This window comes from Taudactylus pleione, unplaced genomic scaffold (genome assembly GCF_031769625.1).
Source record: "Taudactylus pleione unplaced genomic scaffold, aTauple2 ptg000377l, whole genome shotgun sequence".
Taxonomy (NCBI): Eukaryota; Metazoa; Chordata; class Amphibia; order Anura; family Myobatrachidae; genus Taudactylus; species Taudactylus pleione.
The window spans coordinates 5,945,293-6,067,188 of record NW_028284778.1 but is presented as its reverse complement, the minus strand read 5'-3'; the positions used below and the strand labels follow the sequence as shown (position 1 = coordinate 6,067,188).

General features: G+C 47.7%; 3 protein-coding genes across 3 annotated transcripts; 1 reads left to right on the top strand and 2 right to left on the bottom strand.

Moving 5' to 3' along the window:
- Positions 1-16,548: 16,548 nt before the first annotated feature.
- Positions 16,549-41,231, bottom strand: LOC148508088 (uncharacterized). Its single transcript, XM_088445275.1, has 6 exons — positions 41,106-41,231; positions 34,201-34,279; positions 33,681-33,778; positions 24,606-24,900; positions 17,644-18,050; positions 16,549-17,456 (listed from the first exon to the last, which is right to left on the bottom strand). The coding sequence occupies exons 2-6, from the start codon at positions 34,232-34,234 to the stop codon at positions 17,118-17,120; spliced, it is 1,173 nt and encodes a 390-aa protein (XP_088301401.1). The 5' UTR covers positions 34,235-34,279; positions 41,106-41,231; the 3' UTR covers positions 16,549-17,117.
- A 264-nt stretch (positions 41,232-41,495) lies between these two features.
- On the top strand, positions 41,496-89,851 carry LOC148508087 (uncharacterized). The gene is made up of 9 exons (XM_088445195.1): positions 41,496-41,670; positions 43,506-43,658; positions 54,887-55,081; positions 55,689-55,812; positions 55,930-56,027; positions 56,197-56,308; positions 76,086-76,183; positions 76,375-76,465; positions 86,697-89,851. Exons 2-9 carry the CDS (start codon positions 43,554-43,556, stop codon positions 88,256-88,258), a joined length of 2,385 nt encoding a protein of 794 aa, XP_088301321.1. The 5' UTR covers positions 41,496-41,670; positions 43,506-43,553; the 3' UTR covers positions 88,259-89,851.
- A 10,334-nt stretch (positions 89,852-100,185) lies between these two features.
- Positions 100,186-116,743, bottom strand: LOC148508086 (uncharacterized). Its single transcript, XM_088445204.1, has 5 exons — positions 116,473-116,743; positions 112,434-112,512; positions 112,228-112,325; positions 108,373-108,814; positions 100,186-101,935 (listed from the first exon to the last, which is right to left on the bottom strand). The coding sequence occupies exons 2-5, from the start codon at positions 112,468-112,470 to the stop codon at positions 100,266-100,268; spliced, it is 2,247 nt and encodes a 748-aa protein (XP_088301330.1). The 5' UTR covers positions 112,471-112,512; positions 116,473-116,743; the 3' UTR covers positions 100,186-100,265.
- Positions 116,744-121,896: the final 5,153 nt, after the last annotated feature.

Sequence of the window (121,896 nt, the reverse complement as noted above, 5' to 3'; positions counted from 1 at the left end):
ACAGGCACCTCAGTTGGTAAGCAGCCCAGGCCGGAGGAGGAGACGAAACAGAGAGAAGGAAGACTGGAACACACAAGAACCATACTCACAGAAATGGGAGACGGAAAACCGGTGACCAGTCACAGAGCCCATATGAAGCCAGGTGCGTCAGGGCGGGTGCCCTGTGGACCCTATGAACTTCGTAGAAACAGAGATAACAAAGGTAAGTTCTTACCATATCTCTTGTTTTCTACTTCAGGGTCCATAGGGGTCCACAGGGTGACCTTGGGGATGTCCCAAAGCAGTCCAACTAAGGGCGGGGACGCTCCTGTGCTGATAGGAGAACACGGCGCCCAAAGGATGCATCCTGAGAGGCAAAGGTGTCAAACGCATAGAACCTCAAAAAGGTCTGAATGGAAGACCAGGTGGCCGCCTTACAGAGCTGAACAGCAGAGGCGCCACGGCTAGCAGCCCAAGAAGGGCCCACGGACCGAGTGGAATGAGCCTTAACAGAGGCTGGAACAGGTAAACCCTCCTGCATATAAGCCTCAATAATAACAGAACGAAGCCAACGGGCTAGAGTCTGTTTGTTGGCAGGCCAACCCCTCTTGTGAAAACCAAAGAGGATAAACAAAGAATCCGACTTCCTCACAGAACTAGTCCGGTCCACATAAACCTGGAGTGCCCTTACAACGTCTAAGGAAGTCTCCCCAGCCGAAAGATCAGGTGACTGAAAGGCTGGTACAACAATTTCCTGATTAATGTGGAACCTGGAAACCACCTTAGGCAGGAAATCAGGACGAGTGCGAAGCACCGCTCTGTCCTGATGAAACATCAGAAAAGGGGGACGACAAGAAAGCGCCCCCAAATCTGAAACCCTCCTGGCAGAAGCAATTGCCAAGAGGAAAACAGTTTTAAAAGTTAGCCACTTGAGCTCCACTGACTCCAAGGGCTCAAAAGGAGGACCCTGTAAGGCCCTAAGAACCACCGCCAAATCCCACGGGGCCACAGGTGGCACAAAGGGAGGCTGGATTCTCAAAACACCCTGGAAAAAGGTGTGTACGTCCGGCATAGCAGCGATCCTGCGCTGGAACCACACCGACAGACCAGACACGTGTACCTTCAGTGAAGAAAGACGTAATCCTAAGTCCAAACCGGACTGAAGGAAAGCCAGAATACGCGAAACTCGGAACACCTGGGGATCATAGTTTCTGGCCTCGCACCACTGAAAGTAAGTGTGCCACACTCTGTGATAGATCCTCGCGGAAGCAGGCTTGCGCGCCCTCAGCATGGTGGTAATAACAGAGCTAGAAAAGCCCCGAGACCTCAGGACGGCTGTCTCAAGAGCCACGCCGTCAAAGATAGTCGACCCAGATCCGGGTGAAGACAGGGCCCCTGAGACAACAGGTCCCGCCGTTGAGGTAGGAGGTACGGAGCGTCGATGGACAGGCTCCGCAGATCGGAGTACCACGGCCTTCTGGGCCACGCTGGGGCCACCAGGATCAGTGTGCCTCCGTCCTGTTTGAACTTGCGCAGGACCCGAGGCAGCAGAGATATCGGAGGGAACAAGTAAGCCAGTTGAAACAGCCATTTCACCGACAGCGCGTCTATCAGACTTGCGCCTGCGTCCCTTGTCCTTGACCCGTACACAGGCAGCTTGTGATTGTAACGGGACGCCATCAGGTCCAGCTCTTGCAGCCCCCACTTGTCCACGAGTAGTTGGAATACCTCTGGATGAAGCGACCATTCCCCGGGATGCACATCGTAACGGCTGAGGAAGTCTGCCTCCCAATTGAGGACTCCTGGGATGAAAACTGCCGAGAGAGCTGGAAGATAGCGCTCCGCCCAAGCCAGGACGCGGGACACCTCCGACATCGCAGCTCGACTGCGAGTCCCTCCCTGGTGATTGATGTACGCCACCGTGGTGGCGTTGTCTGACTGCACCTGAACGGCCCTTCCGTGAAGAGCGGTGCCGGACGACTGCAGGGCTGTGTATACTGCCCGCAGTTCCAGGATGTTGATGGGAAGAATCGCTTCCTCCGCCGACCAACAACCCTGAAGTGACAAGGAGCCTGTCACCGCCCCCCAACCCCGGAGACTGGCATCTGTCGTGAGCAGAACCCATTCCGGGATCCAAAAGGGGCGCCCCTCCAGGAGATGCGCTGTCTGCAGCCACCAGGCTAGGGACAGACGCACCTCCGAGGACAACACCAGCATCTGAGAGCGGATCCTGTGTGGCAATCCGTTCCATTCTGAAAGAATCAGCCCCTGCAGGGGCCTGGAATGGAACTGGGCAAACTCCACCATGTCGAATGCCGACACCATGGACCCCAAAACTCTCATCGCTGAGTGCACCGACACTCTGCCACTGCTCAGACAACTGTGAATCCGCAGCTGTAAGGAGGAGACCTTCTCTGGAGTCAGAAAAATCCGTTGCTGACGAGAGTCCAGCAGGGCCCCCAAATGAACCATCCGTTGTGATGGGATGAGGGAGGATTTCTTCCAGTTGATCAACCAGCCGTGCGCCTGTAGACAAGCGACCGTCAGGTGGAGATGCTGGATCAGTACCTCCGGGGAGCTTGCCAGCAAGAGGAGGTCGTCTAGATACGGTAGCAACCGTATCCCCTGGCTCCGAAGGTGAGCCGCCATGACCGCCATCACCTTGGTAAATACCCTTGGTGCCGTGGAGAGACCAAAGGGTAGAGCCCTGAATTGGTAGTGGTTGTGGAGAATAGCAAACCGCAGAAACCGTTGGTGCGATGTTGCTATAGGCACATGGAGGTAGGCGTCCTGGATATCCAGGGAGACCATATAATCCCCCGGTTCCATCGCCACTATGATGGAACGCAAAGTTTCCATCCTGAATTTGGGAACCCTGAGAAACCTGTTCAGGGACTTCAAATTGAGGATGGGGCGATGAGAGCCATTGGGTTTCTGCACCAGAAACAGCGTAGAGTAATACCCCATCCCACGTTGAGACTGTGGTACGGGTATAATGACCCCCGCCGTCAGCAAGGCCTCTATGGCTTCCTGAACCTGCAAGGCCTTGGTTTTGTCCTGAGAAGGACTTGTGCAAAAAAAATGGCAAGGCGGCCTGTGCCGAAAAGACAGGGCGTACCCCTGGGAGATCACTTCTCGCACCCAGGCATCCGTGGTGGTATTGTGCCAGCACTGGGCGAATTGAAGAAGTCGGCCTCCCACTCTGGGGTCCCCCAGAGGGAGGCCCGTCCCATCACGCAGAAGGCTTATCTTCTGGCTTGGAAGAAGGGCGCCTAGCACTCCAGGCTTGCTTCTTTGGCTTTGAGTCGGTCTTGGGTGCGGACTGCCTCGGGAAGGACTGACCCTTTGCCTTGCCCTGAACCCGAAAGGAACGAAACGCCGAGCTCCGGACCTTAGCAGGTGTAGTAGCTGAAGGGAGGAAGGCTGACTTGGATTTTGCCAGGGTATCTACTATTTTGTCCAGGTCCGGACCAAATAGTAATTCCCCATTAAAAGGTAAAGCCTCCAAGCCTTTCTTTGAATCCGCGTCTGCTCTCCAAGACCGCAACCACAAGGATCTACGAGCAGACACTGCTGCCGCCGAAACCCTAGAGGTCAACAGGCTAGCATCCAAAGATGCTTCTCCAATGTAGGAGGCGGCATCTCTCATCTGTCCTAACAACTCCCCCTGGACGTCCGGAGATTCATCCGTAAACGTGTCCTCCAAGGCGTTGGCCCACCCCTCAATGGCCTTGGCCACCCAGGAGATGGCCATGGACGGCCGGGCTACAGCCCCTGAGAGAGAATAAATAGACTTTAGACAAGTCTCCACCTTCCTGTCCGTAGGATCCTTCAGCGAGGATATAGACGGCAATGGCAAAGTAGCACTCCTGATGAGGCGTGTTACATGGGAATCGACTGCAGGCGGAGTTTCCCATTTCTTACAATGCGCTTCCGGGAATGGATAATTGGACGCCAAGCGTTTCTGTGGCAGGAAACGCTTACTGGGCGTCTGCCAGGCCACCGCCATGTGATCAGTCAACTGATCAGACAAGGGGAACGCTGTAGAAGTAACCTTAGCTTTTTTAAAACTAGGATACCTTGACTTGGGAGCGGGTGCCTCATCCTCAATCAGAAGAATAGCCCGCACCGCCTTAACCAGAGCCCGCACATTGATGGAAGACTTAGTGTCTACCTCCTGGACTGAGGCATCTGAGGCTGAGTCATCCTGTACCTCACCATAATCCGAGAACCCCTCAGAATCCGAAAGATGCGCAGCCTGTGCCATGACTGAGCGTTTAGACGCCCTGGAGGGCACGTCACTGCGCAACATCGACTGAAAAGCCGAAGATGCTGCCGCCAAATCTTGGACAGTGTGGGAAAGCGCATCCACCCAGGGTGGAGGAGCTGTCACAGGAGCCTGAAACGGCACCACAGCCGGCTGTGCCACAGGGGTGGACTGAATATACATTGGCAACCCCGCATAGGGACCAACAGGCTGAGACCCCGGGGGAGTCTGCAATAATTGTGGGACACCCGGGGAATGGGGGATGGCAGGCTGGGGCAACGCCCTAGTAGGGGCGGCAGTCGGGACCGACAGACGGTCCGCGATGGACACCAGCACCTGGGAAAACATCGCCCACGGTGGCTCCTGTGAAATGGGAGGTTTAGACGTACCAGGGACCGCCTGGCACCGTCCGCACAGGCCGTCCTGTGACAAATCCTCCCTATCCACTCCTGCAGAACAGCGCCTGCAGGAGAACAATGCTGGAGCCCCGGAGTGCTTAATCTCCTCCTCAGACATGACTTAGGAAGAAAACGTGCGCACTCACCAGTGTGCTGAACAACAGCCCACAATATGGCACCGTGTAGCACACAACTGTATGTGACGGACCTCACAAATACGTGATCTATATAGGTGAGGTCAGTAGAAACACCCTTCCCCCGCACACCTGTAGGGCTTGTAGGAGAAGGAAAGGGATAGGTACAGGCTGACAGTAAGTAGAAAAAAGACACAGACAGGCAGCACTAGCAAAAGTCACATACCATGCAGGAAGATATACTCACTGCACCTTTCCACTACAATCAACCTCCCAGATTCAGTGTCTGGGAGGGCTATAGCGCTGTGTACACTGTCCTTCTGCAGGGGAGAGGTACACAGGGGGACCGGTCCGCGTGCTCCCTGAGAGTATCCACGCTGCCACAGAGAAAATGGCCGCTGGAGACCTCAGAGGAGGAGTGGCCGAGTATCTGCAGCTCAGCGACGCCAGACTCCGAGCTGAAAGGCGCGCTGAGCTGAGGGGAGGAGCCGCTAGACAGGGAAGGCTTCCTCCCCTGGCTAGCATATTAACCCCCGGGTTGCCGGCATCCCGCTTGCCGCGATATTAACCCTGGTGGTCTAGTGGTCTGGCGGGGTATGCCTCCGCTGGAGGGGGGGGGCCGCCGCCACCGCTAGCGCCCCCGGTCTGTCCCCTAGACCGGGGGCATGGGACTGCATTTGAAAGGAACCCGCGCACCGCCGCTAATCAGCGGTGCGCGGCTTACCTGATCTCCCCGGCGTCTTCCGGCAGCAGTCCCGGGGGAAACCAGAGTCCGGCTAGTACAGACTCTGGCTTCCCCCGCCGCGATCCCCAGTTCAGTGCTGGCGTCGCGGCGCCAGCAGGGAGAAGGAGCGGCAGCGTGGGCGTCTGTACAGACAGCCCATCGCTGCCGCTCTGGAGAAAAAACTTATAGTAAAAAATAAATAAATTTAACTAAGTTAAATAAAAAATTAAAAGCTTTAGGGGGCTGCTCCTGCAGCCCACCCCGCAGGGTGACCCGACTCCGGCCGGGCACCATCTAAAACTGAGGTGCCTGTGGCTCGGGGGCGGTTGGACCCAAGTGCATCCTGGGAGCAGCTAAAAGCTTTAACTCCGTGGTGCCCGAGGATCCAGGATCCAGCTATACCCCAAGGTCACCCTGTGGACCCCTATGGACCCTGAAGTAGAAATTAAAAATATTAACTATAACAACATTAAATTTAACAAAACTATATACACAAATATTTAAATGTCCTTTTTTTTTCCTTCTTCATAGATAATGTCCATGGATAGTGAACGTGAATTTGTTACAAGATTCATTGAAATCCTGCACTCGAAAGAGTGTCTGTGGAAGATCAGTTCTTGGAAGTACCACAACAAGTCGCACAAGTTGGCCGCACTAGAGGTACTTTTGGAGTATACGAAAAAGTAAATTTCTGATGCAGACCTGAAAACTGTACGGCAGAAGATTCAAAATCTCAGGACAGTGTACATCAAAGAAAAAAAGAAGGTGGATGACTCGAAAATATCAGGAGCGGGCACAAATGAAATATATATTCCTGCGCTCTGGTACTACCATATGATGTCATTCATCAGTGATCAAGAGCCTCAAAGGGAATCTATCGTCTTGATGGCTGAGCGTGAGGGAGAAGAGGAGGTTGCAGAAGTCTCGGTAAGTAGTGACACAGTTTAAACCCAAATCCTTAATGTTTTTGTTGTTAAATCCCAAATGTCCAATTTAGTCAGTAGTTCACAGACAGTCCTCCTTCCATGGTACAGCACCTGGTCCATTAAAATAGGTAATGTACTCCTCCCTCACTTCTTTGGCACGTGCGGTGGATGTTGTTGTAATTGGTGGTGCAGACACAGATGTCAGATGTTCAATGTCCTCCAGGGGTCCTACATCTTCTGGTCTAGCTGGGACTGGTCCTCGTTGAGTAGATTTTCTTAGCAGAAAGTTGTGCAGCACACAGCACGCCATCACGACCCAGTCTATCTTCTCCACACGTAGATTGATGGTGGTGTGGAAAATGCGGAAGCGGTTGCTCATTATTCCAAAAGCATTTTCCACAATTCGCCGTGCCCAGAATAGACGGTAGTTGTAGATCCTCTTCTCTCTGGTCAGGCCCTCTGTTGAAATGGCTTCATCACATATTCATGTAATGCAAAAGCCTCGTCTGCGACGAAAACGTAATTTAGGCCGTGCTTTGTCTGGTCCAGTGAGGGCAAGTTGAGGGTTTTGTTGGCAAGTCTCTGGTAGAAAGCAGTCTTTTTGAAGTACCCACCATCCGAAGCACGGCCATTCTTGCCGACATCCACAAACAAAAATTCGTAGTTGGCATTCACCACTGCCATGAGAACGATGCTGAAGAATCCTTTGTAGTTGTAGTAATATGATCCGGTGTTGGCAGGTGGGTTGATGCAGATGTGTTTCCCATCGATGGCTCCTCCGCAGTTAGGGAAATTCCAACGTTGTTCAAAATCTTCCGCGATGCTGGTCCACTCCTCCATGGTGTTAGGAAACTGTAAAAATAGGAAAAAAGATGTTAAAACATGACTATAATATATTTTTTTATTTTTTTCCTATATAGACTCCCACCCAAGACCCTGATTTACCATCCACACCGGACCTCAGTCTGCTCAGTGGTGACAGTGAGCCGGAGAATACCACACAAGTGGAAACTCCACTTCCACCTGGACCCTCATCTTCTTCACAACAACCCCAAAAATAGAAAAAAAAACAAGGGAGAAAGGAGAATCTTACTGAACGTGAGGACAATTTTTTTCTAAATGCAGAACAGCTGCTGCAGAAACCCCCAGATGCAATAGATGATTTCACAGCTCATGTGAACAGCACATTGAGAAATATTGATAAAGATATCCAAAGAAATTTTCTCAGGTTAAACTACGACCCGTTGAGTCGCTGTATGAGCAAAAATATCTACAATTCTACATACATAGCAGACCCAATGCTATTTTCCCCTGCCCCAAAAAGGTATGTCCACCCCCCTGCCCAGTTAGATATTACTCCCCCACCAAGCACCAGCACCACCTTGTATAATGCTCTGCTGGATGCAGCGGATGAGTCGCCCCAATATACAGAGATGTAAATTTTTTCTTGCTTTTAAGATCACCAAATTTTCTGAATTCTAATAGGTGCTTGCTGCATGGGATAGGGTGGTGATGACGCCATTTGGACAAGGTCACTACGCACATGGCACAAGTACACATTGCTGGAAGCCGGGGCCACAATGTATACTTGTGCCATGTTTGTATTGGCCTGTTCAAACTGGCGTCTGACCCACCCCATCACATACAAGTTCAGTGTTTGACTCCTCCGCAACCCACAAGCATGCAGCACACAAGCCCACAGATATGGCACCGTGTAGCACACAACTGTATGTGACTGACCTCACCAATACGTGAATTTATATAAGTGAGGTCCAAGAAAAGCCCTTCCCCCACACAACTGCCAGGGCCATAGGAGAAGGAAAGGGATAGGTATAGACTGACAGTAAGTAGAAAAAAAAGCACAGACAGTCAGCACTAGCAAAAGTCACATACAATGCAGAAAGATAATACTCACTGCACCTTGTCATTACAATCAACCTGCCCAGATTCAGTGTCTGGGAGGGCTATAGTGTACGCTGTCCTGCAGGGAAGAGGTACACAGGGGGACCGACCGCACGCTGCCTGTGAGATCTGCACTGCCACTGGAGAGAAGATGACCACCGGAGACCTCAGAGGAGGAGTGGCCGCAGGAGGAAGCAGCTTAGCGTCGCCAGACCCGAGCGGAAAGGCGCAATGAGCTGAGGGGAAGAGCCACTAAACAGGGAAGGCTGCCTCCCCTGGCTTGCAATTAACCCCAGGAACGCGGTGACCCAAGGCTTACCTGTTCCCCGGCAGCAGTCGTGGGAGTCCACAGAGCCCGGCTAGTACAGACTCTGGGGTCCCGCCGCGATCCCCAGATCTGTACTGGCGTCGCGGCGCCAGTGGGGTGTAGGAGAGGTAGCTTGGACGTCTAATGGACAGTCTGATGCTGCCGCTCTGAAGAGTTCAATGAAAAAAAAAAAAACTCTAAAAAAATAAGCAGCCCCCCCTGCGCTAAGGGTGACCCGACTCCGGCCGGGCACCAACTAAAACTGAGATGCCTGTGGCTCGGGGAATGAGGTATAGAGGAGGATGGACCTGGGAGCAGCAAAAGCTTTAACTGCGTGGTGCCCGTGGATCCAGATCCAGCTATACTCCAAGGTCAACCCTGTGGACCCCCTATGGACCCTGAAGTAGAAAAAATAAATTGATGTACTGATGTACTTACGGTATGCTGACTGTCCGGGTCCCCCTCAGGACAGACGTCTTCCTTGTCTGGTGCCAGTGAGCTCCTAGACCGCTTCTCCGGCTCTTTCTCCAGGATAAAGGTGAGTAGTTCATAATACCATAAAGATGGTTTCTGTACTTCATCGGCCCCTTCTTCTTCGGAACGATTGGCATCTGTATATTTGTGGTGCACCTGCAGGAACACTCTCCGGAATTTCTTTACTTTTACCCAGCACATGTACCCTTTTCTTTAGGGTCCTGCAATACATCACCAATTTCTCATATGCCTTATTTTTAAGATCCCGATCCAAGTATTCTTTACTCTTGACCTTCCATAGGCACTCATTGGCTTTTCTCAAGGAACCCTGTCCAGAATTCTCTGTTGCCAACATATTAGCAAAAACATTTACAACCGTTTTATTGAGAGCAGTATTAATGATGCCGTTAAATAAGGGCCAATATTGAAGTAAATTTAGGATAATGTCATGAAAAAATTCCAGCACATTTACAGGCGCACTATTACTGTGGCCATAAAGTGGCACATTTATTAGAATGCACATTTTGTAGATAAATTGATGTTTTAAAAAAAAAAAAAATAGACATCACCCCTTATGCTGTGCCCCCTGTAGCGCTCCCCCTATGCAATGCCCCTTATACAGTACCCCTTGTAATGGTCCCCCTTAGGCAATGCCCCTTGCAGCACTCCCCCTATGCAATGCCACTTATACAGTGGCCCTTGTAAAGGTCCCCTGTATGCAATGCCCCCTGCAGTGCCCCTTATACAGTACCCCTTGTAATGGTCCCCCTTATGCAACTCCCCCCTATGCAATGCCCCTTATACAGTGTCCCTTGTAAAGGTCCCCTGTATGCAATGCCCCCTGCAGTGCCCCTTGTAAAGATCCCCCGTATGCAATACCCCTTGTAGCGCTTCTCCTTAAGCAATGCCCTTTGTAGTGGTCCCCCGTATGCAATGCCCCTTGTAGCGCTGCCCCCTATGCAATGCCCCTTATACAGTGCCCCTTGTAGTGGTCCCCATATGCAATGCTCCTTATACAGTGCCCCTTGTAGTGGTCCGCCATATGCAATGCCACTTCATACAGAGCCCCTTGTAGTGGTCCCTCGTATGCAATGCCCCTTATACAGAGCATCTTGTAGTGGTACCTCATATGCAATGCCCCTTATACAGTGCCCCTTGTAGTAGTCCCCATATGCAATGCCCCATATACAGTGCCTTGTAGTGGTCCCCCATATGCAATGCCCCTTATACAGTGCCCTTTGTAGTGGTCCCCCATATGCAATGCCCCTTATACAGTGCCCCTTGTAGTGGTCCCCCGTATGCAATGCCCCCTGCAATGACCCTTATACATTGCCCCTAGTAGCGCTCCACCTATGCAGTGCCCCTTATACAGATCCCCTTGTAATGGCCCCGTGAATACAATGCCCCTTATACAGTGCCCCTTGTAGTGGTCCCCCGTATGCAATGCCCTCTGTAGTGGCCCCCCAAATGCAATGCCCCATATACAGTGCCCCTTGTAGTGGTCACCCGTATGCAATGCCCCTTATACAATGCCCCTTGTAGTGGTCCCCTGTATGCAATGCCCCCTATACAGTGCCCCTTGTAGTGGTCCCCCATATGCAATGCCCCTTATACAGTGCCGCTTGTAATGGTCCCCCGTATGCAGTGCCCTTGTAGTGGTGCCCCATATGCAATGCCCCCTGCAATGACCCTTATACAGTGCCCCTTGTAGCGCTTCCCCCTATGCAATGCCCCCCGCAGTGTCCCTTATACACTTCCCCTTGTAATGGCCCCCCAAATGCACTGCCCCTTCTACAGTGCTGCTTGTAGTGGTCCCCCGTATGCAATGCCCCCTGCAATGCCTCTTATACAGTGCCCCTTGTAGCGCTCCCCCCTATGCAGTGCGCCCTTGTAATGGTCCCCCACTATGCAATGCCCCTTGTAGTGGTCCCCCGTATGCAATTCCCCTTATAGTGCCCCTTGTAATGGTCCCCCGTATGGAATGCCCCCTGCAATGACTCTTATACAGTGCCCCTTGTAGTGGTCCCCCGTATGCAATGCCCCTTATAAAGTGCCCTTTGTAGTGGTCCCCCGTATGCAATGCCCCTTATACAGTGCCCCTTGTAGCGCTCCCCCCTATGCAGTGCCCCTTATACAGTTCCCCTTGTAATGGCCCCGCAAATACAAAGCCCCTTATACAGTGCCCCTTGTAGTGGTCCTGTGTATGCAATGACTCTTATACAGTGCCCCTTGTAGCGCTCCCCCCATGCAGTGCCCCTTATACAGTTCCCCACTGTATGCAATGCCCCCTGTAGTTCCCCTTGTAATGGCCCCCCAAATGCAATGCCCCTTATACAGTGCCCCTTGTAGTGGTCACCCGTATGCAATGCCCCTTATACAGTGCCCCTTGTAGTGGTCACCCACATGCAATGACCCTTATACAGTGCCCCTTGTAGCGCTTCCCCCTATGCAGTGCCCCACTGTATGCAATGCCCCCTGCAGTGTCCCTTATACACTTCCCCTTGTAATGGCCCCCCAAATGCACTGCCCCTTGTAGTAGTCCCCCATATGCAGTGCTGCTCGGAGTGGTCCCCTGTATGCAATGCCCCCTGCAATGCCTCTTATACAGTGTCCCTTGTAGCGCTCCCCCCTATGCAGTGCCCCTTGTAATGGTCCCCCGTATGCAATGACTCTTATACAGTGTCCCTTGTAATGGTCCCCCATATGCAATGCCCCTTATACAGTGCCCCACCATATCCAATGCCCCTTATACAGTGCCCCACCATATCCAATGCCCCTTATACAGTGCCCCTTGTAGTGGTCCCCCGTATGCAATGCCCCTTGTAGCGCTCCCCCCTATGCAGTGCCCCTTATACAGTTCCCCTTGCAATGGCCCCACAAATACAAAGCCCCTTATACAGTGCCCCTTGTAGTGGTCCCCCGTATGCAATGACTCATACAGTGCCCCTTATACAGTTCCCCACTGTATGCAATGCCCCATGTAGTTCCCCTTGTAATGGCCCCCCAAATGCAATGCCCCTTATACAGTGCCCCTTGTAGTGGTCACCCATATGCAATGCCCCTTATACAGTGCCCCTTGTAGTGGTCACCCGTATGCAATGCCCCTTGTAGTGGTCCCCCGTATGCAATGCCCCTTATACAGTGCCCCTTGTAGTGGTCCCCCTTATGCAATGCCCCCTGCAATGACCCTTATACAGTGCTCTCTTCTCCCCAGGCTGTTTTCTGCGGGCGCATCACAGCCTGCCGCCCGGCACTTTTCCCCGCCGACCCCCGCTGTGGAACGCTGGCCTCTGAAGTGACCGGAAGCCTCCGATCGCTTCAGAGGCCAGCGTTCCCAATGATGCACTGCGTGGGTAATGTCATGACGCGAGGAGCCTGCCCTGCGCGCCTGCTGGATCTAGTTAGATCCAGTCAGCGTGAGGGAGCGGCCAGCAAGTAAAGGTAAGTGCTGGGCTGGGGCCAGGACTAGCCTGGGGGCACTATTTAAGTCTGGAGGCACTGCATAAGGGACGCTATTAAACCTGGGGGCACTGCATAAGGGACACTATTAAACCTGGGGGCACTGCATAAGGGACACTATTAAACCTGGGGGCACTGCATAAGGGCAAACAAAAAAATGGCAGCTGCTCGATCTAGTAGTACTTTTTTCAGATGCATGAAAGGGAGGAGTCTTACCAAGTAGAAAAGAGAGGGGGGTTTAACCCCATATTGTTCCTCATCACACTGAATTATACTAGCAACAATATATGAACAAAAAAAAATTACATGAATAATAAAACATAAATAAATGCACGATAAAGGCACATACAGTACATAAATGCATCTGAATTGAGAGCCAGCTTACCTGGGAGTCACTCCTGGGAACTCCAACTAGCACTACTAGAACCAGCATGTCCTGCTAATGCTGGCTCATTCATGCATCTCATGATCACAAACAAATAAATGGCAGCTGCTCAATCATTTATGTATGTGCCTTTATCATGAGGCCTTACATTTACCAGAAAATATATATGTGCCTTTATTATGAGGCTTTAATTGGCATACATTACATTTGGGGTGAGCGTTTGGGCGTAGGGCCCCCGAGGCTGCTCTGGCTGGGCCTCCTCAGGGCATCACCACTTAATACACACAGTTACTTTTCATAGCACCTTTTTATGTTTGTTTATTATTCATGTAAATTTTTCACATATATTTAACTCCTTAACACTTAAAGGGGGCATCCACTAGACGATTTTATCCCTGTCCAACCTCGATTTTCCCTTGAAATTTGATCTTCCACTCTGAACGATCTAACGATAAACGATGTCGTTTCAATCTGATTGACAGATGGGCAGATAATATTTTAGAGGAGTGGGCGTGGCTATAATGAGGGAATAGGTGGCGGCCATTTTACTCATTGCATTTATGCTCTGTGGCTAGTTTGGTTTGGTTTGGTTTATACCTGCTGAACGCTGTTGCATTGCTAATTTGCTGTGGTTTGTTTTTGGCTTGTCTTTAAACAAACTGTACTTACGTCTCTTCCTCACGGATCCTTCTTATCGCTATCGTGTGATGACAGCATATGCTGGAGTCGTGCTTTTAGCTGATAGGGAGAGGTCTGAGAGACGGAGAAGGGTGCACTCATGCTGGACCAGGGAGTGGTTGCTGCAGAGGGATACTCTGTAGCACATGCCACTGCTGATGGGACTTAGTGAGAACAACCCTGATGACTTCCGAATCTATCTGAGGATGGATGACGTCACCTTTCGGGAGTTATTGAGTTTGGTGACGCCCTATATCGAGAGGCAGGATTCGAGGATGCGAAGGGTCATACCCCCTGAGGAGAGTCTGATTGCTACCCTACGGTTCCTGGCAACTGGCAGATCCCTTGCTGACTTAAAGTTTGGCACCATCATCTCTGCGCAAACTTTAGGTCGCATAATTCCGGAGACGTGTCGAGCCATATTTATGGTTTTGAAGGCTATTTTAAGGTAATCACATTTTATACTGTTCATTTATTAAGTGATCCAAGAACCCATTACCCCCCCCCTCTCCCCTAAGAAATGTTTGTAGGTGCAGGACTCCTAGTAAACACTTGCAGGTCCCCACAGTCTGCCCTAATCTCTCACACATCATGTGCTGCCCCTCTACTATATGCTGCAGGACCCCACTATTCCCCCAAAAGCAGTATCAGCGCATGTTATGTGCGCTGATACCGCTTCTCCCCGATGTATGATCGGGGTCTGGACGGTAAATGACAGGGGCGCTATGCTCCCCCTCTCCGTCCGATGAGATGTTCTTACAACTCATCGGTAGTGCTTCCTGCTTCGCCTCGGAAAAGAGGTGAAGCAGGAAGCGGTATAGGGGCATGGTAAGTGCCGCTATCATACATCATATCAAAGTGTTTAAATGTCTTCTTGCGTTTTTAAAAAAAAATTTTTTTATATTATTTGGTTTTAGTTTCCATCTACCGTGGAGGAATGGCAAACAATTGCTCAGGAATTTGAAGATAAGTGGAACTTTCCAAATTGTGGTGGGGCAATTGATGGTAAACATGTGCGCATTGTCCCACCAGCTCATAGTGGCTCACTCTACTATAACTATAAAGGTTATTTTAGCCTTGTGTTGATGGCCATTGTCAACGCCAACTATGAGTTTATTTTTATAGATGTGGGTAAAAATGGCCGTTCATCTGACGGTGGATCATTTAAGGACACTGAATTTTACCATCGTCTGATCTCTGGAGCCCTCAATTTACCGCCTGTCTCACAATGCAAGCATCAATTGAACTATGTGTTTGTAGCTGATGCGGCCTTTGCCTTAAAGGAGAATGTAATGAAACCCTATCCCCAAAGGGGTTTAACCAAAGAGCTGCGTATCTTTAACTATCGCCTTTCAAGGGCTAGGCGTACTGTTGAAAATTTGTTTGGTTTCTTGTGCAGCAGGTTTAGAATTTTCTATACTGCAATTAATATTGTAATTACAAAAATTGAATGGGTGGTAATGGCCTGCTGTGCTCTACACAACTTGTTACAGCGTAAAGCAACATTGCAAACACACTTACCTACCTCTGTTTTGGAGCGGCCCGAACAAATGGTGAACAATGAACTCTTGCCATCAGTATCCCGATCCAGAGACCCTCTGGTTGCGTCAGGGCGTGCAAAAGCAATCAGGGGGGAATATCTCCATTTCTTCAATGGTGTGGGTGCCGTGGAATGGCAAGAAAATTACATCTAATTGTTTATTATACCCATGCTCAATATTTTAAAAATGAAAATAAAAGTTTTTACATGCACTGAGTTTTGGATGCTTATTTGAATTAAATTTACTAAAATATCATTAGATTATTTACAAAATTAATTTTTAATTATTTTTTTTTTTTTAGGTAAATATAAAGTGTTTGTTGTTTTAAAAGTGTTTTTTTATGGGTTTTTTTTTGTTTTACACCAACATCTGGATATAATCTGGGTATTAAGTTATGATTAGGAGTGAAAATTGTGGGCCTGATTCAGAGACGGTCGCTCTGACAGCGCGCTCGCTCTGAATCATGGAGTCCTTTTTTTTAATTTTTTTTAAATTGAGCGGCCTCCTGGCCGCTCACATAGCTGTGGGTGACCACTCACAGCTATTGCGAGAGGCCAAGATGATGGTTGTGATGGTCAAGACCATCAAGACTATCCGGCTTGCAACGAGACCCTTGTGGTAGGGTCTCGCCCATCGCAATCCTCCGGAGAGCTTTCGGCACTAACAGAGCCGGAAGCTCTCCACTGACATCACTTGTGATGTTAGTGGGGCCGCCCCCAAACAGGGCGAGCTGTCACTCACCATCGACAGATCGCCCCCTCTGGTGTGAGACCCGGAGCGACGAAGCACCCGGAGCTAGCCGGGTCTCGCGCATGCACACGCCCAGTGGTCAACCATCGACCCGGTTGCGAGCGCTCAGCACTTGCGACCGGGTCTGAATCAGGCCCTGAGTTCACAAATGATTCAGGTTCAGTATATATAGGATGGAGGGCACGTGATTTCTTCCTAATCACTTTGCACTCCATGCAGTCCTAGCTGGGGTCCCCACAGACTCCTTACGCTCACCTCAAACTTCTGTACTCTAAGAATTATATATATATATATATATACACATACACACATACATATACACATACAAATACATACACACACTATACAGCTCATGGTGATGACAGGCAGCCCCAGAGGGAGGTCTGTCCTCATCCTAGGACTGCCAGTCCGGGCAGAGATCAGTAGCGTTCCTGCTAGGTTGTTTTAGCGGAGAAATATGCCCTGCCCTCCATAAGCGCTGGTGACATACATTGCTTAATGAAAATCACTCACACAACCCACCGTTTATTCTACATGAAAGCACCATCAATAAAGAAAAACACAAGACCAGAGTATTGAACTTTGTAAAATTTATAAGTATCAAAAAATAAAATCTGGACCGGATTAATTGAATATTACCAGACCAATGAGTGCCTCCTCAGTAGGGACTACCCAAAAATGAGAAGCTTCAGGCACTGAAATAATCATAATATACAGTCGGGAGCTAAACAGTGATGTCAACATAAGCAGGGTGAAGACCAAGAAATAGGGTTCAAAAACAGTATCCATGGGAGCACAAGAAGTATGCAGATTTCAAAACGTCCGGAAAACAGGTGCAAATGAAGTACATTGGCCAAAGTTAAGGCACTATGTACATGCTCAAATTCAGCCTTGACAAAGAACCAAAGAAAAAGTAGTGTCAAATTTTTGAACCACCAAAAAAAAAAACGTACATTAAAAAAAACCTAATAATTATAATACTCTTCATCATCGGCCTCCAGCGTAGCATGTGCACTCATCCATGATGAGCGTACGTCACTGCTGGGAATGGGAACTGGTGTCTGTGGGGCGCCCGACGCATGATAGGTGAGGGGATGTGACGGAGGAAGAATTGGCATTAGTTGGGACGCGGGTCTATGAGATGGGATAGGGAAATTGTCAGAAGACAATGGGATGGGCTGCGGCATAATATATTACCCTATGTTACTATGTTCGTCCAATTTTCCTTCGTGAGCTAGTATCAAAGAGTTATATATTATTCGCTTGAAATGATGCAGCTGGTTTTGAGCCATGCTGTCCATTTCGTTGCCGATGTGAGCAGCAAAAGTTTGATTTGGACCGGGGGGTGTATGTAAAACCTCCTCCGCGTGACTCAAAAATCTGTCACTTCTTGACAGGCCAGAGGATGGAGTCCTGGAAGCCGACCTCCGCTTCTTGGCGGGTGTTGCCACTGCCGGCCTCTCTATTGTTGACTCCATATCCTCTGTGGTCTCGCTGGTTGAAGGGACAGAATTCACATCCAGGAATTCCTCCTTAGAAAAATGAAAAACAAAGATTAAAAGTATTTCGATTTTAACAAAATAAACATACATACAGTGGCTTACAAGTTGTTTTTTTAATTAAAAAAAGGACAGCATTTGGAGCATCACCATCCTGTCCATCCAAGAGAAAGATAATACACTATGTCCAGTTAAAAGATATAATAGTTTAATTGCATACCTGGTCCTGCCCCTCCACATTCTCCACGAGGGGCTCTGATATCTCGGGTACCAGCGAAGACCGCGCCCGTTTCTTTGGCTCTTGGTCAAGGACGAATTTGAGCAGGTCATAGTACCATAACCTTGGCTTTATGACTTCATCTGCACCTGCTCCCGAACGTTTTGATTCTTCATACTTCTTGTGCTCCTTCAGGAACACTGTTCTCAAACCCTGGATCTTGGTCTTCACCCAGTCTATGCCAACATCACTGTCGTACTCCCGACTGTATACCAACAATTTCTTCAGTGCCTGAAGTTTCACATCACGGTTGGAGTAGTCCCTATCTGAGTACTTCCAGAGGCACTCATTGGCCTGGTACATTTCAATGAACCCGGACACAAAAGCTCTGGATTGAGTTCCAGTGATGTCTGCAAGTGAGAAATTTTTTTAAAAAAATAATAATAAAAAAACAACAACAAAAAAACACAAAAACAGATACATTACCCCCCAAGTTTCCCTTATAGAACAACCCTAGTCCTCCTTCATGCAGCACCCCCACAGTATTGCCCTTATGTAGCACCCCCCGTATGCCCCTTATGTAGCACCCCCCGTATGCCCCTTATGCAGCACCCCCACAGAATGCCCTTTATGCAGCAACCCCCTGTAGCTCTTTTAAGCTGCCCCCCAAGTCCCTTGATGCAGCACCCTCCAAGTTCCACACCCCAATTGTGTGCCGCCTCTTGTACCCCTTCCCAGTGCAAGTCCCCAGGAAGTGCTACATTGGTGGTCAGTGGTTTACAACTAAATACTTATTACCGATGTTCAAAAGTGATCCGCGTTTTCCTCCAAATACTGCTGGATCTTCTCACACGCTCCGTCAGGGCAGAATCAACAAAATGGAGGTTTGGGAGTGTCAGGGAGTGGTTAATAGTTTGATCGTTCAGCGTGAACGATGTATAAGCGATGTGTAAGCGATGTGTAAGCGATCAAGTGAAATTGACCTGCATGTTCAGTCGATGGAGGAGACGATCAAACGAGCAGCAGGAGCGCGCATCGTTCATCGTTAGAAACAATTACTGCACGATTTGCAAACGATTTTTAAACGATTGAACGATATAGTTATCGTTCAATCGCCTGCACACTTCTATATTTTACACTGCACTGTCACTCTTTTTCCATTTTTCGTGTGATGCCCTGGGGGGGGGGTCCTGGGCTTGACGTTATTTTGGGGTGCTCTGCGCCTCGGACGTGAACCTATTAGTGTTAGGGACTGCTAGTGACAGAGAAGCCGTGACGAGGCCTAGCAGCTTCCCATGTATTTGCAAACGCATGCAACTAATATCTCTGATGTCTATTACCATATAGTGTTCATATGTTGTTGCTAGTATAATTCAGTGTGCTGAGGAACAATAGGGGGTTAAATACCCCTCTCTTTTCTACCTGGCATTGCATAAGGGGCCAGTCTGGGAGCACTACTTCAGCCAGGGGCAATGCATAAGGGCAAAGCTAAACTACAGGGGGCAATGCATAAAGGGGAAAACTACAGGGGGCACTGTATAAAGGGCACAAATACAGGGGGCAATGCCCCGTATGCAATGCCCCGTAATGGTCCCCCGTATGCAATGACCCTTATACAGTGCCCCTTGTAGCGCTCCCCCCTATGCAATGCTCCATGCAGCGCTCCCCCCTATGCAGTGCCCCTTATAGCACTCCCCCCCGATACAGGGCCCCACTGTATGCAATGCCCCTTATACAGTGCACCCGTATGCAATGCCCCTTGTAGCACTCCCCCTTATGCAATGCCCCTTGTAATGGTCCCCCATATGCAATGCCCCTTATACAGTGCCCCTTGTAGTGGCCCCCTCTATGCAATGCCCCTTGTAGTGGTCCCCCATATGCAATGCCCCTTTATACTTGTAATGGTCCCCCGTATGCAATTCCCCTTATACAGTGCCCCTTGTAGTGGTCCCCCGTTTCCAATGCCCTTTATGCAGTGCCCCTTATAGTGGTCCCCCATATGCAATGCCCCCTGCAACGTCCCTTGTAGTGGTCCCCTGTATGCAATGCCCCTTGTAGCGCTCCCACCTATGCAATTTCCCCTTGTAGTGGTCCCCCATATGCAATGCCCATTATACAATCCCCTTGTAGTGATCCCCCGTATGCAATGCCCCTTGTAGCGCTCCCCCTTTGCAATGCCCCAGCTGTGGCCCCCTATGCAGTGCCCCCCCCCTTGGGTTGAAACCACTGGTGGCCAGCGGTGGGTACTTACCTATTTTAGAGGAAAAAATACATAAATCAGGTGATCAAGGCGTCTCAGTCAGCACAAAATGGAGGCCGGGGAGTGTCAAAATACTACAATATCATTGATCGTAGATCATTCTTTGATACTGAACGATATGAACAATTTGGTCATCGATATCATACAAGTTGGCCTGCATGCATGGACGATCAAAGATATCTTGATCGTCCATGCGGGAACGTGCACCACATGGTCGTTGGTAGGTTGTTGGGTACATAAAAATGAACGATATTACCGATCTAACGAAGTACGATATCGTTATCGTTCATATCATTCATGAAAATCGTACCATGTGTATGCAGCATTAGGTATTATCCGATTACTATTTCAGCACAGGTTTTAAATGGCAACAGGGAGAGACTAGTATTACAAGGTCACTTTGTAAATCGGCCCCTTGTAGTGGTCACCCGTATGCAATGCCCCTTATACAGTGCCCCTTGTAGTTGTCCCTCCGTATGCAATGCCCCTTATACAGTGCACCTTGTAATGGTCCCCTGTATAAAATTCTCCTTATTACAGTGCCCCTTGTAGTGGTCCCCCATATGCAATGCCCCTTATACAGTGCCGCTTGTAATGGTCCCCCGTATGCAGTGCCCCTTGTAGTGGTGCCCCGTATGCAATGCCCCCTGCAATGAGCCTTATACACTTCCCCTTGTAATGGCCCTCCGAATGCACTGCCCCTTGTAGTGGTCCCCCATATGCAATACCCCTTATACAGTGCTGCTTGTAATGGTCCCCCATATGCAATGCCCCCTGCAATGACCCTTATACAGTTCCCCTTGTAATGGCCCCCTGAATGCAATGCCTCATATACAGTGCCCCTTATAGCGCTCCCTCCTATGCAATGCCCCTTGTAGCGCTCCCTCCTATGCAATGCCCTTTGTAGCACTCCCCCCTATGCAGTGCCTTTGGAATGGTCCCCCATATGCAATGCCCCTTATACAGTGCCCCTTGTAGCGCTCCCCCCTATGCAATGCTCCATGCAGCGCTCCCCCCTATGCAGTGCCCCTTATAGCACTCCCCCCGATACAGGGCCCCACTGTATGCAATGCCCCTTATACAGTGCACCCGTATGCAATGCCCCTTGTAGCACTCCCCTTTATGCAATGCCCCTTGTAATGGTCCCCCATATGCAATGCCCCTTATACAGTGCCCCTTGTAGTGGCCCCCTCTATGCAATGCCCCTTGTAGTGGTCCCCCATATGCAATGCCCCTTTATACTTGTAATGGTCCCCCGTATGCAATTCCCCTTATACAGTGCCCCTTGTAGTGGTCCCCCGTTTCCAATGCCCTTTATGCAGTGCCCCTTATAGTGGTCCCCCATATGCAATGCCCCCTGCAACGTCCCTTGTAGTGGTCCCCTGTATGCAATGCCCCTTGTAGCGCTCCCACCTATGCAATTTCCCCTTGTAGTGGTCCCCCATATGCAATGCCCATTATACAATCCCCTTGTAGTGATCCCCCGTATGCAATGCCCCTTGTAGCGCTCCCCCTTTGCAATGCCCCAGCTGTGGCCCCCTATGCAGTGCCCCCCCCCCTTGGGTTGAAACCACTGGTGGCCAGCGGTGGGTACTTACCTATTTTAGAGGAAAAAATACATAAATCAGGTGATCAAGGCGTCTCAGTCAGCGCAAAATGGAGGCCGGGGAGTGTCAAAATACTACAATATCATTGATCGTAGATCATTCTTTGATACTGAACGATATGAACAATTTGGTCATCGATATCATACAAGTTGGCCTGCATGCATGGACGATCAAAGATATCTTGATCGTCCATGCGGGAACGTGCACCACATGGTCGTTGGTAGGTTGTTGGGTACATAAAAATGAACGATATTACCGATCTAACGAAGTACGATATCGTTATCGTTCATATCATTCATGAAAATCGTACCATGTGTATGCAGCATTAGGTATTATCCGATTACTATTTCAGCACAGGTTTTAAATGGCAACAGGGAGAGACTAGTATTACAAGGTCACTTTGTAAATCGGCCCCTTGTAGTGGTCACCCGTATGCAATGCCCCTTATACAGTGCCCCTTGTAGTTGTCCCTCCGTATGCAATGCCCCTTATACAGTGCACCTTGTAATGGTCCCCTGTATAAAATTCTCCTTATTACAGTGCCCCTTGTAGTGGTCCCCCATATGCAATGCCCCTTATACAGTGCCGCTTGTAATGGTCCCCCGTATGCAGTGCCCCTTGTAGTGGTGCCCCGTATGCAATGCCCCCTGCAATGAGCCTTATACACTTCCCCTTGTAATGGCCCCCCGAATGCACTGCCCCTTGTAGTGGTCCCCCATATGCAATACCCCTTATACAGTGCTGCTTGTAATGGTCCCCCATATGCAATGCCCCCTGCAATGACCCTTATACAGTTCCCCTTGTAATGGCCCCCTGAATGCAATGCCCCTTATAGCGCTCCCTCCTATGCAATGCCCCTTGTAGCGCTCCCTCCTATGCAATGCCCTTTGTAGCACTCCCCCCTATGCAGTGCCCTTTGTAATGGTCCCCCACTATGCAATGCCCCACCGTATGCAATGCCCCTTGTAGTGGTCCCCCATATGCAATGACCCTTATACAGTGCCCCACTGTATGCAATGCCCCCTGCAGTGTCCCTTATACAATTCCCTTTGTAATGGCCTCCTGAATGCACTGCCCCTTATATAGTGCCCCTTGTAGTGGTCCCCCATATGCAATGCCCATTATACAGTGCTGCTTGTAATGGTCCCCCGTATGCAATGCCCCCTGCGATGACCCTTATACAGTTCCCCTTGTAATGGCCCCCCGAATGCAATGCCTCTTATACAGTGCCCCTTGTAGCACTCCCCCCTATGAAATGCCCTTGTAGCACTCCCCCCTATGCAGTGCCCCTTGTAATGGTCCCCCGTATGCAATGCCACCTGCAGTGCCCCGTATACAATTACCCTTGTAATGGCCCCCCGAATGTAATGCCCTTTATACAGTGCCCCTTGTAGTGGTCCCCCATATGCAATGCCCCCTGCAATGACCCTTATACAGTGCTCTCTTCTCCCCAGGCTGTTTTCTGCGGGCGCATCACAGCCTGACGCCCGGCACTTTTCCCCGCCGACCCCCGCTGTGGAACGCTGGCCTCTGAAGTGACCGGAAGCCTCCGATCGCTTCAGAGGCCAGCGTTACTAGTGATGCCCTGCGCAGGTTACGTCATGACGTGAGGAGCCAGCCCCACGCGCCTGCTGGATCTAATTAGATCCAGTCAGCGCAAGGCAGCGGAAGCGGCAGCAAGTAAAGGTAAGTGCTGGGCTGGGGCCAGGACTAGCCTGGGGGCACTGCATAAGGGACACTATTAAACCTGGGGGCACTGCATAAGGGACACTATTAAACCTGGGGGCACTGCATAGGGCAAACAAAAAAATGGCAGCTGCTCAATCTAGTAGTACTTTTTTCAGATGCATGAAAGGGAGGGGTCTTACCAAGTAGAAAAGAGAGGGGGGTTTAACCCCCTATTGTTCCTCATCACACTGAATAATACTAGCAACAATATATGAACTATACTACTATATTGTAATAAAATTTCAGAGATATTGGTTGCATGCATTTGCAAATACATGGGAAGCTGCTAGGCCTCGTCACGGCTTCTCTGTCACTAGCAGTCCCTAACACTAAAAGGTTCACGTCTGGGGCGCAGAGCACCCCAAAATAACATCAAGCCCAGGGACCCCTCCAGGGCATCACACGAAAATGGAAAGAGTGACAGTGCAGTGTCAAGTATAGAAGTGTGCAAGTAATTACTAAGTGTTAAGGGGTTAAAATATGTGAAAGATTACATGAATAATAAACAAACATAAAAAGGTGATGTGAAAAGTAACTATGTGTATTAAGTGGTGATGCCCTGAGGAGGCCCCTATGAAATCCCACCACCCAGATAGAGCAGCAGCGTTAGCTGCCAAATTTCTGACTAACCATCCCTGATGGAGGGGAACTAGCGGAGAATGGGCGACTGTCCGAATGGCTTCATCCGATCAAGATACACCTGTGGCTACATCATGCCCCCACATACCCCAGCTGCATGCCCTAGTGCGCCCAGACCTCACAGTCCAACATTACCGAACCCTAGGAGATGCTACACTTGTTGGCAGTCGGGAAACGTATGAGATTGCAAAACAAGCAGTGTCCTGAGTGGCACTGTATCAAGAAACATCATAATGGTGGGGAGGGGTACTACTATCCTGATGCGCCAGAGGTTGAGAGAGTAGTCTACCAAGGGGAGGGGGTAGCGCCAGTCAGGAATGCTACCCCTGTAAATATGAAAGGACACCTACAACCCGTCAAAGTTAATGGCCAGGAACTGTAGAGGTTCCGGGATTTGAAGGTCTCCATTACCCTGATACAGTCCAGTTTAGTTTCACATAACCAATGGCTAAAGAAAGGAAAATCAAAATTTCAATGGCAGGCAGCCAGATTGCAGTTATCCCCATGGCATGGGTTCATTTGGATTTGGGCCAGGGTTTGGAGAAGATGAATATGGGCTTACTGGACGTATTGCCAACTTCTGTGATTTCGGGAAATGATTAGGACCAAGGGCTGACTAGTTATTTTGTAATATTGTGTGTTTGCACTGATAGAGAAGGATAAGAAATTGTTCTAGTGACTGAGCAAGGATAATATGTGACTCTTTTCTGTATTAAGGGATTACTACTAACCTGTGCTGATATCTTTAGGAATTTCCTCCTTCTTACACTGCTGATCAGCGCTCACATACATCTCTTCTCCCTCTATATCTTCTGCCTTTATATCAGTCACATATGTCTCTTCTCCCTCTAGATCTTCTGTCTTTATATCAGTCACATAGGTCTCTTCTCCCTCTATATCTTCTGCCTTTATATCAGTCACATATGTCTCTTCTCCCTCTAGATCTTCTGTCTTTATATCAGTCACATAGGTCTCTTCTTCTCCCTCTGTATCTTCAACCTTAATATTATTCAAGTGGTCTTCACCCTATATAAACCAGCAATAAAGGAAGGCATTAATAATTATGGATTTCAATAAGAGATTAAACAATACAAATAATGGGACACACTCAGCTTGTCCCACATCATATGGTGAAAGTCACTTTGATATTCAGCGAGTTGCTCATTGACTTACACCCTTGACTGCTCAGTTTCACAAGACGGATGACCATAGGTCCAGCAGGGGAAATGTGCGGGTCAAGAACCACACATCAAGGAGCCCCCTGAAAGGGTTTATCTACCTCCCCCCGAGCTAGTCTCACTGTATCCTTACCAGCTGGAGTCAGCACCTAATACTGACCGGACTGTTCTAATAGAGGTAACCTCATACCATCGCTGCCATCCCAGAGAAGCGCTGAGTCTCCTCAATAAAAGGTTTGGCCCTACACACTGTCTGACTTTCATTTCCCTACACACCCACATCTTACACACTGCCTGTCTAAGCTGCCCAATACTCTCCACTACATATATTCTATAGTGCAGACAAGCACAACACTTACACACGTCTCACCCACACCATTCTCTATAACCTATCACCGGCTAACACTCTGCACTGCTAATACACCACATGTTCTAATCCCTCTCTTACATTTCTATTTTCCCATCCCCTTTTCCCCTCACCACCACACTACCTCCACCTTTGGCAGACCTCCACACACTCGTTAGGCCACAGCACACTTCCCTTCCTTATCTTCCCTGCACCCACACCACCACAAGAGGGCGCACCTACATTCCCTTTATATAACGTGAGGGAGGGAAACAAGGCACAGGTCAAACCAATGATGAGGTCATCTGAGAGAGTAGTCTACCAAGGGGAGGGGGTAGCGCCAGTCAGAATAATACATTTAGGTCCAATAGGAAAAGGCCAATATAGTGTAAGGAAATAACTATCTACTTATGTGACAGCACCTAAAGGATCCCGATATACGAGGGATATATTCACAATACAAGGATACAAAGGGGAAAAGCTGGGGACCATAAAGAACGCCATGGAGTGTTGTGCATCACAAGACAATGATAACTTGTTAAACTAGTGCAGAACAAGAAGACTGTCACAAAACCAGTTGTTACGTTCTAGATCTTGGGGCTTATATAATAGGTTGCGAGCTGCAGCTGCTGTGGGAACTCCTGTGAGTCCAAGCTGGTTTTGCCTTTAAAATGATTGCAGCTTTAAAAATACTGGAAGACTCGCAGGAGTTCCAGGAGTGGCTGCAGCTCGCAACCTATTACAAAAGCCCCTTATCTTTGTCCCCGGCCTTCAAAAATTGTACTATCGCAGGCCAAGGACTCAACACTCAGGTCACCAGAGCATGAGCAAACGTTGACTCATCTCACAGTATGCACAGATGGGAGAAGCTCATTCATGTGTGCAAAATGGCTGAGAACAAATAGTCTGATCATGGAGAGTGTCAGATCTAGCTACAGTTGTAGTGTTACAATTAGTTGGGAGCTCCAGTGAGGTAAGAACAGCATGTATTGTCTGCTCAGTGTCTCCACCCATCTATTTATATGTGACAGAACCTGAGCACAGGGCGCCACCAGCTCAACAACAGGGAAAGAGGAGACACTGAACATACTTAGGCTTAGCTAATTGGAAACAAATGCAGATTACAGAACACAACATATAAATCAAAGCTGCAATTGCTTAATGGTTCCTTATATTATCAGTAATTTCCTAAGTATAATATGTTTACTTAGCAAACTGGTAACAATGAAAGAAAAATATGAGATATGGTAAGAACTGACCTTTGTTATCTCTATTTCTACGAAGTCCATAGGGTTCCACAGGATACCTTGGGGTATAGGTGATGACGTCAGGCATCGGGCACCATAGAGTTAAGTTTTCACCCTCCCAGGATGCACTAGGGTCCCCCTCCTAGACCTCGCCCCCGAGCCAAGGCATCGTTACGTACCAAGCCATAGGCCGGAGGAGGAGAAGGAAGAGAGAGAAAAAAGATCTGGACACACACAAGAATCACATTCTCACCAGAGGGAGACGGAAAAACCGGTGACCAGAGTAAAGCCCATCTGCAGCACAGGTGCGACAGGGTGGGAGTCCTGTGGAACCCTATGGGTTTCGTAGAAATAGAGATAACAAAGGTAAGTTCTTACCATATCATATTTTCTACATCAGGGTTCATAGGGTATCCACAGGATACCTTGGGGATGTCCCAAGGCAGTATCCTTTAAGGGTGGGGACGCTCCTGTGCTGAAAGGAGAATCCGCCGCCCGAAGGAAGCATCCTGAGAGGCAAAGGTGTCAAACGCATAATACCTCACAAAGGTATGGACAGAGGACCACGTGGCAGCCTTGCAGATCTGGACTGCAGAGGCACCACGTCGAGCTGCCCGCGAAGGACCCACAGACCTAGTGGAATGAGCCCTCACAGAGGATGGAACCGGAAGGCCTTCATGAAGATAAGCTTCAGAAATTGCCATACGAATCCAGCCTGCCAAAGTCTGCTTTGAAGCAGGCCAACCCTTTTTACGGAAGCCATAAAGGACAAACAAGGCTTCCGACTTCCTAAATGAGGAAGTGCGGTCAACATAAATTCGTAAGGCCCGCACCACGTCCAAAGTGGCCTCACCCACTGAAAGATCAGGTGAGTTGAAAGCCGGCAAAACGATTTCCTCGTTGATGTGGAAACTCGAAACAACTTTGGGAAGGAATCCGGGACGAGTGCGCAGCACCGCCCTGTTCCTATGAAAAACCAGAAAGGGGGTCTACAAGAGAGAGCCCCTAAGTCAGAAACACATCTGGCCGAAGCAATGGCCAGAAGGAAAATTGTTTTAGCCGTTAGCCATTTAAGGTCCACTGAGCCCAGTGGTTCAAACGGCGGTCCCTGGAGAGCCCTCAGGACCACAGCTAAATCCCAAGGCGCCACCGGTGGAACAAAAGGTGGCTGAATTCGGAGAACACCTTGCATAAAGGTGCGCACATCAGGGATTGCAGCAATCCTACGATGGAACCAGACGGACAGGGCAGACACCTGCACCTTCAGAGACGCAAGGCGAAGCCCATGGTCCAGTCCCGCCTGTAGGAAAGCTAACACTCTAGACAGACGGAACTCCCGAGGGGCATAACCACTGGAAGAAAGTATGCCACACACGATGGTATATCCTCGCAGAAGATGGTTTCCGAGCCCTTAGCATAGTCTGCACTACAGAGCTGGAAAACCCCCTGGAACTTAACATGTCCGTCTCAACAGCCACGCCGTCAAAGACAGCCGAGTCAGGTCCGGGTGAAGACAAGGACCCTGTGACAGTAGGTCCGGTCGTAACGGCAACCGCAGAGGAATGTCCACGGACAGCCCCTGGAGGTCTGAGAACCAGTGCCGCCGGGCCACACGGGAGCCATCAACAGGAGCGTCCCTCCTTCCGGTTTGAACTTCCGGATTACCCGTGGAAGAAGGGAAAACGGAGGAAAGAGATAAGCAAACCGGAACGTCCACTGGACGGACAGAGCATCTACCAGAGACGCCTTTTCGTCTCTTGTGTGAGACCTGTACACCGGCAACTTGTTGTCATGCCGTGACGCCATGAGGTCGATCTCTGGAAGACCCCACCTGTCCACCAGAAGTTGAAAGACGTCCTGGTGCAGAGACCATTCCCCCGGATGAACGTCCTGGCGACTGAGAAAGTCCGCCTCCCCGTTTAGGACTCCCGGGACGAATACTGCTGATATGGCCGGGAGATTGCGTTCCGCCCAAACCAGGATTCGGGACACCTCTACGAGAGCCGCCCAACTTCGGGTTCCTCCTTGACGATTTATGTACGCCACGGTGGTGGCGTTGTCCGACTGGACCTGCACGGGGTGACCTTGGAGAACCCGATGTGCCTGCTGGAGAGCACTGAAAACCGCACGGAGCTCCAAGATGTTTATTGGAAGCTCTGTTTCTGCCCGAGTCCACCTGCCCTGGAACAAGTGTGGACCCGTGAGCGCTTCCCAGCCCCGAAGACTGGCGTCCGTTGTCAACAGGACCCAATTCGCCACCCAGAACGGACGACCCTTGTTGAGGTGGGTCGTCTGCAACCACCAGGCTAGGGACAGGCGAACCTCCGGAGTGAGCACCATCGTCTGGGACTTTACGCTCTGAGGCAGTCCATTCCATTTGGACAGGATCAACTGCTGCAGAGGTCTGGAGTGAAACTGGGCATATTCCACCATGTCGAATACTGACACCATGGAGCCCAGTAACCTCATCGGCGAGTGCAGGGACACACGGCGATTCTGCAGACAACTGCGCATCCTCAACTGCAAGGCAGGGATCTTTTCGCCCGTCACAAAGATCCTTTGCTGTCTGGAGTCCAATAAGGCTCCGAGGTGTAAAATCCTCTGAGACGGGACCAGGGTGGACTTCTGCCAGTTTATTAACCAGCCGTGCCGTTGCAGTACCGCAATCGTCAGATCCAAATGGCGTAGAAGGAGCTCTGGAGATCCTGCTACCAACAGAAGGTCGTCCATGTATGGCAACATGCGGACTCCCTGCAGCCGCAGGGAAGCCGCCATGACCGCCTTAACCTTGGTGAAAACACGTGGTGCTGTCGCCAGGCCAAAAGGTAACGCCCGGAACCGGTAGTGATCGTTGCGGATTGCAAACCTGAGGAACTGTTGATGGCGTAAAAGAATAGGGACATGCTGGTAAGCATCCTGTATGTCCAACGACACCATGTAATCCCCAGGTTCCAGCGCCAGAATGATGGACCGTAGGGTCTCCATCCGAAACCTCGGCACCCGCAAGGACCTGTTGAGTGCTTTGAGGTTGAGGATCGGACGGTACGACCCATTGGGTTTCTGCACCAAAAACAGATTGGAATAGAAACCCTGGCCCCTCTGGGAGAATGGAACAGGCACTATAACTCCAGCCTGGAGCATAGTGTGCAAAACCTTCCGCAGTTCCGTGGCTTTGTCCCGGTCTGATGGAAGACCCGTAGTGAAGAATCAGGATGGGGGCCTGTGCCGAAAGGAGAGGGCATACCCGTGAGAAACCATCTCGTGAACCCAATTGTCTGTCGTAGTCACCGACCAACACTGGGCGAACTGCAGCAGGCGGCCTCCCACTCTGGGATCCCAGGCTTGTCATCCGACTTAGGGGCCGGACGTCTGGTACTCCAGGCCTGTTTCCGGGGCTTGGCCGATTTTTTGGGGCCAGCCTGTCGGGGAAAAGACTGTGCTTTAGGCCTACCCTGGGCCCTGTAAGGCCGAAAGGACGACGTACCTGACCTGGAAGGAACTGCAGCAGATGTGAGACAGGCAGATTTGGCTGCCGCCAGCGTGGCTACAATTTTGTCCAGATCCGGACCAAATAGGACTTTTCCATTAAAAGGCAAAGCTTCTAAGCCCTTCTTGGAATCAGCGTCCGCCTTCCAAGATCGCAACCATAAGGTGCGACGAGCAGCTACAGCTGCCGAAGAAATCCGAGAACTCAGGGTACTGATATCCAAGGACGCCTCACTGATGTAAGTGGCCGAATCCCGGAGATTGCCTACCAACTCAGTCTGTTCAGCCGAACAGTCGGAGTCCAAAGACGCCTCCAAACTATCCGCCCAGCACTCCATAGCTCTGGCTACCCAACAAATGGCCATAGCCGGCCTTTAGGCAGATCTCCACCTTACGATCCGTAGCATCCTTCAAGGAGGACATTGAGGGCATGAGCAACGTGGCACTTCGGACCAGGCGTGTCTCATGAGAATCCACCTGTGGAGGGGATTCCCACTTTGAAATATAATTGTCCGCAAACGGGTAAGCCACCGCCAAGCGTCTCTGAGGCTGATACCATTTACCGGGGTGTTTCCACACCTCCTCTAAATGGTCTACTAACTGACTCGAAAGAGGAAACACAGTGGCGTCACCCTTAATATCCTTAAAAAAGGCATATTTAGACTTGGACACCGGATGATATTCATGCTCAATCACTAAAGCTGTGCGGACAGCCCGAATAAGTCCAGGAATATAAACCTTGGACTTAGCGTCCGACTCTTTAGACGGAGAGGTTCTTGGTCAGAAAGATCCAGAATCTCCCCATCATCAGTCGTACCGTCGTCGTCCTCATAAGGAGCTGACAAAGACGCCACCGGCCGCTTATGTGGCCGCAACACAGACTCCCCTTGTAACACGTCCGACAAATGCTGTACAGAACTTGGCAGTGAATTAACCCACGCAGGCTCCTGAGAGACTGGGGAGGAGAAATAGGGAGACTGTGGGGTACCATCAATTGTCTTGGGAAACCCTGCATGGGTGACGACACCAATGACTGCTGGGACAACCCCATCTGTGAAAACACAGGCTGCGGAGCTAGCTGGCCCACTAGGGTTGTAAGCGCTTTGGCGAAACAAGCCCAGGGTGGTTCCTTTACCGGAGCCGTGACAGTAATTGGCCGCACCAATAAATAACACTGCCGACATAGCCCCTCCGCTTTACCCTCCCCCTCCGCTATAGGTACCTTGCACGTAGTACACATAAGCTGGAGAGGAAAGTCACTCTCAGACATGATGGTAAGTATGTGACCCCTCTCACTGATACTTGTTAGTATAGTGAGAGAACCACCCTGCAATCACCGCACCGCAAGGGCTTTAGCAGAAGAAGAACAGGGACAGTGAAATGGCTGACAGTAGAAAGTGAAAGTACAGGCAGCAGACGCTAGCAGAAGTCACATACAATGCAAAGAAATCAATTCCCTGCACTATCAGCGCTGATTCTCAACTACGCAGACACACAGCCTGGTAGGACACAGCGCTGTATACACAGACCTGAACCAACGGAGGACAGGTATGCCGGGGGACCCAGACCGCGATGCCACCGATCTTCAGCGTCCAGCAGCGCTCACCATGCTTCCAGCAAAAGATGGCCACCGAGGAGCAGAGAGGAGGCCGGCCTTGGGGAGGAGCGCTGCCACAGGGCCAGTCAGCAGAGCAGAGAGGGCTGTGTGCAGCGGGGGAGGCACCGGGTGCGCTCCCCTGGCATGCAATTAACCCCTGGGATGCCACAGCGCTACCGCTCAGCCGCGGTCCGCTGTCCAGGGGGGTAGTGGACGCGCAGGTTAGGTACCTGGCTCCACGCTGCAGCCAGTCCCCAGGGAGCCCCCTGCCTGGGGACTCTGGACCATGTTACAGCAGGGACCCACCGCGGGACCCCGCTGCCCCCTTGAATCTGGCCATGGTCCCAAACATCTGGGGTCACCGCTAGCTGTGACCCCAGATGCTTACCAGCATCCCCGCATCAATACCGGCGGGGGTGTAGGGAAGACAGCATGGACGTCAGCACTGACTGTCCATGCTGTACAGCCAGATGACCAGCCACAGCTGCTTGAAGAAAACTTCAGGGGATAATCTTAGCCCCCCTCTAAACAGGTGCATCCGACTCCGGCCGGGCACCAAACGAAACTGAGATGCCTTGGCTCGGGGGCGGGGTATAGGAGGGGGTGCATCCTGGGAGGCTGAAAACTTAACTCTATGGTGCCCGATGCCTGACGTCATCACCTATAGCCCAAGTTATCCTGTGGATACCCTATGGACCCTGATGTAGAAATAGGATGATAATAGAAAATCACTGTGTAGAAAGGTGACAGTCCCCACCAACCTCAGCAACACAAACCAGGAAACGACCATTGTATGTCCAATGAAAGAGGGTGGTGAACTTCAACAGCCTTTAAAGGAACAATGCAGGAGGTTCATAAAGCAGGAGGCTATTATATCCCCAGAGAGCTTCTTCCATCAGCAGTCTGTGAGGGGAAAGAGGGGGTCTCCGCCGATGCAGCCTTCCATCACACAGCACAGGTCCAGGAGAGAAGTAATCTATTCCAAACAGCAAGAGTGGCTCACTACCTGACCAAGCACCAGCAGGCTACATGTTCAGGCTCTAGGAAGCAGCAGCAAATGCATGACCCTGTCCCAGGCAGCAAGCTCCGACATACACAGGCATCCAGGAGTCACCACACGTGGAGCTCACAGCACAGGAACGCCGATGGCAGCAGAGAAGGGCGTCTAATACCAGGGATCAATCAGCAGAACCTCAAAAGCTGCCGCCACCTCAAAGGATCAGGCAGGTAAGCAGCAACCAGATGGGGGGTATGAAGGGAGGACACAGTGTATCCCGGGACCCCACCAACCTGAGTCACAGGGAACACCAATCTCACTCGCCCACGATATCTGGCCAGGGGACTGCAGGAGGACACCCCGATTAAGCAGGTTTGGATACAAATATTCTCCCAACAAGGGACGCCAACCACAGGAAACTGCCACCAACAGATTCACACCATGGGGTCCCAGCGTTATGAAGGCCATCCACGCTGATTGCAGGACGGGTGGAAATATCCTTCTCTGGGAGAGTAGTCATGCCAAAATATTCCCCACACCAAGGGCAACTTACTGAGGTAAGTAGCAGCTTTGTATTCAAGATGAGGAGGATGGAGACAGATTCTGCAATGTCTCTCAGGAGTCTTACTAAAAGGCTGCCATACTAGTTGCCATCCCACCGGAAGTCCATAGTGCATAACTTTTCCATCTATAGTCTACTATGAAACCAATTCACCATTGAATTACAGCTGCTCCACAGATCACATAGGGGTCTATGTACCAAGTCTTAGAGAGCGATAAAGTGGACGTAGATAAAGTAGCAACCAATCAGCTCCTATAATTTTTTAAACACCGCCTGTAGAGTGACAGTTAGGAGATGATTGGTTGGTACTTTATCTCTCTCCAAGGCTTAGTACATAGACCCCCATAGTGATAAATCACTTTGGTATTTGGCGAGACCCTAGACCACACCTACCTGATCCTCCTGTGGGGTCCTGTGATTCTCCTCTATACCATCCTGGGAATGAAGAGGACGGGAACATCTCTCTGGGGTATTTCTGTTACTGGGTCCATCTGTAGGAGACACACAGTGACTGAGTACATTGTATGTGTGTATATATATATATATATATATATATATATATTATTATTATCATTTATTTATATGGCGCCACAAGTGTTCCGCAGCGCCTTACAAAGTACAAAAACAAATTATATACAAGTGACTTACAGAACAATACAATACAGGACATGGATAATATATATTGCTACATTAGTGACCATATCACCCAGATAAGCAACAGAGCATAAGCAACCAAGTGTTAGGTGCCCTAGTGGTGAGTAAGAAGTAAATGACACTATAGTAAGGAGAAGCACAAGAGGGTAGATGGCCCTGCTCGTGAGAGCTTACATTCTAAAAATATATATATATATAATTATCAGGTGATGTGTATATAGGTAGTCAGAGAACCTGATCCCCATTAGTCTCCTCTTACCCAGTGATGTGAGGGGCCGGTGATTCTCCATCATCACGTCCTTGTATAAATCCTTATGTGCTTCTATATACTCCCCCTCCTGTAATGAGACATAGACAGTGACATCCTGACACCTTATAGGAACCTGACACACACAATGATACAGTCATCACCCAGACACATCCGCTGGTGTTACTGTATAATGCCCCATTCCCAGCAGTCACCTCTCCAGTCATCACCCAGACACAGCCCCTGATGTTACTGTATAATGTCCCATTCCCAGCAGTCACCTCTCTAGTCATCACCCAGACACATCCCCTGATGTTACTGTATAATGTCCCATTTCCAGCAGTCACCTCCCCAGTCAGTCATCACCAGACACAGCCCCTGATGTTACTGTATAATGTCCCATTCCCAGCAGTCACCTCTCTAGTCATCACCCAGACACATCCCCTGATGTTACTGTATAATGCCCCATTCCCAGCAGTCACCTCTCCAGTCATCACCCAGACACAGCCCCTGATGTTACTGTATAATGTCCCATTCCCAGCAGTCACCTCCCCAGTCAGTCATCACCAGACACATCCCCTGATGTTACTGTATAATGTCCCATTCCCAGCAGTCACCCAGACACAGCCCCTGATGTTACTGTATAATGTCCCATTCCCAGCAGTCACCTCTCCAGTCATCACCCAGACACAGCCCCTGATGTTACTGTATAATGTCCCATTCCCAGCAGTCACCTCTCCAGTCATCACCCAGACACAGCCTCTGGTGTTACTGCAGAAGGTAACATTAAACGTCCATCTAGTTAGGACTATGTACATGGTACTAGGCACTGCGTATAGACCACAGTCACAGGTAGGACAGGGGCTGTATGTATACAATGAGCCATTCTTGTCTAATCTGCATTAATCAAAAAATTCCACAAAAGTGGAAAGTATCTTCTTATTGTAAAACAAAGGGGTCTATGTACCAAGCAGTGATAAGAGACAGAGTGAAAAGTGATAAGGTGCCAGCCAATCAGCTTCCAACTGCCATCTCACAGGCTGTGTTTGAAAAAGCTGATTGGCTGGCACCTTATCACAGACTTATCACTTTTCACTCTGTCTCTGATCACTGCTTAGTACATAACCAGTTAATTACATATAAAAATACAGTAATAGCTGTAAGCAGCTAAGTCTCAGGAATGTATCAGTAATAGGAAAACACAACATACTGTGACCAATGTGATATATCCCATCCTAATGTCACCATAACATAGTGTTCCCGCTAGGTTGTTTTAGCGGCGCGCCGCGCCCCCTACTCAATTTATAAAGGGCAGAAAGCACCCTGCCCTCCGGCGCGGGGCACCTCTGAAACAGCCTGGGGGTTCTGTCCCCACCCGTGGGCCGCACTGTCCTGCGGGTGGGGAAAACGGCGGTGCAACGGTCACCGACGGTGAATGGATGCCGGGTGCAAGCCCCCGGTATTCATGCACAGTGAGCGCAGCACTTGGGGGCTGACCGGCATGTCCTTAAGTGCCGGGCACGCCCCCAAGAGTGACAAATAGGGGACATGTCAAAGACTCGCCCCCTTTTCGGTCAAGCACAGAAGTGTATAGATGGCACCTAATGTCACTACATACAGATACATGGCCACTGTAACACCTAAATGATGAGATAAACTGTATAGAATACAGAGACACAAAATATGACAGATGCTATAACGCTGTAATAATAAGATGGTCCCATAGAGGATGTGACAGAAGGTAACAGTAACACATAGTATTCCCGGCTACATCCTAATGTACACACTGTTGATATACATAATAGGTTAGGGTTATGCTATAATACGCCATCAGTGTTACCTGTCAGGCTGGACAAAGGTTACACCTGACACACAGGAGGCCTCACTGACAGGAGAACAGGGGGGTCCTGTATTATTAGTAGTGATGAGAGTGATGTCACCGACATTCCCAGCATTCCTCACTTCCCCAGTCAGACTGTCACAAGCCGCTGCACTGAGAACGCAGGGCGAGGCGAACGCCGGGCAATCGTTTGCTGAACTCCTCCCCATCACCTGTCCATCATCCTTGGTCTGTCCTGGATGGCTCCTGTGGCTATTTCCTGCTGGTGTAAAGGCTGCTCCGGTGCCGATGATAGCGTTTCAAGTGTTTCCGGTTTTGGTGTTGTCTCCTGTTATCCAGTGGAGTACCCAGTCCTCCTGTCAGCTCTTGTTACATGCCATTTGTGTCATCTAGGCAGCACGGTGCGCATATCTACTACCTGCCATTTGTGTCATCTAGGCGGCACGGTCCGCATGTCCACGCTCTGCCGTTTGTGTCATTCAGGCAACACAGACAGCACTAAGTGTCCAGAGTGCGCAGTTATGTGTCCAACTGCTTGTGTCAACCCGGCAGCACAGGCCGCAATCCAGCGTCCAAAGTACGCAATCAAGTGTACCACCGATTGTGTCAACCCTGCGACACAGGCCGCAACCCAGCGTACCACCGCCTTTGTCAACCTGGCGGAACACGTCCTCAGATCACCGCAGCCAAAGCTTACCAGCTGTCAAGGATGTTACACAGCCCAAAGGCCGCATCTTGTCCTACGGCCCGCAGGCCACAACAAGCCAAGGCTATCAGCCCTCAAGGCAGCTGCTCGGCCGAAAAGCCGCATCTTATCTCACTGCCCTCGGGCCACGACTAGTCTAAAGGTGGGTACACAACTGACATATATATGCAGATCACTCGATCTGCAGATATATCTATCTGCAGATGATGGTCGTTCATACACACTGAACGCCCATCATCTGCTTGTGCCCTCGGGTGCCGGGGGGCAGAACCCGGCGGCCGGGGGCGTGTCCCGTCCCCCTCCTCACGGCTGCCGCTGTGTGTGTACGGGCGGTCTGCAAACCGCCTGTACACACCTGCAGATGGACAGATATGTCTGCAGACATATCTTTCCATCGGCTGTGCAGCACAGCCAATGCGATATGTCGGTGAACGACGAGGTTCACTGACATCACGGGTACACACTGCCCGACGGGCGGCAGATACATTGGCCGATGAATTGTTCGGCCAATGTATCTGTCAGTGTGTACCCAGCTTAAGACTTACCAGTCCTCAAGACTGCTGCATAGCCCACAGGCTACATCAACTTCTCCAGGCCTCGGGCTACAACTAGTTAAAAGCCTACCAGCACTCAAAGCTGCTCCACAGCCGCAGCTAGCCAAGTGTTCCAGCCCTCAAGGCTGTTGCAGGACTATACCCTCAAAAGATAATACCCATTCCATAACACAGACACACTGACAGACCAGCAGTGATCGCAAATACGCGCTATAGCGCGCATTTTAGCCATAAATGAGGACTGGGGGGACGCGCTCCGCTGCCGGCCAATCTCCGGCTCCCGGTTACATGATTCATGTCTCCCCTGGCCCGGCTGCAGACCCACAGCTATAAGAGCGTCCAGGAGGACTCTCCATAATTATGGAGGTGGGCCCTGATTCAGAGCGAGCGCTCTGGTCAGAGCGTCCGGCTCTGAATCAGGGCCATAGTCTGATGTCATATCGGCTACACACTGCCTGATATCATCCAGGCTACACACTGACCAGCATATACAGCCTGATATCATACCAGCTACACACTGACCAATATAAAGTCATTCAATTCACATTATATGATGCATAGAGAGCTCCCCATAGAAGTAATATTCTGAACCTGTCGGGGGAAGACACCTCTGACATAGACTCTGTTTACCATTGGTACTGAACGGAGCAACGTGAGATTGAGACCCCCTAAGAGCAGAATGGAAGGAAGATATAAAGAGCACCTGCTTCTACTATCTCTGCGGTCCTCGGTTATCCCCTGTTGTGTATACACAGTGTTCTTCCCGGCTGTGGCATCAAAAAGTAGCCGGGTGGGGCCTTCGCAATCATGCGCGCGCCAGGAAAATGGGGTACCTCCCTTAAGGTGCCCACACACATACCGATGTCCTCACGATACGATTTTATGGCCAATTTCCTCATGAACTTTCACGGGAGCTCCCTTGCCATCGTGATCACGATTTGGAGTTAAAAATGTCCAATCTGACTAAAGATCCATCTTGCAGCCAATGCATTGTATCCCAGATTGGCTAATCTGCCCTACAGCACGGCAGATCAGAAGATGCGATGTACGACGAGCGGGGACGCGCATCGGCATCGTGCTCGTGAGAATAAACTCACGATTTGTACCTTTTTTACCCGATTCGTCGTCATCGGCCAAATCGTGTAAACTGTCGCTATGTGTGTGGGCACCTTTACCAATCCAGCCCAACAGGTCTCAGGTTGCTCCCCCACTGGCTCTCAGTCAAAAGTGCCCTTTATATAGTGCCCCCTGTAGTTTTCCCCTTCATGCATTGCCCCCTGTAGTTTAGCTTTGCCCTTATGCAGTGCCCCCAGGCTGAAGTAGTGCCCCCAGACTGGTCCCTTATGTAGTGCCCCCAGGCTTAAATAGTGCCCCCAGACTGGCCCCTTACGCAGTGCCCCCAGGTTTAAATAGTGTCCCTTATGCAATGCCCCCAGGCTGGCCCCTTACGCAGTGCCCCCCAGGTTTAAATAGTGTTCCTTATGCAGTGCCCACAGGCTTAAATAGTACCCCTTAGGCAGTGCCCCCAGACTGGTCCTGGCCCCGGTCCCAGCCCAGAACTTACCTTTACTTGCTGGACGCTCACGCTCCCACTCCCGTCGCTCTGACTGGATCAAACTAGATCCAGCGGGCACACGGGGCAGGCTCGTCACGTCGCGGGTGACGTCATGACGTCACCAGTGCAGTGCATCACTGGGAACGCTTGCCTCTGAAGCGATTGGAGGGTTCTTTAGCCTCCAGTCACTTCAGAGGCCAGCGTTCCACAGCAGGGGTCGGCAGGGAAAGTGTTGGGCGGTAGGCTGTTTCTGCCGGGCGATGCGCCCGCAGAAAACAGCCTGGGCAGAACACTGATACACATTGCAGGGTGGAAGTGCCAGTGTTCGGGAGATGAGAGAGCCGGCTGAAATACCTGGTGGTCTGGGAGAGCGGACACCGTGGGAGAGATGAGCAGGAAAGCAGTCCCGACCTGCAGTCTGTGGTGCTGTCGGATGCCGGGTCACGTGGGCGCCATACAGAGACCTTGGATACCGGCCCTAGTTGATGACACTCGTTTCACTTTGTTAAAGCTTGTTCACATCGGAGCCTTTAACACTGCGGTGGGGGAGCTTCTTTTATGGTATTAGTGGGCGGGCTTAGTTTTTTCAATTGACATAATTGAAGACTTGCCCATATTATTTTCAGACACAGTATATCTATGCATTGGTTATCAAAAGAATATAACAAAAGGAAAGAAAACAAAATTCTTAAAAAGAGTGCACCACCAAAAGAAAAATCCTGTCCTGCCGAGTCATCTGTTAAATGATTGAGCACTCTCTGCAAAAGTATCTGAGATGTCATCAGTGGATCTACCACATATGTATATATAACTGCGATGGTTGCTCTTTTATCCAGGCTACGCAAGCTGAAGCGTACAGCAGGCTGGCCAGGTCCTGGTCACTTACGAGGCCAGGAAATCTGTGTCCACCGATGCAGACCCTGGCCTCCTCGATCCTGGAAAAACAATGGCCAGCCACGCTCTCAAACGCCGCTGCTGCTTGGAGGGGTCCTAGCGTTCCCGCTAGCCTGTTTTAGCGGGGCGCGGTGCCCTGCCCTCCTTCTGGAGGGCAAAAAGCGCCCTGCCCTCACAGCCTGCAGGTGTCGTCTTCACCCGCGGGTTGCAGTGTCCCGCGGGTGGGGAAATGTGCGGTGACCCGGTCACCGCAGGAGAATAGACGCTGGGTGCATGCACCCGGCATCTATTCCCCCCGTCAGCAGCGTTTGGGGGCTGCCCGGCATGTCCGTAAGTGCAAGGCACGCCCTCAAGAGTTAAAAAAGGGGATGTGTCTTATAGACACGCCCCCTTTTCAATGGCCACGCCCCATTTTCGGGAGTGCCCTCTCTAGCCCTGCCTGCCACCGGAGCTAGAGTGAACACTAGGGTCCTGTATATGCGCATGTACAGAATGGGTCCTCCACATGCGCAGACTCCAAAATATCAGAGATGTGTGCTAACCATCCAGTTAGTGTTCATCTCTGAATAAAGTCCGTTATTATCAAGAACGCTCCTTAATTAAGACCTTGTGGAGAGAGCAAATTGAGACTAAAGACATCGGGAATGGTAATAGGGGGCACAGTGGTGGGAGAGGAGAGTACACAAGAAATGCAGAAGGGGTACAGACATGGGAAGAGGTGTTCAGGGGGCACGGGGGAGTACACAGGAGAGCAGAGGGGTACAGACATGGGAAGAGGTGTTCAGGGGGCACGGGGGAGTCCACAGGAGATCAGAATAGGTACAGACATGGGAAGAGGTGATCAGGGGGCGCGGGGGAGTACACAGGAGAGCGGAAGGGTACAGAAATGGGGAGAGGTGATCAGGGGGCAGGGAGGAGTACACAGGAGAGTAAAGGGGTACAGGACATGGGAAGAGGTGATCAGGGGGCACGGGGGAGTACACGGAGCGTGGAAGGGTACAGACATGGAGGAGAGGTGATCAGGGGGCACGGGGGAATACACAGAAGAGCGGAAGGGGTACAGACATGAGTGTACATATATTTAATATTTGTTTACAGCAACTGCTATAATTATCATGCGCTGTGTAATAAGACACCACAACCTGCTCCATCAGTATTATAACAACAGGATACCACGGTCTACTTCCTTATATTAAAATAACAGTACACCAGAGCCTGCTCCACTTGTATCATAATAAGACACGATAGTTTGCTCCACTTGTATAATAGGACACGTCAGTCTCCCCATATAATAATCACAGGGCACCAGAGGGCGCTGCACCTGTATAATAATAACAGAAATATACCTTTCCATGATGTAATACTTACCCTGCATGCACCACGCAGTGCAACCAGCAAAGTCGCAGGAAGATGAGGCCGCAGGTCGCGAAGATTAGAAGGAAGACCGGCGCTGCTGTGGACTAGAGAGGGGACGCCCCATTCCGGCCCCGTAAGCCACGCCTCATGGCCGACGTGACATCTGACGTAGGGGATCTTCGTCACTACCGTGAGAGCAGCAGAGACTCAAGACTCAAGAGAGCAGTCGGAAATAGACATAATTACTGTCCTCAGTGCCGGAGGGCGGCGGCCATGTTGCCGGAGTCCTGTGAGACAACTCTCTTTGAAACACTCCCCTTGGTGGCCTCCGGCAGCAGCTACAGCTAGACTCGGGTGCTCTTCACATAAAGAATATTGTGTAAGGCAAGCCCTACGTCTAAAGGTGTCCTGTCACCAGGGGGATATATTACGGCGCCATGTTCCTGTAGAACACTAACTGTTCTCAATTGCGGTCGACGGCCATTTTGTTGTGGTACCTTCGTTGTTTCCCCGTTCACCCCCCCCAGATTTGTGTTGGGTCTAGCACGAGTGACTATCTGTTCCGGAGTAGAGTGAGGTAAGAAACTGATGGAGCATGTCAGGGAGGCCCTGGGGCAATAAGTGATGGTGCATGTCAGGGAGACCCTGGGGCAATAAGTGATGGTGCATGTCAGGGAGACCCTGGGGGCAATTAAGGCACAAAGTGGGGAACACACTGCTAGGGTTGCTGACACTGGGGTCATTTGGGGCACATAGCGGTGTGTGGGGAATGCTGAGTTAGAGGGCATGTCACAGACATTTGGGGCATGTGGGGAACCTGCTGCTGGTGCAGCTGGCACGTGGGTGACAGCTGGTAGAGTCTGTTTCGCTGCTACACAACTGAACTATTTTAGTTTAAATTAGGGATGTGCAGGCTCGGATAGGTTCGAGTTTGCACGTGGAGTTCGGATTTTTCCCTCCAAAAAAACGGAACTCAGAACGAGGCAAAACGTCATCTTGCATGGACGAACATCATCATTCCTGGACAAAAGACCAGGAATGATGATGTTCGTCCATGCAAGATGACGTTTTGCCTCGTTCTGAGTTCCGTTTTTTTGGAGGGAAAAATCCGAACTCCACGTGCAAACTCGAACCTATCCGAGCCTGCACATCCCTAGTTTAAATCAGTGATTTTCAAACTTTTTTAACTCGCGGCACACCGAAAAAGATTTTAAAATTGCTGGGGCACACCATCAGTCGTCCCCAGGGAAAAAAAAGACACACATTGTCCCTCATGGGAAAAAACACACACATTGGCCCCGACGGGAAAAAAATACCCATATATTGGCCCCTCAGAAAAAAAGCACAGACATTGGCCCCCACAGAAACAGAAACACAAACACACACATTGCTACCCCTACAGCAAAAAATGGCCCCTGCAGTAATAAAGAATTGTCCCCCATAGTAATTAAACTCACGTTGGCCCCCATAGTACAGACATTACTTACACGTTGGCACCCACAGTACAGTAATTACACACACATTGGCACCCATAGTACAGTAATTACACACGCATTAGCCCCCACAGTACAGTAATCACACACATTGGGCCCCACAGTAATAAAACAAACACTTTGGCCCCCATAGCAATTACACCCACAATAAAAATGCACTGGCCACTACTTTGAAGGAGTTCTGTTCTCCTCTCCCTCCAGTGGCAGGAGTTTATGCAGAGGGAGTGTCAGAGAGCCCGTCTTTCTATGTTACGGAGCATTGGACCTGGAGCAGGAGCAGCTCTGGCCTGGGTGGGTGGGAAGGCAGGCGAGGAGCAGCACTGGGCTGGTGGTAAGGCGACGTGACATGCGTGACCTATGAGTCATAGGTTGTGGGTCACGTCGCGTCTGGGCGCCTGGTAAATCCCAGCACTGTTCAAGTCTGATATCGCGGTAATAATGATTGCAGCAGCACACTTGGGAACTTGGAATCTCATCATCGCGGCACACTTGGGAACCTACATCTACCTCCTGGAGAGTGTTCTTGATTTGGCCAACTGTTGTGATGGGTTTTTCTTCACCAGGGAAATAATTCTTGTTATCCACCACAGTTGTTTTCTGTGGAATAGCCCACACCTGTCCATGAAATAGCTTTTGCGTTGATAGTCCCATTACTTTTGGTCCCTTAAAAAGTGGGAGGCACATATAGAAACCATTGTAATTCCTACACCGTTCACCTGATTTGGATGTAATTACCCTCAAATTAAATCTGAAAGTCTGCAGTTAAAGCACATCTTGTTTGTTTCATTTCAAAGCCATTGTGGTGAATAGAGGCCAAAATATGAGAATTCTGTCAATGTCCCAATATTTATGCACCTGACTGTACATATATTACATGTACTCTGTGATGTTTATTTTAATATAAAATATTTATTTCTAGACAATTAAGCTGTAGGGAACACAAGTCTTTATTGGAAGTAACGTGAGGATGAGATGCGGCACTAATTCCAGGAGGATGGACAAGGACAGGAGTCACATGACTGAGGGGATAGTAAATCTCACCCTGGAGATCATCTACCTGCTGACAGGAGAGGTGAGGGGGTCTGGGATTGTCACAATTGAACCACTCTTATCTAATTATTAAAAAGGGAACTGACAGGAGAGGTGAGGGGTGCTGGGAAGTTCACGGTGGCATCACTGTTGCTGATATTATTAATTAGGGAACTGACAGGAGAGATGAAGGATTCTGAGACGCCGGGGCTTATGTAATAGGGTGCCATCTGCAGCCGCTACGGGAACTCATGGGAATTTTCCCGCATTTTTAAAGCGGCAATCATTTTAAAGGTAAAAACCAAGCTGGTTTTACCTTTAATATGATTGGCACTTTAAAAATACGGAAAGACTCGTAGAAGTTCCCGTAGCGGCTGCAGATCGCACCCTATTACATAAGACCCGCCATCTGAGACCTCTAGTTCTGGATGACTTCTGTGTTTCCAGACTCTGGTTACAGAGATGCCACACCCGCATGGACCTGGCTTTGTTGAAGTACTAGGACATATTCCTAAACTACTTGGTATATCAGGACTGTACAGTGGGTGCAGAAGTGCTCATCCTCCTATAAATAGGTTGGCCTGTGTAGGCAGAGCTCTTGCTATGTGTGGCTGGTGCACACTCACTGTAGTCTCAGCCACGACCTCCTGTAGCTCCTGCAAAGTGATAATTGGCCTCTCTGGGCTTCCCTTACAAGTCTCCCTGTTGCTCTGACACTGAGTTATGAGGGGCGACCATGTCCGGGCAGTGCCTGGGTGGTAGGATCCAGTGTTCATTTTGTTGACGAAAATTTTGAATAAAAGTAATCGTCGACAACATTTTTAAATTGTAACTATAACGAAAATATAAAAATTTTAACAACACAAATTATGAGGAAATCTGTGTTCAATTTTAAATAAGCGACTAAAGTTACCTACTCACTTTACAATTATTGGGCCTATTTGTGAATAATCGGGTGATCGGCCTGATTTATTGTTTAGTGTGTATGAAGGATCATTTCAGCGTTTCACCGATGAAACGTTAAGAAAACATCCACAAATGCATTCCTTCCATTATCTGATTGCCGGTCAAATCTCAAATTCCTCATATGGAGCAGTGTGTGTGGAATCTGTTTGATTTCCCTGCGGCCGCATGGCTGGGATGTCGAATCCCGGCAGCGGCAGGCCGACAAAACAGCAGAGCCCGGTAGCGGAAGCCCGACAGCGCTGGAAATCCCGATCATCCTAAGGTAAGTATCTACTAACCTAACCCCCCTAACCCTCCTTAGGGGTGCCTAACCCTAACCTCCCCCCCCCCCCCCCCTGTGCCTAACCCTAATCCCCCCTCTAAGTGCCTAACCCTAAGACCCCCCCCGGGAGCCCTAACCCTCCCTCCCCCGCGGCTGTCCGCTGGTGGCGCCCGGCATCCCTTCATTCAGGATGCCGGGCGCCGGTCTCCCGGCGTCTGAAAAATGACAGGCGTCTAGATTTAGACGCCTGTCATTTAACCCTCGCCGGAATAATGCAGTCGGGAAGCCGGCTGTCGGTCTTACGTCAGCCACCCCCCCCCCCCCGGCCCGCCCACCAAAGGGGGCGAGCTGTCACTCAACATCGACAGCTCGCCCCCTTTGTTGCGAGACCCGGAGCGACAGAGTGCCCGTCGCTAGCCGGGTCTCGCGCATGCGCACAACGGAGCCGGCTCCGTCGTGCGCATGCGCTGTGGGCCACCATCGACCCGGTTGCTAGCGCTCAGTGCTTGCGACCGGGTCTGAATCAGACCCTCAGTGTGGTGTGGTGAGAAATCGCTAGCTTCTATGGAAAACATTGCATAATGTGTAGCACAGATATTGGGGCAGGCAATTTGCTGAAAATTCTCCCCGTTTCTCGTCCTGATCAAAAAAATCTGACAGTGTGTAGCTGGCTTTAGACTAAACCTAATTTTAAAATCCTTGTCAAAATTAACACTGGTCCTAACAAACGTAAAGCTGGGTTCACACTGGACGATGTGTGTACCCAGCGTTATCATCAGTGAAGGGACTCGGCGGAGGTGCTGGCATCGGTAGTGCATACACATTTGCCAATGCCGACGAACAACGGCAGGGGTGGTAGGGCCATGCTGCATTCAGCAGCCTGGCATCATTAACGATATCCACAGATTGGACTGCAAGTACAGACGACTGGGGATATTGTTAACGATCCGCGGGAGCGCGCATTGTTCATCACATAGTGCGTACACACTGGACGATTTGAACGATATATCGTTCAAAGATGTCATTATCATTTTAAAAAAATCGGCCAGTGTGTTTGGAGCTTTAGCCATTAATTTGTATAACACATCAGCCTACTAAGCCTAGATTACTAAAAACATACTGTAGTTACAGGTTTGCGGACTTCAAATTCTCAAGGGAATTAATTCTACAGTAAATCTGTTACAGGATCAATAAACTGTTTAAAAAAAGCTTGACTAAATCATTGACTAAATTAGGCTAAATTGAAAACTGAGGTCCACTGACTAAAACAAAGCAAAAAAGTGACTAAAATGTGACTTTAAACCAACTACAATTTTAAATGAGTGACTGAGGGCCTCATTTATCAACCAGTTTTATCATTCACAACGAGTGATAAAACTTGTTGCGTATGATAATTGGTGCTCCAGCCAATCAGCTCCCAACTGTCATTTTTCAAACCGATGACAAGAGCTGATTGGCTGGAGCACCATTTATCATACACAGTGAGATTAATCACTCGTTGTGCACCACAAGTATCAGCATGCTGGGAATTAAGGGCCTGCTGGTACCTGTAGTTCACCTGCAAAATAAATATTAATACACACACACACACACACACCCCGTGACAGTATAATTTTATTAAAACATACATGAACACTCATATTTACGCATTCTCCCCTAGAATCTCTGTAGTCATTCACGTCCCCTGTAGATCCACAGTACCTGTAAAAAAAATTAAAACTAAAAAAACTAAGGCCCTGATTCAGACCCACTCGCGAGCGGCTGTCCGCTCGCAAGTGGGTCGATGTTCTGCACTGAGCATGCGCACGACGGAGGGAGCTCCGTCGTGCGCATGCGCCAGACGCGACGAGCGAAGGAAAGTCCTTCGCTCGTTGTGTCTGATCAAAGGGGGTGTGCTGTCGATGTTGATTGACAGCACGCCCCCTTTGGTGGGCGTGCCGGGGGCGTGCCTCCCTGACGGGGGCGTTCCCACGGGAACGCCTCCCGTCAGAAGCCGGCCCACTGACAGTGGGTGTGATTTTGGCTCTGATAGAGCCAAAATCACTCCGGAGCTTGCGGTTGAAAACCTCAACCGCAGGCTCCGGCTCACAGTTTCGATGGTCACGACCATCGCGGCCATCAAAATGCACGCTCGTATAGGCTGTGGGTGGTGACCCACAGCTATATGAGCGTCCAGGAGGACGCTCCATTTTTATGGAGGGCGGCCCTCATTCAGAGCGTGCGCTCTGCTCAGAGCGTACGGCTCTGAATGAGGGCCTAAGTCCATACTCACTTATTCCTATGCGTAGTTCACATCCTCTATGGTTCATGTATGCATCCACTTTCTTCCCATAGAAATGCCTGGGATGAGCGTTCATTGGCTGAGATAGGTGAACCTCCACCTCTCTCAACCAATGAGCTGTTCCCACCATTGACTGCAATGGTAAGAACCGCTAGGTTACTAAAGGGGGCGTGACTCGGAGAAAAGGGGGCATGTTTTTAAGACTCACCGCCTATTCATATGTCTTGGGGTGTTTCCGGCACTTACGAACATGTCGGGCTGCCCCCAAGTGCTCCGATCTCAGTGAATTGATGCCGGGCGCATGACAGTCACAGGCGGTGATCGCTGCAACGCTATTTTCCAATTTTCAGTGTCCCGCGGGTAGGGACAGCACCCAAGTTGTTTTAGCAGGGTGCCGCTAAGAGGGGCAGGGCACATTATGCCCTTTAGAAATTGGGGAGGATGCTGCGCCCCACTAAAACAGCCTAGCGGGAACGCTAGGGGCCTTAAAACTAAATTAAAAATCTTTGTCAAAATTAACACTGGTAGGATCCATCTTCCCTTTCCTCACAATTGATCCAACACTGCTCATTGGGATATCTCACACTTGGATACTATTTTGTAGCCTTTTCTAGTCTTGTACATGTCTATAACATTATCTTGAAATTTCTACAATCTCTTTGGTCTTCATTTTCACAGATTTCCTTCAGATTTACAGTATGACAAATCTTATTTTAATGAGGGGGTATTTTATCCATAAAAGCTGACTTTTTATACTTAGTTATAAACAGGTAGAGGCAATATAGCTTAGCTTGTAGCTTCCACAGCAAAGGAGTTGAATACTTATGCAAGCAGAATTTTTTTCATTTTTTTTTTTTTTTTTTTTTTTTTTTTTAAAACCTCTGTAGACAAATGATTTATGAGTTTAGTAAATATACCCCTTAATGTAAATTTTCAAAGTGAGTTTTTAAAAGTGGTTATGTTGCCCATAGTACCCAATCAGATTTTATTATCTTCTAGAAGGTGCTAGTTAAATGTTAAGTAGAATGCCTGAGTGCTTGTTTGACTTGCCCATATTGGCTGTGGGAAGTGTGTCAGAGGATGAGGACGAGGAGGCTTTGAGAAAATATTTGTCCATACCCCGTTGGCCAATAGGCCGAAACAGAGTAAAGCGCAGAGTAAACTGAGTGGTCGCCAATAATAAACCAATGGTAATATACTGTAGTACGTCACGTACAAGATATGTGGGTGACAGTGATGAAATTGAAACAATACCCCTAGAAGCACATTTAGGATTACATTCTAGCTAGTCTACAAACAGTAAGAGTGAAGATTATCCTGAGTCACCGCTGGATGATAATTTTGTACAGTAAATATTTTTATATATCTATTATTATTTTTGGTATAAGAATCTGGGTGCTGCAGTGGTAAAAAAAACTAGTGCAGCAATAGCTTTAAAATGGCTGCAAGTGAAATTATACTTTCCGCCTTAATTGACAAATGATAGTACAATACACTGGCTAAGTAATATGCAAAATATCACAGGAATTTACAACAATGTAACATGAAATATCACAGCCTAAATATTCTGAAAAATGTACTAACAGGTAATAGAAGTAAGAAACCCTTTGTATTAACTGGGATAATCCTATAGCCCCACTAGGTGGGGTGTGTTGTACAGAGAAAAACACAGCTTATGCATAAAGGTACATACACACACAACGATTTTGTTGCCAACGATTTTCTGAACGATTTTATGAACGATTATCTGTCAGATTTTTTTAAAGTGTAATGAACAATTTTTTTGAACTACAAATTATTTTTGCATTTTAACTTAATGAAAATCGTTGAGTTGGCCAGTCTGACTGAACTACAAACGTGAACGCGCATGAACAATAATCGTTCATCGTTTTCTCTCAGAAAGTGAACGATTTTTTTCAACGATTTAACGATAATCGTTCAAAAAATCGTTGTGTGTATGCAGCTTTAGACTTAAGCAGTTGGCTGTTACCAATAGACAGTAAATATAGAAGGGATTTAAACATTTAGTTGAGATCAAAAGACATGACTGTCCCTAGTATAATAGACGTCCAATCAGACAATGGTTAAACGAAGGGACAGTATTGTACAATGTAGTTGTAAAAGAAAAAAACACAGGTGTGGGAGTGCTAACAATATGTTATTAGAACATAAAATATGATGAAATGAGAATGAAATAATAAATACACATTTAATTATGCAGATACACAGATAGAAAACAGAATGGAATCTGTTCATGAACAGTAAAATAAAAAATAAACATGAAATATCATTTAAACGAATGTGACAAATAGTTAAAATAGAGGGCCTGATTCAGAGCCGCTCGTAAGCGGCCGCTCGTTCGCTCCGAGCGATGTTCGCACATCTGTGCATGCGTATGGGTCGTAATGCGCATGCGCCAACCAGTCAGTGCGGTCGGAAATATTGTGCTCGCAAAATAGCGAATGCCTGCTAATTTGATTGACAGGATGAGGCGTTTGTGGGTGGTAACAGGGGAAGGTGCTTGAAAACGGGGAGTGGAGATCTGAACGCAGGCGTGCCAAGCGGTCAAAACGGGCGTTTTAAGGGTGTGCATAATTAACAAAGCAGCGTCATCGACCACGTCACTTGGTTGTCTTTTAGCCTGAACTGCTCGCATGATTGCGGTAGGAAAATGCTACCATTAGAATAGCGAGCAGTTCAGACGCCTTTCGATGTACTCGATTAATCAAATAAATAGCAGAGATGACGTATGATGCAAGCGGCCAAGGGGCGTCTTTACAAAATAGCGAGCGCATGTTTCGGACGCTCGTTCAGACATAGAGGCGTCAACAGACCGCAAAGAGCGAGCGCTCAATTTAAATAGCCAGCCCCTTTTTCTGAACGAGCGAGCGCAAATAGCGTCCGGCTCTGAATGAGGCGCTGTACCTCCTCTCTGACAGGGCCACAAAAGTTCCACTGACCACTGCTACAACTAGTATTTTGAGGGATCTGCCTATCCCTTCAGTGGTGAGCTGCAATAATATTTGTAGTTCTCAGTTTTTCTTTTCTGCAGCGCCCGTTTTTTCCGTGTGTCTTATATATTTTGTACAATGTAGCCCCACTGAAAATAGCCTCAATTGTGGAAAAAAAAATTACTAAATGAAGCATCTGTCATTCATAGTTGTAGAGATATAATCAATTGAGGCAGTCTATTCCAAAATACTTAAAATAAACTTGATATTATAACCCAAAATACAATGCAAGTCAATATGGCTAATCCAAACAGGAATTGTGGTACCATTCAATAATGTAATGAACGGTCAGTACTTGAGGAAGAGGGTGTCTCACAAATCAGGATTCTGCGATGTGGGAGAAAATCCGGACTTATTGGTGGGTTAAGAAGAGGGTGCAGAGAGAGAAGGTAGGGTGGACAATAAACAAAGGATGGAAAGGGAGTATAAGGAGGGGACGGGTAACACATAAGGAGGGCAAGGAACTAATTCCCTCATTCAGAGCCGCTCGTTAGCGGCTGCTCGTTCGCTCCGAGCGATGTTTGCACAACTGCGCATGCGTACGGATTTTAATACGCATGCGCGAACCAGTCTGTGCGGCCGAAAATTGTTTGTTCGCTATATAGGGAATGCCTGCTATTTTGAGTGACAGAAGGAGGCGTATGTGGGTGGTAATAGGGGAAGGTGCTTGAAAACGGGGAGTGGAGATCCGAACGCAGGCGTGCTTAAAGGTCAAAAAGGGGTGTTTTAAGGGAGTGCATAATTAATACAGCAGCGTCATTGACCACGTCACTTGTTTTTTTTTTACTCAGAGCTGCTCGCAAAATAGCGGTTGAAAAAACCAACACAAGAATAGCGAGCAGTTCATACGCTGTTCGATGTACTCGATTAATCTATTAAATAGCGGACATGACGTATGGTGCGAGCGGCAAGGGGGCGTATTTTTCAAAATTACAACTGCAAGTTTTGCTCGCTCGTTCAGACTTAGAGGCGTGAACAGACCGCAATGAGTGAACGGTTCATTTGAATAGCCACCCCTTGTTTTAGAACGAACGACCGCAAATAGCGAGCGGCTCTGAATGAGGGCCTAAGTAAGGAAGAAGGAAGGATGTTAGGGGATGTTATGGAAAAGATTTCTGGACTGCACAACCTGACTATATATATAATGGGAGGTGCTACCTGATGAGACTAATTGCAGGCACAGAAACAGACAAATCTCAGGTGCACAACTCCAAATTATTAATAATATATTTAATTGCAATAAAATTTTGCAATCAATAGAGGTTTTTAGCATAATCACGGCCAAGGTTATGGGCCTACCCACCATATCCAGGTAACCTCTTTCGGGTAGGTCCCTAACATACTAGGGTTCAAATCCAGAGCGCAGGGCCCCCCAAAACCGTCCCAGCCAAGTTGCCCCAGGGCACCGCCATAGTAAGAAAAGTGCAGTGTAAAGAGATAGTTAGGAGCAGCTGCATATAAAGAATGAAAATAAAAAAGTGAAGTACATATATATTAAACACACAGTGAAGGGTTAAAATTTGTTATAAAGGAAAATGTGTTCTAATGCGGTGCCCTGAGACAGATCAGCCAATGCAATCCAGGGGGACCCACGCACCAAAAATGAACCAGGGGATGTTGTTATAAGGAAAGATTAACAAACAATGTTAGTACAGGGGAGGAGGCTGTCAAGCGATTGTCACCAGGATCCTCCAGATGCAGGGAGATTCAGCACACTGCAGGTCCCACTTCCGAACAGAGTGTAATGCAGAGCAGAGCCGGAGAAGCACCGGACACACCAGCCAGTCAGCTGCAGCATGGAACCGAGGATCACTGCCGACGGAGCAGAGGCAGTGTAAAAGGGCTGGAAGTTTAGGCAGGAGGAGATGCACGATCCAGGGGAGGACACCCAGCCAGGTGGGACGTCGGGCAGGGGCCGGAGCGATGCTCTACTCAGCAGGTAACAGTGATTGCGCAGGCGATGTTCTGTTCCGACCGCCGCAGTGAAGAACAAGCTGATCCAGCGGTAATCTCCGCGATCCTTGAAATAGGAATAACGGGATGTAGTGCATGTTAGACACTCACACTCGGGGAGATGACCTCACCAGTGCCGGGGTCAAGGAATCCTGAGAAGATACCTCCGAATTATCGGCCCCTCAGGATTCCTTGGCCCCGGCGCTGGTGAGGTCGTCTCCCCGAGTGTGAGTGTCTGAGGCGTTTGGAGATTACCCGGGTACTGCTGGTCTGACATGCAGGGATTTCAAGTAGCAGAATGTCGGTAACACGTCCAGCGGCCGGAGGGTTCCGTCAGACTAAATTAGAGGTAAGTCTCATGGGCTAGAGGCCGGATAAAGAGGGGTCTCGGTAGAACAAGTGCAGACAAGATAAAACGCAGGACAGGGATCACGAATATCCTGAGTTCAATTCCGGGGACCCGGCAGTATGTTGTCCAGTCAGGAGCAGCAAAAGTCCCCACAGCACTGGAACTCGGAGGACCGAGGGGGCCGACACTCTGTGGATTCCACAATAGACAGCTTGACTCTGGGAGCTCAAACTACTAATTGCCGGTGGTATATTGTTAGGTTAGTAGTGCCTGCCAAAAGAGGACTAGAGAAGGGGCAATAAGCCTCTACAAAAAAACCAGGAATATATATATGTGACAGCGCCAGCACCCGCAGCCTGTTTTGGCGCTAAACAAGTCTCGTGGCAATAAGTGCATCAAAAGATTCACCTCCACTAGGACTATACATTAAGCTAGATAAAAGTCTCTAATTAGGCCAGTTAGTGGAGGATTGAAGCCGATTATAGCAGTCTCAGCCAGGAGAATATCTAAAAGGCGGCCATTCCAGATGCCCCACCCACCGGAACGCTGAGCATCTTTTTGTGCAACTTTTTCCTTATAATACGTCTTATTCGCAAAGGGAACAGGGAACACTAGCGTTTAACAGGCAGATGTAACGGCAGCCGCACACAGTATTTAGGCATACCGTATATAATTTTAATCGGCAGAAGCAGCTTGTGCTACATATTCCTTGTTTTGCAAATAAGACGTATTTTAAGGGAAAAAGTTCCACGAAAAGGCGCTCCCTCCACGCTACCGAGTCGTGTCACGGCATGGCGCGACTAGCAGGGCTATTTAACGGTCAGTAAGGCTAGATTTGTGTGGACACATATGATCAGGGCCGGATTAAGGGAGGGGCGACAGGGGCGGTCATCCCTGGGCCCCCACACCCGGAGGGGCCCCCACTAGCAGTGGTGCGCTGTGTACACCCACCGCTAGTGACCCCTCCGCTAGTGTAGTGTAGACCGCGCAGTGAGCGCAGTCTACACTACACAGTGACATACACACAGCCGCCGCCGGCAGCTGTGTGTATGTTACAGCAGCCGATGAGAGTCAGACTCTCATTGGCTGCTGCACAACGGAGGGAGCCAGCCGGAGCTCACTCATGAGCTCCGACTTCCGGCTCCCCCCCCATCTGCTGATAATGGGATAGACGTCATGACGCTGACGTCTCTCCCATAGTGCAGTGGAAGAGCCGGGACTCGGAGCGGGCAGCGCCGACTGCGTCAGGAGCGGGAATTCAGGTAAGTGGTGATTTTTTTGTTTGTGTGTGCATAGGGGAGGGGGCAGCTACAGGGGACACTGCATAGGGGAGGGGGCAGCTACAGGGGACACTGCATAGGGGAGGGTGCCGCTACAGCGTTCACTGCATGAGGGGGGCAGCTACAGGGGACACTGCATAGGGGAGGGGGCCGCTACAGCGGTCACAGCATGGGGGGGGACAGCTACAGGGGACACTGCATAGGGGAGGGGGCCGCTACAGCGGTCACTGCATGGGGGGACAGCTACAGGGGACACTGCATAGGGGAGGGGACTGCTACAGAGGTCACTGCATAGGGGAAGGGGCCGCTATAGAGGTCACTGCATGGTGGGGGGGGCAGCTACAGGGGACACTGCATAGGGGAGGGGCCGCCACAGAGGTCACTGCATGGGGGGGGGGCAGCTACAGGGGACTGCATAGGGGAGGAGGCCACTACAGAGGGCACTGCATAGGGGGGCCGCTATAGGAGGCACTGTATAGGGGGCCGCTTCATGGGGGCACTGGGGGACGTTTTCTAGGGTCAATGCATAGTGGGGACAACTACTGGCCCCGCTGTATAAGGGGGGCTACTACTGAGGGCAATAGGGGGGGACCACTACTGTGTCTGGGGGCACTTTATAAGGGGCACTGTATAGGGGGACCACTACTGGGGGCATTATATAAGGGGTACTGCATAGGGGGACCACTTCTGGGGGAACTGCATTAGGGCATTACTACAATGGGCACTGCATATGGGGGACCATTACTTGGGGCACTGCAAAGGGGGGGACCACTACTGGGTCTGGGGGCACTACTGGGGGCATTATATAAGGTGCATTACTACAGTCTGCACTGCATAGGGGGGCCCATTACTGGGGGCACTGCATAAGGGGCACTGCTACTGGGGACATTGCATAAGGGGCCCCCACAAGTTTGTTGCCCAGGGGCCCCCACAGACCTTAATCCGGCCCTGCATATGATGCTCTCAAGTGGGGGATTCTGAGAAATGTATTTTACTGATAAGTAATAGTACAAAATCCTGTTTTCTCATAATATGTTCTTTAAACAGTAACATAGGAGAGGGGTCGTAAAATAATCACTTCTTGTATATTATGTATGATTAATTCTTAAACAGTTCCATATATAGATGGAGTTTCATTTAGCTGTTTAATGATGTCTTTCATTGCTCAGGGTTACACAGTAGTGAAGAAGACATCCGGTGAGTGTCAGACACCCAGTGCCCATCATGCCCATGAGTCATGGGCTCTGAGCAGGACCCGGAGCCCCATCACGGTGCCTCCACCTCACTCACTGATACATGAGAGAGACAATGACCAGAAGATCCTGGAACTCACAAACAAGATCATTCAGTTGCTGACTGGAGAGGTGACTGCTGGGAATAGGACATTATACAGTAACACCAAGGGATGTGTCTGGGTAATGACTGGAGAGGTGACTGCTGGGAATGGGACATTATACAGTAACACCAGGGGATGTGTCTGGGTGATGACTGGAGAGGTGACTGCTGGGAATGGGACATTATACAGTAACACCAGGGGATGTGTCTGGGTGATGACTGGAGAGGTGACTGCTGGGAATGGGACATTATACAGTAACACCAGGGGATGTGTCTGGGTGATGACTGGAGAGGTGACTGCTGGGAATGGGACATTATACAGTAACACCAGGGGATGTGTCTGGGTGATGACTGGAGAGGTGACTGCTGGGAATGGGACATTATACAGTAACACCAGGGGATGTGTCTGGGTGATGACTGGAGAGGTGACTGCTGGGAATGGGACATTATACAGTAACACCAGGGGCTGTGTCTGGGTGATGACTGGAGAGGTGACTGCTGGGAATGGGACATTATACAGTAACCCCAGGGGATGTGTCTGGGTGATGACTGGAGAGGTGACTGCTGGGAATGGGACATTATACAGTAACACCAGGGGATATGTCTGGGTGATGACTGTATCATTGTGTGTGTCAGGTTCCTATAAGGTGTCAGGATGTCACTGTCTATCTCTCCATGGAGGAGTGGGAGTATTTAGAGGAACACAAGGATCTGTATAAGGATGTAATGATGGAGAATCACTGGTCCCTCACATCACTGGGTAAGAGGATACTTTGATTTATTGTAAAGGACAGAAGAGAAATGAAGGCCTACATATACACATCATCTGGTAATCATACCTAAATCAATGTTTTCAGTCACTGTGTGTCTCCTACAGATGGAGCCAGTAACAGAGATACCCCAGAGAGATGTCCCCGTCCTCTGTATTCCCAGGATTGTACAGAGGAGAATCACAAGATCCCACAGGAGGATCAGGTAGGTGGGAGTTAAGGTATTCCAAGTGACCAAAGTTAAATTTTTCTATATGATCTGTGGAGAAGCTGTGTGGGTCTTATTTACTGGAAGTATTTCACCTTATGTGAAATGAATGAAATGTAAAATAATTTTTTTTAACTGTTGTTTTATTGTTTTGTGGGCTACTCAGGGTGAGTGTCTGCCTGACGATAAGGTAGAAGATATGGAGGAAGAGGAAGAGACGTATGTGAGGGGTGATCAGCAGTGTAAGGAGGAGGAAATCCCTACAGATATCAGCACAGGTGAGTAATAATCACTATTACAGAGAAGAGTCACATATTCTCCTTGTTCTGTCAACACATCAGTCTCTTATTCCGCACCCGCCTTTCTCAGTACAAAGTAAAGAGGACAATACTGTTCACTATAGGTCCGGAGCCGGGCAGGGTGCCAGACCTAGAAAAAGGGCACATCTGCCTACAGCATGTGGCCAAGGAAAAAGGGGCATGTCTTTAAGACGCGTCCCCTTTTCGTCACTCTTGGGTGCGTCCCCGGCACTTACGGACATGCTGGGCTGCCCCTAAGCGATGCTGTCAGTGTGAATGGATGCCGCACGCATGCGGCCGGCATCCATTCACCGGCCGTGACTGCTACACCGCAGGTTTTCCCACCCGCGGGACACTGCGACCTGTGGGTGGGAACGGCACCTGCAGGCTGTTTCAGTGGGGCGCGAGCCGGAGGGCAGGGTGCTTTTTGCCCTTTAGAATTAGGGCAGGGCACGGCGTCCCGCTGAACCAGCCTAACTGGAACGCTAGGACAATGTATCTGCCCATTGGGGGAGTCAGGAGCCATGAGCCCCTATTATACTCCTACACTCCTCCTCACATAATGTTATTGTGTGTTACCAGTCCAGAGATCTGACCAGTCTCTTCCCCACACTCTCTGGTGTATCTCATACATCAGGAGCCATCAGCCCCTATTATACTCCTACTCTCCCCCTCACATCATGTCACTGTGTGTTACCAGCCCAGAGATCTGACCAGTCTCCTACCCACACTCTCTGGTGTATCTCATACATCAGGAGCCATCAGCCCCTATTATACTCCTGCTCTCCTCCTCACATCATGTCACTGTGTGTAACCAGCCCAGAGATCTGACCAGTCTCCTCCCCACACTCTCTGGTGTATCTCATACATCAGGAGCCATCAGCCCCTATTATACTCCTGCTCTCCTCCTCACATCATGTCACTGTGTTACCAGCCCAGAGATCTGACCAGTCTCCTCCCCACACTCTCTGGTGTATCTCATACATCAGGAGCCATCAGCCCCTATTTATACTCCTGCTCTCCCCCTCACATCATATCACTGTGTGTTACCATCCCAGAGATCTGACCAGTCTCCTCCCCACACTCTCTGGTGTATCTCATACATCAGGAGCCATCAGCCCCTATTTATACTCCTGCTCTCCTCCTCACATCATGTCACTGCTTGTCCATCCAACAATACCGCTTACTACCATACGGACAATAATCAAATACTGACCCTGGATTGTAATAGATATACACAAATATATCATCAGAGGTAAAGATAAGATAGGAGATCTTGCATATAGCCCAAATACCTGAAGTGTATATACTAATAGTATACGGTTAAAGGAATAGGATCAATTAACCCACTGTATATTAATTATATTAATAAAAGCTAAACTCAATAGCAACATTTTCAACAAGTGGAGAAGACGTATATCCTTACCACTACCTTTTCTATGTCACGGCTTTGCGTGCGCCTGGACCCGGAGTGGAGTTGGATGGCGAGTGAGGGTTCGTTTGCTGGTACTTGAAAGCAGGCGGTCTTAGGGGGGTATGACTCATGAAGGAATGGTACACACGAAGGGGTGAGACAAAGCTGGGAGTGCTGGCGGTTCACAGAGAACCGGGGTAGGCTGGGCAAATAGCGGGTAGACTGTGTCAGGAGACAAGTAGTAACAGGAGCAGAACCGCACCAAGGCTGAGAGGTGAAACTGCAGGAACACACTGGAGCGAGGGCACTTTAAGGAGCAAGGGAGCACAGAGAATTAGCTCACAGCATACGCTGTGATAGACGTTGCACTGGCAACTAAGGAGCCTCTTGACAGCCCTGTAGTACCCTCAGGTAGTGCAGGATTGGCTGCTAGCCTCCCTAGCCCAGGCTGTTACCTGATTAGCCCAAATCAACATGTGACCCAAATCCAAGATGGCCGCGCCCAGTGGTCACCGTGCGGAAGCGCTCTTAAGTCTCATCCCCTCTCGCCTGCCTCCAGATGGAAGCCCTTAGTCTGCGGAGGCTCACAGTACCCAGCGCTGCTCTCCAGGACCCTGCACCCCCACCGGAGATGCCGCGCCAGAGCGCCCGGAGCGGTAAGGACCGCGATCTCGGCAGCCTGTCAGCCCTGATCGTGACATTCCATTATCCATACAACTTAGAGTCTAACCTTAATATCCCCTCATATACTATGTAGCTCACCAAAACACAGACATACAGCAGGGTTCTTTTCATTTTATTGCACATTCTTTATTACATTCTTTATCACTATCTTTCTATTTTTTTAAACCATTATTTCGCTGGCTCCTGTCCTAAAGATAAGAACATTTTAAAGCATATCCAATAAATGTTAAGTTTTTATTTTATCTAATAAGGTAATCTCTATGTGCGCCACTCAAAGGAGTGTATTCTTGTTATGATGATCATCTCTTGTCCTTGGCAGCACCCCTGAATAAAATTGCAATTGACTTATAATATCAAAGCAAGGCTATCCTCAACCGATATTTCAGGTGTGTGCAAATGTATATATTCCTTTGTATTTGCCATCCACAATGGTACCAGGCAGGGCTGGTCACTATCCTGCTTGGTCTTCATCTTATTTTTGGGCTGTCTGTATGGCTCCTCCATGATGACCAGAATATAGTATCCTGCACAGAGGACTTAAAAGTACAATTTACCAAGATGTCTGTTATTTGATATGAAAAGCCTAGTGGGTAAAGTATCACCCTAAAAGGCTGGTCTGTAAGTATCGTTCTCCAGAATCCATTCTCCTATTGGAGAGAGCTATCTGTGAATTAGAGACACCCCACCCCAATAGAGATGAGGATGACATACCAGCTGTACAAGGAGTATAATAGGGGCTGATGGCTCCTGATGTATGAGATACACCAGAGAGTGTGGGGAGGAGACTGGTCAGATCTCTGGGCTGGTAACACACAGTGACATGATGTGAGGGGGAGAGTAGGAGTATAATAGCGGCTGATGGCTCCTGATGTATGAGATACACCAGAGAGTGTGGGAAGGAGACTGGTCAGATCCACATTAGGCCCTGCCCACTATAAGGGTACAGCTTGTATATCATCCTCACCTCTGTTACATTGCCGCCATCTCTATCCCCAGCCTCATGCAGGAATTGGGGCCTTACTAACAGTAAAATGTGAATCTCCAGCGTTTATCATTACTGGCCCAGCTTCTCTGGTTTCCTGTGGTGTCCTTTTCATGTGATCCAGACGGTCTATCATGTGGATACCCAGATATCATGTGACCGCTCCCCGCTTTATGCTGTAACCAATTGAGGCAGAGCCTCTGGCCACAATCGCTTGATATGTGGGAAGTGATGAGAGCTCTTCTAAGGGCTCAATCCAGTTAGGTGTGAGTAACGAGTTTGTTTCTTGAAACTCACACACTTCGCAGCGAAGCGCGCTCCCAATAATTCTACAATCCAAGCCTATTTGCACTACGCGCAGGGGAGGGGTGTGAATTTACTGCCAAATGAGATTTGCATGAAAATGTGGGGAGACCATCCTGGACCCCCCAAAATGGATAATTTCGTTAGCAGGACCATATAGACGGCTGTTTGTGGGCATTAGGTAGGTACTGTAGGTTTTTAAATTATCTCAAATGGCTGATTTGTGTTTTTATTTTTTTTTAGATGCTAGAAAATTATAAGAAACAAACTTTTTTCATTTAATCTCAAACGAATTAAACGAAAAATGCAAAAAAAAAGTAGGAAAAAGGGTGATTTTGGGGTACTTTGAGGGCACCTTGAAAAATGTTTTAAAAAAACAATTATTTTTCAACTAAAAAATTATTGTAATTAACTTTGGGGTGCATAAACTAACGAAAAAGGTTGATTTTTTTTAACCCCAAAAATGACGTAATTATTGGAATAATTAAGCTAATTAGAAACTTCCGAATGCCTAATTAGTCATTAGGGGGGGGGGTGTCCAAGGGGTTCGGCACGGTGTCACCACATTTTAAACTTACAATAAAGATTTTCCTTTCCATCTCTCACCCTCAGGGAGGTGCGAGTGGAAAGTTGCGAATTTTGGGGTGAAAATAAGTTCTCCTGTCAAATTTGGGGTACTTGAAAATGTGTGCTAGCATGATTTAAAGTCGCCAAAGTAAAGTTTTTAAAAACACACCTGAAAGAAGCACCTGCAATCAAAAAAACACCTCACGCCTACTTGCAGCCCCCCCAAAAAAGTCTATTTTGCTAGTTCTTAAGTTTGTACCCCCACTTTGCACTTTTTTTGCCCCCTTTTTCTATGTAATTTTTTTGGGTGTTCCTCTTATTCTTTTTAGTTATTTTTGATGCAGTTATCCTTTGGGGGGCTGTCCCAAGAGTGCAGAGTGGTTTCCCCACCTTTGCACCCCAAAATAGCGATTTTTGCACTTTTTTTCTCCACCTATCCAGTCAATCTTTTTCGCTTTTTACATTGCATTGCGTTTTCATGTACGCGGAAAGTGTTTGCAATTGAATACGGAGATAAGTTTCCGTCTGGCGAAAAGTCGAAATCGCTGATACTTTTTCGCGGATTCCGATTTTTCGCGGCTAATTGAATACGGGCCCAATAATCTCAGTAAATCACTGTGTTGTATTCCTGTCTATGGAAAGTACTTGCGATTTCGGATAGACATGTACCTTAGTAAATTTGCAGCTGATTGTGCTCTTTCTCCTCCTTGGACTGTTTAGGTATTGCCCCATAATCTGACACTGCATTCCCTCCCTGGATGCTGTTGGTTGTGCCTGTTGTTGAGTTCTCCTTTAGGATTTGTTAGATAAATAATTGAGCTCCTGGAGGAGGTGAGAGGGCTTAGGGGGAGGTATTTCAACTCCAATAGATTAGCTATTTAGTGAATACTCCTCCGCCTCCCCTCTAAACCCACAGTTTGCAGTGTGCCCCAGATGGACCGAGGAATTGATTTCTCAGTGAGTACAAAAAACCCTCTTTTCTGGAGCCACTTTTCCTATCCTTGCTTATAGCCGAAAGATAATTTGCAGGAACCTGCAATGGCTCTCACCATAGTATAAAATAAGTATAACGCTAGCTGTGTTATCGCTAATCGCTTCCCTTTCCCCATACAGAGGTAAGGTGGTTACTCACATTGCTCCCAGGCAAGAGCAATAAAGTGTCTGAGTGGCATCAGTGTGACACAGGATTTAATAGGAGAAAACTCAGGATATATACTGTGAGGAAAGCTGGGTCCCGGACACAATAAAGGTTACCTCGTACGGTGATTACGGTGAAACCCACCTGGATCACCATCGCCACCATCAGCTTTGGCCAGGCTGCATAAGCCAAAACTTACTGAGCCTATCTGTCTCCTGGCTGCTTGTGAGGCCAGGAATTCTGCATCCTACCACCCAGACTCTGGCCTTGGCACTCCCAGGAAATGGGGCAACACCCCCCCCCCCCCGTTTCCAGGAACTCAGTCTGGTGACTCCTCCTTCCCACCCCCAATCTGACATGCTGCAGCTTGTGGGCACTGCGTGCTAACATACAGGACTCATTCTGCGAATGCGTAAGCCCACAATCATCGGATATGTACATAAACCGTCGGGATTAGATATGTTTCTGAATCAGGCCTTGAATCCCCACCTGGTATCTTCTGATTGTGCCTGTTTGACACCTGATGCCTGTGTGTTCATCTTCTACCCCTTGTATTGGAATAATCCATACTGGGTGCTGAGCTAAGTGATCAAAAGAACCCTGTTCCTCCACATATACCATATACACCTATACTGCTAGGACAGACTACATGAGGGCTGGAGAGGCTCGTGGCTTGTCAGAATCAGTGGAGATTTCTCAAATGCAGTTGATGCGGCTGATCCCAAAATAGAGAGCCCAATGCAGAACCGGGAGATTGTGATATAGAAGACTGGTTTGCCAAGGGGGCACAGTGCCACAGGTGGGACAGTATGTCAGTGTGGTCAGTAGGGGAGGCTTATCTGTACGGTAAAGTGGCTGCCAGTATTTTCTTGGGCTCTCCAGTGGGAGAAGCCCACACAGGGGTTTGTGAGTGCACTATGTGATCCCAAAGCTCCTCTCTGGCTGCCAGATGAGGTGCAGGAAACACAGTGGGAGGACAACCTACACTGAGGGGTACAGTACAAAGTCTATCACTGACTTTAGCTGGTGAAGGAGGGGGTGAACTTACTGCTGGCTCCTGGTGGTACAGCCCTGGTCTCATGACAACAGCCGGCAGGTAGATTACAGAGACGTCTCCAGAGCTCCCCTGATGTGGATAGCATTGGCTGTGCAGCGTTGTCCATGGATGGCCATGACTGTCAAGTCCGGTGTATGAGACTAGAGAATGGAGCAAGACAACCACTCGGATGGTGCAGTGTGGAGGTGCCCAATAATCTGCTGAGTCTGCAACCGCAGATGTATCCAGGTGGTGAATATGGGCAATAGCAGACTCCATGTCTGCCTAATAGGAGCAATGTGCAGGAGCTGTTCGGTTCCAATGACGGTCTAGTCATGCTACCGAAATAGAGAAGTTTCTACTTCAGGGTCCATAGGGTATCCACAGGATACCTTGGGGTATAGGTGTGACGTCAGTCGCAGGGCACCAAAGAGTTAAGCTTTCAGCCTCCCAGGATGCACTAGGTCCCCCTCCTATACCCCGCCCCCGGGCCAAGGCACCTCAGTTTAGTTTGGTGCCCGGCCGGAGTCGGGTGCACCTGTTGGAGTGGGGGCTAGAAGAGCCCCTGAAGCTTATTCTTCATGCAGCTGTGGCTGCACAACTGGATGAACAGCATGGACAGTCAGTCATGACGTCCATGCTGTCTTCCCTACACCCCGCCGGTACCAGAACGCCGGTACTGATCCGGGGATGCTGGTGGGCGTCTGGGGTCACAGCTAGCGGTGACCCCAGATGCTCCGGACCATGGCCGGATTCAAGGGGGACAGAGGTAAGCAGCGGGGTCCCGCGGTGGGTCCCCGCTGATCACATGGTCCTAAGTCCCCAGGCAGGGGGCTCCCTGGGGACTGGCTGCAGCGTGGAGCCAGGCGACCAACCTGCGCTTCCACTACCCCCTGGGACAGCGGACCGCAGCAGAGCGGTAGCGCTGCGGCGTCCCAGGGGTTAAATGCATGCCAGGGGAGCGCGCCTTCCCTGTCTCACAGCCGGCGCCTCCCCCGCTGCACACAGCCCTCTCTGCACTGTGCTGACTGGTCCTGTGTCAGCGCTCCTCCCCCAGGCCAGCCTCCTCTCTGCTCCTCGGCGGCCATCTTCTCCAGAACGCATGGTGAACGCTGCTGGAAGCGCTGGACGGAAGCATCGTGGTCTGGGTCCCCCCGCATACCTCTCCTCCGCTGTGGTCAGGTCTGTGTATGCAGCGCTGTGTCCTACCAGGCCCTGTGTCTGTGTAGTTGAGTGATCAGCGCTGTTAGTGCAGGAATTGTTATTTTTCTGCATTGTATGTGACTGTGCTAGCGCTGCTGCCTGTAATCTTTTCTTCTCTAAACTGTCAGCTTTATTACTGTCCCTGTTCTTTCTGCTAAAGCCCTTGCGGTGCGGTGCTGCAGGGTGGTCTCTCGCCTATTTAATACTTAATTGGTGAGAGAGGTCACATACGTGGTGCCATCATGTCTGAAAGTGATTTTCCCCTCCGGCTACAGTGTACCACGTGCAAAGTACCGTTAGCGGAGGGGGAGGGTAGCGCGGAGGGCCTTTGCCGGCAGTGTTTGTCCATGGCGCAGCCTATTACGGTTACAGCACCGGTACAGGAGCCGCCCTGGGCTTGTTTCGCTCAGGCGTTAACAGCTTTAGTGGGCCAGTTAGCTCCGCAGCCCGCGTTTACTCCGATGGGTTTGTCCCAGCAGTCTGTGGTGTCGTCACCCATGCAGGGGTTCCCACGACAATTGGTGGTACCCCACAGTCTCCCTATTTCCCCGCTCCCGGGTTCTCAGGAGCCAGCGTGGGTTAACTCCCTGACGAGTTCTGTACAGCACTTGTCGGATGTGTTGCAAGGGGAGTCTGTGATGCGGTCTCATAAAAGGCCGGTGGCGTCTCTGTCCGCTCCTTATGAGGATGACGAAGGGACGTCTGATGATGGGGAGATTCTAGATCCTTACGATCAGGAACCTCTCCATACTAAGGACGCTGATGCTAAGTCCAAAGTATATATTCCTGGACTTATTCGGGCGGTCCGCACAGCCTTGGTGATTGAGGACGAAGTTCCCCCAGCGGCTAAATCTAAGTATGCCTTTTTCAAAGATGTGAAGGGCGATGCCACAGTCTTTCCTCTTTCGGGTCAGTTGGTGGACCATTTAGAGGAGGCGTGGAAACAACCTGGCAAAAGATACCAGCCGCAGAGACGCCTGGCGGTGGCTTATCCGTTCGCGGATAATTATTTTGCGAAGTGGGAATCCCCTCCACAGGTGGATTCTCACGTGACCCGTCTTGTCCGTAGTGCCACATTGCCGATGCCATCCATGTCCTCCCTTAAGGATGCTACGGACCGCAAGGTAGAAATCTGCCTGAAGTCCGCTTATTCCCTTGCAGGGGGGGCAGCACGGCCGGCTATGGCCATTTGCTGGGTTGCCAGAGCGATGGAGCGCTGGGCGGATTCATTAGAGGCTTCTTTTGAATCCGACTGTCCGGCCGATCAGGCGGAGTTGATTGGCAATCTCCGTGATTCGGCCACCTACATCAACGAGGCGGCTCTAGACATTAGTACTCTGGTGTCTAGAATTTCTTCAGCAGCAGTAGCTGCTCGTCGCACCTTGTGGCTGCGATCCTGGAAGGCGGACGCAGATTCCAAGAAAGGTCTGGAAGCGCTGCCGTTTACCGGAGAAGTTCTCTTCGGTCCGGATCTGGATAAGATTGTGGCCACGCTGGCGGCAGCCAAATCTGCCTGTCTCCCGTCGGCCGCTGCTCCTTCTGGTTCGGGACCATCGTCCTTTCGGTCATCTAGGGCCCAGGGCAGGCCCAAACCACAGTCGTTTCCTCGACAGGCTGGCCCTAAGAAATCGGTCAAGCCCCGGAAGCAGGCATGGAGTACCAGACGTCCGGCCCCCAAGCCAGATGACAAGCCTGTGGCCTGACGGTCCGGGCCTCCCTTTGGGGGATCCCAGGGTGGGAGGCCGCCTGCTACAGTTCGCCCAGTGTTGGTCGACCACTACGACAGACACTTGGGTTCTGGAGGTGGTTTCCCACGGATACGCCCTCTCCTTCCGGCACAGACCCCCGGCTCGCTTCTTCACCACGGGTCTCCCATCAGACCGGAACAAGGCTACGGAGCTGCGGAAGGTATTGCACACTATGCTCCAGGCTGGAGTTATAGTGGCGGTTCCATTCTCCCAGAGGGGCCAGGGTTTCTATTCAAATCTATTTTTGGTACAGAAACCCAATGGGTCATATCGTCCGATTCTCAACCTCAAAGCACTCAACAAGTCTTTGCGGGTCCCGAAGTTTCGGATGGAGACCCTACGGTCCATCATTCTGGCGCTGGAACCTGGGGACTACTTGGTGTCATTGGACATACAGGACGCTTACCTGCATGTCCCTATTCTTTGGCGCCATCAACAGTTCCTCAGGTTTGCAATCAGCAGCGACCACTTCCAGTTTCGGGCGTTACCTTTTGGCCTGGCAACAGCACCACGTGTTTTCACCAAGGTGATGGCGGTCATGGCGGCTTCTCTGCGGCTGCAGGGAGTCCGCATGTTGCCGTATTTGGACGACCTGTTATTGGTGGCAGGATCTCCAGAGCTCCTGTTACGCCACTTGGACCTGACCATTGCACTGCTGCAACGGCACGGCTGGCTAATCAACTGGCAGAAGTCCACTCTAATCCCGTCTCGGAGGATTCTGCATCTTGGAGCCTTATTGGACTCGGGACAGCAAAGGATCTTCGTGACGGAGGACAAGATCTCTGCTTTACAGTCAAGGGTGCGCAGTTGTCTGCACAGCCGCCGGGTGTCCTTACACTCGGCGATGAGGTTACTGGGCTCCATGGTGTCGGTGTTCGACATGGTGGAATACGCCCAGTTTCACTCCAGACCTCTGCAGCACCTGATCCTGTCCAAGTGGAACGGGCTGACTCAGTCTCTGAAGTCCCAGACGATTGTGCTCACCCAGGAGGTTCGCCTGTCCCTTACGTGGTGGTTACAGACGACCCACCTCAACAAGGGACGTCCGTTCTGGGTTCCAAATTGGGTCCTGTTGACAACGGACGCCAGTCTTCGGGGCTGGGGAGCAGTTTCGGGTCCACACTTGTTCCAGGGCAGGTGGACGCCGACAGAAGCGGAGCTTCCAATAAATATCTTGGAACTCCGTGCGGTCTTCAATGCTCTCCAGCAGGCACAGCGGTTTCTCCAGGGTCGCCCGGTGCAGGTCCAGTCGGACAACGCTACCACCGTGGCCTACATAAACAGGCAAGGAGGAACTCGCAGTCGGGCGGCTCTCGTAGAGGTCTCTCGGATCCTGGTTTGGGCGGAGCGCAATCTTCCGGCCATATCAGCGGTCTTCATCCCGGGAGTGCTCAATTGGGAGGCGGACTTTCTAAGTCGCCAGGACGTTCATCCGGGGGAATGGTCCCTGCACCCGGACGTTTTTCAACTACTGGTGGACAGGTGGGGTCTTCCAGAAATCGACCTCATGGCGTCCCGGCACAACAACAAGTTGCCGGTGTACGGGTCTCGCACAAGAGACGAAGGGGCGTCTCTGGTGGATGCTCTGTCCGTCCGGTGGACGTTCCGGTTCGCATACCTGTTCCCTCCGGTCTCCCTTCTTCCACGGGTAATCCGGAAATTCAAACAGGAAGGAGGGACGCTCCTGTTGATAGCTCCCGCGTGGCCCAGACGGCACTGGTTCTCAGACCTTCAGGGTCTGTCCGTGGACATTCCTCTGCGGTTGCCGCTACGACCGGACCTTCTGTCTCAGGGTCCTTGCCTTCACCCGGACCTGACTCGGCTGTCTTTGACGGCGTGGCTGTTGAGACGGCCATGCTGAGGTCCCGGGGGTTTTCCAGCTCTGTGGTGCGTACCATGTTACGAGCTCGGAAACCGTCTTCCGCGAGGATATACCATCGCGTGTGGCATACGTTCTTCCAGTGGTGTCGACCGAGAGGTTATGCACCGCGGGAGTTTCGTCTGTCTCGGATTCTCGCCTTCCTACAAGCGGGACTAGATCATGGGCTTCGCCTTGCTTCTTTGAAGGTACAAGTTTCGGCCCTATCTGTCTGGTTTCACCGTAGGATTGCTACAATCCCGGATGTGCGCACCTTTATGCAGGGTGTTCTCCGCATTCAGCCGCCCTTTGTTCCACCTGTGGCGCCTTGGGATTTGGCTGTGGTCCTGAGGGCTCTCCAAGGACCGCCGTTTGAACCACTGGGCTCAGTGGATCTTAAATGGCTAACAGCTAAGACTGTTTTCCTTCTGGCCATTGCTTCGGCCAGACGTGTTTCTGAGTTAGGGGCTCTTTCTTGTAGACCCCCTTTCTTGGTTTTTTATGGGAACAGGGCAGTGCTCCGCACTCGGCCCGAGTTTCTTCCCAAAGTTGTTTCCCAGTTTCATATTAACGAGGAAATAGTTGTTCCGGCCTTTAACTCACCGGGTCTTTCCGTGGGTGAGGCCTCTTTGGATGTTGTGCGGGCCTTAAGGACTTATGTTGACCGCACTTCTTCGTTTAGGAAGTCGGACGCTTTGTTTGTCCTCTTTGGCTTCCGTAAAAAGGGTTGGCCTGCTTCAAAGCAAACTTTGGCAGCCTGGATCCGTATGGCTATTTCTGAAGCTTATCTTCATGAAGGCCTACCGGTCCCTCCTTCTCTGAAGGCTCATTCCACTAGGTCTGTGGGTCCTTCGTGGGCAGCTCGACGTGGTGCCTCGGCAGTTCAGATCTGCAAGGCTGCTACGTGGTCTTCTGTCCATACCTTCGTGAGGTATTACAGGTTTGACACCTTCGCCTCTCAGGATGCTTCCTTCGGGCGGCGGATTCTCCTTTCTGCACAGGAGCGTCCCCACCCTTAAAGGATACTGCTTTGGGACATCCCCAAGGTATCCTGTGGATACCCTATGGACCCTGAAGTAGAAAATATGAGATATGGTAAGAACTTACCCTTGTTATCTCTATTTCTACGAAGTCCATAGGGTTCCACAGGACTCCCGCCCTGTCGCACCTGTGCTGCAGATGGGCTTTGCTCTGGTCACCGGTTTTCCGTCTCCCTCTGGTGAGAATGTGATTCTTGTATGTGTCCAGATCTTTGTTCTCTCTCTTCCTTCTCCTCCTCCGGCCTATGGCTTGGTAACTAACTGAGGTGCCTTGGCCCGCGGGCGGGGTATAGGAGGGGGACCTAGTGCATCCTGGGAGGCTGAAAGCTTAACTCTTTGGTGCCCTGCGACTGACGTCACACCTATACCCCAAGGTATCCTGTGGAACCCTATGGACTTCGTAGAAATAGAGATAACAAGGGTAAGTTCTTACCATATCTCATATTATATAACATAAGTCTAAAATTCTCAGAGTCCATTGAGGACCACTGGACACCCTCCCTTGCACGTTTGCTGGTAAATACCTGAGCTCCTGTACACTTATATCCCAGTTTTCCTGTGGCTTCCCGTGGGCCTTGTGGAAATGTTCTAACATAAGTATAAACCCCTTTTTCTTTTTCAGGGTCCATAAGGCTCCACAGGGAGACATTGAGGTATAGGTGGGACCTGGAGGTCCGGACAGCGAAGCTTTTCAATCCCAGGATACTCCGGTCCTTCCCCCTATACCCAGCCCACAGCCTGAGGGCACTTTAGTTTAGTTGGTATGCGACAGGATCTGGACCACCATTATAACAGAGGGCTGCATTAAGCAGCCCAAGCTTTCATTTTATGATTTCATTTACTTTTTAATTTTACCAAACGGGTGAGCAGTACCAGACTGTCCTCCGGACGTCTGTGCTGCCCGCCCCATCACCCCTCGCAGCGCCGTGACACCAAGCCTGTGTTAGTTACTCCCGGCAGGGCTCCGTGGTTGACTAGCTAGCAGGCTACCTGTACCCCACACTGCAGCCCGGAATCCAGGGGACAGGTAAGGCAGAACCCTGTTTGCGGGGACCCGCGTTTTAGTGCAGTCTTGCCTCTGGTCTCAGAAGACAGACCGGAGGTGCTGATGTGGACACTGGCTCGCCCACTACAATAGACCACCAGGGCATAACTATATTGGCGCAAAGGCATATTCTTAAGGCCAGGGGACCTAGTGGTTAACGTCAGCCAGGGCATAAGGAGCTCTCCCTGCAGCCCCTTCCCCAGCTCAGGGCACTTTTCTACTGTGGTTTTGGTGTTCCCTGAGCTGCTCCTCCCTCACCACCCGCCCCCTCAGAGACACACGGCAGCCATTTTATGCAAGCTGGTCTCCAGGAAACGCTAGGTCCAGTATCCCTGTGTACCTCTCCCATGGGCCAGGTTATACAGCGCTATATCATACCAGCCACTGCGGTCTGTGTAGTTGATTTTAGTGCCCATTGCAGACATGTTATGTTTGTTTTCTGCATTTGTATGTGACTTGTGCTAGCGCTAATCTCTATTTTCTATACTGTCAGTTTATAACTGTCCCTTTATTCTACTATACCCTGACATACTAAGGTATAGGGGGTTCATTGTAGCTCACATCTATATAATTGTGAGGACTATCACATCCTATATAGTGCGGTTGCACGCTACATTGTGCCATATATAGCAAAGTTGCACACTACATTGTACCTTAATACATAGGGTGTTCCCCACACTGTATATTCTATTATTCTTGTGGCTATGTCTGGCAGAGGAAAGAATAACAAGCAGCCTGAGGCTGCTGCCCCTACTCTGTTGTCCTGTAAGTCCTGCTCAGCGGGCTTAGCCCCAGCGGACCTCATTCAGGATGGTCTTTGTACTAATTGCTACACAGCCCCAGGCCCCTACGCCCTGGTGTCTCTCCCTCAGGGCCTACCCTGGGTAGATTTTTCACAGATGCTGGCCGAATTTGCGGACCACATAGCAGTCCCCGTGGTGGCTCCCCCTGTGGGATGGCCACAGCAGGTACTCCTTGAAAATCCTGTGCCTCCCCCATGGGTAGACGAACTGTCTACCTCAGTACAGTCCTCTACGGTCTTTCAGCAAATGCTGCAAAAGGAAAAGCCATTACCTACTAAATTTAGTAAACGTGCTGTGTTATCTTCCCAGCCCACTCAGTTAGCTGATTCTGATATATCATCTGGGGAGGCAGAAGTTGAAGATCTCTCTCACTCTGACTCCGTCTCAGGAGAAGAGGAGCCACCCTCTAAACTATATATACCTCCTATTTGTAAAATAGATTTTACAGCTCTCACAAAAGAAGAGGATGAACCCGCTCCTAAGAAAAAGAATACACTTTTTAAACGACAAAAGGTGGTTTTACCAGTGTTCTCTCAATCAGATATCTGATCACATCAGTGAAGCATAGAATATGCCTGGTAACAGATTTCAAATTCCAAAACGGTTCCGTTCCTTTTACCCTCTTCCAGCTGCTGATTGCATTAAATGGGAAGTTTCCCCAGCAGTGGATTCTCATGTAACACGTCTGGTTAAAAATGGCACATTACCCATTCATACTGCAACCTCCTTGAAGGAGACTACTGATAGATGTATAGAAGCTTGTCATAAATCCATTTACTCCCTTACATGAGCTATTACTCGTCCTGCTAGGGCTACGGCCTGGGTGGCGAAAGCCATTTAGAGTTGGTCAGAGGCCCTAGAAGAGACATTGCCCTATGATGCTTCAAGGGAACAAATTTCCTACATATCTCACATTAGGGTTTGTAGCCTCCTACTTAGGTGAAGCAGCTATGGATACAGCTCTCCTGGCCTCCAGGATATCTGCCACTTCGGTAGTGGCCCGCCGTATTGTTAGGCTCCGTTCCTAGAAAGCAGATTCGGACTCAAAACAGGCTCTGGAGTCTCTGCCTTATTTGGGAGACATCCTACTGTATTTGTTCCAGAACTAGATAAAATTGTGACTACTTTGGCGGCTTCCAATACTGTGTTACTGCCCTCTCCATATAATACAGGCAAGGCCAAAGGTCAGTCCTTTTCACGGCAGCAGACATCAGCCAAGGCCTCCATGCCTAGGGCCAAACAAACCTGGGCTACTAGATGTCCACCTGCCAAGTCTGAGGACAAGCCTGCAGCCTGATGGGGCGGGCCTCTCCCTGGAGGCTCACAGGGTGGGAGGCTGACTTCTTCAATTCACCCAGGTTTGGCATCAAACAACGTCAGATGCCTGGGTAAGACAAGTGGTCTCCCACGGATACGCCCTCTCCTTCCTTCTTTTGCACAGGGCCGCCATCGAACTTGACCAAGGCCCTGCTGCTCCAAAGAGCAATTCAGTCCTTACTGAATTCAGGAGTAATAATTCAGGTCCCCTCTCACAACAGGGCAAGGGTTATTCTACCCTTTTCTTAGTTCAGAAGCCCAATGGGTCTCATCGGCCTATCCTCAACCTCTAATCTCTGAACAAGTTTATCAACGTACCAAGGACCTCATTGAGAGTCGGTAGTTGCGGCCCGCACGGTCGTATAGGAAAAGGGGCCGATATGCGAATGATGCACACGCATGTTGCGTCCCTAAGGTCGGATCGTTAGCTGGCCGACTAAGGGGAGGGTGCAGTCGGTTCGCTAAAAAAACGCCCTCATCTCGTACGCATTACACGTCATCTCCGGCTATATAAGGATTAATCGCGAGCATCGTAAACCATCGGAACTGGTCGTAGAGCTAAAGGTTGACCATACCCTCTCTTAAGCTCTACGATCATGTCAGTGTAAAACCTCTCCTGTCACGTGTGCCATGACACTACTTTGTTAATTATGCACTCCCTTAAAACGCCGTTCGCATAATTAGGCACGCCTTCGTTCGGATCTCCACACCCCCGTTTTCAAGCACCTTCCCCTGTTACCACCCACAAACGCCGCAATCTGTCACTCAAACTACCGACCTGGCAGTGTTCAAGGAGAGAGAAAATTCTGATCGTAGCCGCTAGTTTGCGCACGCGCATTGCGAACTTTACGCATGCGCAGTTTAGCGAACATTGGCTGCGTACGACCGTGCGGCCGATTCGACCGACTCTGAATGAAGTCCCAAGTTTCGTATGAAAACCCTCCATTCTATTATAATACCTATGGAGCCTGGAGATTTCATGGTATCCCTAGACATTCAGGACGCTTAGCTAAATGTATCTATAGCGCCTTCTCATCAACAATATCTCCAGTTTGCTACACTGCAGCAACATTACCAATTTCAGGCTCTGCCGTTTGGCCTCTAAATGACCCCTCGGGTCTTTACCAAGATCATGGCAGTTATGGCGGCCTCTCTTCATCGTCAAGGGATCAGACTGCTCCCATACTTGGACGATCTCTAGCTGTTGGCCAGCTCCCCGGAGACTCTTCACTGCCATCTGCAGGTAACCATTGCTTTTCTACAACTGCACGGTTGGCTGATCAACTGGAAAAAGTCTTCTCTGACACCCTCTCAAAGGATGGTACATTTAGGAGCCCTCATGGACTCTCGAGTTCAGAGAATCTTCCTAGCGGCGGATAAGATTTCAGCACTACAGCACAGACTATGCAGACTGTTTCACAACCGCAGAGTGTTGATTCACTCTGCAATGCAGGCCTTGGGATCAATTGTGTCCACCTTCAACAGGGTGGAGTTTGCACAGTTTCACTCCAGACCCCTCCAACACCTGATACACTCCAGGTGGAACGGGCTACCCCATCTGCTCAAATCCCAGATTATGAGCCTCCTCCCAGAGGTACGCCTGTCCCTAGCCTGGTGGCTACAGACTTCCCACTTGAACCAGGGTCGTCCCTTTTGGGTCCCGGACTGGGCTCTCCTCACCATGGACGCAAGATTCTGAGGGTGGGAAGCAGTAAGTGGCCAGAACTCCTTACAGGGCCGATGGCAGTGTTGCCAATCAACATCCTGGAACTTTGAGCTATCTACAGGGTTCTCACCCTGGCTCAGACTATTCTGAAAAACTGTCCAGTACAAGAACAGTCCAACAACGCCACGGCTGTGGCCTACCTCAATCACCAAGGGGGCACTCGAATTCAGTCAGCAGTGACAGAAGTGTCCTGCATTCTCACATGGGCTGAACGCAATCTCCCAGCCATCCGCAGTGTTCATTCCGGTGATTCTCAATTGGGAAGCAGATTTCCTCAGCCATCACGATGTGCATGCAGAAGAATAGTCTCTACATCCAGAAGTCTTTCAGCTTCTGTTAGACAAATGGGGTCTTCCAGAAGTGGATCTCATGGCCTCCAGACACAACAACAAACTGCAATTTATGGAGCCAGACCAAAGGACCTCGATGCGGCCTTCATAGATTCTTTGTCAGTGAAATGGCATATCTCTTCCCTACAATATCCCTGCTTCCTCGAGTGCTTCGGAAATTCAGACAGGAGGGGGGCACAGGCCTGTTAATAGCTCCGGCTTGGACCAGATTTGTACTCCGATCTTCAAAGGCTTTCCATAGACTTTCCTCTTCAACTTCCTCTACAAGTAGACCTGTTGTCTCAGGGTCAATATCTACATCTGGACTTACCCCGTCTATCTTTAACAGCTTGGCTTTAGAGACATCCCTCCTAATTGCTAAGGGTTTTTCCCATGCTCAGAGCACGTAAACTGGCCTCAACCAGGATTTACCACAGAATATTTCATACATATTTCCAATGGTGTGCTCCAAGAAACTGTGACCCTCAAGTCTGTAAGGTTTCTCGAATTCTTGCCTTTCTTCAGGCTGGACTGGATCTAAGTCTCCACCTAGCATCTCTGAAAGTGCAGGTCTCTGCATTGTCTATCTGGTTTCAGCGCAAAATTGTTACTATACCGGATGTTCACAGCTTCATGCAAGGTGTTCAACGTATACAACCTCCCTTTGACCCTCCTGTGGCTCCATGGGAATTGTCAGTAGTGGTCCAGGCACTTCAGGAACCTCCATTCAAACCCCTGGAATCAGTGGATGTCAAGTGGCTCACTGCGAAGACTCTGGGCCTGATTCAGACCCGCTTGTGAGCACTGAGCGCTCGCAAGCGGGTCGATGATGGCCCAGTGCGCATGCGCACGACGGAGCCGGCTCCGTCGTGCACATGCACGAGACCCGGATAGCGACGGGCAAACCGTTGCTCCGGGTCTCGTACCAAAGGGGGCGTGCTGTCGATGTTGAGTGACAGCACGCCCCCTTTGGTGGGCGTGCCGGGGGCGTGGCTGCCCAGACGGAAGCGTTCTCATGGGAACGCCTACCATCTGGGGCCGGCCCCACTGACATCACAAGTGATGTCAGTGGGAGTGCTTTCGGCTCTGTTAGAGCCGAAAGCACTCCAGGGCTTGCGGCAAGGAAACCCTACCACAAGGGTCTCGTCGCAAGCCCGATGGTCGCGATGGTCTTGACCATCGTGACCATCTGCCTGGCCGCTCGCTATAGCTGTGGGTGGTCACCCACAGCTATACGAGTGGCCAGGAGGCCGCTCTAGACGGCCCTGATTCAGAGCGAGCGCTCTGTCAGAGCGTCCGGCTCTGAATCAGGGCCTCTGTTTAATCTGTCAAAAGCATCTGCCCATGGGGCATTGTATTTAGGGGTGCTTTCATGTCGCTCCCCCTTTTTCATTTTTCATCAGGGCAGAGCTATTTTTCGAACACGCCCACGTTTCCTTCCCAAGGTGGTTTCTCACTTCCACCTGAATGAGGAAATAGTTGTTCCGGCCTTTAATTCACCAGACCTCTTGGAAGGTGAAGCCTCTTTGGATGTGGTGCGTGCGCTAAAAATCTACGTGGACCGTACTACTTCCATCAGAAAATCGGACTCCCTCTTTGTCCTGTATGATTTTCACAAAAAGGAATGGCCAGACTCTGGCCAGATGGATTCACACGACTATCTCACAGGCTTACACACAGAGTGGCCTTCCTGTGCCATCTACAGTCTCTGCTCATTCTACTCGCTTTGTGGGTCCATTGTGGGTAGCCCGGCGTGGTGTCTCAACTGAACAGCTATGCAAGGCCGGCCACCTCATTTACTGGCCACACCTTTCTTAGGTTTTATGCCTTAGATACATTTGCGCCTCAGGATGCTTCCTTCGGGCGTAGGGTTCTATCAGTGCAGGAGCGTTCCCGCCCTTGAACTGCTTTGGGGCATCCCCAGTGTCTCCCTGTGGAGCCCTATGGACCCTGAAGAAGAAAAGGAGAGTTATGGTAAAACTTACCTTTATTTTCCTCGAAGTCCACAGGACACCCGCCCTGACACACCTGGCTTCTATGGGCTTCTTCTCTTGGTCACTTGTTTCCTTCTCTAAGTGTGATTCTTCAATGTACCAGTCTTCCTTCTCTCCTGTCCTGCTCCTGCCTTCAGCTTGTTAACAAAACTGAAGTGTCTTAAGGCTGTGGGCAGGGTATAGGGGGAAGGACCAGAGCATCGTGGGATTGAAATGCTTTGCTGTTGGTGTCCGGTCCTCCAGGTCCCACCTACAACCCACTCTCTGTGGACCCTATGGACTTCGAAGAAAGAGCGTTAACGAAGGTAAGTTTTACCATAACTCTCCTTATTTTTGGATGTGTGATGAAATTAGGCTTTTTCTGTCTCCTGAACACTGAGTATGAGGTTCTATGTTCGGCATCAATCTATCTATGGTAAGTTTTCAGCTTTCCTCACTCATTACCTTGCTGAATAGTGTTCTCAAGTGGGACAAAGTTCTTTAGGGTTGGAACATACAAGGGATACGTTATAGGGAGTTGTGTGTGATATATATACACACACACCTCAGTCACTGTGTGTCTCCTACAGATGGACCCAGTAACAGAGATACCCCAGAGAGATGTTCCCGTCCTCTTTATTCCCAGGACTGTACAGAGGAGAATCACAGGACCGCACAGAAGGATCAGGTAGGTGGCATATAGGGTCACGTTACACCAACGTGACTTATAAAACTTCTCTACAGATCATATAGTGATGTGTTTCTAACTCTGATAATCTACTGATTTATTTTAATTAATGAAAACAGACAATATAGTGTTATTTTATTGTTTTGCGTTTTATATAGAAGGAATATTTTATTGTTTTGTTAATTACATAGGGTGAAGATATGACTGATATTAAGATGGATGGACTAGAAGACACATATGTGAAGTGTAAGGAGGAGATAAACCCTACAGATATCAACACAGGTGAGTAATAATCACTTATTAAAGAAAATAGCCACATATTCTCCTTGTTCTGTCACTACATCAGTCTCTTATTCTGTACCCTCCCCCTGTCAGTACAGAAAATGTACCTGCCCTGTGGGGAAAGCAGGAGCCATTAGCCCCTATTAGACTCTACTCTCCTCACATCATGTCACTGTGTCACCAGCCCAGAGATCTGACCAGTCTCCTCCCCACACTCTCTGGTGTATCTCATACATTAGGAGCCATCAGCCCCTATTATACTCCTGTTCTCCCCCTCACATTAAACAGATATATCCACATACATCTAGCCTCCTTTAGCATTAAACAGCCCTTCTTATGACTCTGTAGCTCTGAGCGTCTTTTCGTGCATCTTTTTCCTTTAAAATGTGTCGTATTGCAACTGCAGCGGTATCTGCATGTGAAATGCTACATTACAGTGTCGCAGCAGCTGTGACACTGTAACGTAGCATTTTGCATGCAGTTACACCTGCAGTCGCGCACAGCATGTAGGCATACCACATATAATTTTAAATAATGAACAATATTAGCCCTGGCGCAAATGATATGTTATCGTCATTAATTTATGTGTGGATCATAAAAGGTGAATACTTTTATATAAATTAATTTTATTTAAAAGACCTGGTGGACATTCACATGCAAGTAAAGAGAATATATACTTGCATAATGATGTATTCATACAATGCTAAACATATGCAGTACTATTCCAAATGTTGTTATATTTCACTATCCCAGTGTACTGTGCTAGCTGCACATGTATAGTAACAGCAGTTAAAAAGTTCCTTTAGGATACATAAAAGTCAATTAGACGGTCTGATCTCTGTATAAAGTGCAATGCTTAAAAAAATGAACAGCGCTGTGTAATTGTTTATAGCTTACCGGTAAACCTGGCCGGGTGAAGATTGTTCCTTTTCTCACCTGTCGGCAGTCCGGATGTATGTCTGTTGCGCCCTCTATTAAGAGTCCTACGGGTAATTCTCTCCTCATTTATCGCAGATGGCCGGGTTCTCCTTTCAGCTTTACAGCTCGGCACAATTCCTCTGCTCCTTAAGCGGTCCCGTCTAAGGTAATGACAGTGACTTGCTTCCAGAATGTGGACGCTCTGGCTTCACTCCTGGCAGTTGCTATACCAACGCATTTCTCTCTTCTTGCGGGCTTTGGGCCTGATTCAGAGCCGGACGCTCTGACCAGAGCGCTCGCTCTGAATCAGGGCCCTCCTACCTCAACTTGGAGCGGCCTCTTGGACGCTCGCATAGCTGTGGGTTACCACCCACAGCTTATGCGAGCGTCCATGATGATGGTCGCGATGGTCAAGACCATCGGGCTTGCGACGAGACCCTGCGGTAGGGTCTCGCTGCCGCAAGCCCTGGAGTGATTTTGGCTCTATCAGAGCCAAAATCACTCCCACTGACATCACTTGTGATGTCAGTGGGGCCGGACCCAGACGGTAGGCGTTCCCTTGGGAACGCCTCCGTCTGGCAGCCACGCCCCCGGCACGCCCACCAAAGGAGGCGTGCTGTCACTCACCATCGACAGCACGCCCCCTTTGGTGCGAGACCCTGAGCGACGGCTACCCCGTCGCTCGCCGGGTCTCGCGCATGGGTCGAGCTCCCTCCGTCGTGCGCATGCGCATTTGGGTACCATCGACCCGCTTGCGAGCGTCTTGCGCTCGCGAGCGGGTCTGAATGAGACCCTTTGTCAGGCTGATGAAACGAGTTGGAATAGCAAAGCTGTAAAGCTGAAAGGAGAGCCCGGCCATCTGCCATAAGCGAGGAGAGAATTACCTGTAGGACTTATGCATCCTAAAGGAACTTTTTAACTGCTGTTACTATACATGTGCGGCTATCACAATGCACTAGGATAGTGAAATATAACAACATTTGGAATAGTACTGCATATGTTTAGCATTGTATGAATACATCATTATGCAAGTATATATTCTCTTTACTTGCATGTGAATGTCCACCAGGTCTTTTAAATAATATACTTTTATATAAAAGTATTAACTTTTTATGATCCACACATAAATTACTGACGATAACATATCATTTGCGCCAGGGCTGATATTGTTCATTATTTAACTTTCTTGTAAAGTAGGGATTCCATAAGAGGCAGCATTGAGGTGTTACTTACGTAGGGACACACAGAAAACCAGTTTATTTGCGCAGGTGACACCTTCACTAACATATAATTTTAATCAGACGCTCGCAGCTACCGAGTCGCATGGTGCTCACGTGTTATGTGTAACAAGACTTGTAGCAAACGGAGGATAGAGGTATGTGGACAAATCTGCATGTTTGTGTGTTACCAGCCAAGAGATTTATCCAGTTTCCTCCCTGCACTGTAAAACCACACATGACCCCATCACAAAAAACTATAACCACACACTCCCCATAGTACAGTCCTTCCACCAGTGCTTTTCTAAAATGAATGATTTAGCCTAAAATAGTAGTGTGACTGAGAGTGATTTGCCACCTGAGTGTGACCACACGGACATATAGTGACTGTTCCACTGTTGTCATTTGTTACCTTTGTGTCCACCTGGAGAACTGTGAGTAGTGGTAACCAGTATCTAGGACACGCTGCTAGTGTGGCCCACAGCTACTGTGATTCCACGTTCCCAGTGTGCGTGTGAGAGAAGTGACTGGTTGCCCAGTGTCACTGGCTTATGTGGTTTCCTGTCCCATGATACTAGCTGGGCAATGTGTGAGCTTGGGGAATGTTACTCACCAATGTCTGCAGGTCACCGTGGCTGGGCCTGTGCAGTCTGCTCGGTAATCCAGTTGTGTTGTATTATAAGAGAACACGTTATCTGTATAGCAAGAGTCATATTTGCTGCATGTACATTTATAATTCTAATAAACTAATTGTAGATTATTTTGTAAATTCAAATTAGACATCGTGGACTCACTAATAGTGTAATTAACCTTTATTTATATGAGGACCACAGCACCTTACAAAGTATGTGAACCAAAAACATTGCAAATACGATTTAAATGTGTAGGGTTTCAAACTGTATACGCAACAGCTGCCTGGAGGACCTCCTAGTTCATTAAATGGAAATCACCATAACCATACATATAAAAGCAAAGAGAATAAAAGCGAAAAAAGAGGTACACAGGTGCTTGGTACAGGTATATACTTATTAAATCAGATCATAAGACGTCCCTTGTGTTAGGAATTTGTCTTCACACACTTCTTTCTTTCCTTCTTTTTACTTCACAGTTGTTTCCCTCCAATAAGTATTTGCATGGAAACAAAGGAAACATATGTTGTCACTAATCTGTAGTACAGTTGTTAATTTAGGGAGAAGGAGATTCACATTCTAAGTGAGTAGAGAATAGGGATGTGCAGGCTCGGATTAGTTCGAATTTTCTCGCTAAAATTTTTATTTTTCCCGCCAAAAACGGGTCTCAGAGGCAAAACATCATCTTTCACGGTCAAACATCATTCTTGGACAAAAGTCCATGAAAGATGATGATTGTCCATGAAAGATGATGTTTTGCCTCTTTCTGAGACCCGTTTTTTGTTGGAAAAAAAATCAGAATTTGGCGGGAAAATCCGAACTAATCCGAGCCTGCACATCCCTAGTAGAGAATAGAGCATACCCTAATCACAAAGGAAACACCATGTGGTATCTTTAAACGGAACAACCATTACCCAATGTGTGTCAGAAGATAAGAGGTACAGCGTACCATTAACTCACTCTAAAGTGGATGGTAAAAATATTGTAAAGGTTTCTTTAGAATAGCGTACCCCACTCACAGTATCTTAGATGTTGTATTTGCACATCAAGGTTTCTTTGTATAGATTCTCATAAGTGTTTTCCCACTTATTGTATGTATCCAAAAAGGAGAAGAAGCTCAATACTCCAGATACAGTCAATCCAATCATTTATTCATACACAATCGAATTTCCAAAGGGATAAAATTCCTCAAAGGAAACATAACCTGTAGAAAGTAGGGATGTGCGGGCTCGGATTAGTTCAAATTTTCCCACCAAATTCTGACTTTTTTTCCCGCCAAAAATCAGGACTCAGAAAGAGCAAAACATCATCTTTCATGGACTTTTGTCCAGGAATAATGATGTTTGTCCATGAAAGATGACGTTTTGCCTCTTTCTGAGACTTGATTTTTGGCGGGAAAATCCAAACTAATCCGAGCCCCCACATCCCTAGTAGGGCCAAACAGTAGTAGTATAAAGTACCTGGGATTTGTCTATGGAAGTAGAGGTACCAGGGACCCCAGCTGACATGAAATTTATCTACGGAGTCATATGGAGCAGGCCAGTAATGTTTCCCATGGAACCTGTGTACCATATTTTATTAATAGGTGCCTGTAAAGAAGGAGCAGTAGGTTGTTTCCATTGAACAACAATTAAATGTTTGGCTGCATTAAAGATATGTTTACAAAGTTTATTTATGGGCTTTGAAATCCCTCTCAGAGGTTTACATAGGAAGGTATTTAGGGGGTCTTTTGCGGGGGACAAACCAAGAACCTTACTGATAAGGGCAAGGACTTCGCTCCAGTAGGATATGATCAAAGGACAGTCCCACCAGACGTGTTAATAATAAAATGTACCTTTGTGTCCCGAGTGCTTCCAGCATAAGTCTGAGGCGGCCGGGAAGATGTGATGGACCTTGTCATTGACCATGTATTACCGTGTATACATTTTGTAGGCATTTGCCTTTTGAAGTTAGTATTGATAGATGTTTTGGACACCACTCTTCATCAGCTAGATATAGACCCAAATCTTGTTTCCAAGCCTTTTCAAAGGGCTCCTTAAAAATCAGTGTGTGGGTTGGCCAAAAGAGAATATAAAATGGAGATGGCGCCTCTGCGGCCCCTGGATCGTAAATACACATCCGTTCAAATGGGCTGGGACTCCTGAGCTTGTTAGATTTACTTCAGGAGTGCACGAAACTGGTAATGTGTAAATATTCAAAACAGAACGTAGTCTGCATTCTGAATTTATCACAAATCGCTGCGTAGTGTGGGGGAGCAAAATCCCCATGCTACCCTGTATCTCTGAATGCTGGGCGTGCCCCCTACAGTGATAAAAAGGGATTGCGTCTTAAGGACGTAGGCATCGGGCACCATGCAATCAAATTCTTTTCCTCCCAGGATGCACTGGTCCCCCTCCATATCCCGCCTCCCAGCCAGGGCAATACTCAGTTTAGTGTGGTGCCCCGGCCGAGAGGTTGGGGAGCACAGGGCATCAAATAAAGGGGGGCTGTAGAAGAAGCCCCTGAAGATTAAAGACTCTGCTGACTGGAGTCAGCGGGATGGGCGGCGGCCCTTACAATCCAGTGGAAGTCAGGACCACCGCTCCTACAACTCCCCCCGCCGGAGCCGCGTGTCTCGGCAGGGAGCGGTGTGTCCCTGCTAGCGCGACACGCCGGCTCCTAGGGCTGCACAGCAGCTGGGGGGGGGGGGGCGGACATGCTGCGAGCGGTATCCGTGAGTAAGGGAACTGCCGCAAGGCAGCCTATTAGCGCCAGGTAGGGGATGCCCGGCGCCGGCCAGCAGTGGCGCTTGGACCCCATACCCCGGCATCCACTAGACCACCAGGGACATATAACAGCCGGGCTCTGGAGGAGTAAGGGCCCGGCGTCCCTGGCGGATCTCAGCCTGGTCGGGAGAGATGGCCCGCCTGCACAGCAGCCGGCCCCTCCCCCCCCCAATCAGCGCGCCTTTGCTCCGCTCTCAGGCCATGCTACAGTGGAATCCTCCTGCAGGCACCACCCCCCAGCAAGCATTTGGTGGCCATTTTCCCTAGGCAGCGGTGAGTAGCTGGTGTCCTGTGTCCCCCTACATACTCTGATTCCCGGGTCCGGTATGTAGTTGCAGCCTTCAGTATCCCCATTTGGGTTTTGAAGTTTATTTGCAGCACTTTTAACCCTTTCAGTCTTCATTGGCTTTAAGGTTGATTTAAAGTGCCAGGTAGTGCGGAGTTTTTCCTCCTGCATTGTTTGTGACTGTTTGCTAACATCTGAATGTGTCTGCTTTACTTTCTACTAAAAGTTATTGCTGTACACTGTTTTTCTGTTAACCTCTGACTTGCTGTTTAAGTCTGGTTGGGTCACAAGCAGTTTTGGTGTACACTTGTACCCTTATTTACACACCTATATATATCTGTATATATCTGTCCAGCGGTGAGGATAATACCCGGGTGACTATCCCCGCCTTGCCGTCCTGTGTGCGTTGTGCTGCTGGCATTGGGGAGACTGATGTGCTGTGTGAGGGCTTATGTGGTAGGTGTTATGTACCTCCGGGTCCCTCTTCAGTCCTCGGGACTGTGCAAGAACCTCCGTGGGCGTGCTTTGCTCAGGCACTGCAGACGCTTATGGTTCGCATGAATGTGCCCCCTATAATCCCCCAAGTTGGGTCTTCACAACAACCACTGGTTCTAGCTCCTATGCCGCACATCCAGTTGGCACCGCAGGTGGTTAATGTACCACAGGGGTCTCAGGTCAACCTGTCTGCAGACTCAGACCCTGATTCACTATCTAGGACCCCTAGGGTGTTGGCAAAAAGGCTGTTTGTGTCTCCTTGGCATCCCTATGTGGAAGAGGATGAGGGGTCGTCCGAAGATGATGGGGTACTTCCAGAGTCTGACTCGGAACTATTCCCAAGGGATGAGCAGCACAAGTCCAGTATTTACATTCCGGGCCTAGTCCGTGCAGTAAAAGAGGTGTTGGTTATTGAGGAGGAAGATAACCCTCTGGCTGTTAAATATAAACACCCCTAGTTTAAGAGGATTAAAAGTTCTACTGCCATTTTCCCTCTGTCAGATCAGCTAGTGGATTATCTGGAGGAGGCGTGGAAGGCTCCGGCAAGGCGGTTCCAGCCACAAAAGCGTCTGGTTAATACATACCCCTTTCCTGGGGAGTACTTCAAGAAATGGGTTTCACCTCCTGTAGTGGACTCCCATGTAACACGCTTAGTCAGAAGTGCGACCTTACCTATGCCTTCCGTTGCGTCCTTAAAGGACTCAACTGACCGGAAGGTGGAAAACTGCCTAAAGTCTATTTACTCCTTGTCAGGAGCAGTGGCCAGACCGTCTATGGCTATCTCTTGGCTGTGGAATCCTGGGCGGATTTGTTGGAGGAGTCCCTGTCTCCTGATGCTTCAGAGGACCAGCTGTCGCTGGTGGGCAAGGTAAGGGACTCGGCTACTTATATGAATGAGGCAGCTTTGGATGTCAGCCTGTTATCCTCCAGAGTGTCAGCCGCAGCTGTCACAGCGCGCAGGTCCTTATGGCTCCGGTCATGGAGGGCGGATGCGGACTCTAAAATGGGGCTGGAGGTTTTACCCTACCATGGGAAGGTATTATTTGGTCCAGATTTAGACAAGATCGTGGACACTTTGGCAGCGGCCAAGTCGGCTCCCCTGCCATCAGCCTCAGTCCCCTCTGTTTCCCGAACTCCATCCTTTCGGCCCTACAGAGCGCAGAATAGGTTTAAAAACCAGTCATTCCTAAGCAGACGGCTGTTAGGAAGACTAGCAGGCCTAAAAAGCAAGCTTGGAGTACTAGGCGTCCAGCCTCTAAACCGGATGACAAGTCCACAGCATGACGGGGCGGGCCTTCCTTTGGGGGACCCCACAGTGGGAGGCCGACTTCTTCAGTTTACCCAGTACAGGCATCAAACCACAACGGATGCCTGGGTAAGAGAGGTGGTCTCTCGGGGTTATTCCCTCTCGTTTCGCAGCTGACCCCCTCATCAGTTCTTCAATTTGAACGTCTCCAACAAGGACAAAGCCTTATTAATACAGGAGGCGGTATGTTCCCTGCGCAAGGCAGGAGTGATTGTCCCAGTACCAGAGTCACAGCGGGGCAGGGGGTTTTATTCCAACTTGTTTTTGGTGAAAAAGCCCAATGGGACCTACCGCCCTATCCTGAACCTCAAGTGCCTAAACGGGTTTCTCAGGGTTCCTCGTTTCCGGATGGAGACGCTACGTACTATCATACTGGCTATGGTCTTCAGTACAGACCTTTTGTAAGGTATTATTCATTTGATACCTTCGCCCCTCAGGATGCTTCGTTTGGGCGGCGGGTCCTCCTTTCTGTACAGGAGCGTACCCACCCTTAGGGGGAACTGCTTTGGGACATCCCCAAGGTCACCAGTGGACCCTAAGGGACACCATAGTAGAATAGAGTAAGAACTTACCTTAGTTTTCTCCCTTTCTACGAGGTTCTTAGGGTCCACAGGGCACCCGCCCTTATGCTCTGTACGGGAGCTACGTTGTTGTCTGGTCTACAGTCTCTGCCTCCTTCCTAGCGAGAATGTGATTCTTGTACGTTCCGGACTTCCTTCTCTCTCACAGTACTCTCCTCCGGCCTCTGGCTTGCTACTAAACTGAGTATTGCCCTGGCTGGGAGGCGGGGTATGGAGGGGGACCAGTGCATCCTGGAAGGAAAAGAATTTGATTACATGGTGCCCGATGCCTACGTCATCACCTATACCCCAAGGTCACCTGCGGACCCTAAGAACCTCGTAGATAGGGAGATAACTAAGGTAAGTTCTTATAGAAACTAACAAAGAAAAGATCTCGCACCAATATATAGAAATGGTTATATAATATCAAGAGAAATCAAATATGTTTTCTTATTATTCCCTGGCCCATCCACTCCAAATATATTATTCCTTGTATAGTATTTACATAGTTATGGAGGTGCTACCTTGAAATCCTATAATCAACATGAATAAAGGGAAACAAAAGACAAGATAGGATTTACTTTGTGCACTGATGGTGTCTGAATACTTTCAGTTTCAAGTGTTTCTCTGAATTATCTTAAAACATCACTTTTATTAGGTATGATTAAAATGGTAATCATTAGGTCCGACAAATATGGGGAAATATATATTAAACAAATTGTTACAGTAAGAAAATATATAGATGTGTTGAAAATTGAAAAAAAGGTGATTAAAATATCGTCTGGCGCCGGACTGCTACACGTTTAGTCTAATATGTATCCGGTATTGGGCTAAGATGACTTATGAAGTGTTCATGGAGTAGTATCAATATTAGATTGTTAACAATCTAATATTGATACTACTCCATGAACACTTCATAAGTCATCTTAGCCCAATACCGGATACATATTAGACTAAACGTGTAGCAGTCCGGCGCCAGACGATATTTTAATCACCTTTTTTTCAATTTTCAACACATCTATATATTTTCTTACTGTAACTATTTGTTTTAATATATATTTCGCCAATTTGTCGGACCTAATGATTACCATTTTAATCATACCTAATAAAAGTGATGTTTTAAGATAATTCAGAGAAACACTTGAAACTGAAAGTATTCAGACACCATCAGTGCACAAAGTAAATCCTATCTTGTCTTTTGTTTCCCTTTATTAAGGTAAGTTCTTACCATATCTCCTCTTTTTGAGTGTCCTGCCACCCTCCGGCACTGGCATGAAAACTAGGCTTTATTGGTGAGTGTGAGGACTTTGATTTGGGTTCTGAAGGGGATAGGGTGCCAGCGTAGGGCCTGTAGTAGAGGGTAGGCAGAAGCAGTTAGTTTGGAGAAGATGAGCCAGGCAGCAGCACTGAGGACAGATTGGAGTGGAGCGAAATGGGATTTGGGGATGCCACATAGGAGGTTACAGTAATCCAGTCTAGAGATGACCAAGTGGGTGAGGGTCTTACTTGCCTAAAAGGTGAGAGGGTCTAATCCTAATGATATTTTGAAGGTGGAAGCAGCAAGACTGGAAGAGGGAATGAATGTGGGGATTGAAGGAAAGGGTGGAGTTGAGGGCAAATCCAAGACAGCGGACATGAATAGATTGTGAAATTGTCAATGGATAGTAAAATCAAGGGAGGTTAAGCTGGACTTAGTCGTAGATGTGTTATGTTTTTAACCTGTAACTGGGTATGCGGGTTGCTCACAGCACCTTCTGTAATGTGGTTGGCAGCACTGCCATGTTACTGTCTATCGTTCAATTAGAGGTTATAGTTTCTCATTGTACCCAAAGACATTCCACATGCTATATTTTTTTTCTCTGAAGTGAAATAAGGAGCACGGTGCTGTGAAAACCCCAGATACGTAGTTATGTTTATTCTTTTTTGGTATAGCAATTTTCTGTTTACTATCATAATTCGGTGCAGTGTTTTGATATTTTTGATATTTATGATGATATATGAACATTTGCTCCTCAGTATAATCAATTACGTCTATTTTCATACATTTGTTTCCAGTAGATGGTGACCCAAGCAGGAATACCACAGATGGAGATCTCATCATGTCCACAGATATTAAAATAGAAGATAAGAACATAAGACAAGATACTCCAACAGAAAACCCCATTACCCTAAATATACATCCAGCACTTCCCAGTGCAAACATGTCATCTGCTCCCTCTAATAATGAGGAATGTTCTCTGGATAATTCAGATCTTGCTATAGAAAGTACAGCTCATAGAGGTGATATAATAATATCCAGGTCTAAATTTAGTAAGAGTTCTATACGTCAGTCGGTTTTTGTTAGAAATCCGAAATCTCACACAGGTAAGAGGCCATTTCCATGCCATGAGTGTGGGAAATGTTTTACACAGAAATCACATCTTGTTACACACAATAGATTTTACACAGGTGAGAAATTTACCTGCGCTGAGTGTGGGAAATGTTTTACACAGAAATCATATCTTGTTACACACAATAGATTTCACACAGGTGAGAAATTTACCTGCGCTGAGTGTGGGAAATGTTTTACACGAAAATTAGCTCTTTTTGAACATGAGAAAACGCACACAGGTGAGAAACCATTTAAATGCTCTGAATGTGAGAAATGTTTTACACATAAATCAGGTCTTGTTGATCATCAAAAGACTCACACAGGTGAGATGCCATTTACATGTTCCGAGTGTGGGAAATGTTTTACATATAAATCCCAACTTGTTATACATGAGAGAATGCACACAGGGGAGAAACCATTTCCATGTTCTGAGTGTGGGAAATTTTTTAAAACAAAATCATATCTAGTTGCACATGAGAGACTCCACATAGATGAGAAACTGTTTTCATGCTCAGAGTGTGGGAAATGTTTTACAGTAAAATCCAGTCTTGTTACACATGAGAGAAGTCACACAGATGATAAACCATTTAAATGCTCTGAATGTGGGAAATGTTTTACATGGAAATCTAGTCTTGCTACACATCAGAAAAGTCACACAGGTGAGAAACTATTTCCATGTTCTGAGTGTGGGAAATGTTTTACATATAAATCCCTTCTTGTTGTACATGAGAGATTTCACACAGGTGAGAAATTTACCTGCGCTGAGTGTGGGAAATGTTTTACACGTAAGTCAGTTCTTTTTGAACATGAGAGAACTCACACGGGTGAGAAGCCATTTCCATGCTCTGAGTGTGGGAAATGTTTTACACGGAAATCAGGTCTTGTTGAACATCAAAAGACTCACACAGGTGAGATGCCATTTTCATGTTCTGAGTGTGGGAAATGTTTTACATATAAATCCCAACTTGTTATACATGAGAGAATGCACACAGGGGAGAAACCATTTCCATGTTCTGAGTGTGGGAAATGTTTTACAACAAAATCATATCTAGTTGCACATAAGAGACTCCACACAGATCAGAAACTGTTTTCATGCTCAGAGTGTGGGAAATGTTTTACAGTAAAATCCAGTCTTGTTACACATGAGAGAAGTCACACAGATGATAAACCATTTAAATGCTCTGAGTGTGGGAAATGTTTTACATACAAAATGCAACTTCTTAAACATCAAAAAGCTCACATGTGAGAAATACAATGTCAATGAGCTGATATACATGAAACGGGTACATCTATACAAAGTATTATAAAAGCTGTGTATGTTCATGTAAAAAAATTAAAGCAGACATGAATACATTTATAGAGCAATATACTCCAAGGTATATTGACATCATGAGTTATTGAGGGCTGTTAAAAGCTCCAGGGTTAGATATTCTTATATTAAATTTGGAACACACATGGTTTTAATTTTATATTTATTGAAGTTTGATATTTTTGGGTGAAAACATGGCTGGCTCAGGTGCGTAGCGTATTGCGTTCTCATTATTAGATATCTGTATCACTCACAGTAATAGCAGACACGTTTGCTATATAGAAACCTAATATATAATCCCTGCAATGGACTAGTGATATTAGGGGGCCATGTAGATTTTGGGTCTATGGAGCACAGTTTGCATTTCAGTGTTAGATGTTTCCTTTCAACTCCAAGCCCATATTGTGGGATCTCAGACACTGTTACATCATTCTGTTGTACTCTGCATTTATAATCCATTCTGTTATCTGTTACTCTCTCACCTACGGTCAAAGCTGCACAATAGTGTGTTCCCACAGTGCAATTGCAGCTCTCTGATACTATGTGGCCAGTGTTGTACAAATGCACCAATTATATCTATATATTGTTTTGCACAAAAAAGGGCATCAAAGGTAAGGATATTGCTGCTAGTAAGATTGCCCCTAAATCAACCATTTATTGGATCATCAAGAACTTCAAGGAGAGAGGTTCAATAGTTGTGAAGAAGACTTCAGGGTGCCCAAAAATGTCCAGCAAGTGCCAGGACCATCTCCTAAAGTTGACTCAGCTGTGGGATCGGGGTACCACCAGTGCAGAGCTTGCTCAGGAATGGCAGCAGGCAGGTGTGAGTGCATCTGCACGCACAGTGAGGCGAAGACTTTTGGAGAATGGCCTGGTGTCAAGAAGGGCAGCAAAGAAGCCACTTCTCTCCAGGAAAAACATCAGGGACAGACTGATATTCTGCAAAAGGTACAGGGATAGGACTGCTGAGGACTGGGATAAAGCTATTTTCTCTGATGAATCCCCTTTCAGATTGTTTGGGGCATCTGGAAAAACGCTTGTCCGGAGAAGGAAGGTGAGCGCTACCTTCAGTCCTGTGTCATGCCAACAGTAAAGCATCCCGAGACCATGCGTGGGGCTACTTCTCAGCCAAGGGAGTGGGCTCACTCACAATTGTGCCTAAGAACACAGCCATGAATAAAGAAAGGTACCAAAACATCCGAGCAACTTCTCCCAACCATCCAAGAACAGTTTGGTGATGAACAATGCCTTTTCCAGCATGATGGAGCACCTTGCCATAAGGCAAAAGTGATAACTAAGTGGCTTGGGGAACAAAACATCAAAATTTCTGGTCCATGGCCAGGACACTCCCCAGACCTTAATCCCATTGAGAATTTATGGTCAATCCTCGAGAGGCGGGTGGACAAACAATAACTTACAAACACTGACAAACTCCAAGCATTGATTAGGCAAGAATGGGCGTCCATCATTCAGTATGTGGCTCAGAAGTTGATTGACAGCATGTCAGGGCGAATTGCAGAGGTCTTGAAAAAGAAGGGTCAACACTACAAATATTGACTCTTTGCATAAACTGTAATTGTCAATAAAAGCCTTTGACACTTATGAAATGCTTGTAATTTTACTTTAGTATACCATAGTAACATCTGACAAAAAGGTCTAAAAACACTGAAGCAGCATACTTTGGGAAAACCAATACTTGTGTCATTCTCAAAACTTTTGGCTATGACTGTATAAACAACCAGAAATTAAACCCAAGCGCTAAAGAGTTAAAAAAAAATGTCACATGTCTTTATGCGGCTGAATGAGGAAGTCACCCTCATAAATAGAAAAACATATATGTAAAGTAACAGTCGCAGAGGCTGGGGATATCCGTTAATATACTCAAGTCGATAGTTCAAACAATAATAAAACATTTATTTATAAATAAAACAAGCAAGCAATTAGTACCAGCAATAAATAACACATATATTCTATGTAAAGTAATAGCCTAAAATCATTTTGTATGTAGTAAAAGCATGTAGATTTCCAATGTAAGATCCCTAGATTATGGCCAAATATTGAAAAACTTTCTTTTCTCCAGAGAGATAAAAGCGCAGTCTTTTTAATTCAAAATCACTCGATCGTTAGTAAACAGGTAGTATCCCATACATTGAGTGGAAAGTATATTGTCAGCCAGTTGTTACCTGCAGACTCCTGTCCTGTGCTGAGGGCGAATGGCTGTGGATAAAAAGTGATGCTCCTTGTTGCCCAGATTGTAATGCGCTCAATCCGACCAGCAAGGAGCGACTGGCCAATGACTGCTGTCTGTTGCTGGGGCTGCGTTCTTGGGGTATTGAGAACTTCACTCTTTCAAATACAGCTCCGGCTGTTAGTCAGTGAGGCGGCCTCCTAATTGAATCCAGCAGTCCCGTCTCGTGTCTGGTCTGCCACGGGACAGTTCAGTGCAAGCGGTCAGTCTGCTCCAATTAGCAACGGACTTCTCACTTCAGCTTGAGAGCAGTAGGTAAACCAATATTGCTCAGATGTTTTTCAGCCGGAGATGATTAGCACGGAGTCTAGGTGGCGGGTGATGATAGAATGAGCCGTATCCACGGGATCGTACATGCAAAACACCTATGCGTTTCAACGTCTCAACGATATCTTTTTCAAGGTGGATAGTGTTGCAGTATCCATGTACTTAAATAGCGTGCTTGGCTACGACTATTTCAGCTGTCATTAATGTCACAAAAGGTTGTACTCAAGTCAATTGTTTTAATTATTTAAAGAGTTTCGAAAGGAGACAGAGTATAGACTGGATAAACTCAGTTTATGCAAGAAATATGCTCAAAACGTACAACATAAATTACAGTGTAAGATTTATTAATTTATGGGAAAGATTCCTGGACTGCACACTGTGAATATATAATGGGAGGTGCTACCTGTTGAGACTAATTGCAGGCACAAAAACAGACAAATCTCAGGTGCACAACTCCAAGTTATTGATAATATATAAATGCAATAAATTTTTATTTTTTTTTGCAATCAATAGAGGTTTTTAGCATAATCTTGGCCAAGGTTATGGGCCTATCCACCATATCCAGGTAACCTCTTTAGGGTAGGTCCCTAATATACTAGGATTCAAATACAGAGTGCAGAACACCCCCAAACTGGCCCAGCTAAGCCGCCCCAGGGCACCGCCATAGTAAGAAAAGTGCAGTGTAAAAGATATAGTTAAGAGCAGCCACAGCTGAATATAAAGAATGAAAATAAAAAAGTGAAGTACATGTATAATAAACAGTGAAGGGTTAAAATGTGTGATAAAAGAAAAATGTGTTATAATCCGGTGCCCTGAAACAGATCAACCAAAGCAATCCAGGGGGGACCCACACCCTAAAAATTAACCAAAGTTGCACTACAGTATATAACTTGTAAGGTATCTTAAATACAGAGAATTAAATTGAGTGCTAAAAATAGGGATTGAGAAATAGATAAGAAAAATGCAGTGGGGGGAGAGAAATGAAATGGAGAAGAAAAATGATATGTAAAATGATCAGAACGATAAATATGGTAACTGAATAAGAATAAAATGAATGTAAAATCATAAATGAGTGATAAAAATGATGGGAATAATGATAAGATAAAAATAAATAAAATTATATAAATAAATTCCAGTGAATCTGCTAATGAATTGAAGCAATTAAAAACAGTGATTTTGCACTTGTAGTGCTAATGTATGTTTATTGCCTTTTAGTAATGTGGAGAGTGGGCTCCGGGAGGTAGACAGGCAGTCCTCCAAGTAACAGCCGTTATATGTAAGTTCTGTCCCTATCTTACCATGCTCCAGGTCTCTTTAGTTTCTGCAGCCTCCGGACGATCCGCTGAGCACGTGGCGCCGCGCCTAGTGATGTCAGATGCCGTGCGGTCGCTGTCACGGGGATCTGTCAGGCTTGTTCTAGCTCTGGCTAGTGTCTCCGCTTGTAGCTCCACTCTGATCCAACGCGTTTCGCACCGCTCATGGTGCTTTGTCAAGGATAATGCTTGGATGTGCTTTTGCTCTTTAAATAGGGTAAAACTTTATTGAAAACCGGAAGTGCAATTCCGGAAATTGTCATTCTAGAGCGGCAAGCACATGGGTAAAAGTTATGTTTAAAAAGGGTATTGCTTCAATTAGTTAGTTCAAACTTGATAATAGGAAATTAAACAAAATAATACAAATGAAATAATATAATATTTTGAAATAAATAGAAATAAAAATGAAAATAAAAATAAATAAAATATAAAAATAATGATACAAGATATGATGCATGAGTGTCAAGACGGGGGAATAAGCAATGTTCCTGAAAAGAGAGAAGAATGAGAAATACTTGATGTTCATAAAAAGGCTTTAAGTTCAATGTTAAGTCCTAGAGGTACGAAAGTCCTTAATTCATAGATCCATTTGGTTTCTTTTTAGCATGGATACTAGGTCTTCTCTCCAATGGGGAATCACTTTCTGGATTCCAATAAATCTCAGACCTTTGGGGTTTTGCTGATGTTTTTCCAAAAAATGGGCGGATAAGCTGTGTGTTTTCAGACCTTTCCTAATATTATATATATGTTCGGCCACACAAGTTCTTATCTTCCTCTTCGTTTGACCCACATATTGTATGCCGCATGGACATTGCAATAAAAATATGGTTCCTTCTGTTTCATGATATATGGTCTTTTATTGTGTAATTTTTCTTTGTAGGGACTCAAACGTTGGTACTGGTTTCTTCCCCTCTTGGTTCTTGCAACCTTGGCAATTGTGGCAATAGTGGAAACCTTTTGTTTGTTCTCTTTTCAAGGGTGGTGAGGTTGGTATGAAGCTCTTTGTCAGATGTTGTTTTAGGTTCCTTGCTCTCCTATATACCACTTTTGGTTTCGTTGACATTTGTTTTTTCAGGTCTTCATCAAGAAGTAGAATGTGCCAATGTGTTGCAAGAATTTTTTCGATTTCTTTGTAGTTCCCATTGTACTGAGTGAATAGGGTCTGTGGATCTATATTCTTATCTTGCTTTTGTTTGTACTTCAACAGTTCAGTTCTTTCTATATTTGATACTTTGTTTTGTAGAAATGGTTCTGTATATCCCTTCTGAAGGAATTTGTTCTTCATTTCTTCACTTTGTGCATGAAACATCTCATCTTCAGTACAATTTCTCCTCACTCTGCGGAATTGTCCTCCTGGAATGTTATTTAACCGCTGTGTGTGGTGGTTGCTGTTATAGGCTAGCATGGTATTGCCATTTACTTCCTTATTGTGTGTTTTGGTTTGAATTTTCTTATTTTTAATGTATATTTCAAGGTCGAGGATTGTTCTGCCATATATTTTCTTCTTCCCACCAAGCCACGAATACATTGGCGTAGCTTGTTGCGAATGATGTTCCCATGGCTGTGCCACATTCCTGAAGGAAGAATTTCCCATCATACCAGAAATAATTATGGCGGAGGATGAAGTCTATATTGTCCATTATGAAGTTGATTTTTGAATTGGAGATATTTGTAAGTGTAGACAGAAAATGTCTTGAGGCTTCGCACCCTGCTGTATGTTCAATGATGGTGTAAAGTGATTTGATGTCACTGGTACATAGTATATAATTTTCCTTCCATTCTGTTTTTTCCATAATCTGGAGACTGTTCATAGTGTCCTTCAGATAATTTCTTTGTTTCTCAACTAGAGGCTGTAGGAAAAAGTCAATGTATTTTGAAAGGTTGGATGTGATTGATCCTATTCCAGAGACTATGGGTCTTCCTGGTGGCTTTTCTTTGTTTTCGTGGATCTTGGGGAGGTGATAAAATGTTGGAATTATTGGATATTCTGTTTGAATATATTCATATTCTTTTTTTGTGAGAATGCCCATCTTCAGTCCTTCGTCTAGTTGTTCAGTTATTTTTTCTTGTATTCTATTGTGGGGTCTTTCTTAAGGATTTTATATGTTGAGGCATATGATAGCAATTATCATATTTCTCTTTATCCTGAATTACCACACCTCCCTCCCTTGTCGGCAGGTTTTATGACAATTGTATCATTCTGAAGTTTTTTTCAATTCTTTCTCTTTTTTTGAAAAATTATACATAATTTTTTGTTTCTCTGGTAAATTTTCAATGTCCTTCTCTATTAAACGCTGGAACGTTTCAATATGTGCACCTTTTACTTGATTGGGAAAAAAGGTGGAAGGTGGTCTGTATTGAGTATGCTGATAATCTGAAATGAACGGAGTAGTTTGATCTTTTAGTGTTTCTTGCAAAAAACTTCTTCATACACACTTTGTAGACTCCAGACTCTTTTAAACCAATAAGGTAGGGGTGCTAATCCAGACTGAGGGCGTCTCCTTTCCCTCAGGTGTGCAGTAAAGCACATTAAATGGAATATATGGGAAAGCTTCCTGGACTGCACACCCTGAAGAAAAAATTATATATATATAATTTTTTTTTTCAGGGTGTGCAGTCCAGGAAGCTTTCCCATATATTCCATTTAATGTGCTTTATTGCACACCTGAGGGAAAGGAGACGCCCTCAGTCTGTATTAGCACCCCTACCTTAGCTTTATTGCACACCTGAGGGAAAGGAGACGCCCTCAGTCTGTATTAGCACCCCTACCTTAGCTTTATTGCACACCTGAGGGAAAGGAGACGCCCTCAGTCTGGATTAGCACCCCTACCTTATTGGTTTAAAAGCATGGAGTCTGGTAATGTATATGCACACTGGTATTAGGCACAATTCTATGTAAGTCCTACAAGTTATATACTGTAGTGCAACTTTCGTTCATTTTTGGGGCGTGGGTCCCCCTGGATTGCTTTGGTTGATCTGTTTCAGGGCACCGCATTATAACACATTTTTCTAACACATTTTAACCCTTCACTGTTTGTTTATTATACATGTACTTCACTTTTTTATTATCATTCTTTATATGCAGCTGTGGCTACTCTTAACTATCTCTTTTACACTGCACTTTTCTTACTATGGCGGTGCCCTGGGGTGGCTTAGCTGGGCCAGTTTGAGGGTGTCCTGCGCTCTGGATTTGAATCCTAGTATGCTAGGGACCTACCCTAAAGAGGTTACCTGGATATGGTGGGTAGGTCCATAACCTTGGCCAAGATTATGCTAAAAACCTCTTGATTGCAAAAAAAAAAAAAAATGTTATTGCATTTATATATTATCAATGACTTGGAGTTGTGCATCTGAGATTTGTCAAGATTTCTTAATAACAGATATTTTCTAAATATTGCTGAGTGTTTAGTTTAAACAGACATATTATGTAAGGACATTTTTACATTTCTCAAATCTGCCTTATTTTATATAGCAGACTATCTTGTGTCCATATAAAAATATATGTCTATACATCCCTCTCTCATTTTTTCTATTTTTGTATTTCCGTTTTTTATATATTGAATCTTTAGGGAGCATAATTAGAGGAATAATACCAAGCTGTGGGGGGCTGCCTGGCTCTGGCTAACAGCAGGGCACTGAATTTGCCCCTTATGGAGGTGGTTGCAGACTTCACCTTCTCTTCAGTCTCCCAATTTCCAATAAGTGAGGTATGAATGCAGCTGTAGATGTGAGGGGGGCCACCGCCTGTAAGTGCTGGGATAGCCCTTTATACAGAAAGTGCTCCATGCAAACTGTACATGGGGAGAAATACTATGTGCCTGTCAGTTACTGACATTGTGTCCTCCATCATCCAGCTCTGAGAGGAAATCTGCCTCAGTGATGCAGTAGCCCTGCCCAGCTACTCGTGTGCATGTTACTGATAGATATAACTCCCCTGCCTGTCAGCAGAGGTGCGGGAGGCTGCTGCCTGAGGCTACCTGCTGCTGCTGGGGGGAATCTCCCGGTGAACAAATATCTGTAGGACTTCAATTTTATGAGGTTAGAATTGTCCACTTAAAGTACAAATTAAATCCTAACTGTGGTGCGTCATAGCACTCTGCAGTAGGCGTGGCCATCGATGGTCACCATCAATAGGTCCATCGGTGATTATCATTGATGGCACACAAACCATCTATGGTGAACCATCAATGGTTTGCACCCATCGATCACCCCTGCTGTGGCCACGTTGGGCAGCAGGCCAATCAAAAAGGGGGGCGGGGCTAAGCTCCATCCTGCCACTAAAAAAAATCATTGGCTCCTTTTCATCCATGGATGGCAGAAAACAATTCTCTGCCATCGATGGCAAAAGTAGTTGGCATCGGCCAGCAACCATGTCTACTCTGCAGACTGTGGGCCTGATTCAGCAAGGTACGCAAGTGAGAACGCACGCTCTCGGACGATGTTTTCATTCTGTGCATGTGTGTGCATCACACTGCGCGTGCACGAACTAGCCAGTGCAATCGCGTAAGAGTCCGAAGACTACACGCAGCGTGTACGCAGACACCTTCCAATTTGATTGACAGGAAGTGCCGTTTGTAGGTGGAGACTGGGGGGGGTCGGGCGTGCCTATGCGGTGGGATGCCGTTTTAGGGGCGTGCACAATTAAGGCAGTGCAGCGGCATACGCAGCCATAGCGTAAGCTGAACACAGAAAGCGGCCAAAATCCTGTGCCAGGTCAGGTCAACCACTAATATGCCGAGTCCGATGGTTCTTGATGTCACCGATGTTTACGCTATCTTGCATACTGAACAGCCTTTGTGTAAAGGGAGATGGGCGGCTTAATGTGGGGCTGGGCGGCTGCATCTTGCGCTGCAGTCTCCGTGCGTATGCATTGATTAGCATATTCTCGCAGGCGGATGGGTGCGTGCGTCTGCATCCATGCGTTCCTTGCTGATTCAGGCCCCTGTGTCACTAACAAAAGGGAAACGCCGATTTCCCTTTTAAGTGCAGAACACAATTATAGGCAATGTATGTGTGTTTGAACAATATAAAAGTTGTTTCAGGAGACGTCGTTACTTGTGAATTCTTGTCCCCTCATATGATAATGCATTTACTGATGTTTTCAGATCAATGTATAATATACAGCACTTTCCCAGCCCCAATTCTCTCAGAATCTGTTCTCCAAACACTTGTCTTCACACATCAAACGTTTATACATGACATCACACTTTTTGAAAAAGGAAAAACAGCATCTTGTGCATTATCATTTTATTATGAAAAGCAGAAAAAAATACCACACAACATTCTAAAAACAATTACAGCATATAATAAGTCTTTGCAAGTCTGCCTGCCAGAGTGCAGGTTATTGTGAGTGCAGAAATAGACAGGCACAATGTTACATTCCGGGACCTCTATCATACTATGCTGCCTCTCCCAGCCATCCCCCCGGTAGGGAGCTTGTTTTGAAAGAGAACCACTGTCATCTGCCGACGTGTTTCAACCACTGTGGTCTTTGGGACTGATTCAGCATGGATCGCACTTACTAATACACACGCAATCGGCCGATGTTTGCATTCTGCGCATGCATCGCAGTGCGTGATTAGCTCACTGCGATTGGGAAAGCGATCGCAGAGAACGCAGAGTTATAGTAAAGTGATTGACAGGAAGTGCAATTTGTGAGTGGTTATGGGGAGTGGTCGGCCGAATGCAGGCGTGCCAGTGCGTTTGCACGCCGTTACAGGAGCGTGCATAAATTAGCTACTGCGATACCATACGTGGCTTGAGGACCCAAAGCGTGTGTGGCACTTAGCAATTCCTGAGTACGTTATGAGCTTGTGCAAGTTAGATGTTACCGATTGTTGAGCAGCTTTGTTAAATACTACGGATGTAAGGGGAAAGTGGGTGTCCTTATCGGAGGCTGCGATTGCAGAGTGTGCTAATGTTTTGCTGGCGATTGCAGAATTTGCATACCTTTGCAGCACCGATTGCGTGCACATTAGCATCTGCGATCCATGCTGAATCAGGCCTTTTGTCAAGGCCTCACAGTGACCAGAATGGGTGAAACACGTCGGCAGGTGAGGTTAGTTCTTTTTAAAAAATATTCAGGCATCATGGGGTTCATTGGGGGATTCCCTATTTCCTATTCAATGGGGGCGGACATGCTTAAATAAGGAGACTCATTAGCAGAGAACAGATATAAAAAGGACATCATACACTAACAAATAGACAATTCTAATTGTATTCCAACTATAGTGTCGAATGTGTTTGAACACTAAATGTAACTGAAGCCATCAGTTTTTTTGTTATAACAAGGCCAATAGCCATCACTTTCCTGTGTCCGAGGCCGTCTGATCAACAATTATTGTGCCTAATATGTAAGTGACAGATGTCATTAATTAAGCAAATATCCTTACCCTTCTGGATCAAGTTCAAAGAGAAGGGGAGAGAGGTTTCATCATACGGACCGAAGAATTACAGATTCTGCTTATTATATGAACACCTCTTCATTAGTCGTTTCCTTTTTCTCTCTGAAACTCAAGCCGCATTCATACATTGTATCGTGTGAGGAGACCCCAGGACTATATTCATTATGTGCCTCGTTTGTGTGTTTGCATGTTTTTATTTCATTTGTACTCATGTCCCTGCACATCTACTTTTCTGCATTAAGCCTGGTAGGTAATAAGTCCCAATTACAATATAGGCTAAGGCTCACCTCCTCTAAGCCTCTGCAATATTCTAGTCCTCATGCAGAAGGGAAGATAGGCCCTACAGCCACCCACTAACCCGGAATCGGGGCCGGCTCCTGGAGCTGCCACCTGTGCAGAAAGTCACTGACGCACTTAAAAAGGGGTGTGGCCTAGTTACCATAGGCCATGCCCCTACTTGGGGGCACACCTTCCTTTTAATTTTAGGCTGGGGCGAGCCCAGCACTCCTTCAGTAACTGTGCTGTCCCCAAGCCCTCTCCTTTCACTAAATGGATGCCACGTGTCCTCTTCTCTGGGGTCGGCGCTGCTGCACGACTGCGGCACTGCCCAACCTCCGGACGGGGGACGGCTCGCGGGGCAGTGCCTGAAAAATGGGACTGTCTCTCTGAAATCAGGATGGTTGGAAGGGGTGCGTCCTCTGTTGGGTGGCGCCCCTGTTCAACCGCCCTGGTCAAACATGCTTCGAGCCGGCCCTTCCCGGAATGGTTCTTGTAATAACACACGCGCTCCACTCTTATCCCCCTTCCCTGCTGAGCCTATTTTGGCACTTTCTAGGCTCATTACATTTCAATAACAATAATTATATATGCAGCAACAGAAGAGAAATGTGCCTGTGGGTGTTTTTACCATGGTATACATGGCAATGGCTGAATTACAATATTAATTGGATTAATACAAAGGGCGCACAGATGTTATCCTCTGTATCTGGAGTTGAGTACATTATATCTGCAATTTAATGGGGTATGAAGCATGAAAATATGAACATGATCATGTAGTAATTTGATACATACAGATTTGTCATATTGATGACAAGTGGTGACAATAGTCTCCGTTATATATTATTTATGCAGTTTTAATACCACTAGTTTGAATATTTCTCCTAAAAATACCAAAACGCTCTCCTCCCAAAAAAAAAAAGACAAAAATATATTTTTTTCCATTAAACTGCCAGAAAGTGAAAAGAAAGCTAGAAGGTTTTTTTCCTACCCACCACCAATAAATGTTTTGGATGATGCTTCTGCATTCAGACATCATTCCAAAAGATGGATTTGACCCATGTGATTCTATAATAAAACACATTTGACTGAAATGCAGAAACTGTAGCACCTATATAACAACAATGTGGTCTGTTATTACTGTATAGAGTGGTAATAAAGAAAACACAATAAGCTTCACCTAAGTGATTTTATTCCAGTCTTATATTAATGACACATTCTACTTAAATGGTTAACATAAAATGTCCAAATGCTGTGTTACTGGAGTGTTGTCACAACAGTTTGTATCAGCTCATAGAAATGTTTTTCTCCTGTGTGAAATCTGATGTGTAAAATGTAGAAGTAAAACATTTCTCACACATAGAAATAATGTCTCAATTGAGTGACATCTCTGATGTATAACAAAATGAGATTTAGATGTAAAACAATTCCCACCCTCAGCATGTAAATGGTTTCTCACCTGTGTGACGTCTCTGATGTATAACAAGAACTGATTTCCTTGCAAAACATTTCCCACACTCAGAGCAGAGAAATGGTCTCTCACCTGTGTGACTTCTCTGATGAATAACAAATTCTGATTTAGATGTAAAACATCTCCCACACTCAGAACATGAAAGTTGCTTATCTGCTGTGTGACTTCTTTGATGTATAATAAAATGTGATTTAGATGTAAAACATCTCCCACACTCAGAACATGAAAATGGTGTCTCCCCTGTGTGACTTCTCTGGTGTATAACAAGATTCCATTTATATGTAAAACATTTTCCACACTCGGAGCATGGAAATGGCTTCTCACCTGTGTGACTTCTCTGATGTGTAACAAGAATTGATTTCCTTGCAAAACATTTCCCACACTCAGAGCATGGAAACGGTTTCTCACCTGTGTGATGTCTCTGATGATTCTCAAGAACTGACTTACGTGCAAACAATTTCCCACACTCAGAACATGGAAACGGCTTCTCACCTGTGTGAGTTCTCTGATGTATAATAAGATGGGATTTACATGTAAAACATTTCTCACACTCAGAGCACGGAAATGTCTTCTCACCTGCGTGACTTCTCTGATGTGTAACAAATTTCGATTTAGATATAAAACATTTTCCACACTCAGAGCATGGAAATGGCTTCTCATCTGTGTGACTTCTCTCATGTGTAACAAGATGTGATTTCTGTTTAAAACATTTCCCACACTCAGAGCATGGAAATGGCTTCTCATCTGTGTGACTTCTCTCATGTGTAACAAGATGTGATTTCTGTTTAAAACATTTCCCACACTTAGAGCATGGAAATGGCTTCTCACCTGTGTGATGTCTTTGATGTTTCTTAAGAACGGACTTATCTGCAAACAATTTCCCACACTCAGAGCATGGAAATGGCTTCTCACCTGTGTGACTTCTTTCATGAGTAACAAGATGCGATTTCTGTTTAAAACATTTCCCACACTCAGAACATGAAAACGGCTTCTCATCTGTGTGACTTCTCTGATGTTTAACAAGATGGGATTTGCATGTAAAACATTTCCCACACTCAGAACATGAAAATGGCTTCTCACCTGTGTGACTCCTCTGGTGCATAACAAGATGTGATTTAGATGTAAAACATTTATCACACTGAGAGCATGGAAATGGTGTCTCACCTGTGTGACTTCTCTCATGTATAGTAAGACATGATTTCTGTGTAAAACATTTCCCACATTCAGAACATGAAAATGGCTTCTCACCTGTGTGACTTCTCTGATGTATAACAAGATGTGATTTAAATGTAAAACATTTTCCACACTCTGAGCATAACAATGGTCTTTCACCTGTGTGACTTCTCTGGTGTTTAACAAGATTTGATTTCTGTGTAAAACATTTCCCACACACAGAACACGGAAATATTTTATCAGGTGTATGAGCTGCACTATGTGAAACAAAGGCTGATGTTTCAGGAGAACATTCCTGATGACCATATGAATCAGATGACATATCTGCAATGCAAAGTACTGGATGCATATTTAGTGTAACAGGGTTGTTTCCTGGAGAATCTTGTGTGATATCTTCTATTTTAAGATCTGCAGACAAGATGAAATGTCCTTCCAAGGCATTCTTGCTAACGCGACCATTTACTGGAAATAAAATAACTTATTATTAGTCAAGTTCATTATATTGCACACAAACATTTCTCCGTGCATCTCTGGGCAGGTAACACATAGTGATATGAGGTGAAAAATGCAGTAAATCTAATAGAGGCTAACGGCTCCTAAAGTATGAAATACAAAATAGAGTGCAGGGATGGACTGGTCTGATTTCTGGGCTGGTAACACACAGTGACATGATGTGAGGGGGAGAGCAGGAGTATAATAGGGGCTGATGGCACCTGATGTATGGGATACACCACAGAGTATGGAAAGGAGATGGTTAGATCTCCTGGCTGGTAGCACAGTGATTTGATTTGAGGGGAAGAGCAATATATTCATAGGGGCTATTGGCTCCTGATGTATGGGAAGAGTTGTCAAATCTCCTAATAGATAACACAATAATACTATGTGAGGAGAGCAGGAGTCGAAAAGGGGCTGATGGGTCCTGATGTACGAGATACACCAGAGAGTGTGGGGAGGAGACTGGTTAGATCTCTGGGCTGGTAACACACAGTGACATGATGTGAGGAGGAGAGCAGGAGTATAATAGGGGCTGATGGGTCCTGATGTATGAGATACACCAGAGAGTGTGGGGAGGAGACTGGTCAGATCTCTGGGCTGGTAACACACAGTGACATGATGTGAGGGGGAGAGCAGGAGTATAATAGAGGCTGATGGCTCCTGATGACTGCAAAATACTAGAGAGCATAGGGAGAAGATGGGGCAGATCTGTGGGCTGATAACACACAGTAACATGGACTTCTGGTGGGTGTGCCATGCATAATGGTTGCATTTTAGCTCAGCTCCTCACAGTGCACAGGTAATCCCTAGCCATCCTCCACTGCTACCATATTTATTGGGTTACCTTATACTCATCCACGATTGCCTACACACAGGAAGCCTGTAAATGCTTTTCCTCTGTCTTGGAGCCTTGTAAAACTCTGGAGTCTGGCCATCAAGATTGACTGCCTGTATGACCATCAACGCCCCCTGTTGGCGTTAAAAATCCTGGAAGCGCGTGTTTAGTCATCCCATATCTGCTCTTCGACACCTAGCCTTGTATTTGCACCTTACCTGCCTCAGTCTACTGTGTTATCTGCGCTGCTAGATTCGGCGTGTCAACGGAATTGTGTCAACTGCACTGACAGAATTTTGTGGCGTGCTGGGCGTTGGAGTCCTCTAGTTGCTGCCAGTTGTCTTCGCCTGGGGTAATTGCCAAGCTTTGCCACTTGCTGACCACACAGAGCTTTCCCACGGCACTAAGCTTAATGTTGGGACCAATGTGTGCCTCTACATTGCGGAGCCTTCCTATCTCTACTGGGTTTCTTCTGGCAGCTGGATTTGGGGACTGTGCTTTGTGACTGTGCTCCTTCCTACTATTGAACTCTGTGGAGGCCACTGTGAGCTCCATTCCACATGGAGTGTTGTTGCTGGGTTAGCTTCCCTGCTTTTTCATTCTTGTCCTCACCGAATGCCCGGACACGGTGCTGCCGTGTATTACCTTGCTGCTGTTGTCGGTGAACATACTTGCCTGATCTTCCCACTGGTCCAGATATCTCTGCTGATCTGCCTCTCTGCGTGTGCTGCTCTTCCGTGGTGTCTGTGCTGAGCCTTGGAAACCGTAGTAGCTGCTGGACATCTCCTCTCCCGGTACCAACACTGTTTGTTACACCCCCTCTGCCTTTAGTGACATCTGACTGACACATTTTTATTTTCCCTTACTTAGGTCCCTTCCCTCTTTGTGTGTATACCATAAGATGGGTACACACTATTCCATCAGATCGGAATATAACGCACAGATAGCATAGTGTGTACGCCCAACATGCGCGCTCCTGCAGTCGCAGGCGACATCTTCAGGGCAGCCATGCAGCATGGCCAACCAGAAAATGTCATGCACAATGCTAAGCATCCTACATCTAACCTTCGCCCCCTGCATCATGCAAGTGTATGCACTTGCCAAGGCAGGGTCCCATCGTTCTAGTGTGTAGCCGAAATTAACCTTCCAGTACCTCCTTACCATCCATCTTTTTCCCTCCTGTTTCTCCCATTATTTTGTCTACAGGACCCTGAATTTTTCCTTGGGAACTGCTGGATGGATTAGCATCTAGTAGTGTCTGGATTACTGCCCGTCAGTCTCCCCTCCACGAACTGCCTGTTCATTGCCTGGCCCCTACCCAATTATTATTGGGACATTTCTCAGGCTATTGCTGATTTATACACTGCAATAGATCTCACTACGTCAATCTCATTTCTGTTTTATTCTCAAATGCTGTGCATAACTCGGTTTTGCATTGTCCTCACTCCTTTTACCTATAACTTGATCACCCCTTATAGATGGATTCAGTTACTGTATTCTTCCCCGGCATCCCGAGTTTCGATAAATGTTTATACTATGACCCTTTTTTCCCCTTGCCAGAGGGATCCAGACCAGGGAGATAGACTTGCTCTGGTGGCCCTTGTCATCTTGGTCCTCCCCAATCTCCGTTAATATTACATGGCTTCTCAGTTGGTGCATCTGGCAGGTTGGGCCTCCACTGAAGGGGATTACACTATGATTAGTTTTCTGGCCGAGTGGATGGGGTTCTCACTCTGGTCTCTCTGCTTCTGGCTTTCCTCCTTTACTTCGTCATGCTCTTCTGGTCTGATGTTTCGCTCATACTCTGATTGGTCAGATATGGATGAAGATTCACCATTATGGTTTAATACTACCATGAATGGTTTAAACACTCTGATAACATTTAGATTTTGCAGGGGGTTTCCTCCTTGGGCAAAATTTAGAGAGGGAGTCCTTAAATCCTTTGCTCAATTGCAGGAGGAATTTGGATGCTGTACAGGCTCAAGTTGGTTCATCACCTCCAATGTTGTCTTCGTCACTGGTTAAATCCATGGTTAGATGCTTGGGATCAAGGGGTCATATCTCCTCTTTATATGCTAGTCTTAGTGCCCGATGGTGATCTGAAACTGCGTCTGGACACCTGGACCTCGTAAATGCTAACAGGAGGCCTCTATCTCCTACAGGCGCTTCTTGTTGCATTTGAATTTTAATGTAATGGAATTGCAGAGCAGCTTGATTTTAAAATTGGTGCCAATTCTTCTAGGTTAAACTCACTAGAGCAGAGGGTCAGTGACTCTGAGGACCAAGTGCATGCTCTGCGACATTCCTCAGACACCCAGGCAGCCTAGGTCCAGGCTTTACAAGCCAAGATAGAAGACTTTGAAAACAGACACAGGAGGGATAATCACTGCTTCATTGGTATTCTTGAGAGTATCCGAGATCTGCAGTCATCCAAGTTTATCTGTACAACTCTACTTGATAACTCTTTGCTCCCTCATATTGATTGAGCTGGGGAGTTAGAAATCCCTCCCCATACCATATATTGGTATGGCAAACCTCATTAAAATTATAACATCGCCCCCTAATTATGGATCTCATTCAAGTTTTGCCTCTCCCATATAAAGACATTCAATATATATATTTTCTATTCCAGACCTGAACTCTGGAATAGAAAATATATATGCATGAGTGCCTTCATGCTCAAGAGGTTCCAAACCACATTAGAGAGAACCCGCTGCTTTGGTTTCTCAGAATATAATGGCACACTATGCCTCATAATCATGGCTTAAATGCATATAAATCTATTTCATCCTTTTGTATCAAACCCGGACTTCCAAGAAGGACAGGCAGTAAATCCTTTTAACTTTTGGAGGATAGGAGGGGTGAATAATGTTGGCTGTCTGCTCAGTGCATCGACCAAACTACCTCTTATGATCCAGGAGGCAACTGTAAATTTCTTTGTATTAACTGCGTACCCCATGGCATTCCTTTTGGCCCAACACTGTGTTAGTCTGGAGATCCGTCATTTCTCCCCAGCTAACCCTGTAGACACATTGATCCAAAGACAAGCAGTAGGCAAGGGGGCAATATCTCTGGCCTATAAGCATTTCCAAGTCCCTATCAATCATTCCAAGTCTCAAGGGGCCTTGAAGTCTGGACCTCACAGCTCCCAGATAGATGATTTGTTGCAGGCTTATACAGGTCCTGTCAGTTGCTCTCCTCTATTATGTGCATGGAGATATTCACTAACATATTGCACAGGTCTTAATTTGTCCCCACATCGAAAGTTTCTCATTGGGCTCTGTGCAACTCATACCTGCTTTAAATGTTGTTTGCCCCAGGCTGATCTACTTCACTGGTCTATAGTACTGACCACTAATTCACAGATTTTGGCTACAGGTCATTGGTAAACTACCTAACCCTAACTCCAGAGTGAGCGCTGTTCGGTATTCTCCAACAGGATCTTACGGTCTCAAGGGAATGTCGGCGGCTATTATTGGCCTCAATGGACTCATTGAGACCTTTAGGGGTCATAGGCCCTGATTCAGAGCCGGACGCTCTGACAGAGCGCTCGCTCTGAATCAGGGCTGTCCTTCTTCATTTTTAGAGCGGCCTCCTGGACACTCGTATAGCTGTGGGTGACCACCGGGCTTGCGACGAGACCCTTGTGGCCCTCTATCAGAGCCGAGAGCACTCCCACTGACATCACTTGTGATGTCAGTGGGGCCGGCCCCAGACGGTAGGCGTTCCCATGGGAACGCCTCCGTCTGGGCAGCCACGCCCACCAAAGGGGGCGTGCCGTCACTCAACATCGACAGCACGCCCCCTTTGCAGAGAGACCCGGAGCGACGGCTTGCCCGTCGCTATCCGGGTCTCGTGCATGCGCACTGAGCCAACAGACCTGCTTGTGAGCGCTCAGCGCTCACGAGCGGGTCTGAATTAGGCCCATAGTACCCAATTTATTAATCCAAAAATTCTCCAGTTTACATAGTTTCAGCGTTATATCGCCACCCTCAGTTTTGCAACCATTGGCTATCTACATTGACACTTTTACAACCTATTGTGTTCAAGGGTGAGAGTTTTATTAAGGACACAGGAGATTTTCTGGATAAATTGAGAATGATTGGGATCCTCCCACGTGAAGTATATTTGGTAACAATGGACATTTGTTCCTTGTATACCATAATTCCACACCATGATGGTTTAGATGCAGTATGTAAAGCATTGATCAATAATATGATGGATATAGATTCTCGGAATAATCCTCCTGTGGAATTTGTGTTAGAGATGATGGAGTTAATTCTAAAGAATAGCTACTTTATGTATGGAAGGGGTTATTACATGCAGTGCTCTGGAACAGCGATGGGTTTGAATTTGGCACCGGCGTATACAAACATCTATATGTCCGAGTTTGAGTCATCCCATATCCTTTCGCTGTTCCAGAACAAAATCCTCTTCTATAAGCGTTTTATAGACGATATTTTTCTCATATGGAGTGACACTAAGGATAGTTTTATTGAAATGGTGACCCATTTGAATTGCCTTGACAGCCCAGTCAGATTTCCTTATGCAATTGATGCAGGAGAGATCAACTTTCTTGACGTAACGATATACAGGAATGGTGACTCTCTAGGAACTACACTTTTCAAGAAAACTACTGATCGTAATACATTTTTAAAGGCATCCAGTTTTCATCCAGCCCATTTGAAAGATAGTTTACCTATCTCTCAGTACTTAAGGGTACTAAGAAATAACACAGACCCAGCTATGACAGATCGACAAGTAGCCGAAATGACTACAAATTTCTTGGCGAGGGGCTATAAGAAAAACAAGTTACAAAAATGCCTCACCAAAGCAAAAGTACGCTATACCCAAGGGGATACACGCGTTAATTCAAATATTATAAAAGATCGTCTGGTCTATGTTAGCACGTATGATGGGAAATCTAACGCGGTTAAGAAAGCTGTGAAAAAATACTGGCCAATTAGATCATCTAATCTTCAACTTAAGTCAGTTGGACAAAAGTCTCTCCTGATGGCTTATAAGAAAGGTCCTAATTTAAAACAACTGCTCATACGGCCAATGGCTAGATCAACACCCGATCAATCGCAGACGTGGCTACATAGTCAGAAACCGGGTTGCTAGAAATGTGCAGGTTGTGTGACAATGCAGACTGGCTCTTATTTTTCACATCCATTGACGGGCCGGAAAGTACAGATCAAATATAAATTGATCTGTACGATGGATTTTGTCATTTATCTGTTGTCTTGCCCTGGTGGACTTTTCTATATTGGGATGACGACACGATGCTTCAGGGACAGGATGGCAAATCACAGCCTTTCTATTCATCAAGCCCTCATTACTGGTGTTACTGACAAACCAGTGGCTCCAAAAAGTGTACCTATTTTTAGGGTAGGTGGTACCCCTTTCAGCAAGAGTCTATTTGGGGCTGACAGCTCCTGACTACCTCACTGAGCAGATACAACTTAATCATTAGTTGGCAATGAGGAGAGTATAGGCTAAGAGATTGTTCTAGTGACAGAGCAAGGAGAATGTGTGACTCTTTTCTGTATTAAGTGTTATTACTCACCTGTGCCGATCTCTTTAGGAATTTCTTCCTCCTTACACTGCTCATCACCCCTCACATACATCTCTTCTTCTCCCTCTTTATATTCTGCATTATTATCAGTCACATATATCTCTTCTTCCAGCTCTATATCTTCTGTCTTTATATCAGTCACATACGTCCCTTCTTCTCCCGCTATATCTTCTGCCTTTATATCAGTCACATACGTCCCTTCTTCTCCCTCTATATCTTCAGACTTTATATCATTCACAAAAGTTTCTTCTTCTCTCTTTATATCTTCAGCCTTATTATCAGTCACATACGTATCTTCTCCCTCTATATCTTCAGCCTTGATATCAGTCACATAAGTCTCTTCTCCCTCTAGATCTTCTGTCTTGATATCAGTCGCAAATGTCTCTTCTCCCTCTATATCTTCGACCTTAATATTATTCAAGTGTTCTTCATCCTATATAAACCATCAATAAAAGATAATAATTACGGATTTCAGTAAGAGATTAAACAATACAAATAATGGGACACACTCTGCTTTTCACACATCATATAGTGAAAGTCACTTTGGTATGCGGAGAGTTGCTCATTGACTAAAGGCCCCCATACATCAGCAATCGATTGTGGCAATTCTGCAATTGATTGTGTATAAAATCTGCAATGTATAGCTTAACAGATCACAGATTGCAACCAAAAAATTATTGGAATTGGTAAATTAGATTGTCCAACATGATGGATGTCACAGATGGATTGGGACTGTAGATTGTTAGTGTATGGACATGATCAGCAGATTTGCAGACTGTTACTAGTAAAATTATGGGCCTTTCAAGATTGGCAGATCTGTGTTTGCTGCAATCGATCTGCAAATCACTGAAAAAGATCTGTAGTGTATGGGCGCAGATTGCTAGATTGGGAAATCCTAAAATCGGGCAATAAATCTTCAAATTGTTCAATTGTGGTTTTCAGATTGCTGATGTATGGGGGCCTTCACACCCTTGACTGCTCGGTTCCACAAGACTAATGACCATAGGTCCAGCAGGGGAAATGTGCGGATCAAGAACTGCATGTCAAGAAGCCGCCTGAAAGGGTTTACCTACCTCCCTCTGAGCTAGTCTCACTGTATCCTTACAAGCAGAGGTCAGCACCTATCACTGACTGGACTGTTCTAATAGAACTATCCTCATTCCATAACTGACATCCCGGAAAAAGGCTGTCTCTACTCAATAAACGGTTTGCATGACTGTGTCCACCTTTTATTTCCCTACACACCCACATCTTACACACCACCTGTCTGAGTTACGCAATACTCTCCATCACTCTCCACTACATATATTCTATAGTATAGACAAGCACAACACTTACACACGTCTCACCCACCACATTCTCTACAGCCTATCACCAGCTCACACTCTCTACTGATAAATCACCACATGTTCTAATCCCTCTCTTCCATTTCTATTTCCCCCCCCTTTTCCCCTCACCTCCACACACTCTATAGTCCACAGCACACTTACCTTCCCCCACATCTTCCCTGCACCCACACCACAAGAGGGCGCATAATAATATAAGGTGAGGGAAGGAAACAAGGCGCGGATCAAACCAATGCTGAGGTCAGCTGCCAACTGTCAGTCAGAATAATACATTCAGGTCCAATAGCAAAGGGCCAATATAGTGTAAGGAAATAACTATCTACTTATGTGACAGCACCTAAAGGGCCCTGATATACGAGGGATATATTCACAACATGAGGGTACAAAGGGGAAAAGCTGAGGACCATTGTATCAGGTAAGTTCAGACGACAAATTGGAGACTGAGGTGTTGCAAACAAGTAAGCTTTTTATTCCAGAGTTGAAAAGGCATGGCCAGTGTAATGGCTTCTTACAAAAGGCAAACACAGTTCAGGAACAATAAATCAGCTTACATGAGACAGCAATTCAACTGAGCAGAGTATTCACAGCACAGTCACAGTTCAGACTCTCCAGCATAGAGAGCTGCTGAAGGTGCAATCTCTTCCTCGCATTTTCACTGACTAAGGGTGGGTACACACACCTGAACGATATCGGCCCAATTTGGCCGATTTAGTCAAATTGGACATATCGTGCAGTGTGTATGCCCGATTTGCCCGTTCCCGCGGTCGCATGCAATATCATGTGATTGGCTGTGCTGCACAGTCAATCACATGATATCGCATGTAAGGCTGTACATATTAATGAAGAACGGAACAGTGGTTATTCAGTCTTTCATTAAATCTTTTAAGTGTGTACCGGCAATCATGCGATGTCCAGGGTGAAGACAAATCGCCCTGAACAGCGGTACGATTGCTGGTTGTTTAGATGTGTACCCAACTCAACTTACCAGGTCTTTATACCTTAGCTGGTTTTAACTGAAGTAAGGGTGTGGTTTTTCCATGGCTGAAAAAGGTTAACCCTTTCCTATGAAAGTGGGAGAGACCCACTCTGTCACAACCATAAAGAATTCCATAGACAGTTGCGCATCAAAAATCCATATCATCTTGGTAAACTAAAGGTGCCCATACACGGTGCGATGCATTGTAGCGGACGTTAGAAGAGACAGTGGCTGTGATCGCGGGTGGAGGTGTCCGGTTCTGCCCACAGGCATGTGCGCTCTGTGCGGGCGCACCGGACGCACCACCCAAGTTACGTCTCTTTCCGATGGCAGCAGAGAAGGGCGTCTGATACAGGGATCCATCAGCAGAGCAGGCAGAACAACCCCAGAAGCAGCCTCCACCTCAAAGGATCAGGTAAGTAGCAACCAGACCTGAGCCACAGGAGACACCAGTCTCACTTATCCACAATGTCTGGCCAGGGGAATGCAGGAGGACAGCCTGATAAAGTAGGTTTGGATGCAAATGTTCTCCCAGCAAGTCATTTCACCCATAGGGAATTGCCACTGACAGATTCACACCACGGGGGTCCCGGCGGTCATGAAGGCCATCCACGCTGATCTCTGGACTCCAGTGGAAATATTGTTCTCCGAGAAAGTAAGTAGCTGTACCAAAATATTCCCCACACCAAGGCCAACTTACTGAGGTAAGAAGTAGCTTTGTTTTCAAGGTAGATGTGGAGGATGGAGGCAGATTCTGCAATGTCTTTCAGGAGTCTTGCTAAAAGGTGGCCAAACTAGATGCCGCGCCCAACGAGAGTCCACAGTACTTACATAATAGACCGGAGTAAAGATGGAAAAGGTAACTAATTATCCATGCCAGGACCGAAAAACAACAGTTTAAATTTTCCTGTGCGCGCATGCTCTCGAAAAAGGGTGAATGGTTTTGTGATGCAGTCATGCCCCTCACACGTTATGCCACACAGAAATGCCCCTTACAACATATTATGCCACACAGAAATGCTCCTTATGCATTACACCACCTTATTACCCCTCACACATCGTGCCATAGCAATGCCTTTACACATTTATGTCAACCCCCCACATCCCCGAAGCCCGCCCCACACTGGCAGGGAGCTGCCATCAGCCTTCAAGAAACACAGAGGCGCCACCGTCATTCTCATGTGGCACCAGTCACGGGCCAATCGGAGCTTGCGGACCAGCAGCCACTGCTGAATTACTCCCGACCAGCGCCCGGGGCATATGTCCCCCTGGTTGGGACCTTGTCCATCCTGTTACAGCTGCGCCACAGATCAGAAAGGGGTCTATGTACTGAGCCTTGTAGAAAGATAAAGTGGATGAAGATAAAGTACCAACCAATCAGCTCCTAACTGTAATTTTTTAAACACAGCCTGTAAAGTGACAGAAACTGATAGGACAGAGATAAAGTATCAACCAATCTCCAAGGCTTAGTACATAGACCCCATAGTGATAAGTCACCTTGGTGAGAACCTAAACTCCACCTACCTGATCCTCCTGTGGGATCCTGTGATTCTCCTCTGTACCATCCTGGGAATAAAGAGGACGGGGACATCTCTCTGGGGTATCTCTGTTACTGGGTCCATCTGTAGGAGACACACAGTGACTGAGTACATTGTATATATGTGATTATCAGGTGATGTGTATATATATATAGGCAGTCAGAGAACCTGCTCCCATTAGTCTCCTCTTACCCAGTGATGTGAGTGGTTGGTGATTCTCCATCATCATGTCCTTGTATAAATTCTTATGTGTTTCTATATACTCCACCTCCTGCAATGAGACATAGACAGTGACATCCTGACACCTTATAGGAAACTGACGCACACAATGATACAGTCATCACCCAGACACATCCCCTGGTGTTACTGTACAATGTCCCAATCCCAGCAGTCACCTCTCCAGTCATCACCCAGACACATCCCCTGGTGTTACTGTATAATGTCCCATTTCCAGCAGTCACCTCTCCAGTCATCACCCAGACACATCCCCTGGTGTTACTGTATAATGTCCCATTCCCAGCAGTCACCTCTCCAGTCATCACCCAGACACATCCCCTGGTGTTACTGTATAATGTCCCATTCCCAGCAGTCACCTCTCCAGTCATCACCCAGACACATCTCCTGGTGTTACTGTATAATGCCCCATTCCCAGCAGTCACCTCTCCAGTCATCACCCAGACACATCCCCTTGTGTTACTGTATAATGTCCCATTCCCAGCAGTCACCTCTCCAGTCATCACCCAGACACATCCCCTGGTGTTACTGTATAATGTTCCATTCCCAGCAGTCACCTCTCCAGTCATCACCCAGACAACCCCTGGTGTTACTGTATAATGTCCCATTCCCAGCAGTCACCTCTCCAGTCATCCCCCAGACACAGCCCCTGGTGTTACTGCAGAAGGTAACATTAAACGTCCATCTAGTTTGTTTTTTAGACGTTAAATGTGTAAAATATACAAAATGTGTCAATTTTACAATCTGATCCCCCATCCACTTACCTCACCTGTAGGTCCTGACTCATTGTTGGGCTCCCGCTCTGTGCCCTCTGGCTACAGCCGGCCCCCACGGACAGAGGAGTAGTGTGGAACTATGGCGCCCGGAAAATGTACATGTCATGTACTGAACTCCGTGTACTGAACTTTGCCAGTGGGGTCAGACCCGTTAAGAGCCGCGCCGGGCCCCGGTAAAAAAGGGCCTGTGGCCTAATCGTGGGAGGCGTGGCCACGCCCCCTATGGTTACAAAAAAAAAAAGTTTTGCGGCGCTGGTGTGCTGGGCTGCTGTGTGATGTAAGAGGGGGGAAGCGGTGCCGGGCCCCTGCCGGGCCTTCCAGCAAGCCCGGGCCCGGGTAATTTGTACCCGCTTCCCCCTTCTCCCGTTGCCCCTGAGTGGGGTATGGCCAGCCTGCGGGGGAATACTGAAGTGAAGAGAAAACAACAGGAATGGAATGATTCGGTGATGCATGAAGGGGTAAGCTCCTTTGGCACTGCTTTATTTAAGTATAGCACCTAGGATCTGACTTATCTACTTAAAATCATTGTTATTAGTCAACAGAGGAGATTGTATATTATATATTCTGATCATTTAACTTAAATTGACAGAGTACATGTGCTACAGTGAGATTCCACAGGGTGCACAGCTTATTACTGCCCTCAGAACCTTTCACTGGGGTGGGAACACCTATAGGAAGTTCCCTTGTCAGCTATGCTCCTACTTCGCAAATATACATTGCACCTATATTAATGTGAGTACTAATCATGTTCTGTCTACCACCATTATTATTATTTCAGGTCTCCTAAAAGACCTTTCAAATAACACTTTGTGGTCATTCATGGGAACACCTCCATTACTTTAAATAGCAAAGTACTGACTTTTTTTTAAAACTCACACCTTATAATTGAAGTTTAGGATTTTACCTCAGATGTGTCACTTTTAAATCCATTGAAGCACAGAATAAGTAGAGAGGGGTCAAAGAGGAGAGGGGAGAATGCCGATCAGAGAGGGGAGGTGACAAAAGGCAATAAGAAAGGAGTGGACAGGGGCAAAGAGCTGATCACAGGGTAGAGGGGAGGGAATTAAAGAGGAGAGAAGTGAATAATCAATCTGATAGGAAAGGGGAGGTGACAAGATGATCACAGAGGAGGGAGGGGAGGCAATCTGGGCAGTTTGAGGGAGCATGAAATGTAGAAAAGGATCTCAGATCCACAACTTATTTAGGATATAAAGCAAACAAACCATGATAAAAACTAACAGATGGCCGTCATACTGTGTGAATTCCGGAACCCTGGATGGCGCCCTTTGTCCATTTTGGCGCCTGGAGCTCATGCTCCACTGGAACCACCCTCGCTACTCCCCTTCTAGATTTTACAAAAATTTGTCGAGCCCTGCATCAGACCCAGATCTAACACCCCTCCTCTTCCCTCAATTAAAATCAGACCCCTGATCTGACACCATGTGTTTAAAAGACCCTTATAGCCCCGCTCTTTTTTTACCCTTCCTTTCATTATTCCATACTGTTCACGTTAATATTTTCAATGTCACAAATCACTTGTTGGACGTCTTTTTGCATATTATGATTGTCCTACGTGTGGCTCATGCTGTGCTCCTACTGTAGCTGTAATGTCTGTTTGTCCTGTGTCCCATGTCTGTACAGTCTATGTACCAGTAAGGGTAATTATGTGTACGTGACTCTCGCCACCTCCTGACCATCCGTACAAGTCATACCTGCCGACATTCTGGCTGCTCCTTCCGGGAGGGAGCAGCCAGATCGGCAGGACGGGGTGGGCGTGGCCGAGACAAGGGGGAGTGGCCGGTCGGGTGATGTCACTTGTGGGCGTGGCCACGCGATCGCGTCAGTTTGGCCCTGCCCCTGCTACACAATGCCGATAAAACAGGCATTGTGCAGCAGGGGGCGGGCCAAAATGACACGAATTGCGTCACCGCCCGCCCCCCCCCCCCGCTGCGGGGATTGCAGGAGTTATAGCGGGGGGGATAGGAGGGGTGAGCGGCAGCCGGGAGAATTGCCTGCCTTCCAGGGAGGTCGGGAGAGGCACCCGATTTTCGGGAGGCTCCCGACCAAATCGGGAGGGTAGGCAAGTATGGTACAAGTCTGTGTACACCTCTGTGCTGATAGCCACATTCTGTGTAACCCGATCACAGATTGTTGATTCTATTTTCCACTCATATGGTAGGGTGCCCGGTGTGCCAGTGCCCAGGCTGTGCTATAAACACCAGGCCCGTTATAGACTGGTAACCTCTCCTGGAACCACACTGACGGTGTCCAGTCTCCACGTTTTCCTCCCCTGGGAGTCTAGCAGCATAGACACAGGGTTCCCCAGACTATCAATTGCTAGATACCTCTAAGCTGAACTAAGTGAATATTAAAACGATATTCCTGTAGCTTACCCCCACGGTTAGGTCTAGACTATACAGCGCTGATGGACCTGTGACGTCACACCCACATGACTCGGCCTGAAAGGGGACGGCGGGGATGCTAACGGGGGACCAAAAGTGTCCCCTCGCGGGCTCAATACGCTCGCCATGCTTCGGGCACAGTGGCTCGCCACAAATATTTATTCCCCCTCTATGCCCTAGTGCAGGGGTTCCCAACCACGGTCCTCAAGGCACACTAACAGTCCAGGTTTTAAAGCTAGCCATAGCTGGGCACAGGTGACTTAATTAGTACCTCAATTATTTAGATTTAACCATCTGTGCTGAAGCATGGATATTACTAAAACCAGGACTGTTAGTGTGCCTTGAGGACCGTGGTTGGGAATCACTGACCTAGTGGATGGTGAAGCAGGAGCGGTCCAGCCTCCTGCAGCGGTCACGTGGTGGATACATCACGGACGTCCTTTAGCCACATAGGAAATAGCAGCAACCTTACACCCACCTGGGAGCAGTGTACACTATACACATGTGTGAGGCTGGTAGTGCTGTACACGGTGTAACATGATTTGTGGTGCTCCCTGTGCTATCTATTAAGGCAGATTTATTTTTCTTTTCCAAACTTGCTGATGTCACCTCTTCAATAAAAACGTAAAGCAGGGAAAAAAAAGAGCCTCAATCAGACCTCAGATCTATTAATCCGCACTTTGTACTTCCTGTACTCTGATTGGTGAATAACTCCAGGTCACATGACCAGGAACAGTACACTAGAGGCTGCTCCACCACACTATGATAATGCAGCACCACAGTCTGCTCCCCTTGTATAATAATAATAAACATCATTACCCGCTGCCAGACACAGCAGTGGCCGCTCCTCGCTTTCTTTCACAGTTCACGCTGCACAGAGCGATGATACCCGGGAGTTGGTAGAGAGGACACGTCACCTCTGGCCTGTGGACCGCAGGGGGCGGGGTGAGATAGAATGCACAGGCAGCTAGCAACAACCCGGGCCCGATGTCAGGTGGAACGCACAGGTCGGAAGGGTGGTGTAATATTCCGGAAGTGGATAGATCTCCTTCAATATTTAAACCCCGACTTCATGAACTCACACCGGAGCATGCGTTCCACCATACTTCCGGGCTGCATCAGGTGTACAGATCCTGCTTCCTTCTAAGCTCCGCCCCCTGGAGCGACATCATCCGGGTGATTTCTATGTAGCCGACGGCATCTGGAAATTGTATATTTACATTTAGCATAACACAGGAGGAGCAGACCCTAGTGTCCTAATGTCATTGTTATACAGGGGAGCAGTCTCTAGTGCCTTGTGATTATTATATGACTTGTGTCCTATTATAATAATATTGAAGCAAACATTTGTGTCTTGTCATGACACAGGTGGTGCACACTTCTGTTGTTATAATATAAGGAAGCAGACCCTGGTATCCTGTTACATCACAGTCTGCTCCATCAGTATTGTATTGTTATTATACAGGTAGCACATGTTATAACAGTTTCTATATACAAATGTTAAATATATTTATATATATATATATATATATATATATATATAGTACTCTCACTTGTTTTCCTTTACCCATGTCTGTACTCCTGTTCTCCTGTGTACTCTCCTCTCCCACCCCTCTGCCCCCTGTTCCTTTTTTCCTATTTGTTTACCCCTTCCACTCCGTGTGTACTCTCCCCTCCCACCCCTGTTCCCCTCTCCCCATGTCTGTACCCCTTCTGCTCTCCTGTGTACTCTCCCATCCCTGTGTCCCCTGTTTCCCTCTCCCCATGTCTGTACCCCTTCTGCTCTCCTGTGTACTCTCCCATCCCTGTGTCCCCTGTTCCCCTCTCCCCATGTCTGTACCCCTTCTGCTCTCCTGTGTACTCTCCCATCCCTGTGTCCCCTGTTTCCCTCTCCCCATGTCTGTACCCTTTCTACTCTCCCATCCCTGTGTCCCCTGTTCTCCTCTCCCCATGTCTGTACCCCTTCCGCCCTCCTGTGTACTCTCCCATCCCTGTGCCCCCCTCTCCATGTCTGTACCCCTTCTGCTCTCCTGTGTACTCTCCCATCCCTGTGTCCCGTTTCCCTCTCCCCATGTCTGTACCCTTTCTACTCTCCCATCCCTGTGTCAACTGTTCTCCTCTCCCCATGTCTGTACCCCTTCCGCCCTCCTGTGTACTCTCCCATCCCTGTGCCCCCCTCTCCATGTCTGTACCCCTTCCGCCCTCCTGTGTACTCTCCCATCCCTGTTCCCCTCTCCCCATGTCTGTACCCCTTCCGCCCTCCTGTGTACTCTTTCCTCCCACCGCTGTTCCCAATGTTCTCCTTAAGTGAGCGCATAGACCCCACACAGCTCCCAGCCACCTGATGTTAGGATAAGATTCCCTACACACTGTTTTCACCAGTGCATCATGATACAGGATCCCACATCTATCATCTATCTGTGACTGGCACCTCCCACATTGTTACAATCAGGCTGAGAGCCAAAGATGGTGAGAAAGACGCAGCAAACAGAAAAACATCAAAAGGGCATGATGTGTGGTCTTGTAGCACTTTGCAGTAGGATTGTTCATTAGAGCACAGTGTAGCTGTCCTTACAATACTATAGGAATGTTGTCTATGCCAATCCCTGCCTGATGTATGTGATGGAGATGGCAGCACTGCTATAGCATCACGTGTACAATTTTGCCCTTACCGTATGATTTCAGGCTGTATACACTTGTCAGTGTCTATCCGATATATCAGGCTGTATACACTGGTCAGTGTGTATCCGGTATAATATCAGGCTGTATATACTGGTCAGTGTTTATCCGGTATGATATCAGGCTGTATATACTGGTCAGTGTGTAGCCGGTATGAGATCAGGCTGTATATACTGGCCCGTGTGTATCTCGTATGAGATCAGGCTGTATATATTGGTCCGTGTGTATCTAGTATAATATCTGGCTGTATATACTGGTCAGTATGTATCCGGTATGATATCTGGCTGTATATACTGGTCCGTGTGTAGCTGGTATGAGATCAGGCTGTATATACTGGTCTGTATGTATCCAGTATGAGATCAGGCTGTATGGTCTGTATGTATCCAGTATGAGATCAGGCTGTATATACTGGTCAATGTGTAGCCGGTATGAGATCAGGCTGTATATACTGGTCTGTATGTATCCAGTATAAGATCAGGCTGTATATACTGGTCAATGTGTAGCCGGTATGAGATCAGGCTGTATATAGTGGTCCGTGTGTATCAGCAGTGATCGCGCAGAACAAAAACATTTATGAGTCCAGGGGACCCCTTGCTTTAAAAAATTGGGGTCCTACTCCACTGTTTCTGGGTCCCATTGCATATTAGCATTCCCGCTAGGCTGTTTCTGAAGGGCAGAAAGCACCCTGCCCTCCAGCGCGGCACCCACAGGCTGTCTCAGCGGGTTCTGTCTCCACCCGCGGGTGGTCAAAATGGCGGCACAGCGGTCGGGCGCATGCACCCTGCATCCATTCTCAGTGACCAGAGCGCTTGGGGGGCTGCCCGGCATGTCCGTAAGTGCTGGGCACGCCCCCAGGAGTCACGAAAAGGGGACACGTCATAAAGACACGCCCCCTTTTTTGACGACGACCCCTTTTTTGGATGCGCGCGCAGAAGTGCCCTTAGCTCTAGGTCTGGCGCCCTGCCTAGTGACGGACCTAGAGTGAACATTACATATTATGGGGTGTGGGGGCAGGCAGCAGTTGGGACAGTGCTGGGGTTAGGTAGCAGTTGGGATAGATCTCCCAGGATTGGCAGAGCAAAGGCATTAGGAATGTGTAATGTCCAGTTCAGGTGTTGCCTCAATAATGGTGCGTACACACGGTAAGATAAACTGTCAGATTCCAACGATAACGATCCTATTGTTATAATTAAAATCTGACAGTTTCTTGCATCTGCTATCGACCATATGATGGACGAGGCGCGTCCACGTATGGTCGTTGACGACGAACTACCGTCGTCTGTGCAAGCGGGCAGACCTGGTCGATATTGACCAGGTTAGCCTGTTTACTATAGGGACCCGTGATCGTTTTTCGCGGGTCGCTATTGTAGTGGGGGGTCTGCTGCATGTGCTGGATGCTCGATGGTGAGATAGTCGTCCAGCTTATAGGCCCGGGGATAACTAGTGTTAGGGGTCCTGGACCTGCGAGACCACTGAAGAAATAGTGCTATTTGGAAGACTTGAGCCGCGATACTTTTTCGCGGCCCGGACTTTCTGCCTATTTCGCAGGCAGAAAAGTATTGCGCACGTGCACGCTTTACCCCGTATTTAATATGAAAGTAGGCAAAAACGGTACCCGGCGAAACTGAAACAGGCGGAAAGTGCTGTCAGATTTGGGGAAATCAGTCTGACACCCCCCAAAAGATGCTCTGACATGGGGGTTCACTTTGATACCCCCCAATTTGGCTTGCTGAAGGTATTTGGGTTTTTAAACGGGCTCAATAGCTGCTAAATAGCGTTTTTCAATACGTGGTGCAGAATAGTATTCAGGAGTATTTTTTTCTGAAAATAACTTATCCCAGCAAATTTGGGGTACTTGAAAATGGGGGCCAGCATATTTAAAAGTTGCTAAAGTGTACTTGTAAAAATCGTGAAAAATCCACCTGCCGCAAGCACCTGCAATCAAAAAAACACATGGGGTATACTTGGGGACCCCCCCCAGAGTCAAGTGTTCGCTAGTTTTTAACTTTGTACCCCAATTTTTATTTTTTTTTGCCCCCTTTTTCAAAGTAATCTTTTTGGGGGTCCTTAAGTGTTTTTTTACAAATTTTTTGACAGTTCGCCTTTGGGGGACTGTCTGAAGGCTGTAGGGGGGTTCCCGCAACGTTGCACCCCAAAACCCCAATTCTGCACTTTTTTCCGCCTGCTATTCATAGGCGAAACTTTTTCGCCTGGTACATTGCATTGACTTTCCGCCTAGGTGGAAAGTCCTTCAAATTGAATACGGGGTAATAGCAAAACAGGTGAAAATGACGTCACCCGCGGAAAAGTTTCACCCAAAATACGCGAAAACGGCTTTTCGCTCCAAATTGAATACGGGCCTTTGTGTAGTATCTTGCCTGTGAAACTGCCATATCCTGTATATCTGCCTGTGGTGAGCAATAAAGCTACTGATGGATTTTACCCGGTCTGTGTGATTCTTGTCACTATATATATGTATGTATATAATATTCCAATAATCCGGCACTCCTTAGCTGTTGATGCAACTTGGTGTGCTCGTGCTGTTTAAAATACAATACTGGTCCTGAATAATACAAGTCCATGCACGGCACTAGTGGTGAGCCGACTTTAATAAGTACAAATTAGTACATCCATAAATACATCCAATTCATGTACACAGCGTGATAGCAACGTTTCTGGATCCCTCCGGACCCCGTTTTCAAGCTGCTGTGGTCATGGCAATAATGTGCAAAATGACAGTCAATTTATAAAGTGTGCAAAAAGTGAAAGTGTTAATTTTTGTCTTTTCTCTTCTCCCCTACGTTTTCCCTTTTTTCTTTCTCCTTTCTGTTAATTTTTCTTTTTTTTTTTTTCAGCGCCGTATCCGGGCTCCCGCCGAGCCCCTCTAGCAAGGTCGGACCCTGGTAATAAAACACGCACGCACGCACACACTCTAAGACATAAAGCTTTAATAAGCAATGTATTTGGAGGTAAAAGTTAATAACAGTTGTCCTATAGTTAGTAGCATGTCCAGAGCCACCTTGTTTACGCCATGTGCTTTTGATTGTTCAAAATATAAACCTGTGTAGTGACCGGTGTAAGCACTATGGGATGAATGTCTATGAAGGATTTCCTCCCAGGTAACAGGCTTTAGAAGTCAGGCAGGACACTAATTATCTTTCAGAAGGGACTAATTGCCACAGGAAGCCAGTTTTACCTCTGTATAGTACAGAGAAACCAGTCTGTGGGTCTCGGGCTCTCGGCTATAACCCATTGTTACCACTGCATAGGGGTGTACTGTAATGTTTTTCTGTAAAAACAAATATATAGGGGGAGATCTATCAAATGTTGGAGAGATAAAGTGGATAAAAAGATAAGGTGAAGTTTCTCAATCCGCTTCTAACGCTTATTTATCACAGTCTGAAAAATGACAGAAGCTAATTGGATACATTTATCTCTTTCCAAGATTTGATAAATCTCCCCCATTGTTCTTGGTTGCAGACTCAGGGCCTGATCCAGAGCCGCTCGTAAGTGGCCACTTGTTCGCTCTGACCGATGTTCGCACAACTGCGCATGCGTATGGGT

Bases quoted from the DNA above. Each gene is read 5' to 3' on its own strand.
- LOC148508087 (XM_088445195.1), top strand. From the start codon at position 43,554: ATGAGATGCGGCACTAATTCCAGGAGGATGGACAAGGACAGGAGTCAC. The intron at 43,659-54,886 runs GTGAGGGGGTCT...TTCATTGCTCAG, and splicing joins TCTACCTGCTGACAGGAGAG to GGTTACACAGTAGTGAAGAA. The intron at 56,028-56,196 runs GTAGGTGGGAGT...TGGGCTACTCAG, and splicing joins AGATCCCACAGGAGGATCAG to GGTGAGTGTCTGCCTGACGA.
- LOC148508088 (XM_088445275.1), bottom strand. From the start codon at position 34,234: ATGATGGAGAATCACCGGCCCCTCACATCACTGG. The intron at 18,051-24,605 runs GTTAGTAGTAAT...TCTCACTTGCAG, and splicing joins TCCTAAAGATATCAGCACAG to ACATCACTGGAACTCAATCC. The intron at 17,457-17,643 runs GTATGCAATTAA...CATTTTTCTAAG, and splicing joins ATGTGGAGGGGCAGGACCAG to GAGGAATTCCTGGATGTGAA.
- LOC148508086 (XM_088445204.1), bottom strand. From the start codon at position 112,470: ATGATGATGGAGAATCACCAACCACTCACATCACTGG. The intron at 108,815-112,227 runs GTAGGTGGAGTT...TGGTTTATATAG, and splicing joins GGATCCCACAGGAGGATCAG to GATGAAGAACACTTGAATAA. The intron at 101,936-108,372 runs GTGAGTAATAAC...TTTTATTTCCAG, and splicing joins TCCTAAAGAGATCGGCACAG to TAAATGGTCGCGTTAGCAAG.